This window comes from Lagenorhynchus albirostris, chromosome 2, assembly GCF_949774975.1.
Source record: "Lagenorhynchus albirostris chromosome 2, mLagAlb1.1, whole genome shotgun sequence".
Taxonomy (NCBI): Eukaryota; Metazoa; Chordata; class Mammalia; order Artiodactyla; family Delphinidae; genus Lagenorhynchus; species Lagenorhynchus albirostris.
Window position 1 is genome coordinate 103,482,755 of NC_083096.1, and position 121,896 is coordinate 103,604,650.

The 121,896-nt window shown below is 37.5% G+C and overlaps 1 protein-coding gene across 3 annotated transcripts; it reads left to right on the top strand.

Annotated features, from left to right (window-relative positions):
- Nucleotides 1–33,423: 33,423 nt before the first annotated feature.
- Nucleotides 33,424–109,181, top strand: ARHGAP29 (Rho GTPase activating protein 29). Of its 3 annotated transcripts, none has more exons than XM_060139543.1 (23): nucleotides 33,424–33,504; nucleotides 50,528–50,764; nucleotides 64,566–64,700; nucleotides 74,281–74,377; nucleotides 74,743–74,815; nucleotides 76,962–77,010; nucleotides 77,440–77,577; nucleotides 78,467–78,531; nucleotides 78,958–79,068; nucleotides 79,173–79,253; nucleotides 79,457–79,645; nucleotides 80,381–80,518; nucleotides 92,386–92,543; nucleotides 93,087–93,226; nucleotides 93,507–93,611; nucleotides 96,059–96,157; nucleotides 97,475–97,614; nucleotides 97,902–98,090; nucleotides 98,360–98,497; nucleotides 102,636–102,868; nucleotides 104,091–104,421; nucleotides 104,554–104,662; nucleotides 107,130–109,181. In XM_060139543.1, exons 2-23 carry the CDS (start codon nucleotides 50,560–50,562, stop codon nucleotides 108,011–108,013), a joined length of 3,807 nt encoding a protein of 1,268 aa, XP_059995526.1. In that variant the 5' UTR covers nucleotides 33,424–33,504; nucleotides 50,528–50,559; the 3' UTR covers nucleotides 108,014–109,181. The 3 variants fall into 3 exon arrangements, with proteins under 3 accessions (XP_059995526.1, XP_059995525.1, XP_059995527.1); XM_060139542.1 differs by lacking the exon at nucleotides 33,424–33,504 and adding an exon at nucleotides 45,151–45,274; XM_060139544.1 differs by lacking the exons at nucleotides 33,424–33,504; nucleotides 77,440–77,577 and adding an exon at nucleotides 45,151–45,274.
- Nucleotides 109,182–121,896: the final 12,715 nt, after the last annotated feature.

Sequence of the window (121,896 nt, forward strand, 5' to 3'; positions counted from 1 at the left end):
TTATTTGTATTGAGGTGGATGGACCTAGATTCTGTCATACAGAGTGAAGTAAGTCAGAGAGAGAAAAACCAATACCGTATGGTAACACGTATATATGGAACTAAAAAAAAAATGGTTCTGAAAAACCTAGTGGCAGGACAGGAATAAAGATGCAGAGGTAGAGCATGGACTTGAGGACACAGGGAGGGGGAAGGGCAAGCTGGGATGAAATGAGAGAGTGGCATGGACATATGTACACTACCAAATGTAAAATAGATAGCTAGTGGGAAGCAGCTGCATAGCACAGGGAGATCAGCTCGGTGCTTTGTGGCCACCTAGAGGGGTGGGATAGGGAGGGTGGGAGGGAGACGCAAGAGGGAGGGGATATGGGAATATATGTGTATGTATAGCTGATTCACTTTGTTATAAAGCAGAAACTAACACACCATTGTAAAGCAGTTATACTCCAATAGAGATTTTAAAATAAATAAATAAATTTGATTATGTACCAGGGTGTGGGGGGGAAATAGAAGCTGAAAATTCCAGGTCTTTGGAGTACCAGAGAACTCAAAACTCACTAATTGGATGAATGTTTAAAGCAGAATCAGGAAACAGGAGACTATCTGCCACTCTAACATCGCTTTTCTTTCTCATTGCCTTCTAACACTCCCTCTCTTGTGTGTTCCTCATCCGTTACCCTTTTCCTTCCCCTGCGTATAGCTTTTGCCAACTGGCACTCAGTGACTTTGTGGGACATTAAACCAATTTGGGTGCCAAGAAGACCTCCAAACCCCAGCCTGTCCAGAACCTGGGGCAGAAAAAGTCTTGCTCGTGCTTTGCCAGACTTGATTTATACACAGGTGCTGCTCTTTTGCTATGTAAAGCACACCTGAAGTAAGCACACAGGAACTCTCCATCCAAGATTCACATTTTTGTTCTGTTACCTACCAAGGAGGAACTCCTGACCCTTCTTCAGCATATTAGGGCAACAAATTTGACTCCTCCACCACAGCCTATCACACAAATCATTGTCCCTATATGGCAGTGATGGGAAGGTAGAAACAGTGGTAAACATCCCAAAAACCAGTCAGATTTTTCCTTCCTTCTTGGTAGGATGTTTGTAAATGTAGTCATGGCAATAAACACAGAATAGCTGGCTGGAAAGGTTAAAAGCAACTTTAGAAATCCTCCTGACCAGCAGTTTCCAAACATAGCTCATGCACATCAGAATCACTTGTGACGCTTGTTAAAAGACTGGATTCTCAGACACTAAACCAAGAACTTCTAAATCACAGTCTCTAGGATTAGGGCCCTAGAACTTTATTTCAAGTAAGTATCTCATAGACAGTCAAGTTTCAGAACCACTGGCAGGCCAATCCACAGTTACTCATTTGTCCTACATGCTATTCTTTGGGGGAGTGAACAACAAATGAGAGTGAGCACGATGGCTTCTCAGAGAGGGTCGGGGTTCAAGGCAATGTTACTAAGATCCTTAAAAGTTAACTGGGGATTTCTTTTACCTTCGGGTGACAATGTCAAGCCCTGGTGCATGGGACATTTACACTCTAAAGAACCTGAGACTACAGCAAGCTAAAGTTATGCTCCAGCTGTTTTATTCAAATAACCTTTGCTCCTGGAGAATGGAGTTGAGTGGTGGGAGCATAGAGTTGGCATTGGATCATCGGCCCATTCTGCCAGAAAGCCCCGATTCCCCAGGCCAGGTTAGTTGCCCTTCCTCTATGTTCCCTGGGGGCCCTAATCCCTGCCCCTATCATACAGCACTCGTCACAGTCTATTAAAACAATAGTTGTCTATTTACTTGTCTTTTTTCCCACTGTAAATTCCATCTAAGTTATCTGTTATCACTGTATTGCCAACATCCCAGCAGTAAGCTAGTAAACTCAGCTAGTATTTGCTGAATTAATGACTTTGTATTTTAGATAGTTCCAACTTGATTAGAATTTTCTCTGCAGGACTCCAATACATTTATTTTGAAAAACAAGCTGTATGCCTCACAATTTAAAACACTTTCACCTGAGAACAGGGAAAAAGATTCAGCGAGATTAGACCCACTTGTCAAATCCAGATGACCTGTTTTTGTAAATAAAGTCTTATTGAAACACAGACATGCTCATTCATTTACATTATCATTTATAGTTGCTTTCATGATGCAACAACAGAGCTGAGTAGTTGCAACAGAGAGACAGAGACTATATGGCTCATAAAGCCCAAAATATTTACCATCTGACCCTTCACAGAAGGGTATGCCAACTTCTGCCCTAGAGTTTTATAGATCTGATTGTGTGACATTGGACACATTGCTTAATCTCTCTTGGTTTTCTCATCTGGGTACTGGGGATAATAATGACATTCTATCTTATAGGGTTCTTGTTCGGAATAAATGGGTTAATCCTTGTAAACCTGCATATAGTAGGTGTTCAGTAAATATTAGCTGTTATTTTTACAACTTTAAAAGACTTGCCTACATTCTTTCTTGTCCTTTTTCTGCTATTCCTCATCTGCTTTAAAAAGTTGTTTAATAAAAATAGAGCCAGAGCATCCTCTAGCTTTAATAGAGGCATTGCCATTTGAAAGAACTTTGGGTTCAACCACATTTTTAGTAATAAACTGCTCAGCTCCTGAGAACAGAGACTAAAAAATTTATTAATTCTATAAAAAAAAATCTAAGGCAAAATCTTTGGGTATTTAATAAACATGTTTTGATATAAGAGGTTTGTTTTACATACCTTTCTATCATAACAAACAAAAATGGGGCTTGGCTTTTCACATGTTTATCCCCTGATTTGGGATCTGTCCAACATATTACTCCATCGTCTCGAAAACCAAACACCCACAGCACTCCTATTAAATTTCTTGAAAGTGTGGAGGCAGGGGTGGAGCACTAAATATATAAAAGGATTTTTCTTTTTCTAGCAAGAAATGTCTGAATGATAAATAAAAGACCAAGCCAAGAATCCCCAAAGGCATCTGTTATTTAACTTGTAACCCTCATAGCTGGAAAGCCTGCTGACCACTCTTGTTAAAATAAATTGCATAAGTCCTTTAATCAGACAAATGTCCTGCAGAGTGGATTGTAGCTCTCGCAAAGGAGGACAGCTCTCTGACTCACCTAACATGTTATTTATTAGTTTCTCTTTCTGATCATGAAGCTTGAATGGAATTTCAGTTTTTCCTTTAGCATTCAAGATTTCCAAAGTCTTGGCATTGACCAAGACTCTGCCCTACAGGAGTTGAGAGCAGTCGGCCACTCCTACCTTGACTCCAGTCAGTAGTCATCTACCCATCTGAGGAGTCACCTGCTTGGGCACTGTGTCTAATTGTCCATAGCAACAGGAATTGTACAGTTTTTGTTAATGTACAGATCTGTGCTCTGAAAGTTGGACTGCAGTGTGGATTTGTATCTGGGATGCTCACGCATTGGATTAAAATCTATCTAGATTAAGAAATCTATTTTGGAATTTTCCCCTGAACTCCGAGGGATAAGCTCACTGCTTTGTGTCAGTCCTGGTAAGGACGTAGAAGCAGTCACTGAGAGGGAATTAGACATGCCCAAGATCTACTGGGGGCAAAGCCCATGAAGGATACAAGGGGCAAGAAAGCAGGAATAGACAGGAAGAGCCTTCAGACTGTGATGCAGGTCTAACATAGGTGAAAGGAGAAAAGAGGAGGGAGAATTGGGTAGGGGGAACCTCCAACTATAATACAACTCTGAGGAAGTCGCAGCCAGGCCAGTGGAGAGCTCCAGAGCTAAGATTGCTCATCAGAGGAGAGCAGAAACAGCCCAGCTCCAGTACCCCCTCATCTCAGTCATTGGCTGGGGAACTGTGGCCTCAGAGTGAACACTAGAGTGCATCCAAAGGCTGGAGGCTGCACTACACTCCTTGCATCTGGTTCTCTTGAAGGGAGATCTGACAACCCACTTCCATGGTCACCACAGTCACCCCATGTGCCTCACAGACCCACTTCTCCACACAAGATCAAAGAGCAGCTCCTCTGTGGTTCCCATAGTCCTCTCTTCCTCAGGAAAAACTTAGAAAAGGAGGTTAGTGGGACAAACTATAGTCCCATATCTGCAGTTAGTCTTAGAGTCAAAACCGGTACTCATCCTTTCCTACTTCTACTATCCATTCTAAATCTCCCTCATCCTCAGCCTTCACTTTGGCAGGTACTGGTGGCTCTCCTGGTGGTTGAATTCAAACCCCCATCCTTGAAGGGTATTCATATTCTTTCTGCACCAGGGCTGCTGTATGTGACTGTTCATAGTTACAATTGGGTAGCAGATTACCAAGAGGTGGCCAAGTAGATAATCTACATGTGTTCATCCCTGACCCCATCATATAAAAGCATCCCTATTTCTCTCACTGATCAGGGTCAATTATTCCTGATTTTACTTTTTGTCTGCTGGTCTCTGGATACAAATGTTCCAAAGTGCCAAGGTGGGAACTATACTTTGTAATTCAGTGGGACTCCTTGCTCTGTCCCCTGGCTAGAGGGCACTTCCTTGGAGGACCAGTACTTTTAACCCTGCAGAGCCCAGAATTAGCAGGATAAGTCATTGGGAGTAACAGTAAGTGAGATTATGCCTGCTTCTACTCTTTGTATTTTTTGTAGAGGGGATATAGTCTCATGAAGAGGTCTCTAAAAGCTATGTCCCGAAGAATGGCACTGCATGCATCCTGTAGGGTATTGCCACCAAATTGACACTGCAGCTGGACCTTCAGGACGCCATTCTAATGCTCTAATGGGCAGTCACTACTGGCCATTGCCCAGGAATCTATTGTGGAAAGCAGTTTCTGAGATGGCTCCTGATGGTCTCCACCCACGGTATTCATGCCCTTATAATCCCCTTCTTTTGAGTGTGGGCAGAACCTAGTGACTTACTTTTAACAAACAGAACACAGTAAAAGTAATGGGATATCATTTCTAAGATTAGTTTAAAAAATGCTGACTTCCATCTTGCTTGCCTTCTCTTATTCTCTTACTTGCTCATACTTACAGAAGCCAGCTGCCGTGTTGTGATTTATCCCACAAAGAGGTCCAGGCGGCAAGGAACTGAGGGAGTATTTTGGCTAACAGGCCCTAACCGGGACCCCAGGCCCTCTGTCTAACAGCCTGTGAGAACCTGAGTCCTGTGAACAAGCACATGAGTGAGCATGGTTGCAGATACTTCCTCAGTTGAGCCTGGAGAGACTCCAGCTTGGCTGAAATATTGGTTGCAGCCTTGTGAGAGACCCTAAGCCAGAGGATCCAGCCAAGCCACACCCGATTTCTAACCCACAGAGACTGTGAGATATGTGTTGTTTTAAGCTGCTAAGTTTTAAGGTAATTGGTAATGTAGCAATAGATAACAAATATACATTCTTACCTTGGGCCATTTCTCCTTCTTCACAAAGTAGATATTCAGGTGTGCTGCTTGCAACTCTGCCTGTTGGGGAGATTTTCTTTCTTCATTCTCTTTCAAGTCCATCCCTGAGGGTGGCTGTAATGTAGCTGCTGTCCATTTTTGGCTTGCTCCTATAAGCAAAGTCAACTCATCCGTAATTCAAGCTCAAGCTTTTCCACTCTGGTTAAGCTAGTCATACAGGGATCCCCCTCCGTCCCTTAAGCCATAAGTAGGTGCAAGTTAAGGGAGAGATGCTGGTATAACTGTGGTGGGTGACATGGAACTCTGGACTATCTGCTCAGGAAGCTTACTTGTACCCTGTGTTGCTGCTTGACTTCAATCCTGGTTGTACAAGTTCCTTCTCTTCATGGACTACTGCTGCATCTGTCTGATTTTATGACTTGGTGGGCCCCAAATAACCCAACTTATAGATAGTTCTGGACACTTGGTGACCCAGGGTCAAGCATTCTGTCTACCAGGGCTCAGTAACACATCAAGAACTATTTTTCAAAAGGTGCATAATGTTTAGCTACAGATGGCACAACCATCTACATAACTCCAGGGGCCTGTATTGTGATTCTCCCACTGGGACTTACCATAAACTCCATTTTTCCACCCCTGACAACTTGACCAGTATAGGTCTGTTGGAGCTTATGGCCCAAGCAGCCCAGCTGCTTGCATTGGACCTGCTGCAGAGTCCTTTTCTGCTTTGGGCTCCACTCACAGCTGGCAATCTTTTGTGACACTGATATATGACCTGGAACAATATTCCTAGGTGTAGAATATGTTGCTTCCAGAACCCAAAAGGCTTATCAGGCACAGTGCTTCCTTCTTTGTAGTAGAGAATGTAAGATGCAGTAATGTGTCTCTTACTTTGGAGGCATATTTCAGCACACTCTTGACCACTGGACCCTGAAAACTAAATCTTATTAGGGTTTATTTCTCACCCTCTGGTGAGCATGTATCTAAACAAGGTCTCCAGCATGCTAACTATCTCTTGGTTTTTTTTTGCCTGATCAGAACGATGTTATCAAGGTAATTATGTTCTGAGAGAAGTCTAGCTCTCTTTTTCAGATCATATTATGACAAGCAGGGTAGTTAATAAAGCCCTGGAGCAAAACTGTAACATTGTTGTTCATCCCCTTGACTTTCTCTATCTCCAACTTCCATGTTTGTCAATCTCAGTTATACACTTGAGGACAAGAGAAATGACCCCATTTGGATCCATGGGCCCAGTGGACCCACTGTAAACTGGGCTTCAGCTGGGACTCTAATTACAGGCACCTACATATTATTTGTTTATTTTATGTCTCTGCTGTATTTCTTGTTGTTTATTCCAAAAAGAATATAAGCTCTTTGAGAGCCATGACTTTTCAGGCTTTAGTCTCTGCTCCACCTCCAGCACCTTCAACAGGCCTGACACACAGTAAGCAAGTGCTCAATAATTGCATTAATCTATTGTATTCTTATTTTAATATTATTTTAATTTGCATTGCTTTAATTATGAGTAAGATTATAGTTCTCATTCTGTAAACTGCCTTTTCTTCGTGATCATCATTATCATTAAAAAGGTAATATTACTAGTAGTAATAATAATAATAAAGTTTGCTTCCTCTATTCCTGGCCACAAACAATTGCCAATTCAGAGCAGACAAAACGGCTGATCCAATCTCAAAAATTTGATTGCCTAAAGGTGAACTTGGTAGTGGTCTGGATTACTTAGAGATTGTGAGTATATCCTAGCCTCTTGTCTTCCTTTAGCATTCTGTTGTCAGCTGTACAGAGGCACTTATACTGCATTATAATTGCCTTTTTACTTGTCTATTACTTCTCCTATATTATATTCCTTAAAGGAATGAACTTTGTCCTTTCATCATATATAACATCATATATAACCAGGACTTAGCACAGTGCCTGACAAACAACAGGAATGAATAAGTTAATTAAAATGAATGTTCATGAATAAAGGAATCAAGTCAGTCTGCCAAGGCTAAAGAGCTAGAAACAAATTTATTTTAGATAAAAACAGATTCCTTCTGAGCTTCACTCTAAAATGATGCTCCATATTCGAGCACCAACATGGTAAATGATTCCGTTGTCTAACTGGATCTTAGCTAAAACTGGACTCAACTCTGGGAGTTTTGAAAAGGAAGTTTTTCTGGACTTTCACCCCAGGACATTCATTGCTCTGTGGGATATGTGAAGAAATATCTATGTTTTTAGAAATAAACATTGCCTCAAAATAGAAAAAAAGAAAAAACAATTATACTCTTTTGACAGACTTAAAAGTTATTGCAACAAAAGTTATCTTTTTACATATGTGGATATATGTGCACTTATATGTGTATGATACATGTATATATGTGTACATGTATATATATACATGCATACATATGTAAAAAGCCATTACTAAAGTCTAGTTTGGTTTAGTAGGAAAATATGGAAAGACAAATAGAAGTTAATGGCTCAGACAAGACATGGAAGTAATCTAAATTGTCCATCAACACATAAATGGATAAAGATGTGGTACATATATACAATGGAGTACTACTCAGCCATAAAAAAGAATGAAATAATGCCATTTGTAGCAACATGCATGGACCTAGAGATTATCATATTAAGTGAAGTAAGTCAGAAAGAAAAAGACAAATACCATATGATATCACTTATGTGCGGAGTCTAAAATATGACACAAATGAACTTATCTATAAAACAGAAACAGACTCACAGACATAGAGAACAGACCTGTGGTTGCCAAGGGGGAGGAGGGTGGGGAGGGATGGATTGGGAGTTTGGGATTAGCAAATGCAAACTCTTATATATATGTACAACTGAATCACTTTGCTGTACACCAGAAACTAACACAACTTTGTAAATCAACTGTATTTCAATAAAATTTTTTTAAAAAGTTAATGGCTCAGAGATTTGTCTATATTTCTACTATAGAAGATAATCAGTTGATAGTTTAAGCAGACCTACTTTAATTAAATGTGCAAGTATATTTATTTAGCAAACATTCAACTGATATTTACTGTATTTACGGAACATCTACCATATCTCAGGCACTATTCTAGGCACTTGCGATATATTAATGAAAGAGAGAGACAGAGAGAGAGAGAGGGAAACCCCTGTCCATGTGGAAACACAATAAACAGTAAAATTACATGGTATGTTAGATGGTGATAAGTGCTAGGGAAAAAAAATTGAGCAAGATAAGGTTGTTCAGGGGTGCCAGTGTTTGTGTTGGTGGGGGGTTGGCAGGAGTGAGTGAAAGTGAAAGCTTGCAGAATTCAATGGGATGATCAGAGTAAGCCCCATTAATAAGGTGAGATTTGACCAAAAACTTAAAGAACGGGAGGGAATTAGTAAAGTGGATATCTTTGAAATTAATGTATCAAATGTTGCCTATAGGTCTTGCCACTTAATACAAATATTTTAATTAAACTAAGAGCTTCAATGATCATATTCAAAATGAATATCTGAACTGACAGACATAATTTAAAAATCAAAGTATTAAACAGAACTATAATTAGTGCAATTTACTAATCATTCTTTCTGTTTGTTGGAAGAGGCCCATGTTTAATTGAGGTAAATTATTTTTACACAGTGTAAAAATAATTAAAAGAGCTAGAGAGAGAGGGACAAGTTACCAGAACAAATATTAGCATTGCCAGTATATCAAAAAAATGCAATTATTTCATCTAGTAGCTTGAGTATTCAGGCTTTTATTATATAGTGAAGACTGAGGTAGTTCAAAGGAATGCAATAATAATAAATCATTATTTGGGGGGCATTTGCTATTGGCCACACCCAGGGTTAATCCCTTTTCATGGATTATTTTTATAATTATTTCAACTAATACTCATTTTATGAACAAGAAAATCAGATCCTGGAAATGTTATGTAAGTTACCCAAGGTCACACAGTTAGCAGGTGGCCAGGTCAGGATATGACCCCAGATTTGTTTGACTTCAGAATCCACCATCTTACTCTTTATGCTGGACCACCTTTCTACTACATTTTACTATTACATTCATGTCTGTGATGGGAGATAAAATATAGGTGAGTTAAATCTTCACAAGAACAGAGCAGAAATGTACATAAGATTTGATAACCGTACTGTATTTTTACCTGGTCCCAGAATTTTAAAAAGGGTTACTCAAGGACATCATAGCCATAATCCACATTCAAGCACTGTGACACTACAGCCTTTGGAAACCAAGGCTGTAGAACTACATCTTAAGTGAGAACACACCAACAAGAACTTTCCAGATTTAGGATTATGAACACACCTGTTCAGGATCTAAGATAGTCCCATGATACTTCAGTTCCATACTTTAGCAGATCAGAGTATTCTGAGGCTCCATTGCAGAAAGCCAGAAAGAAAATGCTAAACAGGCAACTGGCCTATTTCTAAGCTATGGAAGTAATTTCAACTCAAGAGAGTGTTGCATAAACCAAAGATGAACAAAGCTCTGAGGAAGGCATGATAGGGTAATGAAAAGATTCCTGAACTGAAGATAGGAGATCTGAGTTCTTGTCCTGGCTCTACCATTAACTCATGTGACCTTGGGCAAGTCACATCACCTCTGAGTCTTGGTTTCCTCATACGTTTGATGCCCAATGCTGTAAAGCTTAAAGAATGCCAGTGAGTGTACTTCCTCCAAGAGTTGATGATTGGTTGCCACAAATAAATTATTTGTATATGTGTCTCTGGAACCACAAAGTTTGATTCAAAAAGCTTAGAATGGGAAACTCCAGGGCAGGGGAGGCTATGAATACTAAGTGATAAGTTTTTATGAATTTAGGAACTAAATGGCCAACAGGTACTCCATTGACACTGAAGAGTCCTCTTTAGAACTAGAGTTATTTAATGGGAATGAGTTGGTTCTCCCAGACTCTCTCTGTGTTCTAGACCCTGAACCCCACCATGATGCAGATGAAAAGAAGCAAAGCCCACAGCACTGAGGGGCCCGGTCCATGAAATGGGGAGGAGAGAAGAATAGAGGGGAAACGAGAAGAGAGGCAAGAAGACATTGTTAGCTCTTAGGTGGGCACAGTAAGCGCAATATTCAGGAAGGGAGAGAGACTCAGAATCCTGTTAGAAGCTCTGATAATTCCTCAACATGGTTTGGAGGGGAGAGAATATAGACTCTGTTGAGAGCAGTTTCTGGAGTAGCATGGGCTTCAGGAGTTCCTAGTCTTTATGTAGGCAAGAGGGATAAGCATGCGGCAGAAGGGGAGGAATGACAGTGACCAGTGTCCATTTAGTGCCTGGCATTTGAGCTTGGCTGACTTGCTTCTCTGGATATGTCAGTCAATTTGCCTATCAACCCCACTGCCCTGCTAGTCTGCCTTAGAAGGGCCAGCTCCTCCTCTCATTCCATTTGCCTGAACTCTGAATAGTTTTTGGTTTCTTTTAATCAAAAGCAATTTGACCAGAGACAATGAGCCTTGAGTCAAGCCTTGAGCCTTGAGCCTTGAGCCTTGAGTCACCATGAGCCTTGCCTGCTGGATCATAAAATAGGCCAGAAACAAGGACAATGATTCTCCCCAGTATCCCTACATCCACATTCCTGGTTCTGTGCCAAGTCTGTAACAGCTGCTAGAGTGGATAGAGAGGACCAGACTCTCCCCATGGATTTGAACTTTGGCTTTACAAATCAAGAGATAGCTCCTCACCTTCTTGGTTTTGGTATTCCTCATTACCTCTGGTAAAATAGCCCCTGGCCCTGGTGCACTTACTAAGGCAACCAGCCCCCCTACCCTTGAAGCAGTGGAATTCAGAGAGTCAGCAGCAGGTCTAAGGAAATAGTCACTGGAACTTAGGGAACAGGCAGCAATAGCATGGAGAGGAGATCCTAACTATGTGGTGAAGGCACTGTTGTAGCTCCCAGTAACTGATGATGTGGACTTGGGTAAGAATATCCCATAGGGTCATGAGCGGGGAATTCTAGGCAATGATTGATGGCTTGTTTCTTAGAATTTCTTCAGATCTGAGTGGCTGCCCCTATTTTCCACATTCCTCCCCAAGGCATGTCCCTGGAAAGGGTTTTCTGGAAAGGGATGGTCTGAGTCTGAGCTGCCCACGTTCAAGTGTTAGGCCTTAACTTTTCAGGAGAAAACTGAACGTGGAGGGGTTAAAATATCCTATCCACACAGCTTCTGGAGCAGGGCCAGAGCCTGGAAGGAGGCAGGGCCCTCAAGAATGCCAGGTCACCCTTGCCAGGGCAGCTTATGGATACAGCTCATAGGGAAGCCAGACCAGGCCAGTAATGCCAAGGCAGGAGGGGAGAGCCAAGTAATGAATGAGAATATTATATGGTGGGCCAGGGGCCAGAGGGGAAGGTCAACCAAGATGCCAATGCCAGAGACGAAGCTTAAACAAATGGGAGGCAGGAAGAACCAAATGGAAGTTGAGCAGGGAGGGGATAAGTCTGGGGAATGAAATAGGGTTTATTAAGATGAAACTGGAAAACTGCCACAGCCCTTTGGTGCACATTTAGTACACTCCCTTAATATCCTGAAGCAAGGCCTTGAAGTGTCAGTGTCTCACTGGACTTGCAGTGCAAGGGCCAGGGCATGCTGGAAACAGAGAAGAAGCCCTGAGCCAAAGTGACAGGAACTTACCAGAGTCAGGGGCAAAGGTAGGACAGAGGTGGCAACCCAGAGGAGAAGATGGCAATAAGAGACCAAGAAGGTATAGAAAATACCACCCCTTTTCATAGATGTCAAAGTCAAAGGGACAACTAACATAGAGGAGCAGCTTAAGGGAGTGGCCTTACCGGCCTCTGGCCGAGACCAGGAGTAAGATGGTCTGGAGGATTGTTGGGAAGGAGGAATGTGAGATGTAAAGTTCAATCTTTTAGGGAAGTCTCTCCAATAGAGGTGGAGAAGAGTGTGAGTGGCCCAGCCCCGGGAAATGGGGCAGGAAGGGTAATGCAGGGGAAGCAGATCCCAGCTTGATGGTGGGGTATAGCGTGGGACTCCCCTGAGTAAACTCAAAAGCCTAAGTGAAGCAAGTGGAAGGAGCTACAGAGGGGCATTCAGGGAGTATCGTTGCCCAAAGACCCTGAAGTCCCTGGGTCTTATGTTTCAGTCAGTAAACCAAAGACCATTCCAGAACTCCACTGACTAGTCCAGCAAGGGCCATCAATGTTCTTCCCAAATGGAGCCTTCTCAGTCTTGAGATAGACGGGGTAGCTTTGGATGTCTGGGTACCAATTACAAATGGTGGAGATGAGATGAGGATTAGCATAGAACCTAACAAAGAAAGACTCAGAGAGGACCCAGCAAGAACCCCTGAGGCTCAGTGGGACTCATGCTAACACATGGGAGAAAGAAATCAAGGGCTGCTGAGGTGAGTTGGAAATTTTGATATGCTACTGCCAAGATTATGAAGAGGTATATTCTTTCTGGAGACAATTTGGCAATATGTAGAAAGATCCATAAAAATACGCCTACCCTTTGACCCAAAACTCCACTTCTAGGGATTTAATCTAAGGAAATAAGGATTGGTGTGGACTCAGCTTTGTGTACAAGGAGGCTTACCATTGTGTTATTCATACTCAAGGAAAATTGGAAGCAATACAAACATTAAAAGGTAGAGAACTGACCTGGCAAAAGTAAGGAACTTCTGGAAAATGAACTATTATGTAGTCACACTAAATCATGCTTTTGAAGAATCCTAAACGGCATGGGAAAATGCGTATATTATAAAATGCTAGTGGAAAAAAGCAAAAAAAAAAAAAAACCAAGCAAACAGAAGTAGAAAGTGACATATATAGAAAAATTTCAATTTTGCTAAAATATTTAAATATATCAACACAAAAAAGAAGACTGAAAGGAGGAATACTAAGGCATTAATAATCACTATCTTGGGTAGTGATATTATAGCTTATTTTAAAATTCTCACAAATTTTCTAAAATGAACTTGTGTTATTATATGCAGAAAGCATAAACATATTGTGTAACACCCAAGGGGAATTAGAGGATGGGGTGAAATTTATTACATTGAGGGGTTCTGCCTCCCTATGGGACCCTTCATAACTGTATCTCAAAACTACACATGTACATAGGGTCTGCAAGTCCTCTAACATCTTTTGACATTACCATTTCTGATGGCAGATAAACCAGACACAAAATAACACAAATCTCTTACTTCTAAATTACTGAAACTTTAAATTCTATTGAGATGTAGTTATACTTGACCCACATGCCTAACACTGTAAAGACAAATGAGACCCCACCTTGTTGAAGCAAACACAAGAGTTTATTACTTCATTATTAAATGGTATCACTGTTATCAAAATCCATGTGCCTTGATTTACAAGGCATGTCAGAGCTTTTGCAGCAAGAGAATTGGGAAAGGAGAAGCAGCAGAGCTGGGGGTAAGAAGGACTAGCCAAGCTAGAGTAATGAGCAGTCCAAGTGTCAATGTCTAACAGGAGACTGGATACTCAGAATCACTGGGCTGCTATCCAAGAATTCTAATCTAATGGAATTCAGCAGTGGCAGTTGGTTGTTTCATGGCATGGTTTTTAACATTTCAAGAATAGAGACCCATTTACCTCAGTTAATGATGGGGGAGACGGGGATAAGAAGATGGTGTGTAGGGAGGTAGAATGTAAGAAAGTCAGGGAACACTCTTAACAGCTGCACAGCTGTGCTTCAGAGGCCAGACCATCATTTAAGAACTAGAAGCCACTTTAGAATACAATGCAGTTTGGGTTATCCTCTGCGCCCCTGGGCATCTGCCAGCCTGACTCTAATGCTCTGCAAGTTTTACAATGATGCAGCTACTCTTGGTCTTTGTTTCTACGGCTCTTGCCACTTACTTCCAACTTCCTGTTTTCCTCCTTTTATCTCTTCATTTCTGCTCACTGATGGCATTTTCTATCTACCTCACGGTTTCTGCTTTCTGTGTCTGTTTTTTCTGTGTGTCTTTTCAACTTCTGTCCATATTACCAACAGCAGGGGCTCTCCAAAGGTCTCTTATTTAAACTCTCCAACACAGAAGGTCCTATTGGTGCTGTTGCTTATCTTTTCCCTCATTGGGTAGAGCTCACTTGCCAGACTGCTTCATAGAACACTGATAGGCCTATGGATGGGCTGGCCTTGGATAAGACATCCAAATTTGGTTGAATCAGCTGAGGTCAGAATGCAGGAGCTGTGACTAGCCTTCCTCAAAAGGGGCAATGGGCATTTCAGGAATTGAGAGTATAAGAGATTTTCCCCCAATACAGAGAGTCCATCCAGTTTGAGGCAGACCCCAGCCAGAGGCTAGAGCAAGGCAGGGATTTGCCCTTAGAGAAATAAAAGCTGGTGATGTTGTCAGAATCATAGTCCCAGGAGAGAAACTGAGTCAGATACCAGTCAGATAAATGGGGTAAATATGGCAGAGAATGGGAAAAGACTACCACATAATGCACACCCCAGTGCCTATGACTCACCCCAGTTCTATCAGATTTCAAGCTTAGGACAGGATGACTAATGGTGGTAGATTGGTAGAGGAATTCCCTAACACAGCCAGTCTTGGTCAGGATTAGCACAGAACTGAGCCATATTGAATCAACATACTGGATGCCTTTTGTCTTCTGTAGAAATTCCACAGATGCTTTTGAATTATATAGGGAGAGAACTTTTCCTTCCTGAAGAGTTTGTTCTTTAACTAATAGTGGGTCATGAAATACTTCTTGAACTTTTGACTTGTGAACTCTGAATTTAAATATTCAATACAGATTCCTCTGCTGCATCCTGAAAGGGCATTACAGCATTCACATTTTTTTTTTTTTTTTTTTTTTGCGGTACGCGGGCCTCTCACTGTTGTGGTCTCTCCCGTTGCGGAGCACAGGCTCCGGACGCGCAGGCTCAGCAGCCATGGCTCACGGGCCCAGCTGCTCCGCGACCTGTGGGATCTTCCCGGACCGGGGCACGAACCCGTGTCCCCTGCATCGGCAGGCGGACTCTCAACCACTGCGCCACCAGGGAAGCCCAACATTCACACTTCTTTTTTTTTCTTTACATGTACAAGTTTCTTGTGGCTGCTGTAACAAATTACCACAAACTTAGATAGTTTAAAACAATAGAAACTTATTCTCTCACAGTTCTGGAAGCCAGGAGTCCAAATCAAAGCATTGGCGGGACCGTGCTCCCTCTGAAATCTCTAGAGAATAATCCTCTACCTCTTGCAGCATCTGATGATCGCCTGAAGTCATTGGTATTTCTTGGCTTACAGTTGCATTGCTCTAATTTCTACTTATCTTCATATGGCCACCTTCCCTCTGTGTAGGTCTCTGTGTCTCTATCTCATCTTCTGAGGATTCTAGTCATCAGATTAGGATTATGGTCCACCCTAATCCAGTATGACCTCATCTTCATTAATTACTGGCTGCAAAGAACTTATTTCCAAATAAGGTCGCATTCTGAAGTTCCAAGCAGAAATGAATTTGGCCAGTGGCAGGGGGTGGGAGGGTGGGGATTATTCAACCCAGTATAACATGTTAAACATTTCCCAATCTTTGGTCAAATTAATAATGGAAAAAAAATCCTATGCTTTTTCTTAGTCCCCATTAGATGAGGTCTATTTGTTACTTGTATCTCTAAAATGGATATGGGATACAGAGATGACTGGGGTTATGAAACCTTAAATCTATGACCAGCTGCCTAGCATCACTATAGATTCTCAAAGGGTCTGAGTAGAAGGGGACACCTGGTAAATGAACACTGCTTATGACTAAGTGGGACTTTGGCTTTAAACTCCCTTGGGGTCCCCCATTCCCAGAGATGTGAGCTGAACCACTGGACCTCTGACTTAAAGCCCTCAATAAAAGCGAGAAAATGTCTTCTTGTAGACCCAGAGTCAAGACTATAATTTTCCCTAGTGACAAGAGGTCAAAAAGGATTTACTCAAATGAAAAATGTCCCAAGGGAAAGAGAAAGTTGATCTCTCTACCTTGGGAAGCAGCAGACACAGAGGAAAAAGGCGTGGGCTTTGGAGTTAAGTTTGTCAGGAGTTCAGATCCTGAACTCTCAACCACTCTCAACCACTGCGCCACCAGATCCTGGTTTCGCCACTTACTAGCTGAGTGACTTTGTTCAAACTAATTAGTCACTTAAGTCTCAGTTTCCTCATTAGAACAATGGAGATAGTAATATCTTCCTCACAGACCTATCGTGAGGAGTAAATGAGATAGACTATGCAATGCGTGTAGTACATGGGAAGTGCTAGCTACAATCATTACGAAGGCCTAGAACAACAGGCTTAAGCTACTCATATTATATGTCCTGACTCCACACTGATTTCTACTGGAACTTCATAGAGCAAGAAGGCCCTCCCATGCAGGAGGCATCTGAAGACCCTTTGTCACCAGCTACAAGAGAAAAATGTTCTCCAAAAAGGCAAACCAAAGAGCACTCTCATATCAGCCAGAGGTTTTAACCTAGAGGTTGCAAACAGTCAACTCCAGGCCACATCCTGCTCCTTATGAGTTTTCCCTGGCCTGAACAAAATTTGGAATTTGGGCTTCCCTGGTGGCGCAGTGGTTGAGAGTCCACCTGCCGATGCAGGGGACACGGGTTCGTGCCCTGGTCCGGGAAGATCCCACATGCCGCGGAGCGGCTGGGCCCGTGAGCCATGGCCGCTGAGCCTGCGCGTCTGGAGCCTGTGCTCCGCAACAGGAGAGGCCACAACAGTGAGAGGCCCGCATACCGCAAAAAACAAAAAAACAAAACAAAAAATTGGAATTTGTTGGCCACATTAAAAAAATCCAAAGATGTGCTTTAAAACCCAAATTTCTGGCTTGAAAAACCAAAAGACCAGGCAATACTATACCTAAATTTTCCTATAACTAGAGTGCCCGTATACTGTATTGTACAAATTGGCACACTTCTGAGAGTAAGAAGAGGCTCTATTAATAATTACGCCTGAGCAACAGGCATTAACTGAATCTGCCTGAGGCAAATCAGAATATGTGGTTGGTTACCCTACCCGTGACCTCAGTGATCTGGAGCTAAGTAAGAGTGAATACCTCCTGCAGGGGATCTAGCTCTCTCAGTTTGCCCCTACTTCTAGGATTTTGAGTTTTAAATCTGTATTTTAACTAACCTTTGTATATCACATGGGATAATTGGTCCTCCATCATTTGGAATTCAACATCTCTGAACTGGGCTTCTATCATCTTCCTTCTCTTAGAAGGAAAGAGTGTGGGGTGAGTCATCAATCAGTGCATATGCTGGACTTCATTCAGTGTTATCATGGATTCTGATAGAATTTCCTATAGCATAGCAATGCCTATGTAATATCATTAACACTTTATCATCATCTGGTGTCTTATTAGTTAGTCTTTCTCTGAATCTAGAGAGCATTTATCATTGGGCTATGTCACATGTGTCGTAATAATCATTTGTAGACAATACAAGATTCTTGAAGTGCCTTCTGAATCATATAAGGATTGGTTTAAGGGGAATATAAACAAATTCTCTGAAAATTCTTAATTTTCAAGGAGTTCCCATCCAATGAATGGACTGTATTCCAAAAGTTTGCTTGTAAGTCTAGCATAAAGAATCAAAAGGCATATTCCTATAGGAACAATGTTGTTGCCTCCCCATCTCACACACATATACACACCCCAAATAAAATACTCTATATGTATTATAAAATAAATACAATTTATAATATCTAAAGATTAGTACTAGATCTTAATCGATCCCTGGGTATCAGTAGATGGAACTCTGTGTTTATATAAGGAAAAGTATCTTCTAAGTATTCTTTTTTTAAAAAACACTCATTCTTTAGGAATTCTGGACCAAGGCCAATGGTGTGAGAAGTAACTTACTAGGAGGTTTTGGGGACAGTCTCCTCTTCTGTCCATGTGCATGTGCAAAGTATTTATTCATGTAGTATTTATAGGATAGGTACAATTTGTATAATAAATATCGAATCTCTTTACTACCTGGAATACTTGATGAATACAGAATATGTCATTTTTTGATTAAAGTGGATTGTTTTAAACTTACAGTGGATTATTTGAAACTTACAGCTCTAAACTTATTTAGAGCTGGTGGGGGTATTGGAAAGAGTCCTGCTTGAGGAGACAGTGACCTTGCTTTGAGTTCAATCTCTGATAGTAGTTCATTGTGCAATTTTGGGTAAAGAACTTACCCTCATTAAGATACAGCTTTCTGGGCTTCCCTGGTGGTGCAGTGGTTGAGAGTCCACCTGCCGATGCAGGGGACACGGGTTCGTGCCCTGGTCCGGGAAGATCCCACATGCTGTGGAGCGGCTGGGCCCGTGAGCCATGGCCGCTGAGCCTGCGCGTCCAGAGCCTGTGCTCCGCGATGGGAGAGGCCACAACAGTGAGAGACCCGCATACTGCAAAAAGGAAGAAAAAAATAAATAAAAAGATACAGCTTTCTTATGAGAAATCTGAATAAAAATGATCACAATAACTCATATTTCACCGACTTATTTTGAAGATAAGTTGAGATAATGTAGCTTTGTACACTGTGAAATGCCATAGAACCAAAAATAATAGAAAAGTAAATTAACACTTATCAAGCTCTTATTATGAACCAAGCACTGTGATGAAATTATTACTGTTAACTAGCCGTTAATACTGCTTGCAGTGACTTAAAATTGTACCCTTAAAATTGCCACTCTCAAACCTTCCTCTACTGGATATAAATGAAGAGGCCAGGGCATCCCTTCCACTCTGAGTAGAAACCAATCAGCCTCCTCCCACTGAAAATACTCACAGAACACCAGGCTTGTAAACATCCTGCCTTCTGATTTTAATGATAATATTACAATGGATATGATGCTCCCTCCTGGCCTACACCCCAGAGTAGGAGTGATATTGACTTATTGCATCTCGTGAATATTATGAAGAAGAAATGGTCCACTTAAAGAGTTGGATTACGGCAACTTTCAGCCAGACTTGGACTTAATATTTCTATGGAGTAGGGGAAGGAAATTATCTTGGGTCCAACTAGAACCCATTAATGGTATTATTATTTGATTCCTAGAACTTAAGTGGTATTGTCTTATATGTTTGTTATGGCTGCCATAACAAAGTACCACAAACTGGGTGGCTTAACAGAAATATATTTTCTCACAATTCTGCAAGCTAAAAGTCTGAGATCAAGGTGTTGGCATGGTTGGTTTCTTCTGAGGTGTCTCTCAGCTTATAGATGGCTGTCTTCTCTGTGTTTTTGCATGGTGTAGAACTGATCTCCCTGTATTTTATGTGGTCTGTGTGCGTCTGTGTTGTAATCTTCTCTTCTTACAAGGATACCAGTCATATAGGATTAGGGCCTACACTAATAGCTTCATTTTGACTTAAATACCTCTTTGAAGACCCTATCTCCAAATACAGTCACATTCTGAAGTACTAGGGGTTAAGACTCCAACATATGAATTTTGAGGGGATAAAATTCAGCCTACAGCACTTTGTCTGATAAATCAGTGATCTACTTTGTTCTTAAGAAATTTTCCCAGTAATCACTATCTCCGTTATGTTTTCCTCTTCCTCATAGCCCTGCCCCATCCCCACTACCAAACCACCTACCACCTACAAAACTACAAAAAGCCCCTTCAGTTTTCATTGCACTTCAAACATTGGTTCGAAAATACAACAATGCCATTGGCATTGGCAGCTCCATTTCACTGACTTGTTGGTATTCAAGAAAAGCTTGTGTAAATTAAATACCAGTTCCCTGTGAAACACGTTTAAAGAGTCCTTCTAGAATCCACTGTTCCTTGATCCACATCCTATGCTTCTAATTTTTTAGTCCCTAAGTAACTCCAAGGTTTATATCAAGACCTCTTGTCTACTGGTCTATTCATTTCCTTAGATTCTGGTTTCTTGGTAAGCTTGTTTTATCTTTCAATAACTTTTCCAGAATGGAACTCTTTTTTTTTCCTCTTGGTTCTTAGTTATTACCCAGAAGGAAGATATTAGAAGTCAGCTTGATATTGTTCATTCTAACCATGAGGATTGTCTTCATCTATTCATAGGAAAGATCTAAAGCATTTCACCTTGCAACCCAGCTTGAGCTAACTCCGAAGCAAGGCAATTGACTGTCTTAATAGCTTGTTTGTCATTCCATCTGTTCTCCACCTTGCGTATACTAAGCAGATGGTTTCAGTGATATTACATAACAGGTATTTCATCAGCTTTTTGGTTAATAAGATATACGTTATGCTTGTGACCTCCTATAGTCTAATACCATGTAGCTCCCAGGAAAATTTAATTACACTGATGAACATCCTAAACTGAATATGTCATCAAGCACAGTAAGTATGTCAAATCCATCAGCAGCAAAGGATGTCAATCCATCAATGATTCTCAGTTACTATTTTTCAAGGTCTTTGACACAAGTTTACAGATATTTCGAGATGCCAATATTATAGGATTATTAAGTCATATAATACTCTTTTTCCTGTATTTTATTTCTTCTAATTTAAATCATACATTGTCAGCTACTGAGTTAATTTCAATATTCATTTAATTAATAATACTGAGTTTCAAAATAAAATCATTTAAATCCAGATATCTAAATGATTGAGTAATAATAGTTCTTCTGTTGCTATGGAATGTAATGTCCACTTGAATGAACGTAAAAGGAGATGTCGCTGAAACAGGTTCATATAACTAAATATTTTCAGCTTTTACAAGCAGTCCCTTCCCAATCCACTGGCAAGCATGCCACAGGCAGCCACCCCTATATAAATACGCAGTTAGAAAGATAAACACTCATTAAAGTCCCTAGTGGTTGCATTGTTTCTCAGGGTTCAGCAATATTTGCTCAGTGTGTAGATAAAGAAAGAGATTAGCAACGTTTCCATTGGGCTCTACTCCTTCCTGAAGCCAGCCAGCCTTCTCCCTAGGAGAGAGGCGGTAATCTGTGCGTGTGTTCCAGAATGCCTCAGGACAACTTTCTACTTCAAGAGCAAACCAAGCTCCTCATTGGCTCCATGCTAACCCACCCATTTTTTAAGGGCCAACATTTTTTAGTAACTTAATAAGTCAGAACTCTGAAATAATAGGAGTAAATATGCAGAACAAATTCACATTTAAACATGTTAGTATAGCTTAAATACTTACACATAAATTAAGAACGATTCAGGTAGGGGCTTTGATCTCATTTCATAGACTTACGTACAATTTAAAAGCTTAATTTATCAGTTGGTATAGAAAAAGCCCTGGTCTTGGTTCCAGTCTACTTAGGCCAATGACTAACCGTGTGATCTCTGGGAAAACTGACCTGGGCTTTTTTTTTTTTTAAATAAAATAAAGGAGAATGTAGTAGAGGAGCTCTAACATCCCCTGACTCTGAAAGTTACAATATTCTTTTGGGGAAAACAGATCTCATATTCCCATCTCATAAAGGTTTGATATATATATATATATATATATATATATATATATATATTACAACTTTATTGGAGTCTAATTGCTTTACAATGGTGTGTCAGTTTCTGCTTTATAACAAAGTGAATCAGTTATACATATACATATGTTCCCATATCTCTTCCCTCTTGTGTCTCCCTCCCTCCCACCCTCCCTATCCCACCCCTCCAGGCGGTCACAAAGCACTGAGCTGATCTCCCTGTGCTATGCGGCTGCTTCCCACTAGCTATCTACCTTACGTTTGGTAGTGTATATATGTCCATGCCTCTCTCTTGCTTTGCCACAGCTTACCCTTCCCCCTCCCCATATCCTCAAGTCCATTCTCTAGTAGGTCTGTGTCTTTATTCCCGACTTACCCCTAGGTTCTTCATGACATTTTTTTTTCTTAAATTCCATATATATGTGTTAGCATATGGTATTTGTCTTTCTCTTTCTGACTTACTTCACTCTGTATGACAGACTCTAGGTCTATCCACCTCATTACAAATAGTTCAATTTCGTTTCTTTTTATGGCTGAGTAATATTCCATTGTATCTATGTGCCACATCTTCTTTATCCATTCATCTGATGATGGACACTTAAGTTGTTTCCATCTCCGGGCTATTGTAAATAGAGCTGCAATGAACATTTTGGTACATGACTCTTTTTGAATTATGGTTTTCTCAGGGTATGTGCCCGGTAGTGGGATTGCTGGGTCGTATGGTAGTTCTATTTGTACTTTTTTAAGGAACCTCCATACTGTTCTCCACAGTGGTTGTATCAATTTACATTCCCACCAGCAGTGCAAGAGGGTTCCCTTTTCTCCACACCCTCTCCAGCATTTATTGTTTCTAGATTTTTTGATGATGGCCATTCTGACTGGTGTGAGATGATATCTCATTGTAGCTTTGATTTGCATTTCTCTAATGATTAATGATGTTGAGCATTCTTTCATGTGTTTGTTGGCAGTCTGTATATCTTCTTTGGAGAAATGTCTATTTAGGTCTTCTGCCCATTTTTGGATTCGGTTGTTTGTTTTTTTGTTATTGAGCTGCATGAGCTGCTTATAAATTTTGGAGATTATTCCTTTGTCAGTTGCTTCATTTGCAAATATTTTCTCCCATTCTGAGGGTTGTCTTTTGGTCTTGTTTATGGTTTCCTTTGCTGTGCAAAAGCTTTGAAGTTTCATTAGGTCCCATTTGTTTATTTTTGTTTTTATTTCCATTTCTCTACGAGGTGGGTCAAAAAGGATCTTGCTGTGATTTATGTCATAGAGTGTTCTGCCTATGTTTTCCTCTAAGAGTTTGATAGTTTCTGGCCTTACATTTAGGTCTTTAATCCATTTTGAGCTTATTTTTGTATATGCTGTTAGGCAGTGTTCTAATCTCATACTTTTACATGTAGCTGTCCAGTTTTCCCAACACCACTTATTGAAGAGGCTGTCCTTTCTCCATTGTACATTCCTGCCTCCTTTATCAAAGGTAAGGTGACCATATGTGCGTGCGTTTATCTCTGGGTTTTCTATCCCGTTCCACTGATCTATTTTTCTGTTTTTGTGCCAGTACCATACTGTCTTGATTACTGTAGCTTTGTAGTATAGTGTGAAGTCAGGGAGCCTGATTCCTCCAGCTCCATTTTTCATTCTCAAGATTGCTTTGGCTATTCGGGGTCTTCTGTGTTTCCACACAAATTGTGAAAGTTTTTGCTCTAGTTCTGTGAAAAATGCCAGTGGTAGCTTGATAGGGATTGCATTGAAACTGTAGATTGCTTTGGGTAGTAGAGTCATTTTCACAATGTTGATTCTTCCAATCCAAGAACATGGTATATCTCCCCATCTATTTGTATCATCTTTAATTTCTTTCATCAGTGTCTTATAATTTTCTGCATACAGGTCTTTTGTCTCCTTAGGTAGGTTTATGCTTAGATATTTTACTCTTTTTGTTGCAACAGTAACTGGGAGTGTTTTCTTGATTTCACTTTCAGATTTTTCATCCTTAGTGTATAGGAATGCCAGAGATTTCTGTGCATTAATTTTGTATCCTGTTACTTTACCAAATTCATTGATTAGCTCTAGTAGTTTTCTGGTAGCATCTTTAGGATTCTCTATGTATAGTATCATATCATCTGCAAACAGTGACAGCTTTACTTCTCCTTTTCCGATTTGGATTCCTTTTATTTCCTTTTCTTCTCTGATTGCTGTGGCTAAAATTTCCAAAACTATGTTGAATAAGAGTGGTGAGAGTGGGCAACCTTGTCTTGCTCCTGATCTTAGTGGAAATGCTTTCAGTTTTTCACCATTGAGGATGATGTTGGCTGTGGGTTTGTCATATATGGCCTTTATTATGTTGAGGAAAGTTCCCTCTATGCCTACTTTCTGCAGGGTTTTTATCATAAATGGGTGTTGAATTTTGTCAAAAGCTTTCTCTGCATCTATTGAGATGACCATATGGTTTTTCTCCTTCAATTTGTTAATATGGTGTATCACGTTGATTGATTTGCGTATATTGAAGAATCCTTGCATTCCTGGGATAAACCCCACTTGATCATGGTGTATGATCCTTTTAATGTGCTGTTGGATTCTGTTTGCTAGTATTTTGTTGAGGATTTTTGCATCTACGTTCATCAGTGATATTGGCCTGTAGTTTTCTTTCTTTGTGACATCCTTGTCTGGTTTTGGTATCAAGGTGATGGTGGCCTCGTAGAAGGAATTTGGGAGTGTTCCTCCCTCTCCTATAGTTTGGAAGAGTTTGAGAAGGATAGGTGTTAGCTCTTCTCTAAATGTTTGATAGAATTCGCCTGTGAAGCCATCTGGTCCTGGGCTTTTGTTTGTTGGAAGATTTTTAATCACAGTTTCAATTTCAGTGCTTGTGATTGGTCTGTTCATATTTTCTATTTCTTCCTGATTCAGTCTCAGCCGGTTGTGCATTTCTAAGAATTTGTCCATTTCTTCCAGGTTGTCCATTTTATTGGCATAGAGTTGCTTGTTGTAATCTCTCATGATCTTTTTTTATTTCTGCAGTGTCAGTTGTTACTTCTCCTTTTTCATTTCTAATTCTATTGATTTGAGTCTTCTCCCTTTTTTTCTTGATGAGTCTGGCTAATGTTTTATCAATTTTGTTTATCTTCTCAAAGAACCAGCTTTTAGTTTTATTGATCTTTGCTATCGTTTCCTTCATTTCTTTTTCATTTACTTCTGATCTGATTTTTATAATTTCTTTCCTTCCGCTAACTTTGGGTTTTTTTTTTTGTTCTTCTTTCTCTAATTGCTTTAGGTGCAAGGTTAGGTTGTTTATTTGAGATGTTTCCTGTTTCTTAAGGTAGGATTGTATTGCTATAAACTTCCCTCTTAGAACTGCTTTTGCTGCATCCCATAGATTTTGGGTCATCATGTCTCCATTGTCATTTGTTTCTAGGTATTTTTTTTATTTCCTCTTTGATTTCTTCAGTGATCACTTCGTTATTAAGTAGTGTATTGTTTAGCCTCCATGTGCTTGTATTTTTTAACAGATCTTTTCCTGTAATTGATATCTAGTCTCATAGTGTTGTGGTCGGAAAAGATACTTGATACAATTTCAATTTTCTTAAATTTACCAGGGCTTGATTTGTGACCCAAGATATGATCTATCCTGGAGAATGTTTCATGAGCACTTGAGAAAAATGTGTATTCTGTCGTTTTTGGATGGAATATCCTATAAATATCCATTAAGTCCATCTTGTTTAATGTATCATTTAAAGCTTGTGTCTCCTTATTTATTTTCATTTTGGATGATCTATCCATTGGTGAAAGTGGGGTGTTAACGTCCTCTACTATGAATGTGTTACTGTCGATTTCCCCTTTTATGGCTGTTAGTATTTGCCTTATGTATTGAGGTGCTCCTATGTTGGGTGCATAAATATTTACAATTGTTATATCTTCTTCTTGGATCGATCCCTTGATCATTATGTAGTGTCCTTCTTTGTCTCTTCTAATAGTCTTTATTTTAAAGTCTATTTTGTCTGATATGAGAATTGGTACTCCATCTTTCTTTTGGTTTCCACTTGCATGAAATATCTTTTTCCATCCCCTCACTTTCAGTCTGTTTGTTTCTCTAGGTCTGAAGTGGGTCTCTTGTAGACAGCAAATATATGGGTCTTGTTTCTGTATCCATTCAGCCAATCTGTGTCTTTTGGTGGGAGCATTAATCCGTTTACATTTAAGGTAATTATCGATATGTATGTTCCTATTCCCATTTTCTTAATTGTTTTGGGTTCGTTATTGTAGGTCTTTTCCTTCTCTTGTGTTTCTTGCCTAGAGAATTTCCTTTAGCATTTGTTGTAAAGCTGGTTTGGTGGTGCTGAACTCTCTCAGCTTTTGCTTGTCTGTAAAGGTTTTAATTTCTCCATCAAATCTGAATGAGATCCTTGCTGGGTAGAGTAATCTTGGTTGCAGGTTTTTCTCCTTCATCACTTTCAATATGTCCTGCCAGTCCCTTCTGGCTTGCAGAGTTTCTGCTGAAAGATCAGCTGTTAACCTTATGGGAATTCCCTTGTGTGTTATTTGTTGTTTTTCCCTTGCTGCTTTCAATATGTTTTCTTTGTATTTAATTATTGACAGTTTGATTAATATGTGTCTTGGCGTATTTCTCCTTGGATTTATCCTGTATGGGACTCTCTGTGCTTCCTGGACTTGATTAACTATTTCCTTTCCCATATTAGGGAAGTTTTCAACTATAATCTCTTCAAATATTTTCTCAGTCCCTTTCTTTTTCTCTTCTTCTTCTGGAGCCCCTATAATTCGAATGTTGGTGCATTTGATGTTGTCCCAGAGGTCTCTGAGACTGTCCTCAGTTCTTTTCATTCTTTTTTCTTTATTCTGCTCTGCAGTAGTTATTTCCACTATTTTATCTTGCAGGTCACTTATCCGTTCTTCTGCCTCAGTTATTCTGCTATTGATCCCATCTAGAGTATTTTTAATTTCATTATTGTGCTGTTCATCGTTGTTGGTTTCATCTTTAGTTCTTCTAGGTCCTTGTTAAATGTTTCTTGCATTTTCTCTATTCTATTTCTAAGATTTTGGATCATCTTTACTATCATTATTCTGAATTCTTTTTCAGGTAGACTGCCTATTTCCTCTTCATTTGTTAGGTCTGGTGGGTTTTTATCTTGCTCCTTCATCTGCGGTGTGTTTTTCTGTCTTCCCTTTTTGCTTATCTTACTGTGTTTGGGGTCTCCTTTTTGCAGGCTGCAGGCTTGTAGTTCCCATTGTTTTTGGTGTCTGTCTCCAGTGGCTGAGGTTGGTTCAGTGAGTTGTGTAGGCTTCCTGATGGAGGGGACAAGTGCCTGTGTTCTGGTGAATGAGGCTGGATCTTGTCTTTCTTGTGCGCAGGTCCACGTCTGGTGGTGTGTTTTGGGGTGTCTGTGGACTTATTATGATTTTAGGCAGCCTCTCTGGTAATGGATGGGGTTGTGTTCCTGTCTTGCTAGTTGTTTGGCATAGGATGTCCAGCACTGTAGCTTGCTGGTCATTGAGTGAAGCTGGGTGCTGGTGTTGAGATGGAGATCTCTGGGAGATTTTTGCCGTTTGATATTTTGTGGAGCTGGGAGGTCTCTTGTGGACCAGTGTCCTGAAGTTGGCTCTCCCTCCTCAGAGGCACAGCACTGACTCCTGGCTGCTGCAACAAGAGCCTTTCATCCACACGGCTCAGAATAAAAGGGAGAAAAAGTAGAAAGAAAGAATTAGTAGAAGTAGAAAGAGAGAAAGAAAGAAAGAAGGGAGAGAGGGAGGGAGGGAGGAAGGAAGGAAGGAGGGAAGGAAGAAAAAAAGGAGATAAAGTAAAATAAAATAAAAGAAGATAAAATACAATAAAGTTATTAAAATAAAAAAATAATTATTAAGAGAAAAGAAAGAAAAAAAATTTAAAAAAACAAAAATAAAATGGATGGATAGAACCCTAGGACAAATGGTGGAAGCAAAGTTATACAGACAAAATCTCACACAGAAGCATACACATACACACTCACAAAAGAGGAAAAGGGGAGAAAATCATAAATCTTGGTCTCAAAGTCCACCTCCTCAATTTGGGATGATTTGTTGTCTAAAAGAGGGAAGGTAGGAAAGAAACAAAGAAAGAAAGAAGATAAAGTAAAATACAGTTATTAAAATAAAAAATTATTAAGAAAAAGATTAAAAAAAAATGGACGGTTAGAACCCTAGGACAAATGGTGGAAGCAAAGCTATACAGACAATATCTCACACAGAAGCATACACATACACACTCACAAAAAGAGGAAAGGGGAAAAAAATAATAAATCTTGCTGTCAAAGTCCACCTCCTTAATTTGGGATGATTGGTTGTCTATTCATGTATTCCACAGATGCAGGGTACATCAAGTTGATTGTGGAGCTTTAATCCGCTGCTTCTGAGGCTGCTGGGAGAGATTTCCCTTTCTCTTCTTTGTTCTCACAGCTCCCAGGGGCTCAGCTTTGGATTTGGCCCCGCCTCTCCGTGTAGGTCGCCGGAAGGCATCTGTTCTTCGCTCAGACAGGACGGGGTTAAAGGAGCCGCTCATTTGGGGGCTCTGGCTCACTCAGGCCGGGGAGAGGGAGGGGCACAGAGTGCGGGGCGAGCCTGCGGCAGCAGAGGCCAGCGTGACATTGTACCAGCCTGCGGCGCGCCGTGCGTTCTCCCGGAGGAGTTGACTCTGGATCCCGGGACCCCGGCAGTGGCGGGCTGCACAGGCTCCCCGGAAGGGGGGTGTGGAGAGTGACCTGTGCTCGCACACAGGCTTCTTGGTGGCGGCAGCAGCAGCCTTAGCGTCTCATGCCCGTCTCTGGGGTCCGCGCTTTTAGCCGCGGCTCGTGCCCGTCTCTGGAGCTCCTTTAAGCAGCGCTGTTAATCCCCTCTCCTCGCGCACCAGGAAACAAAGAGGGAAGAAAAAGTCTCTTGCCTCTTCGGCAGGTCCAGACTCCCTCCCAGCTAGCCGCGGCGCACCAACCCCCGGCAGGCTGTGCTCACGCCGCCAACCCCAGTCCTCTCCCGGCGCTCCGACCGAAGCCCGAGCCTCAACTCCCAGCCCCGCCCGCCCCGGCGGGTGAGCAGACAAGCCTCTCGGTGTGGTGAGTGCCGGTTGGCCCTGATCCTCTGTGCGGGAATCTCTCCGCTTTGCCCTCTGCACCCCTGTTGCTGTGCTCTCCTCCGTGGCTCTGAAGCTTCCCCCATCCGCAGTCTCCGCCCACGAAGGGGCTTCCTAGTGTGTGGAAACCTTTCCTTCTTCACAGCTCCCTCCCACTGGTGCAGGTCCCGTCCCTATTCTTTTGTCTCTGTTTATTTTTTTCTTTTGCCCTAACCAGGTACGTGGGGGGTTCCTTGCCTTTTGGGAGGTCTGAGGTCTTCTGCCAGCCTTCAGTAGGTGTTCTGTAGGAGTTGTTCCATGTGTAGATGTATTTCTGGTGTATCTGTGGGGAAGAAGGTGATCTCTGCGTCTTGCTCTTCCGCCATCTTCTCGGAAGTCTCCTCGTAAAGGTTTTTGTGAGGGTCAGTTGACATGATGTAATCCAAAGCACAGGGTCATCCACTGAATAGAATATGTAGGTGAGGAGTAGCTGTATTTGCTTATATATCTAGTCAGTATCTGATGGAATAGATGAAAGAAAACAATAGCAGAAAATGTTCACCCCTTCACTTTAAAGAAGGAAAGAAATAATTTAAGATTCTAGAGTTATTTATGGTTCTTTCAGATAAAGACTAGGTGAAGTAATTAAACTTGGCATGTGTTAGTATGTCAGTTATAAGCAGCTAATGTAAAATTTTTGTCAAACAAAGCAATATGTTTCTCTTATCTGATTAAAACTTTCAAAATGTTAAACTAATCTTTTTGAAAGATAAATCTAGTAGTTGGGCTGTACTGTTATTTTCTTTAAGCTATTTTATTTATTGATTAATTCCAAATACTTTTCCAGGAGCTGGGGATACAATGGTGAACAAAACAGTCAGAGTCCCTCTCATCATGCCACTGACATTTCCACACTAGTGAGAGGAAATGAAAAATATACAAATAAATTAACAACTATACCAAGTCAGTAGAGGGGTACATGTTATGGCACTTTATGGTATTTAAAGCAGGGTAAGTGATAAGTTTGCCCAACTCAATAAAAGTGCAGAAACCCTGTGGGACATCCAGATGGACCTAAAGGACCGGTGACTTCTGGCTTCTAGGCTGTAGAAACTTAAAAACTACAGTGTGATTAACCATGAGCCTTTAGTTTTCATCCATGTACGTGGAGCAGTTTTTGCTGTTATCTTCCTAAGTATGGGAATCCGGGCTCCCAGAATCAAAGCCCAGGCTTGCTTTAATGCTTGCAAGATGAGTCCTTGAACAAATAAAATTAACTATTGTAGTAAAAAAAATAAAGCAGGGTAAGGAAGATAGGAGTATCAAAGAGGGGAATGCTCTTTTCTACAGAGTGGTCAGGGAACATGTCAGTGACATGGAACATTTGAGCGGAGACTGGAAGGGAGCAAAGAGCATGTCACATATATGGGGCAGGGGAGCCCCTTCCAGGCAGAGGGAACAGCAGAGGCAAGAGGGACCTTGGGGTATCAGGGGAACAGCAAAAAGGCCAGAGAGGCAGAGGAAGAATAAGAGTGAGTCCCCACTATCTTTTTCTAAGAAAAGTATGGTCAAATTTATCTTCATTTTAAGATCAATTTTCATAAAATCCAAAAGATACTCTTCAGTGAACTTCTTTTGTTCTGTGCCTCAGTTTTTAATTCGTAAAATAGGGATGATAGTATTTCATAGGGTTGTTGTGAGGACTGAATGACTTACTAAATATAAAGAATAATTAAGACAGTGTCTAGCACAGAGTAAACCAGGGAGGGCTACTTATTATTACTGTCATCATAATCATCATCTCTTTATTCACAACAATATCAGTAATTCAATTTTTAGGCCAGTAGTATAATTTGGCACCAATCATTAATTATCTGGAGAGCTTCCTTACACGTGTTAGGACATTAGGTAGAGTCATGGTGTGTGGTGACTCAAGCACAGAGGTTTATGTCATCAAATGTCTTATAGAGAGCTTAAAATAACAAACATATTGGGGCTTAAAATTTAATACCTTAAGCTAGACATAAAATGAGTATGATATCATATCCATATACTCACTTGAGTTTTTCTTTATTTTTTTCAGTCAGTCTTACTCAGTTCCCACTCCTCAAGACAACACAGAATTCTTGGATGTTTGTAAAATCTTTCACATTCATTTCCAGCATGTGGTCTGAATTGATTCCTTGTTTCTCAATTACAACCATCACAGAATCAAGATTAATAACCTGCTTGGTGAGTTTCGTCCACTTTGGAATCTGGAGCCTTTGTACTCACTGTGGCCCATCAGGCTCTCCGTGGTTCTTTCTGAGTGCTCCAGCAGTGAGGGGCAAAGACAGTCTCAGTGACTGGGAACATGCCTGCTTCCATTATCTCTTTTCCTCTCCCAGGCATTTAGCCATGGTTGAAGAGAGTCTGAAAGTGGATTGAAAGGTCACTAATATAACCCCTGTGCTTAGAACAATGCCTGGCACAATGGAGGTACTCAATAAATATTGTCTGGTGGATGATGTTGTGCTCTCCTAAACAGGCTGTCACTGAAGCGTGACTGACAGGAAGAGCACCTGTCCATTGTACTCTCCTTTGGGGCTGGGCTCCCACCTCCATCACTCACGTGGAACATCTGCCTTCATCAGCCCCTTCGCCTCTGGGCACAGGGTACCTGGGACCGTCTTTGCTTTAGACATTTGGTTTTTGTGGCCATTGCACTTGATTTCATTAGTTACAACAAATTGAATAGAGCTTACGGTAAAAAAGAAAATGCATCCTAGAAGGATTTTTATTCCTGGACACACTGGTCAGTCCCTAAACATTCCTCTAGAAAATACTTAGTAGGGACCCTTTGTGTACTGGACACAGACTTAGGTAACATAACGCTGTAGACCTCCACAATCTAATTAGTATAAATAAACATTGGTATTAGTAAAAAGTAAAAGACTGCATGAAAGTCAAAAGTGCCATAAGAATAAGGTTCCATGTACCATATAATATTAAATGGGATGACTAATTTTCAGTGAGAACAGAAGGCTTCAGAGCAGAGGTTGTATTCTCTCTATCACAGAAAGAATGAAGAACATTTCAATAGACAAAGTAGTTATGTGTTATTAATAAATACTATAATTATAAAATAGCTATACTAAACATCTGTCATGAATGTTTCATTATTGATCCAGCATCCAATTATGCCTCTGATTTTTGTTTTTTGTCTCTGATTCCTCATTCTCCAAAGACGTGACCCTGAGCCACTTTAACCAAGAAACATTTATAGGTAAAAAACAAGTTGGCTTATAAGGGTAAATGCTGTGACAGTTTATAGGATTTGGTGGAGGTATTTATTTCTTCTTTTCTTTACCAAACACATGAGCCACCTGTCCCAGATAACAGACTTTTTTTCCTTTTTAAAAATTTTTATTGAATTATAGTTCGTTTACAGCAGATAACAGATTTTTAATGTTCATTCTCAGTTAATTGTATTTATTTTATTGCAAAAATGAGTTACCATTTTCCTCTGAGAATGGTTTTTAATATATTTCTCCCAACTAATGAAGAGGAGTGGAGAATATGGCAGATGTTTGATGTATTTTGAAAAAGGTTTAAGGGGAGGAAGAGATTGAGGAACTTTTCCAAATTCCCTTCCCATAATTTTACCTATTTACTCAGCTAATATTTACAGAGTGCCTGCTATGTCTCAGCATAGATGACAGGAAGGGTGTTCTTGGTAGAGTTAAGTGTTACTACTATGTACTCTATTCAATAGAAACGCTGTACGTTTTTCATTATGATGTGTGATCCAAATCTAGATAAATGCTTTAATTTTTGTTGTTCATTTTCCCTATAACGTTGGTGAGTCCCATCAGTAAAGGAGCATTTAATGGTAAGAACTAAGTAGCATGATTAGGGGGACATGCATTCGACTAGTATTTATTGAGCAACTCCCCCGAGCCTGGTACTGTACATAATAGTTGACGTTTTGGGTAATTTAGTTTTCTGAAAATGACAATCAGTCAAAGACAGAAAAGAGTGTGGCAGTTTTAAAGTTAAGGACAAAATGTATTTTTGTTCCTAAAGGGAGTAGGAGGGTGTGGGCAGGGGTAGGACTAAACAAGTTGGGGACCAAATTCCTGACTGGAAGGAATTCAAAATGTCCACCTGAGAAACGTCCGCTTAAACAACAAGGACCTGCTCACTACTGGAGGGTGCAAAAGGTGACTTATCCCTAAGGTTCCTCCGCCTGTCCTGCCGCAAGCCGCACGGGGAGGCTAACACGTCCTACAAGGCTCCGTACAGTTTGCGGGCTGAAGCGAAGCTGACAGCCTGCGCCGGGCGCTCGAGAGCCAGTGGCCGGCCCCACCTGCCGCAGGAGCCCGTCCCCGCCTCCCGGGCGCGCGGGCCAATGGGCTGGGCCCCAGGAGGCGGGTCGCGGCCGGGCGGGAGGTGCGAGGCCGTGGGCGGGGCTGCCGGGGCTGCCGTGGTCTTGGCTGTAGCTGCAGGGGAGGCGGCGGCGGTTTGGCCGGGCGTCCGCCGGCCGTGGGGGATGGGAGCGGCGAGCTCCAGCCCTCGGCGGCGGCGGCGGCGGAGGCGGCGGCGGCGGCCGTGAATGTCGGGCGGGCATCCGCGTCCGGGACGCGGGATGGAGCGCCGCGGTAAGTGGAGGGTGGCGGCGCTCGCTGCGGCCGCGGCTGGGGGCTGGGGTCACACGCGGCGGCCACCCACGAGTCGCCGTCCAAGGTCCGGGCGGCCCAGGCGGCGGCAAGGGAGTGGAAGCAACTTAGGGCTGCGCTGGTGGCTGGCGGCGGCGGGTCGGGCCGGTGTCCCCGGGACTCCTGGTCCTCCGGGAGGGGTCCGACTGGACGACGGGCGCGGAGGGCGCGGCAGGAGCGGAGGAGCGGGGAGGGCAAGAGCGGGCGTTGCAAGGACCGTCGGACCCCGCTGTCCCCAGTTAGGCGACGCCGCCCGGTCGCTGGGGAGAGGCTCTCGAGGCGGACTTTACTCCTTTTCCAAGTCCCAGCTGAGCGTCTGTAGCCCTTCTCCCTTTTCTAACCACATGCCCTCATCTGCCTTTAAGCGGAGTTCGGGCGGGGGCTCCTTTACTCCTCCCCGCCCCACTTTTGATTTCCTTAACCGGGTCTTCACATTTGTCTTCTTTACTTGGGATCTTTTCGGAAGTTTGGTGCCCTTTCTGAAATTTTAGTCTGACAAATACAAAGGCTGAGATAAAATAACAAACACCTCGTGTTCCCTGTCTACCTTTTATCATACTTCGCCTCACCTAGGCCCGGCTGTTTATTTCTTTATTTTTGTTGGGGGGTCGGGAATGAAAAGTAGAAAAACACTCCCCTTTCTACCCAAGTGCCCTACTCTGGTGCATCTCTGTGTGTCTTCACACTCCTCCCTCCCTCTCCCACCACCGCGACCCTCTCTCTCACACCACACGCACACACACACACACACACACACACACACACACACACACACACACACACACACACACACACACACACACACACACACACACACACACACACACGTACGCACGCGCGCGCTAACCCAGCCTGGTCCTAGGGCAAGCCCTGTGCTTTGCGAAATAGAAGTTGACAGGCGGGGGGATTGCAGCTACTAAGAGGAGAGGAGAGCGTATCCCTGTGAGTTTGTTTCCCAGGCTGTCCCAGGACTCCTGTTCCAAACCTCAGCTCGAGGGACGGACTTCCTTTGGCCAGAACAAAGTAGCCAGGGACTCTGCTTGTCTTTGAGCCCCTCTGACATTTCCAGGGTCTATCTCGCTTTTTCATCACCACTCCTCTTTAGAAACGAGGGGGAGGTTTGTTTACCAACTACCCCCACTGGTGGTATTTTGGTTTTTTGTTTTGTTTGATCTTCGACATCCTCTATCTCTCTCTAACGGTGGATCTTTTAGGAGCTGTTAGGAGGGGAAAGTTCCAAGACGACGGTGGAGCCAAAATAACCAAAGAACTTTTTGTTGCACATTTACCTTTTCCTTTTCTCTTCTTTTTTGACAATTAGTTTTGCCCCTTTGTTCGGTTTGAGGGAGGGGAGTTTCCTGTTCAAGAAAAAGAATTCATAATTATTAATATGAAAGTGAATATTTAGAAGAGTCAAGAAATTACAAATCAAATTATGAGTCTTGGAGATTTAAATCCCTTTCTTCAGAGATTTCTATAGGCAGTTGCCAAGAATGCATACTTAGAAATGCTTCCTGATTGTAGGAACTGTGCAAGTGAGGAACCTGGACACTAAAGCTTCATTAGTTTTATGGTAAATAGCTTTAGTCTCCTGATTCTGAGAAAAGTTTTAGAGTGATTTTGAAGGGAAGTAAGATAGACCTGGGTTGAAAATGTTTCAGTCCCCAGATTGGCAGGAGATAAAACTTTGGCTGAGATGAAGAAAGCACTGTTCTGCAAATCTATGGTGGCTGGTCATTCCTGCTCTGCCCACCTCCCTAAAATAGAACATCCACCTAAATTATCAGCACCTTCACTTCCCAGCTGTAAAAGCCCTTGACCTAGGAATGTGTGCTTCTACAACCACTGCTGTTGGTCCCAGTGGTTAGTACTGCATTGAACAAAGCTCATGCCCAGAAGGTACCCTGGAAAGATTTTCATTCCTGTACCATTGGTGATGCATTCAGCATTCGCTCAGAAAATTTAGTGTGATCCCACTCTGTGTTAGACAAGGTCCTGTGGAACCTTTCAGTCTATTGGGTAGAAGTAGACAATTCCAAATAAATAGGGCCCAAGGCATAGTATCTTGGGTTACCTGAGAAAAGTATGTTGAATGTCCTATGGGAAAGTTAAAGGGATGATTTATTTTCACTGGAGGGAATGAAAAGGCTTCTTGGAAGAAGTGATGTTTTGTGTGATATTGAAGTTAATTAAGAGAATGATTTTAATAAGCACAGAAGGCAGAAGGATCCTTCGGGGCAGAATTGCTGGTTATCTCTAATACATACAAGGATATCACTGATCAGCTTCCATGATTCTGCTTTGAAGGCTATTTTGTTTGTTTTTAATTTCCCACCTCATCTCCAGTATGATGATGAGCCACAACACAGAAAGACACATTCATGTGTAAACAAACAAGGAGGTTTAAAAGGAAGGTTAGGAACACGTTTCGATATGGTGAGGATTTTTGTGGAGGGTTTGCAGTTTCTTCCTTGCCTTTATCATTACTCTGATAAGCAAAAGAGCCATTTGATGATATTGCCTCCCTAGGATAAGGGTTTTTTCTTTTTCTTAAAAAATGTTCCAGTATTTGTCACTGAGAAAGTTTTCAAATACCGTAGTCTTCCTTTCTAAGGAAGAAAATGGAAAATATTTTGAAAAATATTAAGGGAGAGAGGAAGTTGAATTTCAGGGATTATTCAAACAGAACCTTCTACAATTTTACTTTTAATTTACTTATCTGATATTCATTGAGCACTAAAAAATGATAACAGCTTTTTATACACTATGAGTGAGTTTTGACAATTGTATACACTCATGTAATGCCCGTAATCAAGATACAGAACATTTCCATTACTCCAAAAAGTAATGCTCATTTGGAACTCCCCCCACCTCCCATACTACAACCCCGTCATCAGGCAACGATTCGTGCTTTTTGTTACTAAAGATTAGGTTCATCTTTTCTAGAATTTCATGTAAAAGGAATCATACAGCATATATTCTTTTGTGCCTGACTTTCATTTGGCATAATGTTTTTGAGATTCACCCATGGGTTTTTGCTACGTCATAGATATTTATTGTTAAGTAGCATTTCATTGTAAGGCTATATCACAATTTGTTTAACCGTTTATCTGTTGATGGACATTTGGGTTTTTTCCAGTTTTTGATTATAATGCTACGTACATTTGTGTACAAGTTTTTGGATGACTGTATTTTTCATTTTGGGAGGGTATATAAAAGAGTAGAATTCCTGGGTTGTATGGTAAATGTATGTTCAACTGTATAAGGAACTGCCAGGCTATTTTCCAAAGTGGTGTTTACCGTGTATAGCAGCAGTGTGTGGGAGTTTTAGTTGCTCTAAATCCTTCCTACACCAAAGTTGGTATTTCAGTCTAGCTAAAATTGAGAATTCCAGTAGATATTTAGTGATACCTCATTGTGGCTTAAATTTGTGTTTCCCTGATACTAATGATGTTGAGCACTATTTCATGTGCTTATTGCCCAGTTGTGTATCTTCTTTTTTGAAGTGTCTGTTCAGATCTTTTACTTATTAATTTATCGTGTTATTCACTCTATTATTGCGTTGTAGGAGTTCTTGATGTAATTTGAATACAAGTCCTTTGTCAGATATTTTCTCCCAGTTTGTGGGCTTAACAGTTGTCTTTCAAAAAGCAGAAGCTTTAAATTTTGATGAAGTCCAGTTTACCAGTTTTTTTTTTTTATGGTTCTTGATTTTTGTGTCTGAGAAATTGTTCCCTGGATTTTCTCCCAAGTTTTCTTTTAGAATGGGGATCTTCAAACATATTCTTAAAGGACCAGATCATAAATATTTTAGGCTTACTGGCTACAGCACCTCAACCACTCAACTCTGCTGTTGTAGGGCAAAAACAGTTATTGACAGTACATAAACAGTTGGGCGTGGCTGTGTCCCCCCATAACTTTTTATAAAAACAAGCAGCTGCCTCCTCCAACTCCAGTATTTAAAAGACTGATAGTTTTAGGTTATATGTTTAGGTCTATGACACATGTTGAATTAATTTTAGGGCATGCTCTGAAGTAAGGATCAAGGATCATTTTTTTTCTCATATGGTTATCAAGTTATTTCAGCACCATTTATTGAAAAGACCATCTTTCCCCCTATTACTTTAGCAGTTTTTGAAAATCAACTGATTATATTTGTGGGTCTGTTTCTAGACTCTATTCTATTCTGTTGATCTATGTCTATCTCTATACCAATATCACACTGTCTTGACAACTGTAGCTCTATAGTAAATCTTAAAATCAGGCATTGTGAATCTTCCAAGTTTGTTCTTTTTTCAAAAATGTTTTGGCTGTTCACATTTTTTACATATTTATATACATTTTAGACTCAGCCTATCAATTTCCATAAAAAAGCCAGGAGGGATTTTGTTTGGGATTGCTCGAACCTATAGGTCAATTTAAGAGAAATTAAAGTCTTAACAGTATTGAGTCTTCCAATCCATGAACATGGCATACTTATTGATTTATCCAGTTCTTTAATTTCTTGCCATTAGTGTTTTGTAGTTTTAAATTTAGGATCTTGCACATGTTTTGTCTAATTTATTCCTAAAAATATCTTGTTTTTTGATGTTATTATAAATGGTATTAATTTCTAAAATGTCACTGTCCAATTGTTTGTTGCTAGTATGTAGAAGTAAAATTGATTATGGTATATTGACCTTGTAATCTGTGGCCTTGCTATATTCATTTATTAGTTGTAGTACCTTATTTATAGGTTCCTTAGGATTTTTGAGGTACACAAACGGGTCAACTTGTAATAAAATGTTTCACTTCCTCCTTTTCAATCTGAGTGTATTTTATTTCTTGTTCTATTGTACTGGCTAAGACCTTCAGTAACAATATTGATCCTGATCTTAAGGGGAAAACATAGTATTTCATTACTGACTATGATGTTAGCTGTAGATTTTTGTAGCTGTCTCTTATCAGGTTGAAGAAATTCTTTTCTCTTCCTACTTTGGTGACTGCTTTAATCATGAAAGGTTGAAGAATTTTGTCAGATGCTTTTTCTGCATCTGTTAAGATGATCACGTGGTTTTTCTCTATTGAATATTAAACTAAGCTTGATTCTTGGGACAGACTTCCTTGGTTCTAATGTATTATTCTTTTTTATATATTGTTGGGTTTGACCTGCTAATACTGTGTTAGGAAATTTGATCTGTAGCTTTCTTGTAATATCTTTGTCAGCTTTTGGTATCAGAGTAATGTTGACCTCATAAAATGAGTTGGGAAGTTTTCCTGCCTCCTCTATTTTCTGAGAGTTTTTGTAGGACTATTTTATGTGGTTCAATAGATTTCATTAGCGAGGCCATCTGGGTCTGCAGTTTTCTTTGTGAGATATTTTAAATTATGAATCCAATTTCTTTAATACATATAAGGGTATCCAGATTTTCTATTTCTTGTGTTAGATTTGGTTATTTGTGTCTTTTAAGACATTTTTACATTTTATCTGTGTTGTTGAATTTTTTGGCAAAATTGTTTATAACATTCTTTCGTTTCCCTTTTAATATCTGTAGGGTCTGTACTGATGTTCCTTATTTCATTCATGATATTAGTAATTTGTGTTTTCTCTCTTTTTGATCAGTTCAGCAAGCTATTTATCTATTTAATTGATATTTTAAAAAAAACAACTTTTAGTTGATTTTTTCTGTTATCTGTCTTCTATATCATTGATTTCTACTCTTACCATTATTTCCTTCCTTTTACTTACTTCCTGTTCAATTTGCTCTTTGCTTTCTAGCTTCTTAAAGTGGAAGCTTAAATCATTGATTTTAGGCCCTCTTTTGTTTCTTTTTTTTTTTGGTTGCATTGGGTCTTTGTTGCTCCACATGGGCTTTCTCTAGTTGCAGCGAGCGGGGGCTACTCTTTGTTGCGGTGTGAGGACTTGTCATTGTGGTAGCTCCTCTTGTTGCAGAGCACAGGCTCTAGGCATGCAGGCTCAGCAGTCGTGGATCAGGGGCTTAGTTGCTCCACGGCATGTGGGATCTTCCTGGATCAGGGCTTGAACCCGTGACCCCTGCATTGGCAGGTGAAGTCTTAACCACTGCGCCACCAGGGAAGTATCCCTCCTTTCTTTTTAATAAAGCATCTAAAGCTGAATATTTCTCTAACCACTGCTTTTACTGTGTAACTTACCCATTTTGAAATATCGTGTTTTCTTTTTTATTCAGTTTAAAATATTTTCAAACTTGCCTTGTGAAAATTTAACCCATGGATTAGTTAAAAATATATTTTATAATTTCCAAATATTTGGGGATTTCCCAATTATCCTACTGTTATTTATTCCAAATTTAACTTTGTTTGGGTCAGAACATACACTGTATGATTTCAGTTCTCTTAAACTTATTGGGACTTATTGTATGGTCCTACATATGGTCTATCTTAGTGAATATTTTATGTGTATTTGAAAAGACTGTGTATTCTGTTGTTGGGTAGAATTTTCTATAAATGTATATCAGGTCAAATTGGTTGATAGTATTATTTAAAATTTCTATATCCTTACAGATTTTCTCTTATTCTTTTTTTTCTTGTTACACATTTTTCTTTGATCCACTTTTTTAAAAATTTAATTTAATTTTTAAAACAGCAGGTTCTTACTAGTTATCTATTTTATACATATTAGTTATATATGTCAATCCCAATCTCCCAATTCATCCCTCGCCAGCTCCCCCACCCCCGCTTTCCCCCCTTGGTGTCCATACGTTTGTTCTCTTATTTATTCTATCAGTTAATGAAAGAGGATTGTTGAAATCTTAACTATCATTGAGATTTGTCTGTCTTTCCTCACATTTCTGTCAGGTTTTTCCTTGTATATTCTGAAGCTCTATTTTTAGGTGCATACACTTTTAAGATAATGTCTTTATGATGAATTGACTCTTTTATCATTATGAAATGGTACTCTTTATCCTTAGTAAAACGGGTTGTCTCATATAATAGAGATACTTCTGCTTTCTTATGATTAGTATTTGCATGGCATATCTTTTTCTGTGGTTTTACTTTCAACCTATCTGTGTCTTTATATTTCAAGTCTGTTTCTTACAGGCAGTTATGTAGTTGAGTCTTAAGTTTTTATACGATTTGACAATCTCTGCTTTTTTATAGGGGTGTTTAGAGTATTTATATCTAATGTAATTATTGATATGATTGGGTTTAAGCCTATAATCTTGTTGTTTGTCTTTAATTTTTCTCATCTGTTCTTTGTTTCTTTTTTTTTTGTCCTGCCTTTTTTTTGGATTAATTTTTTAAAATTCCATTTATGTCCACTGTTGGCTTATTAACTGTACCTCTGAAGATTTTAATATACATTTTTAACTTATCATAATATACCTTCAAATAATATTATGCTATTTCACATATAATGTAAGAACCTTACTTTGATTTCCCTCCTCCCTTAATTTTTGCTATTGTGATACTTTTTGCTATCCAGCATATGTTGTAAATGCCACACACATTGTTATTACTTTTGTTTTAAATATCAGGTTTTTTTTTAAGAAATTTACAAAATGACGCTTGTTTTGAAGATTTGTTGGGGTGAGTCTAGAATACTATTTTAGTAGGGCTGGGTTAGATGTACTACTAACACATGTCCTTCTGGGATCTCTCCTTGAGTATTCAATAGGTCTCTCTACTCTGGCTGATGAACACTCAGAGGTCTCCCAGACCTGCGAAAGCCCTGGGAATTGTTCAGCTACAGGTCCCTGGAAATTCTTTGTCTATCCTTGTGGGGATTCACCCTATACATATATAGCTTTGTATTCAGCAAGAAAATTAAAGAGTTGCCTATGCAAATTTCTGGAGCTCTTCTTCTGCCTACCTTCTTCCTATCTGGTACTCTGTCCTACAGATTCCAGCTGTCCCAGTCTCCCTGCACTATGATCCCTTTCTCCTCAACCTAGCAAGAGTACCACACTCTGTTTGGCTTCCTTCTTGCATGCCATGGTCTAGAGTGTGTCTCCAGGCAGAAAGTTGGGGTGACTGTAGGGATCACCTCATTTGTTTGTGATCCCATCTCTCCAGGATCACAGTCCTGTGCTGTTTGTAGTCTAATGTCTGAAAACAGTATAGTGGAAGGGCAAGTCTGATCTCATTTATTCCGGCACTTGATGTATTTGAAATTTTAAGACTTTTTTTTTTAAATCTGGAGATTTTCTTTTCATCGTTTTCCTTGCAATTTGTTTGTTTAAGGAACTGTTGTTTGCTCTATAAAACGACCCACAGTCTAGATTTTACTGAGTGCATCCTGTGATGTAATTTAATATATTCCCTTGTCTTCTATATTGCTTATAAAGTGGTAATTGGGTCTAGAGCAAAGTTTCTCGACCTTGACACTATTGGCCATTTGGGGATGGGTAATTCTTTCTTAGGGGTAGAGGTAGGAGGGCTCAGGCGTGCTCTCTTGTGCAGGTAGGATGTTTGGCAGCATTCCTGGCTCTATTCACTAGATGTCAGTACAACTCCTTTCCAGTTGTGACAATCAAAGATGTCACCAGACATTGTAAAATATTTTTAGAACCATATTCTGTTATGAAAAGTAGGCTACCTGAACTACAGAATCAACTTCAGGAATATGAAGATCCTTACTCGGCAAAAATAGCAATACTACCTATGTTCACACTGAATAGAACACATGAAAAAGATTTTAACAATATGCAAGTTGAGGCTTCATAGAATGACAGAAGAGCAATATCACAGAGGATGTGATTTCTGTTTTAGAAGGGAAAAATACTAGAGACAATAATAACGAAAAATGGTAAAAACACAATTTTAAGATGTTGTACTTCTACAATAGATATACAGATGGTTTTAATTTTTTTTAACCCTTTATAATTTAATTATAAACCAAGAATTTTGGAGTTGCAAAAAGGTATTGTTTCAATAGTGTACTTTTCATACTTGAAACTTACTTGTGTGACATAAAATTTCTTTAAACAAAATGCAAGTTAGGGGGAATTAATAAAACAACCCTTTTAATTTAAAAGTGAACTACCATTTTTGCTAATGTTTCCAAATATTGTATTCCTCCTTACTAAGGAAAAAGAGTAGAAAAGATGACAGATAATTAATCTATTTTTTTAAAAGCTATAAGAGGAGGACTGGGATTGAGAGACTTCTCAAAATTTTCCTCAGATAACCGTACTTATAATTTAATGGTCTAATATTCGTTGACGATTCACTCTGTGTTGGTTCTATGCAGAATAATTGGTTGTTTTGAGATGGTTTAGAGGTAGATCTGGTGGGAAGGGTCTTGAGATTAACCCAGAGCAGATCCAAGGGGCAGACTTTCCTCCCTTGAGTTCCCTGAGGGTTACCCTGCCTCTACCTTCCATGGCCTTCAGAGTCCTTTCCTCTCTCCCCCATTGGTGTCCTTCAGTTTAGTCATCAGTGGCTTCCATGGTGAGTGTCCATGGTGCATCATTCTCCTCCATTAGGATTTGAAGGAACATTTGGTTGTTAGGTGTCCCCAGCATTTTTAGTGCTTTTGATCTGGCACAGTTATGTTTAAAGTTTTTAAAAATTAAGCAAAGATAAAAGAAATTACAATAAATAGAAATTAAGATAGCTCTACTATCTGCAAAATGATAGTAGAGCCCAGGTAATCAAGGAGCCTGAGGTTCTCATATTTATCCTTTCCAAGTAACAACCTAGGGCCCTAATTGGGTTTATTTGTCCAGAATTGTTTGGGTGTGAAAGGTGTCCGTCTCCCCTTTTTCTGTCCATGGGTAGTCTCCCTATTTCTCTCTCTCTCTATCATTTCTGTCTCTTTTCCTTATTCTGTCTGCATCTTATTTTCTCTTTCTCTGCCTCCATTTGTCTCTGCATCTTTCTTGGTCTTCTTTCTCTCCTCTCCACAATTGTTTCTCACCTTCTCACATCTCTCACGGCTTTTTCCTCTCCTTCCCTCCCATGTGCTCCTTTCTGTCTCTGTCACACCACCACTTCTACCTCACATACCCTTTCTCCCCATGAGGATCTTGTGCGAGACATTGTTCAACTTTAATAAGGAAAACAATTCTCTTTATTAAGGAAATGGTGATAATGGAGTAAGAAAGTAAAAAATAATTAATATACAGGTATTTAAAAATAGATATAAAGGGGTGTTTGAGATTGAGTGACTGCCTTATATTTCTTCCCCAAATCTTCCTTATGATTTAATAAGGGTTGGGATGCTCCAGCCCCCTTTTGCCCTGGGACCCCTGACCTCTCAGTTTGTTTCAGTTCAGGGCATCATCATTTTCCATGGTGAGAGTCCATGGTGCATTGTTCTTTTTATGTGTGGTTAGAAGGAGAGTTTGGTTTTGAGGTTTCCTTAGTGCCTGTGGCATGTCCTTGGTACTGTTGTGTTTGGGGTTTCAAGGGGTAAATTTGTGTAAGCTGAGTCGGACAATTCCAGTGTGGAGCTAAAATATCCAAGACGCTGAGCATTTTCATATTTATCTTTTCCAAGTAGCACCTGAAGGGCCAAATTTGCTCTGTTTCCCCAGCGTTGTTTTTAGTATAAGGGTTCAAAGATATGAGAGATGTTCCTCTTCTCTTTGCCAATGAGTGTTTTCTCCCTATCTCACTACTTCACTTGTTGGCTCTCTCATGCTCACTTCCGTTTTGTCCCTGTAAGTAGGCAGTCTCTCCTTTCTCTTTTATTTCTCAATATTTTCTCTTTCTGCCTCCACCTGTCTCTGCCTTCCTTGGTTTTGCCCCTCTCTCTCCCTATGTCTGCAGCCCCGCTTTCGTCCTACTTCTCCTCACACTCTCCCGTGTCTTTTTCTGCTTTCTCCCACATGCGATAATATTTTTCTGTGCCTCCACCACTTCCGCCAGCCACCCTGCCCATGTGCCCTCTGTTTCTCCATCAGTTCTTTCTGAATGTTCCAGAACTGAGATAACTAATGACGAGGCTTGTTCTCATGAGTAGAATGATATAGAAGCTTTCAGCCCCTGCTGCTTTCTTTAATTATTCCATCTTTCTCAGACATATTTCTCATTCTGAGCGAGTTTGAGAGTGCAGTTGAAGTAATATAGGTCTAAGTGGAAAATATGACCCTGTACAGAGGGCAGAGTAGTTGGCTGGTTTTGAGGAAGTTTATTCTTCCGGAAAGGAGCCAGGCCTGTGTTACACTTTACCTGTGTGGGGTCTTGTTTTTGTTTTCTTGAGTTGGAGAGAGAGGAACGAGGTGGTCAAAAGAAGTACCTCATAAAAAATGTAGATTGCTCATCCAAGAAATTCCGATTTGCCAGATGAAGTCATCAGGTGACCTGTTCCTAAGGTTCCTCCGCCTGTCCTGCCGCAAGCCGCACGGGGCGGCTGACACGTCCTGCAAGGCTCGGGACAGTTTGCGGGCCGAGGCGAAGCTGACAGCCTGCGCTGGGCGCGCGAGAGCCAGTGGCCGGCCCCACCTGCCGCAGGCGCCCGTCCCCGCCCCCCGGGCGCGCGGGCCAATGGGCTGGGCCCCAGGGGGCGGGCCGCGGCCGGGCGGGAGGTGCGAGGCCGTGGGCGGGGCGGCCGGGGCTGGCGTGGTAGTGGCTGTAGCTGCAGGGGCGGGGGCGGCGGCGGCGGCGGCGGCTCGGCCGGGCGTCCGCGGGCCGTGGGGGATGGGAGCGGCGAGCTCCAGCCCTCGGCGGCGGCGGCGGCGGCGGCGGCGGCGGCGGCCGTGAGTGTCGGGCGGGCGTCCGCGTCCGGGACGCGGGATGGAGCGCCGCGGTGAGTGGAGGATGGCGGCGCTTGCTGCTGCTGCGGCGGCGGCGGCAGGGGCCTGGGGTCACCCGCGAGTTGCCGTCTGGGGTCCGGGCGGCCCAGGCGGCGGCCCGGAGTGGAGGCGACTGAGGGCTGCGCTGGGGGCCGGCGGCGGCGGGCCGGGCCGGTGTCCCCGAGACTCCTGGTCCTCCGGGAGGGGTCCGACCGGACGTGGGGCGCGGCGGGCGCGGCAGGAGCGGAGGAGCGGGGAGAGCGCGAGCTGTGGCCCTGAGCAGATGATGAAGATAATAAAAGCAAACACATAGCACGTCCCACGTTCGGCGTACAGTTTTCTAAGAGCGCTACACGTTTTAACTTCACGAGAGTTCCACGATTATTTAAGTTTTCACACGGGGGAAACCTGCCGGAACACACAGACTCGTAATTGGCATAGTGTGATTTAAAGTTGGACAGTTTTGCTCCAGAATCTGTGCTCCCTACCGCTACAGAGTCCGATCGGATCCTGTCCCACCCCCCTGCCCTGACAGCAGCCCTCAATTCATCTGGGTCTCTGTCCCGAGATATCTTAGGATTTCCGTGGTGCATTGTTCTCGTCCCTGTCTTTTGAGCTGAGGGAGGGGTGTTTCGTTCCGAGGCCTCTTGAGCCTCAATGTTTTTTCGCCAATTCCGTTGTGGGCGTGTTTGGGGCTTGACTTTTTTTTTTTTTTTTTGACGGGTAAGCCCAAGTCTGAGACGTTTCAAGCTGGAGCGCTAGTGGTTCACGAGACTTGTGTCTCCATATTCATCTTTTTTGACTCTCTTCCTCAATAAAGAATTGGCCTGATACCTCTTCGGAGAGGAGGACTGTTAGTTGCTAAAGGCGGGAGCTGAGCGCCCCTTCCCCTTTCTCCAGGTGTCTCCGAGACGGTATCTCTTGTCCATCGCTATCAGTGCCTGCAGCCCTTTTTGGTTGCTCCATGTTCCCATTCTGTATTTAAATTCTGGGATGGGGAACGTGGTCTTTGGCATTGGGTAGTTTTGGAGAGCCCTGCCTGTCAGGAATGCTGGACATTCTGGAGGTGTGGGAGGTTGGGCAGCTTCATCTTCTTTAAACGTGCTGAATTCTAACTGCCCAGGAATGAAGTGTATGTGCGTTGCACGCCTTTCTTTAGAAATTAGTTATTGCATATTATTGATAAAACTTTTTAACATGCCCCATTCTGTTTTTGTGAAACGTGCATTTAAAAAACATAATGAAAGACCTCCAGAATGAATTTTCCTGATTTTTAAAAAGCATCTCTAGGTATCAATAGATTATTACCAATCAGAAATTTGTTGAAATAGCAGATTTCAGAAATACATGGTGGTTTTTCCTGAGATAGAAATAGTAAGATAGGGAACTATTAAGTACAGATATTTGGGTTTGTTTTACTCTTCAATTAGGCAGCCATGTGCCTAAAATGAAAATACTTCTGTAAGGATACATTTGGGGAGGAGGAACATGGGGCAAGAACATTTGATTAACACAGGCTCCTGAAGTCTTGGAAAAGCCACATTCCAGGGTACCAGAAGTTAGTGTTCACATTTCTAATACACATATTACTTAGAATTTAGAATATATAGAGAAAGTAGTTTGGCACAGTGATTTTCTCTTTGCTACAAAGTTCTTTGCGAAGTGGATAAAATGCTTTTTTTTTGTTGGTGGTTTGGAGTTGGAAGAGATGCAGAGAATTAGGAGAGTTTCACAAATATTTTGCTCAACAGTCTGTTTGCACAGTTCAAACTTCACTTGGAAGCCATTTAGTAGGCTTCCATGAAGTCAGTTAAGTTTCTGGAATTGTTTCCAGTCCTATATTTCTTGCTCACAATTTACAGATATACTGTAGCGAAGTCACATTTTGTTCATTACTTACGTATGTTAACAGTCTCCCACAGTAAAGCACGCTAGTGATAATGGCTAACAGTTATTGAGTCTTCATGAAGAACCAAGCGTTGTGCTAAGTGCTTCCCATATTATTATCTCATTTAATTAAATTTCCAGTTGCAATCTGTTAGTAACTACATTTTATGTTACCACCAACTAGAGGATGTTCATTTTGGGACATGAGAAAGTAATGTGGATGATCTCGGAAAGTGTATAACCTCCAAACTTTCTCATTATCATAGTTCAATTTTGTGAAAGCTTGGATTAACTTTAAGTTAACATTTTTTTCAACTGTAATGTTTCCTTCAGTTTGAAATATGAAAAGTAGTAAAGTATATGTAATAACAGTAGTACATTGCTCACCATAATCTCGACTAGAGGTAGAGTATGACCCCTTTTAGTTCCTCTCTTCCCCATCGTTTTTGTTCGTTTACAGACATTCTTAGTCTTGACTAAATGTATTCAGGCATTTCTGAAACACTTTTTACAACTTTGGGCTACTAATTTGACAGTTAAAATAATTTTTTTTTACTGAAATAGGTGAATTGAAGTGAATATCACAATCGAAGCTTGTGATATATGCTTTAAAATTTATAACCATCTTTTTACCAGTGACAATGACCAATTTTCTAATTTACTAAACTAAAAGCCATCAAAATTAATCAGAGTGACTTTATTAAGTAAGCTGCAAAAGTGATGAATTAAGCTAATAGTCTTCTCAATTAGCGATTTGTAAAAGAGCTGCCCAAACAAGGCACTTGAGTGTTTTGTTTGTTTTTGTTGGAGGGGAGACTTAGGACAATTTGGGGAGCACTATTATTATAGCTAAGTTCATTTTAGAAGTTATTTACACATTTAAGGATTAATGTTAGATAGGTTTGAAACTAGATTAAATGTAGAAATTGCATTTCCAGAAGTAATTTGAGATTAATAAGAATACTGAATAAAGGAATTTTAAAAGCCATTGAAGAAGTGTCAGGACACCTTATTTAATAATCAGAAGTAGAGAAACAATAATAGAAATCAACCTTTGATTTCAATTTTATGTACTCTTGCCGTTACTCAACTTCATATGCTTGGTTTTTTGGTAAGATACTATTTTAGAGACAGATTTTTAAAAACCGATTCTATTTTCCGTTCAAAACACTGCAACAATCCAAAGTTAAACATTTTTATTTCTGTAAAAATTAGTTGAAACTTTATAAACTTTTAAAGTTTATAAATTCATTATAAACTACTTATTTATTATTATTCATTATTAGTTCTGCAAATTCATCACTCATTCTGTGGACAGTTTTGAGTTGTTTATCCCTCATATGCGAAGCACTGTGCTTTAAGCAGAGAACGCTTGGTTAGCAAACACTGGTCATGATTTTGAGATTATAGTCTGGATAAGGAGACACAAATCACCTATGAGAACTTCGATAAGTGCAGTGATGAAAAGTATAAGATGGTGCAAAGCATATAACAGGAGATTCTGTTCTAGTTTGGTGGTGGTGGTGGTTATGGGAGCAGGGGAGGTCCAGGAAGGTTTCTTTGAGGAAGTGATCTTTGAGCTGAGATCAGAATGAGTAAACAAAGAGGAAGGAGTAGTCCAGGCAAATGGAGCTGCATATAGACAGGACCCTGAATCCAACAGTTGGTGTTTCTCAAGTTGTAGGGACAGAACCCATTATAATTCTGAGACCAATTTGGTGGGTTGCAATCGGCTTTTTAAAAAATGAAATGGGATAGGAAAGAAAACATCTGAGTACATCACCTGGCTCCAGAATCTGTTTTATGTTTACGCATTCCTACACACACACCACACACAAACATAACATACTTAATGTGTATGCTGGCTCCACTGTGGGTCACGGTAAACAAATACTGTTGGAAAAATGAGAAAGAGGTGTGTGTGGCAGGAGTGTTAAGTGTTGAGTAGGAATTGTGACTCCAGAGGACGTTGCAGAGGTAAGTAGGAGCCAGATTTCATGCTGAGCCTTGTAGTGCACGATAGCATCTCACTTGTCTTTTGGAAGAGTTTTGAGCAGAGAAATGACGTGATGAGATTCATGTTTTGAAAATGTACTCACTACATTTGGAATGAGACAAGAATGGATGTGGAGAGATCATTAGGAAATTAGTAACAGCAGCTAGACTACTCCTTCCTCTTTGTTTACTCATTCTGATCTCAGCTCAAACATTTGAAAAATGTTTTAATAATGCTTGAGCTAATTTAATTCCTCCAGTCATTTCCTTTTTGATTTCAAACAAAATTAGGACTTTTAATTACAGAAAGGTAAAAGGTAAGGATGAAGCAGAAACAAACTAAGATTTTCTTGAGTTCCAACTATGTGCCAGGTTTAGGCGTTTTAACATATGAAGTCTTTAAACTTTGAGTTCCCTTTTAATCTTCATATAGCCTGTAAGCAAATTGTACAGGTCACCCATTTAGGAAGTATTCAGTAACGATTCAATTCTCAATCTTTCTCATGACAAATCTTGTATTATACCACCCTGAAATTACCAAAAATATTGCTCCAGTAATCATACATTTATTTGTTCAACCAATCCAGGTGTGTCAGATTAGTGGACATCTTTAGAACTTGTTTTCAGCAGAGAAATGTTCTTGATGAAAGGTGATAATCCGGAATATATGTGTGTGTGTGTGTGTGTATGTGTGTATGAGTATGCATTATTGAGAACATACTGTACTTGAATTTCTTTTATGTGTTGGACACTTCTATACCATTGTCTCTTTTAATGCTTACAATAATCTCATGAGGTAGGTATCGTCAGGATGTTATTTCCATTTTATAAATGAGTTTACCAAAGTGAGGAGATTAACAGCTTGTCAGGTCACGCATAGTAAGCGATGGAGGGGGATTTTGAAAACAGGTCTTTCTTTTTTCAAAGCTCATATTTCACCTTTATTTTTGAAGGTGATGTCATGGAGGGAGAATATTTTCTTCCACTAATTGACATTTCAGAATAACTTTTACAGTTTAAAAAATTCTGTACCTTAGGAGTTAAGAGGAAGTTTATTAAGAGCATGGGTTTTGGTGACAAGGCAGATGTGGGTTTAAGTACCAGTTCATTTATCAGCTGAGAACTTAAACAAATTATTTAACCTCCAAACCTCAGGTTCCTAACTTGTGAAATGAAGAGAATAGTAGCTTGCGTATCATAGAGTTGTCAAGGTTATTGGCACTTAATAAATGGAAGTTGCTTTATCAGTAATACAGGGTTTGTTGTTGTTGTTATTGTTTTAAATAGAATATTGAGGCAGGCTTTGGGCTATTTGTGAAAATCTAGTATAATGTCCCCTGATTAATGTAGTATTTGTGTTTCTCTCTTTTTCTCACCCCCTTAAGGAGTTCCGTTTTTTTGACTGTTATATGAAAGGATGATTGCTCACAAACAGAAAAAGACAAAGAAAAAACGTGTCTTGTCAACAGGCCAGCTCTCTACTGATGTTACAACTTCTGAAATGGGGCTCAAGTCCATAAATTCCAACTCCATTTTGGATCCTGATTACATCAAGGAGTTGGTGAATGATATCAGGAAGTTCTCCCATGTGTTACTATATTTGAAAGAAGCTATTCTTTCAGGTTCGTCAACTCTTTTCTCTTAGCATTCTTACTGAATAGTTTGTAAAATTTAATTGCCAGCCTAGCTACAGATAAGTGTATACACAGTAGTAGCAACAGGGTATTCTGCTTTAGTTATTCTGTTTTTTATTTTTTGCCAAATGTTTGATGTTTACAGTGTAAAGTATTTTATAATCAGATACAGTGCAATACATAGTAGAAACTTTGGTAAGTGAGGGAACAGGAATCCAAAAAAAAAAATTCATTCTTTGGTTCTTAAAAGTTGGACCCATTTGACATGGGAGATTTTTAGATAATTGGAATTTTAGCCTTCTTGTTAATGGTAACACAGTGCATTGATTGGTCTTTAATAAGCAGACTGATGTTTTTAATTTACATTGTTGACACTTCTGCCTGGATTCAGTTTTCTATATTGTTCCTAAAAGAATCTAAAATCACTGATTTGAGTGAATTTTTTCCTCAAAAATCAAACTTAATTCTGTTTTGCTATTCTCTTCCTCAATTAAGAGATAATCACAGACTTTATTCTCTGTCTAGTTAGAAATGGATAATGGAGCATGAGACTTGATTCTCCTGAAGTAAAGAGCTCTATGTATTTGTACTCCCTGACTTGATCTTAGTACTTAAGTCTTTCAACTTTCCGTGCCTCTTTTATATCTAATTTTGATGGCAATGGTAATTAATAATCATACAGTTCCTATTCTTCTGTAATAAGTAGCAGTTCAGTCCATATTCATAAAGGTATGTCTGGATGTAGAAAAATGAAGATTCCTAGTGTTACTTATATGAGACCTTCTGAGACTTCATAGACATTTATAAGATTTCCATAAATATTTTCTGTGTTTATAAATTAGATATTCATTTTCTGACATGCGTTCTGAAAAACAGAAACTGCAACCATGTCTTCTATTTGTCCTAAATGCTGCTTTTAGGAGTTTATTTCTAACCTAATTATAATTTTCAAGTTGAAATGCCCAAAATACCTGGACTTGAATTGTAGCCTCAAAATTTTAGTATTTGAATTTTCCTTAAAATGACAATCACATAAGTCATTCTTTTGACACTATATGTATGTTTTTAGAAAAGAATTTACCTACACTTGTTCATTTTAATAGCTTGAGTTTGAAGTCTAATTATGGATAATTAAATGGTAATAAAGTTATCTTGTTAATGTGGAAAGATATTCTAAATACATTAAGCATTATACTGGTAACAGATTCATTACTAAAATGACACATCTGCCATTTATTTAAAGAAGCATAGCTTTGTAATAAAGACTTGTTTTTAACTGAGTTACTTCTTTTAAATTTGTTTTTTAATTCACATACAGTAAAATTTACTCTTTTTGTTGTAGCTGGGTTAATTTTGAATTTGAAATTTAAAATGATGTGTTAATTAACAAATCATTTACTTCACTTTAGGGTAAAATCTGATTTTATTTAATGTATCAATAAAAATAGGTTTTCATTAATATAAATAAGATTTTTAGTTAGGATATCTGTTTGTTTTTATTTGTTTTCCATAGGAGATTTATATCATTTGAAATCCTCATCTCGCATATTTATCCCTTGTTTCACAGATTTAAAATGATGGTAATTTAAAGCAAGTTGGACCCACTCCTTATCTCCACAATATTTTTATGAGTTTTAATTTGTGAGTAAACAGTTCATAGGTTAGGAAGAAAGAGGACTGAAAGCTGATCCTAAGTGAAAAGAAAAGAGAAAATTGGTAATAAGTATAAGACAGCAAAAGGAGATTACCTTTTGAGGTAAAAGGGTGTGTGTGGAAATATATATTTTAGGAGTGTGTCTATACTTGTCTCCGTGTTTTATTTAATTTATTTAATTTATTATTTGTTTTTAGACCTTTTATTTTATATTGGAGTATAGCCAATTAACAATGTTGTGATAGTTCCAGGTGCACAGCAATGTGACTCAAGGAAATATATTTTTTACAGAAATGTAATATTAAAAATCCGAAAGGATGTTATTCTTTTAATAAGAAAACCAGTACTTCATAATTTAAGACTTGATTATATTGCTAATAATAAAAAAGCTTGCCGTTTATGAGTGGTAAATTAATTTAAAAATGTGAAAACCATCTTTTGGGTAACCAACTCTCATTAGTAGGCAGTGGCCAGAGTATTTTCATTAATTTATCTTTGGATTGATTTTAATGCTTGGTTCTTCAGTCAGAGTTAAAAGGATTTATGTATGCCATCTCAGAATAAATCTTGGATTTAGCAAGAATTTGTTTTCTCTGTTTTTGCATCATTGTTATCAAAATCTAGAAATATATTCTTTAGTTTATTTGAATTGATAGAACCTTTTTTGTTTGTTGTTTTCCTTAAGGGAGTATGTTAAACATATAAATTAACCTCATTATAGATGGCAAGAAATGCTACATAATAATATGCTTCTTTAATTTTGCTCATGATTTTCAGCTTGAGTATCATACTATTTATTTATTTAATAGAATTATTACAACAGTCACATGAGATCTTCAGGAAAACAGGTAAAAAGTTTAAATTCTGCAACTCTTTAAGGTGGTGTTATTATATATGTTACTGGACGTAGACATAGGCCATGCTTTTGTCTCTGGGTATTGAGAAATATCCCTGGACTTCTGCTGTTCTTTAGTACCAGCATAGTTGTAAACTGTGGCCACTGTTTTTATTTTGGAGTGAGGGATCCTTGTCAATATTGTATCAGCGGCCTTGCCCGTATTTTGTCTTTTGCCTCCTTAAAAGAAAGAAGCCAAATTTTTGGTATTGTTTGTTACTTTTCAATTCATGTCAGTTGGCTGTTAAAAAGCTAAAAAGTTAACTTTTAAGAATATAGACTGTGGGTATACTAATCACCTTTTGATGTTATCTGAATACCATTTTCTGTATGTACTTTACCTGTCATGAGGCAATGGTGTGCAAAATCACTTGACTACTGCTTCAAGTGTTAAATCATGTTGTTGAGACTAGGCTTAGGTTAATAGCTTTGTGATAGGTTTATAGCCACATTTCCCTTTCCTAAACTAGTTACAGAGATGACATATAATTGTATATGGTGCTTCACATTTTACAGAGTACTTTTACATACAAACGGTATTTAATCATGCAGTCCCCACAAAGGCAGGTACTTTTAGACCTGTTTCACAGATGAGTTGTATGTATAATTTAGATTATGTGATTTCATCAACCTCTTATTGCTGATAAATAGTGGTTTCATTTGGAACCCAGAGGTCATGAATGCAGAATGGTGTGTTATTTTCTTGCTATCTCAGCTGCTTCACGTGGCAGGTACTATAAAAACACTGCTCAGTTTCCATTATTTCATTAACCAATTCTGTTTTCCGTGGGGTTTATCTCTACCTGCACTATCCAATATGGTAGCCTCTAGACATATGGCTATTTAAATTTAATTAAAATTTAAAATGCAGCTCAGTTGCAGTACCACGTTTCAAGTGCTTATTTGCCACCTCTGGTTAGTGGCTACCATTTTGGATGGTGAAGTTATAAAAATTACCATCATTAACAGAGATTTCTATCAGACAGTGATGGTATAGACATTTGGCATTTATCAATCTCAAGAATATTGCGATGAATTTTTGAGCTATAAGTATTTTTGATTTGTATAGCATGAAAAGGAAACCTAGAAAAAGTTGTTATTGGAGCAAATTAAAGAAAATTTTACCTAGAAATAGGAATTCTTGGAATCTCCCTCAAATTGCCTTTGGAATGTTAGCTTTCATGCCATTCTTTGATTTGAACTAGCAGATCACTTTCCAAGCATTTTATACAAGTTGGTGAGATTGGTAGTAAGGAATGGCAGAAAGAGCTCAGGAAAGAGAATCACACAATCTAGGTTCTAGGCCTAGTTCTGCTATCAACTAGTTTTGGAATATGGCTTAAGTCATTTAATAATTTGTTAAGAATGAGGCACTTACACCAGATGCTATTGATTTTATAATTCTGTGATCCAAAAATTGATTAGTTGGAAATTCTACGTTGTTCGGAATATTGACAATTCAAGGCTGAAGAAAACAGCTAAGTATTTGTTTTCAAACTATGTAATGCATTTTAGAGGACATTCGCCTCCCACCAGTCTGTAGGATTTTTTTTTTTTTTTTATTCGGCACGCGGGCCTCACCGCTGTGGCCTCTCCCGCCGTGGAGCACAGGCTCCAGATGCGCAGGCCCAGCGGCCATAGCCCACGGGCCCAGCCGCTCCATGGCACGTGGGATCTTCCCAGACCGGGGCACGAACACACGTCCCCTGCATCGGCAGGCGGACCCTCAACTACTGCGCCACCAGGGAAGCCCTGTAGGATTTTTTAATGTGAGTTTTATGATAAGTTTCTTAAGTGTGGGTTTATGAAATTTTCCCAAGTGAGAACGTGAAGCTCGTATTGCAGTAGGTGTTGATGAACTGATTAGAGAAAATTAGTGTCTGCCAAAGAACCCTTTGCCCCCAACAGAGTTAAGATATGTATGCACTGTCTCTACTGTTTTTTTTTTTCTTTTAATTAATTAATTATTTTGGCTGCATTGGGTCTTCGTTGCTGCACACCAGCTTTCTCTAGTTGGGGCGAGTGGGGGCTGCTCCTCATTGCGGTGCATGAGCTTCTCATTGCAGTGGCTTCTCTTGTTGCAGAGCACAGGCTCTAGGTGCGCGGGCTTCAGTAGTTGTGGCTCGTGGGCTCTAGAGCGCAGGCTCAGTAGTTGTGGCACACCAGCTTAGTTGCTCCGTGGCATGTGGGATCTTCCCGGACCAGGGCCCGAACCTGTGCCCCCAGGCAGATTCTTAACCACTGTGCCACCAAGGAATTCCTCTACTGTTTTTATTTACAAAAAGTGGAGAGCTTAATGAGGGAGATCAGAGGACTATGAACATGCTTACTTAGATAGGGTAAGTGATAGTTTGTTTTTTTTTTTGTTTTTTTTTTTTTAGTGATAGTTTGTTGATTCTCTGTCTACTACTTATTTCCAGGAGGAGGTTACCCTGTAGTCTTATATAAGTAGCAGATGTGGAATTTGAAGTTTTAGATCTCCATCTTGTGTCATTAAGGTGCATTATGAATAATTACAGGGCAAAATTTTCATCTTATGTTAAAATGCTGAAGGCAAGCAATTATGCATATGTCCTTTGTATTTAAATATAACACTGCAGATTAATGTATGTGCAGTCTAAATACCAGTTCAGGTTTATGGTTGCCCCTCTGAGGAATAATGTGTTCTGAATTCCAAAGAACACATTCATAAATGTTCTTCTAGTTTATACAGTAATCTTAAACTCTCTCTTTGTGACATACCTTCCCATTCCCAGGTGGAACACCGTGCGTGGAAGTTCAAAATCTGGGAATTTGAAAAGTGCAAGGCTTTTAATTCAGCTAGAAAGAGTAGTGCAAATTGCTTAATTTGTCTGGTACTCAATGCTTGGCAGTGTCCATTGCCGTTATAACATATATTTGAAGAAAAATTGGCAGTTAGTCTAATACTTCTTGTAGCTTTTTGATTATGTAACACTATTTTTTAAATGGATTTTAATAAAAGTTTACTGTTGTGACAGTGGTGGCTTGTTTTTCTGTTTTGTTTTTTAAATAGGCTAGAAAGGAAGATTAAACTGTATCATCAGTTTTAGATAAACTAGTTCTCTCATTATTAAAAATGATTTCTAATTTGAGTGTATCACTTTTAATTTGTAAAAATGTAACTGATCTCTTAAGTGATAGCTTTTGATGAATTCTGGGTCCTAAATTTGACAGAACTATAGTCAGAAGTGGTATATTAACTTTCTAAAGCAAATTTTATTGAAAGAAGGAATTATGTAAAAATTTTAATGGCATTAATATGGCATTAAATATTATGTTCTGTTGTGAGAGGGAAGTTCTGTATAAATTTTCAAAGTCTTAATTGAAATCCTGTCTTGTGGATTACCCCAGTTTTTTTCCAGAGTAAATGAATATACAGGAGGATGTGTAAATTTATTTAGGCAAATTCCAGTGAGTATTAATTTTACCATTGTTGACTATTACTTAACTTTCACCCTCTATAGTGTGCAAGATATTTTGTGAAATATTGGAAACATTAAGTTGCTAGTCTCAGATATGTCCTCCTGCTATGTTTTTTAGAAGTAAACCTCTCTAGAAGTGATTTCCAATGGTTACCGTTTAGGAAAAGCTAATATGAATGTTAGTAGTTTATGGCTTAGTGCCTAGAAGGTACAAAATGAATCCTTGAGGAATGAAGTATGAAATCCAGGTAGCTCATTTATTACACATGTGCCAGCTCTTAGGAGATAGCTTTCCTCTTCTGCACTTACCTAGAATGGCTTACATAATGTTACCATTTACAGTAGTTAACTGGTATATTTGATTGGAAGTTAAAGCCTGTTAAATCACAGATTGCAGAGTATACCTGTCATTAAGCTATAACTTCTTTAACCATGTTAAAGTTCTAGAGCCAGAACCCTGAGGTGGAATCCTCATTCTGCCACTGTTTGTATATAGCCCTGGGCCAATTACTTATATTCTCTGCCTCAGTTTCACGTCTGCTAAAAGGAGATAATAGTACCTACATTATTGAGTTGTGAAAATTAAATAAGTTCATAATTCATTTATATAAAGCTCATAGAATAAGTGTTTTAAAATGTCAGCTATTATTATTTTTACAATCCCCAAGTGGCTGGATAACGAAAGCTGCACTTTAGGCTTCATTTTATCCTGTAAATTCAGGAGTCATTACAGAAAAAAAGAAGTGAGTTTCCTAGTGATAAGTTCTGAAACTTTTTCCTTCCTTCTTGTTTTCATTGCTTTCCCAGAGGGGTTAAGCTGAATTAACAAGACTGATTTTAAAAATTATTGTCAGTTTTTTTAAAATCAAGGAAAAACACCGTAGTTTTTTCATTTATTTACATAAGCATTTCCATGAAGTGTTTGCAATATAAACACTGTGGTATTGTGTTAATGCATGAGAACCAAAAAGTGGAACTGGCTAATCTGTTCTCACTTGATAAGCTGAATGAAGCAGAAAATAAATGGCACAAATGAATGAAACAATAAATTAAAATTCAGATTACCATATAGGGATGGTAGATAAACAAGCAAACATTGGGATACAGGAGTTTTACTCTTCTATATAGCTGGTGTTAAGACTGGTTGAACATTATAATATTTGCATATATAATACCTTTGAGGTATAAATTGAATTATTACATTTACAACGTGACTACTATAAAACTTAAAAATTACCTGGTAATTATATGACTAAATTAAGTACTATAACTTGATAGGTATAGAAATATTTTTGTAAAATATACTCTTAATTATGATTTTATTTCTAAGTAATTTACTAATTTAGACTTTACATATAAAATTAAATTGAAATTTAACTTTAATGTCTCTTTTTCATTAGCCAAAATATTGTGGGACCATACTGTAATTTGTTACTGAGTGTAATTCTGTGTGAGACAACTCTGTTTTCAAAGGTATTTAGTTTGAATGGTTTACAGATTTAATAGTAATAATAGCTTACATATATTAAGACTGTAAAGCAGTTTCATTTCTGTTAATTTATTTGATATTCACAACAACTGTTTTACTGATGATGAATCTGAGGTCAGAGAAACTGAGAGTTTTGTTTATGGTCATTTCAAGCAAGTGGCAGATCAAACATTGGAATTCAGGTTTCTTGCTTTAAATCTATTGTTTTCTACCACACCAATCAGCTACTTACCTTTCTTCTATATTAGGGAAGAAAAATTACTCTCTCTTTTGCTTTGTTCATTGCTGCTGCTGTTGATGTGGGGATATTTAGTGTTGGTGAAGGAGCTGCCTAAATTTAAAGCTTTCTGAAAAAAAAAGTTCATGAGGCTTTTGCTTCATAAAAATAATTAGAGGTAGCTTTATTCTACCATAAGAAAATAGAACATTGGAACATTTTTACCACTCGTAAAGCGTAATTAAGGGCTTGCTATTTTATAAAGTCCCAACTGAAGTATTATCAGAATATACTGATGTCCTAGTAGTTGACTCACCTACTCAAATACATAGGAGAATTTATGAATCTTTGTAATTAACGCTTGTTAAATTTAGCCATCTTGTTCATTTCTGTTGACTTATAGGCTTCAGAGATGTGTTGAATCACAGGAAATTAGACTTATTTATAGGGTAATTTGAGATACTTCTGAAATTTCTTACTAAATAACTCAGTTATTGTTTTCTAGTATTTTGCTTTGAAACAACTTCAGTATCTGTTTATAAGGGCTTCCTTGTAGGAAAAAAAGAATTTCAAATTGGTAAAACATTTATGTTGACAATTATTGGAATGTTCTACAGTGATTTTAAAGAAAAATTATAGCAGCAATCCTCAGGACCCGTTATGCTGTTAAAAATTATTGAGAACCCAGAAAAGTTTTTGTTTTTGTGGGCTGTATCTGTTACTATTTACTGTGTTAGAAATTAAAACTAGGAACATTGAAAAACGTATAATAATATGTTTTTAAAACGTACAAAAACACTATAATAATTTTGAAATATGTTTATTCCACATAGTTAATTTCCTTGCCTCTGAGAAGACCAGAATTTACTAACTTGGTTTATTTAGGCATTTAAACCATTAGTATTTTGTAGTTCTTGCTTAATATCCAACCCTGATTTTGAATATTGATGTTGTTGGCACACAAAAATCAAGCTCTTTTGTCTTGAGACCTCAAAATAAGACAAAGTATTTTTACTTAGTATTTCCTAAGTATGTTAGTATCTGTAGATTTTATTGTGAAACATCAGTAGCGGATAGAAATGACTGGCTTTCCTTTCTCTCTCTCTTTTTTTTTTTTGACCACACTGTGCGGGATCTTAGTTCCCTGACCAGGGATTGAACTTGGCTCCCAGCAGTGAAAGCGCAGAGTCCTAACCACTGGACCACCAAAGAATTTCCACCTTTCTCTTTTTTAAGGCAAACATAGATTAGGCTTCAGAAAGAGTATAGCACAACTCGTTATGACATTAGATTCAGCCTTGGTTTTGACAAGTAGGCAGAACTATTACCATAAAATAGCTTTATTTAGTTATATATATATATATATATATATATATATATACTATATATATAAAACAAAGGATAGACTTTGCAATGCAAAACTGGGAAAAAATACATTTATATTATTTTTTATAGGTATTCAAATTGTATTATTGTCCCAGAAGTTTCTTTCATTTCGAAGCTACTTGATTCTATTTCAGACCTAGTCTATGTTGTTAACCTATTTCTACTTCTGTATAAACTAAAAACAATAGCTGCCAACATTTCTGGAGGGCTTACTGTGTTCCAGTCACTATTCCAAGTGCTTTATGTGTTTTAACTCATTTAGTCCAACAACCCTATGAAGTAGCTACCAATAGCTTCTTTTTTTTTTATAGATGAGGCACAGAGAGGTAAGTAACTTGCCCAAGGTTTATCAGCCATGGAGTTGGAATTCAAATTCAGGCAATCTGTTTGTAGAAACTACGCTTTTAACCAACCACTAAGCTGTATTGCCTCAGCTAAGTAAACCGACCAAACTAATATCCACAGTGATAAAACAGACAAAATAGATAGTGATCATTTAATTAAGATGATTCTTGAAATTACATGCTTACATTTTCCTTAGGAATTAAAAAATTATAAATGAATTTTTAAATTATAAAAGTAATATATGTTTATGGGAAAAATTCCAACAGTACATAAAATTTCTAAAATCTTTTGTCCATTTCTATTTCATTTATTAGACTATTTTTAGAACAGTTTTAGATTTGCAGTAACATTGAGAAAATAGTACAGAGTTCCCATATACTCCTACACCCAGTTTCCTCTATTTGTTAACATCTTACATTAGTATGGTACATCTGTTAGAGTTAATGAACCAATATTTGATAATAATGATATATTATTATTAATTAAAGCCCATAGTTTATTCAGATTTCCATAAATTGTTTCTAATGTCCTTTTTCCCTTCCAGAATTGTATCATTACATTTAATTGTCGTGTCTCTTTAAGCTCTCCTTAGTTATGACAGTTTCTCAAACTTTCCTTATTTTTGATGACCTTGACAGTTTTAAGGAGTACTGGTCAGGTATTCTGTAGGATGTGCCTTTTTTTTTTTTTTTTTTGGCTGCCTTGGGTTTTCGTTGTTGCGCGCGGCCTTTGTGGCGAGCAGGGGCTACTCTTCGTCGTGGTGCAGTGGCTTCTCTTGTTGCAGAGCGCGGGCTCAGTAGTTGTGGTGCCCGGACTTAGTTGCTCCACGGCATGTGACCGCGGCATGTGAGATCTTCCCAGACCAGGGCTTGAACCCATGTCCCCTGCATTGGCAGGTGGATTCTTAACCACTGCGCCACCAGGGAAGTCCCGGATGCGCCTTGATTAGAATTTGTCTGATGTTTTTCTCATGATTAGACTGGTGTTATGGGATACTGAGAAGAAGCTAACAGATGTAAAGTGACATATTTCTTATGTCATTATCAAGAGTACATGATTTATCACTGTTAATGGTGACCTTGATCACCTGTCATAAGAAGTAGTTGTCAAGTTTGTTTAGTTTAATCTTTTCGTCCCCCTTTCCATGTTGTACTCTTTGGAAGGAAGTCACTGTGCACGTGCTTCACCTCCTTGAGGACAAAATATCTATATAAATTATTAGGAATTCTTTTATACAAGAGAGTTGTCTCTTTCCTTCCATTTATTAATTTATTCAGACGTTTATTTGTATCAATATGTACTCATGGATATTTACTTTATACTTTGAGTTATAATCCAGTGCCACTTTTTAAATTTATTGCTCAAATTTTTCCACCTTTGGCCATTGGGAGGTCTTTCAGTTGGTTCCTGTGCACCCTTGGCATACCCTCTTCAGTGTGAGGGTTTTTTTTTTTTAAGCTCTTACTTTCTGGCATTACAAGATGCTCCTAACTCATCTTGTGTATTTTCTGACACAGTCCTAGAACCAGCCATTTCTCTAAGGAGCCCTGGTTCCTTTTATTGGAGAATGGTATTAGAAGCCAAGATCAGGGTGCTAGGTATGTTTGTTGCTACTGGGGCATCATTTCTTTTAGGCCCTTTCACCTGATGAAGAAAAGAAATATATGTATGTGTACTAACCTGTATATATACACACATCTATAAATATTTCTAGCCACCTATATCTATGATAAACTAAATACGAATTCTTACAGAAGTATCCAACTCTAATCTATCACCACATGGATCATTATAGCCTCCTCTCCCTGCTTATTTGTAAATTTCCATTCCAACAGTGAGATTCCTGGCTCCCACCATCCACCATCCAGTTACCTAGTTATTCACTTCCAGGATACATGTATAGCAATATCAACATTTTTAACCTGAATCTTCATTGAAAACAGTTTCTCAACTAGAGTACAGTGCTTATGTGCATTTCCTTTGCCTTTAATCTTATAGACTCCAGTCACTTCCAAAGCTGCTTAAGCCAGCACCTAATCGCCTGTGTTTCTTTTTCTATTATTAAAGTTTTTGGATGAATGAGTTGGATTTTTTCCTGAAGGCACTCTGTTCTCTCTCCTTCCATCACTACTTGAACTATTCTTTCTTTACCCCTTCCTGGGATACTCTTTGCCCTAATATACCCAGCTCCCCACCTTGCACTCACCTTGCCTGCTTCTCTTATACTACTTATTTCTCTCTCTTGATAATGCTGTTAATGAATGGAATATTTGATAGATGATAGAATTACTTGTTTTTGTTTTTTATCCTATAGACAGTTTTTCTAGTGATTATCTTTTAACATTTCTGGAAAAAATTGCATAATTATAAAACATTTGTTTTTTAATTTAAATCAGCATCTTACTCTTTTTTTTGATATTGGGGGTAGGAGTTTTATTAATTAATTTATTTATTTATTTTGCTGTGTTGGGTCTTCATTTCTGCGCGAGGGCTTTCTCTAGCTGCGGCAAGCGGGGGCCACCCTTCATCGCAGTGTGCGGGCCCCTCACTATCGCGGCCTCTCGTTGCAGAGCACAGGCTCCAGACGCGCAGGCTCAGCAGTAGTGGCCCACGGGCCTAGCTGCTCCGCGGCATGTGGGATCCCCCCAGACCAGGGCTCGAACCCACGTCCCCTGCACTAGCAGGCGGACTCTCGACCACTGAGCCACCAGGGAAGCCCTAACACACTCTTTTAAGAAATGTTTTTGATTGTTTTTTAAGCTCTTTCAATAGGGAGACAGTATTAAGAGCTTAGCTTCTAGAATTATACTCTCTGGGTTCAAATTCTGACTTGGTAAACTTAGGTTTGCCTCAGCTTTCTCATCTGTATGATGGAGATTTAAAAAATCATCTACTTAATAGAAATGATGTGAAAATTAAATGAGATAATAGGTTTTAAGTGCTTTTAACAGTGCCTGGTACATAGGAAGCACTTAATAAATGTGCCATTGTTAAACACTAGTGCCATGTGTAAGGTTATAGAAGTGAACATTACATCAGAGTATTGTATTTCAGGTGGTTGTCTTTTCAAACTTTTGAGGATTACTTCAGGGTTTTTTAAAAAATTATTTATTTCTTTGTTTTTGGCTGTGTCGGGTCTTTGTTGTGGCACGTGGGCTCTTCATTGTGGCGTGCGGGCTCTTCATTGCAGCGTGTGGGCTTCTCTCTAGTTGTGGCACGCGGGCTCAGTAGTTGTGGCATGCGGGCTCAGTAGTTGTGGCGTGTGGGCTTAGTTGCCCCACGGCATGTGGGTATCTTAGTTCCCCGACCAGGAGTTGAACTCACGTCCCCTGCGTTGGGAGGTGGACTCTTTACCACTGGACCACTGGGGAAGTCCCTACTTCAGGGGTTTTACAGGTTAGGATGACTATACTTTCTGGTTTGCCTGGGATGGTGATCCAGGGATATGCCTGTTTGCTGGCATGATTATGAGTAGTACCCACCTTTTCTCTTGCTAGAGTATTTTGGTTTGGAAGATAAATTATATGGTCACCTTATTTCCAGGGGTTATAAAACATTGTCTGTGTCCCTCTGACCAGGGCTGCTGTAAAATGGGTAGAGCAGACTAGGGCTAGGCAGGTAGGGACTGGGAAGGAAGCACACCTAAGAGAGCAGTACTGCTCTGTTTCAGCTGCTTGTGGCCAAGGTGGATGTGGGTCTGGTATAACCAGATTTTGATTTTTCAAGAGTAGGCATAAATCTGGAGCTTTTGTAATGATCCCCCAATTTTTCATCATTGGCAATTATTTCAATTTTTCTAAAAAGTACAGTATTTCATTGAACCATATAAAGATCTATGCATTTTATTGTATGTAAATTATATCACAGTTTTAAAGATGTGCAGGTCAGGTGGTGGTCCTTATATATATGCCTGTGAGTTGCTCATTTCTAATATCTTAATGCAAAGAGTCAATTCTTACATAGAAACTTAACATGTAAGTGCTATTTAATATTAGTTAATATATCAGGCATTATAGGGCTTTAACTCTGTTACCATATATATTAAAAAGTATATTATAGTAAAAACTGTAAGACAGGAAAAACTTGTAAAGTTGCCCCAAGGGAAATCTGGAGAGCACATTTAGACTGAGAAAACTGAAAAAGGTAGTGCTAAGTTGACCATGACTGTGAGTGACTTTGAAATCTTTAATGAATTAAAATGATTATGGATTTTTGAAGGCTAAATAAATTGCATATAATTGCAGTAGTGAAAATAAAAGTGAACATACAGTAGGCAAAAGTTGTGGAGCCGCTGCTTCTACCTGAAATGTGCTTCAAAATGGTTGATTTAACAAATTAAAAAAATTTTTTTTTTCTTAAGACTGTTTTAAAGAAGTCATTCATGTACGTCTGGACGAACTTCTTCGTGTTTTAAAGTCTGTAATGAATAAACATCAGAACCTCAATTCTGTTGACCTTCAAAATGCTGCAGAAATGCTTGCTGCAAAAGTGAAAGGTAAGAAAGATAATATTAGCAGTGGGTTGGCATGGGCAAAAAGGATCCAGGTGATACATTTTCGTTTATAATGGTTATAGAACCATCTCTCTTGGCATCTATATGATGTGTATCAGTAGGAGTTATATACACTTTGGTATTTAAATATCCCCACTGAATCACACCTAAAATTCTCTTTCTTTTAAAAATTAAAACTTTATTTGGCAGGAAACACTCTAAAAATGCTAACTGAAATGAACTGAACAACTGTGGTTTACAATTTTTGAGTTTTTGAAAGAATGTATGCTCTTTTGAAGTAGGTTATTAGGGTACAAAAAGTCTTTGTTATCTGAGGACAGTTGGTGCTGGAAAATGGCCATTTGTAGTTATTCCACTTAAAGGAGGGAGACAAATGGAGAAAAAGAAGACTTAATTGGGACCTTATTTTCAAATGTGGAAAAATGAAACTAAAATTGGAAAATAAGTTTATCATATATGTGTATGTATATGTGTATATATATATGTGTGTGTATATATATTACATGTGCTAAAAGAAGTAAGAATTGGGACATTATCCTTTGAAGAAATGATTTGCCACCAAAAATTGTTAGAATCTGTTATCCTAGGCTGCATTATATAAAGATTGAGGGTGAAGATTATATAAAGATTGAGAAGAATGTGACTGGAACTAGGAAGTTCAGTTAGGAGATTGTTAGAAATAATGGGCTAGATGAGGGTTAATAGTCTGATTTAAGGCAGAAGCTGGGGTGTGGTAGTCGTGGAATGTGCTTGTCACAGGAGAGAGGATGGCTGTTGAAGAAACATAGGACAGGTTGAATGTTAGGGATTAAGTTGAAGTTTGGAGTTGAGCACGTGGACTTGAGTGTTGTTGGTCTGTGGGTGGTGATGCAAGAGGATGACACCAACTCAGAGTGTACAAACTAAGTAGAGGACTGAGTATGAGATCCCAGGGACAGAGGGAAGATAGAGGAACCTGAAAAACACTAAAGAAGTAGGGAGATGATCTGGAGAAAGATGTTATGGAATTTTAGAAGTGTCATATTCTAGGAAGTGATTGTCAGTGTTAAATGTCAATCTGATAGGTAATATGAATTAAAATGTTTAACAAAAGTGAGTCACCATGGGTTGAGTAAGGAAACAAAAGGCTTCTTTGGGCAAAGGGATTACCTGTCCTGAGTCTCAAAGGTCAGGTGGGCATTAATGGGGTTAGAGTGGGGATTGGCACTGTGATAAAGGGTGCTTGTGTGAGAACTCTGGATGTGAAGAACAGGATGTGATTAATGAACATACTCACATGTAGAGAGGGTAAAGGGCAAGTGTCAAGGGGATGAGGCAGGAAGAGAAAATAAAAACCTTGTCAATAAAATATAGTCCATATACTTTAGAACTGCCTTCCCTACTTTTTATGTAGATTAATCATGTTTGCATGGTTCTCTTTTTTCTGTATTTCAAGCACTGAAAAAAATGTAGATGGCTTCAAAATGGATAGCTTCTGTTGTGCCTCTTAAAAATGCTTAGTAACCAAATTTGTTTTAAAATAGATTGTTTGTAAGTGCAATTTAACTTAAGTTAGGGAAATTTGTGTCTGTAGATAGTAAAATTTCCATGCTTGGAAATAGCACCACAGTTCATTCAATTGTTGTCAGTAGCTATTGTGTGCAGTCAGGATGTCCTGGGGAAGGAGTGTGTCTGTTGATGTCTACATTCCAGAAACAGACTTGAAGAAAGTGGCCTCTCAGCTGCCTTATAGATCTTTTTTTCTTTGAGGTAAAGCAATCTTTTGAGTATTATTTCCCTCTAAGACTGTCTTTACTCTTGGAATTATTGTTACGATTTTACTTTTTTGTTGGATGAAATTTTAAAACTTACTTTGTTGTTGGGGAACTTAACTCTGTTTCAGTAGGACTCCATGATGCTAGAAAACTTTAAAAATTGTGTTTTCTTTGGTGTAAGTTTAAGTTTTTAAATAAACCACCCCCCATCTTATTGTTGAGGCCATGTAAAAATATCATTGATAACCCAAATGAAAAATATTCAGTAACGTGGAAAATTGATGTCAAATTGGAGCTTATTTAATTCTTTCATTGAATGGTAATTTTGTTTTCAAACCCTGGAAAGGCAAGGGGGAGGTAGAAATCATTTTTGAATGTCTATCTTGTGGCAATCTGAATGTTTTGGATACGCTGTCTACTTTCATGTTTTCAAAAAACTTACAAAGGTACATTTTTACTTCTATATTAAAGAGGAAAACTTAAAAACTATTGTATATTATGATCAGAAAGCTGTCAGGAATGTGATCATTTTGTCTTAACCTCCTAATTACATTTAAAAAACAGTGGTAACCTGACTTGCTTTGGAGATCTTGCAACTGTCAGATGCATTTTGCAAACATACCAAACCATTAAAAAATAACATATACAGAGTGATAACTTTAGATCAGGGAGGTATAAGCTTATTTGTGCTGCTGCAGGTTTGAATGCATGAAATCTATCCACTTCCTATCCATAATAAGAATAAGTGCGTTGGAATAAACTTGGAATCTTTTAACATCTCTTATTTTTTATTTTAAATGTAGAATTTACCTTTTAATAACTTTAAAAGAAGAATCCTTAGCTTTTCCCCATTCATTCTAATAGTGATTTGTATTTCCTGTGTCTCCTCTTGTTTCCAAGCAGGAAGTTCAGTCTTACAAAATATTTGCAATATGGTAAGAGAGATACAGCTTATTTGTGAAGTAGATGAAGGCATCGTAGCTCTCAGTAATTTATTGTGTACTTAGTATTTGTGTTTTCATCATTTAGAAGTATTCTGGTAAATCTTATTTGTAATATAATTTAAAAGGACCATTTTTAAGGTTTTTCATGATTTGTATTTTGCCCTATATTTAAAATTTGGAAACAAAAAAGAAAAATAAGCTTTAATTATGCATCCAAAATTGTAGATGCCTCATGTTTTCTTTCTGTTTTGAAGCTTTTTTAATAGGCAATTCATTCACGTGATTCATAGTGCAAACGGTATAAAAGAGTATTCAAACAGTGAAGTGTCTTTCTACCTCAGACCTTAGCCACCATTCCTTTCCCTAGATAAGCAACAGCTATTACTGGTTTTTTGTGTATCTTTCCAGAGACATTATACACATATAGAAGCAAACACAATATGTTCTCTCCTTTACACAAAGGGTAGCATTCTGTTCCTTGCTCATTGTTCTGAGTTATCTGTATATAAAAAGTTGTCTTCTTTTGTTGTTATTTGTTTTGTTTTTTCAAAGCTGCATGATAATCCATTATACTGATGTACTATAATTAATTTAACCAGTTCACTACTAATAGATGTTTGGATTGTTTCCAGTTTTTTTTGGTTACAAACAGTGCTTCAATGAATAGCCCTGTATATTCCTAGGTGGGTAGTTACTGGAACAGAGCGCATGTGCATTTATATTTTGTATATTGCTAAACGCCCTCTGTAGAGGTTCTGTCCTTCTGATAGCCGTGCTGAAGAAGCTGATTTCCTACCCCTTTGCCAGCAAAGCTGGTTACCAAACTTTGTTATCCAATCTGATAGTAAAAACTGGTATCTCAGTATAGATTTGATTTGCATTTGCCTCATTTTGAGTACAGTTGAGTATCTTTTAATATGTTGCAGTCATTTGCATATCCTTTTATGTGACTTGACTGTTTATTTTTTTCTTGATAGTTGGTCTTTTTTTAGTATTGATTTATAGAAACTTCATATAAGTGAAATTAGCCCTTAATTTTTGATATAAGTTGCAGATTTTCTTTAGTTTGTTTTTTTATCTTTTGGTTTGCTTATGGTATTTTGTTTTATTTTGCATTTCTATCTCAATCTTCTATGTGCCTTTTTTTTTTTTTTTTGCGGTACGCGGGCCTCTCACTGTTGTGGCCTCTCCCGTTGCGGAGCACAGGCTCCGGACGCACAGGCTCAGCGGCCATGGCTCACGGGCCCAGCCGCTCCATGGCGCGTGGGATCTTCCTGGACCGGGGCACGAACCTGTGTCCCCTGCATCGGCAGGCGGACTCTCAACCACTGTGCCACCAGGGAAGCCCTTTTGTGCCTTTTGTATGCTTTCTGAGTATTAGGGAAGGATTTCCCTGCTTGGAGATTATAGTAGCATTCTCCCCTGTTTTTTCTTTTAATGTTTTCATGGTGTTATTTATTAAATTTAAATCTTTGATACATTCTAGAGTATCTCTGTTTCTAGCTAATTTATTGAATAATTCATATTTTCCCCATCGGTTTGAGATGCCATCTTTATCATAAACACACTAAATTGTCACATATATTTATTTCTGGACCTTATTCTGTCCCCTTGATTTGTTTAGTTATGTGCCAGTACCATACCGTCTTCATTGTGGTTTTATAGTATGTTTTAGTGTCTGGTTGGGGTAGCTTCTCTTTCCATTACTCTTTTTGTTCAGGTTTTTATTTTTCCATCAAGATTTTTGAATTGGCTTGTCTAGTTCCAAAAAATACCTATTGGTATTTTGAGGGTGATTTGAGTTAAATATGTAAATTTATAAATTAATTTATAGTTAAGTTTATGAATGTATAAATTATAGTTAATTTATAATTAAATTTATAAATAAAATTAAGGAGAATTTATATACTTAGCATTTTTATCTGAGAATATGGTATGCATTTAAGTTCTTCAGGTTGTCTTTTTTTGTTTCTCAGAAGCAATGTGAAGTTTTCAGTTTATAAATCTTGTAGCTTTTGTTTTGTTTTTCTCCCTAAGGAATTTTCCCTGTGCAAATGGTGAAAATTTTCTTCCATTATATCTTTTAATTCGGTGGTTTTCAAACTTTGGCTTTTGATTTATGACATCGAGTTAGTGAATTGTAACCAGCATTTTAAAATATGAAAGAGAATAGAAAAGAAAAATCAGAGTGTAATGCTCATTGTATAAGACTTAAGGATATTTCAGAAACTTTGTAGGTGTTATGTAACTGATAACTATTATGTGTATATGGTATACTTGGTCATGATGTGATATGTATTTCTTACCGAAGGTTGTGGTAAAACTCTTTGAAAGTTGCTGTTCTAATAGGTTATATGTATGAAAGCTATTCATGTGTTTTCTTAAAGAGATACTAAATGTGTCTTAGTGCTCATTGTTGTGACTTAATAGGGAACCCAAGGGAGACAATTATTTAAACTTTAAGCAAAATCTTGATTTGATTTCGAAGGTCAGCTAGTAGAGGGGAGAGAGTGGAGACAGAGAGGCCACTTAGCAGGTTGGTAAATAGTCCAAACTAGAAGTAAAATATGGCCTTTGAACTAAGTGTCAATGGGAATGGAAAGAAAGAAAAAAAAGTTAGAGGCATTTTGGAAGCAAAACTAATGAGCTAAGGAATGTACGGAGGAGAGTAGGCTTGAGGGGCAGAGTAGATAGGAAGAGATGAGAGTTCAGTTTAGTACATGTTGAGATTGCAGTGCTGGTGGGTAAAGATTGGGAAATAGGGGGAGGAATGTATCAAACAGACCATCGAAAATATGGGTCTGGAGCTCAGAGGGTAAAACTAGACAGGTAGTTTAAGGATTCATTCCGTTAAAGGTATTGAAAGTGGATGAGATTCTCTGGGGGTAATGTATAGAGAAGAAGGCCAAGATGAGAACTGCCGGCTGAGTGGAAACAACTGTATGAAGCACAGAGCAGATGTAGAATATGGGGGTGCTCATGTTTACTAAATACCAAGCACTGTACCCTAGGTGTTTTACATTTGTTTTCTCAGTTGTTCCTTTCAGTAACACGCCATTTTACATATGGGGAAATTGAAGTTAGGTGATGTATCCAGAGTAACACAGGAAGTGGTAAGGGTCAGATTTAAACTCAGGTTTGAAACTCTGAAGGCTTGCATTTTCTAGTTGCTATAATGTATTGCTTCTAAGCAAAATGCTTCAAGATAGAAGGAAATGGTTAATATTTGTATTAATAATAGCTGACATAATATATTGAGGATGTACTTACTGTATGCCAGATGCTGTTAAGCTCTTTACATGGATTACCCATTAATCTTCACAGCAAATTATTATTATATCGACTCCCATTTTGCAGATAAGAAAGCTGGGACATAGAGTGATTTGTCCAAGGTTGCATATGTATGAAGTGGTAGAGTTGTTCAGAGTTGCAGAACAGTGAAGTAGGATGAAAACTTAGAAGGAAAAAGACTTCCAAGTTTGACTAAAACAGTTGGAGGTTATTGTTGACAGTGTTGTTCAGTGGTATTGAGTGAAAATAACTAACATTTATTGAGCATTTTCTATGTAACAAGCTCTGTTCTAAGTTCATTAAATCTTCACAGTGTTTCTCAAAATACATATTATTATCCCCATTTTATAAATGAGGAAACTGAAGAACAGAGCAGTCAATAAGTTACTTAACCTCGTTAAGAGGCAGATTTAGGATTTAACCTAGGCAGACTGGCTTTGGAACCCATCCTTTTAACCAGGGGTGCACAAACTACTACCAGTGGGCCAAATCTGGCCTGCTGCCTGTTTCTGTAAATAAAGTTTTATCGGAAACAACTACTCTTATTTGTTTATGTTTGGCTACTTTATACAGAGTTTAATAGTTGCAACAGATTGTGTAGCCTGAAAAGTCTAAAATACTCACTATCTAGCCCTTTACAGAAAATGTTTTCCAACCCCTGCTAACCATCAAACTGGATGAAAAGCCAAATCCTGGTGAATTGTCATTATCTATTTATAAAGTTTTAGTAGTAAAGAAATGCTGAATTAGATGGGATGGTAGCTTTAAGAAGAAATATGGTAAATTTAATTTTTTTCCTGTAGAAAAGATTTGGGTATGTTGTTAGTACCACAAGAAAAAATGTCCGTTAGTAGGAGATAGTGAAGTTATGAGGGAGGAGTAATGGTGGTAAGGGTTTTGGAGAATGCGGGAGAGAATGGGAAGATTTATTATTGGAAAGGAGCCAAAGACTTTTCTTTGAAACACTGGACAGGAGCAAAAAAATGAAAGGATATTAGAAGTATAGAGCTGTTAGAGCTGTTTTGAAGTAGAGGCAAGAGCCGTAATAGGAATTTTCATTAGATGGCTGTAACCTCATTTGAGTAGGGATGAAGATAATGATTGAAGATGGTTCAAATAATTGTCTTTTTACTACTTAGAATTATTTCACTACTTACAGTTATCTCACAGTCATGTTTAGTGCTTTGAAAAATACATTTATAGGAAAAGAAGAATAATTATAGAATTTTGCAAAGTGTTATAAAGTATTTTTTTTTAAAGTCTAACAGGTTAAAGTTGGGAAATAGGAGTAGGCTTTACATTTTTGCTGGTATTACATTATAAATTACATTTAAAGTCTACTTTCAAGTGCAGTTTTAAAAACAGCATTATTGAGGTATAATTGACTTAAAATAAACTGCACATATTTAAATTAAGGGTACAATTTGATCAATTTTGATATGCATACTCTTGTGAAACCATCACAATCCAGGTAATGCATGTCCCTTTGTCATCCCTCCCTTCTGTGCCTCTCTGCCACCACCTTCACCAATATTTATATGTTGTGTTTTCATTTTCATTGTATTCAAAATACTTTCTAATTTCCCTTTTTCTTCTTTGATCCATGGTTTATTTAGAAGTGTGTTAGTTTCCTAATATTTGAGGATTCTTCCAGAGATTTTTATAATTTAATTCCATCTAGTCACAGAACATACTTTACCTGACTTGAATCCTTTTAAACCCATTGAGACTTGTTTTATGGCCCATAATATGGTCCATCTTGGTAAATATTCAGTATGTGTTTGAAAAGAACATGTATTTTGCTGTCATTGGGTAGAGTGTTCTTTAAATGCCGGTCTCGTCAGGGTGGCTGATAGTATTGTTGAAGGCTTTCACATCCTTTGCTGATTTTCTGTCTACATGTTCTGTCAATTATTGAGAGAGGGTTTTTGAAATCTCTGGCTGTAGTTGTGAATTTGTCATTTCAGTTCTATTAGTTTTCGCTTCATGCATTTTGAAGTTGTTTGTTAGGTGCATAAATGTATAAGATTGTGTCCTCTTGATGAATTGAATCCATCATTATAAGATGACCTTCTTTATCTCTGGTAGTTTCCTTTGCTTAGAAATCTTTGTGTGTTATTAGGCAGTAGGCTTGGGGCAGTTGTAGAGCTCACCATGTTTGTTTCTTGTCTGTTAGGATTTTTGTTCTGTGTGGCCTGATAGCTAATGTCATGAAAACTGCTGTTTCGTATATTTTGTACAGATTTCTTTTAGTTGTTTCAGATATATAAGCCTGTTTTTCCATCTTGACCAGAGCAGAAATCAAAAAATATTTTTAAAATTATTTATGGCGGTTCTTAAGTTTTTCTTCTTGTTTGTATCAGGGATATTTAGAAGAATCTGATTAAAGGTGTGGACCTTACCCCCTCATATCTACAAAGGCGTGTAAAATCTTGGTTGTAATTTCATGAGGCTTCCAGGCTTAAGGTTTAATTCATCCCTGCTTAGGAATCCTGGCTTTCCAGGAAACATTTTCAACCCTAGTTGCACATTAGAATCACCTGGGAGAGCTTTTGAACAAATATATGTGCTTCACCAGGCCTCTGAAATCTGAATCTTTGGTGGTGGGACTCACACTTTGTTTCTAAAGCTGCATAAGCAATTCTGATGTGCAGACAAGCTTAAGAACAACTATGTTTTAAAACAAAGGATAGCTTCCTCTCCACTTGGTTTCTCTCCTTCCAGTTATTGGCAAGGATCCTAGGGAGGGTGGGTTACAGGGAGCCGGTTGCTCCTTAAACTCAATCTGAGTAGAATGAGTTACTTTAAAAAATTTACCTATTCAACCCTCAGATTTTGTCTCTGTAGATTGTATCTGGGCTTTTAACAAAGGTGCATACAGATGAAGTTATGATAAGAAACCTTTTTCAGTTATGTTTCATAATTTTAACAAAATGCAAAATGTTAGACTGTCCCTGTGATAAACAAAAGACAGCTATGTATCAATTAAAATGGACCTCAGAGCCCAAGACCCTATAAGAAATAAGGATATAAATAAATAGGAATTTAAAAATTTTAAAGCTTTGTGTGTTTTTAATTGGTATGCTTTGTATATAGGTTTTATGCTATGTCAAATGTATATGTGATTTCAAATATTGGTAATTTGTAGTGGAAAATGTACTTCATATTGACTTAAGTGACTTAAACAGTGCATTTAGCTGTTTTTAAAAAATGCTGTGAAGCAATAAGCAAGAGAAAAAAATACGGAGCACTCTTAATGAGAGAAGGCTGGTGTAACATGGACTGCGTGACTCAAGATCAATTGATTTCACATTGAGTCACTTTTTAGATGTGTCAAATTATGTAATGTGTGGAGCAGTCAGGTTGGAATGCTGGCTACTTTTATGCAAGGTGATTCTTTTGTATGATTTCTTTAATGAACATCATATTTATTTTGTGTATTAGGCTTTTCCGTTTCTGAATCTTCTAATGCTTCTAGTAGTAATGATGGATTTTTAAGGGATTAAATGACTTTGTATAAAAGTAGTTTAAAGTATTTTCTCCTCATTTATTATAACCAACTTTTCCTTAAAGCTGTGAACTTCACAGAAGTAAATGAAGAAAACAAAAATGATCTCTTCAGAGAAGTGTTTTCTTCCATTGAAACCTTGGCCTTTACCTTTGGAAATATGTAAGTAGAGGACTGTCATTTAAAGAAATTAGGGCCTAGATGTCTCATTGAGAGTATGTCACAATAATTTAGTACATACATGCAAAGTAAAGTATTAACTAGCATGAAATATTATCACAACTTCAGAAAAGCTACATTCTGTGTTGCTTTACTGGTGTATTTGGAGGTGTTTATAGCTGTTTAGAAGCAACATCCATTTGCAAGTGACTATGTGGTTTATGTGGATAGATTCCTAGCAGTTTATTTCTAAGGTTCTTACTTTTAAAAAATTTAACCTAGATGACATGTTGAATGTAAAGCTTGTGACAGAGCAATGTCATGACTTGTTTATTTCCATTTCTTTTTTTTTAAATTCCACTGGATAGCCTGACAAACTTCCTCATGGGAGATGTAGGCAATGATTCATTATTGCGACTGCCTGTTTCCCGGGAAAGTAAGGTAGGCCAAGTTTGTATGAAAGCAAAGATTTTAATGTTTTTAACTTAATATTTTAATAATATCCTAATCTTAATCTCAGCATTAGTCTTTGATAGTTGTTTAGTTTAGCAAAAAAAAAAACAGCTCAGTTCATTTTAAATATGATAAATTATGGTCAGTTTCTGGACCAAAAATTTAATTGTACTTTTGAAGTGGAACCATCATTTAAAAAAAAACATAGCTGGTAATTTTATAGTGTCTTATGTAATGAACCTATATGTCTATGGTCCAAAATTTTAGTAAGTAATTCATAGCTGTTTTTCCTTCCTGACATTGTCGCAGATTTTAAGACTGGTAGAAAAATGATGCAAGAAGTAAAGAGGGTGTTAATCTTTTCACACATTCTACAGTTTGTTTGTTACCATGAAACACTTACTAACAGAACTGAAGGTCTGAATTCTCCCTGAGAGCATCCTTATAAGTATGTTAGAGAATTGGGGTTCTGATTCCTAACTGGAAGAAAAATTGCTATGAAATAAAAGAGCATTAGGAATGTATGTAGAATATTGCTTTAAAGATTTATACTAATTGTAGTAGTAATATTTTCATTTGACTAAAATTTTTTCACCAAATGCAAGATATTTAAACAAACTGCATTAGGGACATACGTTGATCATTTCCTGTTAAGGATTTCCAAAAAGGATTGGAATCCAAAAGGATTTCAACAAATATTTGGAAATGTACCAAGTACCTGTTATTATATCAAAATAATATAAAAACTACAGATCTTTCTTAAATAATACAAAATATGAATGACTATTTAAGGCATTTGTTATATGTACTGTAGTACTTAGAAAACAATTGTGACTACTTCTGAAGTCATCCATTTGGTGACTGAAGGACTAAAGGAGGATAGTGTAGAAACCATATCAGAATGATGAAGAATTTTAAGATCTTTAAATATTTTGCTGTTATTTATGATTTTTCCTCAATTTCATATTTTCAAGCTTGCTGCTAATTTAGAAGGTATAATAAAACATTATATCAGTGTAAAAGGGGTCTGAACAATTTAAATTTTAGGTGTAAATCATATCTCCTATTCGTGTACTTCTGTTGTGCACATGTATACTAATTCTTAATAGGATAATACTTTTTCCTTTTTGCAGTTTTTAATTTACCCTAGAAATTGAAATCTAAAAATCCATGATGATATACTACTAATAAAATTACTTTGTTCGATGAAGAGTTTTGAAAAATATCTTTTAAAATAATAGTTGCCATTTATTTAATAGTGCTTAATAGATAACCATGCACTGTGCTAAACCTATATCATCTTAATCCTTAAAATAGTCTTATGAAGTAATGTTCTTATCCTCATTTTATAGAAGGGCAAACCAAAGTTAAATGAGTATAAATACATAGCTCAGTGTTACACAGCTACTGAGTGATAGAGCTTGACTTCAAACCCAGGTTTTACTTGATTCCTGTTGCATTGAATTCCTTCATACTCCGTATTGCCCAACTAAATATAAACTCTCACAATTTCGGTAGGTAACCTTTTCCTGCACTGTCCAATAAGGTAGCCACGTGTCACATGTAATTCATTAAATTAAATTTTTAATTCTCATTTAAGTTAGCCACTTTTCAAATGCTCATATAGCTACATGTAGCTATTAGCTACCTTACTGGACAGTGCAGATATAGAACATTTCCATCATCATAGAAAGTTCTGCACTAAGCTGTCCAGTGGACCTTCAGAGACAGCTTATCATATAATGAAATGGTAAAAGATGGCTGAAAGAGAGAGGTCTTTGTCTTCTATTTAGATAGCAGTCTATTTAGATTGCTTCTATAACTTGCTGACTAATATTTTTGAGATCTGCAGAATTTAAAGTTTTGAATGGATTCATTAATGTTAACTAATGCTGTTAGTAAACAATGAGGTTATTCATTCTTGGACCTTGAGAACTGCTGTTGTAAAAAGCTATATAATTCTTATTAAATGTTCTGGCATTTAAACAGATTTCTCAGGCCCTTTGAGTTCTAAATGCTTGAAATTCTTTAGTAGGAATTATGTCAGAGTAACAAATGAGAGTGAAAAAATTTTGAAGCAAAGTTCTGTTATCTTCTGCTCTAATCTTAAATTTGTTTTCTTCCGTGTTTTAAGTCTTTTGAAAATGTTTCTGTGGAATCAGTGGACTCATCCAGTGAAAAAGGTAATGCTTGAGGTACTTAAAACTTTAGTCAAACTTTTTACAGTTACTTTTGACAAATGTTTTGGATTACTTAATCTCTCCTTGCTTAGTAACCTAAAGTATTCATTTCAGACATAAAATGAATGATGTGTGAAGTTTTACATATAAAACTTAAGGAAAAAAACCTGCTAGAGTAGATAGATAATGGATGATAGAGACTGATCAAGAATTATATAGGGCTTGTAACTTGATGAATAATAGAAATACATATTTATTAAAAAATATAATTTAAAACTATTTTCAGTTTAAACTGTGACCCTTTAATTATGAATTTGTCACATATTTTTTAACCAGTTTTCATTGAAGAACATCTTAGTATATGAATGCTTCTTTGTTTAGAGTTATGAGCTCATATTTAATGTATACTTACCTTGATATTTTTATTTTCAGGAAGTTTTTCTCCTATAGAATTAGACAGCATGCTGTTAAAGAACACTAACTCTATAGAATTGGCTTTGTCATATGCTAAAACATGGTTAAAATATACCAAGAACATAGTTTCATGGGTTGAAAAGAAGCTGAGCTTGGGTGAGTTGCCCTTTAGGGCATCTGATTAACTTTGGAACGTAAGAACTGAATTGTTTGTGATTCATGTTCTACAGACTATAAATAATATGATTCCAAATTAGTAGCTCTTTCATTGTAGTGCATAAAATCATTGCCCATTTTTCTCTTCAGGAAAGACTCTTCTTACAGTAAATATACTTATTGAACATTGATGTGGACCAACCACTAGATCTGGGGGCACCAAGACAGATAGTATACTGTCTTTGCCTTTAAAGAAGTCATACTCTAGTGGGTGAAAAGAAATGCAATCAGATAATATGGTTAAAGGAGACAAAAACAACAGTAGCTGTCGGATCAGAAGGCAGTGGAAACATATAAGGAACATCTTAATAGCTAATATTTTCCCAGTGTTTTACAGTTGACAAAATGCTTTCAACATCCATTATCTCATGTAATCCTTACCAAAACCCTGGGAAGTAGGCAAGACAAGATTATTATCCCCATTTTACAGTGGAGGCAAATGAGATGGGTTTTGCCTAAGGTCAGCAGATTTGCCTAAGATCATATAGTATAGGGTATGTATAGAATTTACCCAAAGCCTATGCTCTTTCCACTACATTATTTGCTTTTAATAGGGAATGCCCATCAGATTCACCTGAATAGCCTTAGAAATAGATAATACACAGGCCTAGGTCCCATTCCCCAAGAGAAGTGAGATCTAATCAAGTGCGTTTTGAAAGTTTCCCAGTTGATTTTGATGAGTACTACCAATTAAGAATCATAACTTCATATCATGTTGCAGATTAGTATTTGTGATCACTTTTTAATTGGGGGATTACAAATAATTTTAGAGTATGGGGGGGGAAAATAAGTTGAATTTACCTTCTGATGCCTTCTTTGACCTTTTCAGAATTGGAGTCCACTAGAAATATTGTCAAGTTGGCAGAGGCAACTAGAACTAACATTGGACTACAGGTAAGTGGTCAGTGAACTACTAGGGTCCTCTGCCAAGAGATTACTCAGATGAGCGCCTTGCAAAATCAGATTAAATTTTGTACTTAACATAGGAAAGAGCTTACATGCTAAATAACCTTTTTACTGACAAAATAAAATCTTTTTAAACTTATAAGGATACCCATTATGAAGAAACTAGGAAATCCACAGTTTTATATGAATGTTGATTAACTTGTTAGCTACTAATTTTGCTAACGAGGTTTAGAATAACTTCGTTAATTTTCTTCAGTATTTTTCTCATATGGTCATATTTATGAATAGTCATTTTTCTGAAAAAAATCTAAGCTTAAAAATTTCTCTTTTTGAAGAAGTTTGGTGGGGGTGGGGGGGATCTAGAACTCTAGTACATTTCTATTGGAAAATTTACTTTTCAATTTTAAATTCTAGGAGTTTATGCCACTGCAGTCTTTATTTACCAATGCTCTTCTTAATGATATAGAGAGCAGTCACCTTTTACAACAAACAATTGCAGCTCTCCAAGCCAACAAATTTGTGCAGGTAAAAATTTATAAATACAATGTACTTAAAAAAAAAAAAACAGCAGTATACCTTTAGAAAACAGCTTTTTTCTCTCTTTCTTTTTTTAAAAATACCCTTGCCAGCCTCTACTTGGGAGGAAAAATGAAATGGAAAAACAAAGGAAAGAAATAAAAGAACTTTGGAAACAGGAACAAAATAAAATGGTTAGTATTATAGTAGAGTTTCATCTATTTGTGAACATCTAAAAATCATCTGCAGTCTATAAGCATCTACCCTGGGAAGATGCATATCTTACTCTATAGTTTATCTAAAATTCAGTCTTAACTATCTTGCTGAATATGCTAAAGAAACCTGTACATTAGGATTTTTCATATTCTTTATTTAATACCCTTTTTTTTCTGTGTAGCTTGAAACAGAGACTGCTCTTAAAAAGGCAAAATTGTTGTGCATGCAACGTCAAGATGAATATGAAAAAGCAAAATCTTCCATGTTTCGTGCAGAAGAGGAGCATCTGTGCTCAAGTGGTGGATTAGTAAAAAATCTCAACAGGCAGCTAGAAAAAAAGCGAAGACTGGAAGAAGAGGCTCTTCAAAAAGTAATCATCTTTTTTGTTATTTGTTATTATTGAATTAGCACTAATCTGCTAAGGCTTTGGTTCTTAAACTTTAACCTGCATCAGGACCACCTGGAAGGCTTGTTAAAACAGACTGCTGGGCCCCATCCCCAGAGTTTCTGATTCAGCAGGTCTAGGGTTGGCCCCAGACAACCTGCATTTCTAAGTGCCCATGTGCTGCTGCTGCCGGGGATCCACACTCTGAGAACCACTATGCTAAGAGATTTTTGCTTATCTTTTGAATTTTAGGGGTTGTTTGTGAAAGATATATCTTAATATTTTTTACTTGATTGTTCAGAAAGTTCACCATTTAGGCAACTGTGTGTATATGCGTACTTATTCTAATACCTGGTAGCAAGACTAGGCTGAAGCTTTGTGTTATTTATGAAATATAATTGATAAATTCTGTAAGAAGATGTATAGAAAATGGTAAATATAAATAGAAGAGGCTATTAAATAGAAGTGGATGTTGATTTTATAGACAGTGTACTAATTGTAAATCATACTTGACTATTGATAAAAGACAAGTGTCCTTGAATTGCTGACCAAAACAGAATATTTCTTTTTAGAAATATTCTACTTAAACTATAGAATATTTCAGAACTTTCATGCATAAGCCTTTTCAATTATTTAAATCAAGCCGTACTAGAGTAAGCATTTGTTTTAAAATATAGATTCAGTGAACCAGTGTCACTTTTTTCTCTGATACTCCTGAAGGTAGAAGAAGCAAATGAACTCTACAAAGTTTGTGTGACAAATGTTGAAGAAAGACGAAATGATCTAGAAAATACCAAAAGAGAAATTTTAACACAACTCCGGAAACTCGTTTTCCAGTGTGATCTTACCCTTAAAGCTGTAAGTAATTTCTTCAGTATTTTAAAGAGGAAAAAATAATCTATATATCTGAAGAAGGGAGAGGAATGCTTGATGAGTCATGATTCTTATGGGATTTAATTTCTGAGATTAATGGAAAGTTTAGACTTTAAAAGTCGACTCTCAGTTTTTAATACTGGTATGTGGTTTGAGTTTCATTTTTTTTATCTGGCTCTCCACTCCATGGATTGATGATTTGTTCTGTTAAAACTGAAGTCTGAGAGTTTGAAATTGCCTCTATGCCCCTGTCTTTCTTGGCTTGGTTGACAAAATGGATTTAATCCCTGGAACTTCTATAAGCAGTATGAGATCTTTCTTCAAAATTTGAGTAAACTAATAAATATTGAAATTGAACCCAATGGTTTATTTGAAGACAAAGCATCCTGTTCTCAAGTGTTTTCATTTGCCTCTTTACCATGGTTTTTATTAAAAAAAAGTATGTGCAAAATACAGTCAGCCCTCTGTATCCACGGGTTCTACATCAGTGGATTCAAGCAACCATGGATTGAGAATATTCAGGGGGAACAATTTTCCTGGAACTTCCAAACAGCAAAACTTGAATTTGTCCTGCGCTGGTAACTATTTACATAGCATTTACATTGTATTTACAGCTATTTACATAGCATTTACATTGCATTATTATAAATAACCTAGAGATGACTTAAAGTATACAGAAGTTTGTGCATAATATATATGCAAATACTATGCTATTTGATATAAGGGACTTGCACATCCGTGGATTTTGGTATTCATGGGTGGTCCTGGAAACAATTCCCCTCAGATACCGAGGAATGACTGTACCTTTTCTCGGTGTACATTTCACGAGTTTTAACACGTATATAAATTTGTGTAACCACTGCTGTCACAGTCAGGATTCAGAACAATTCCATCACTCCAAAAAAATTTCCTCATGCTGACCCTTTGTAGTCAAACTCTCCACCCATTCCTTATCCCTGGCAAGTATTGATCTGTTCTCCATCTCTGTAGTTTGGTGTTTTCCACAATGTCATATAAATGCAATTATAGTATGTATCTTTTGGAGATTGGCTTCTTTACTCAGCATAATGCTTTTGAGATTCATCAATGTTATGCATGTATCAGTAGTTCATTTCGTTTTATTGCTGAGTTGTAGTCCACTATATGAATGTACCACAGTGTTTATCCATTCACCTGTTGGACAATTGCATTGTTTCCAGTTTGGGGTGATTAGGAATAGAGCTACTATGAATACTTATTTACAGTTTTTTGCGTGACTATAAGTTTTCACATTTCTGGGGTGAATACCTAGGAGTGAGATTAATGGGCGGTATGGTAAATGTCTGTTTAACTTTATAAGAAATTGCCAAACTGTTTTCCAGAGTAGCCATAACATTTTTCATTCTAACCAGCAATCTATGAGAGTTCCAGTTGTTCTGCATCCTTGACAACACTTGTCAGTTGTTGTTTTTATATTTTGCTGTTCTTAGGTAGTGGTTTTAATTTGTGTTTTTTAGAATGACTTATGATATTGAGCGTCTTTTAAGGGGCTTGTTTGCAATCTGTGTTTTGCCTATTCTTTTGGATTGAGTTGTTTGTTTTCTTATTGTTGAGCTGGCATATATTGTCTTCCAGTCTGAAGCATATCTTTATTCTTTCAGCAGTGTCTTTCAGGGAGCAGAAAGTTTTAAGAAATTAAGTCTAACTTAATTTCTTCCTTTATGGGTCATGCTTTTGGTATTATATCTAAGAGTGCTTCACCTAACCCAAGATCGCAAACACTTCTATGTTTTCTACTAAAACTTTTATAGTTTGACATTGAGAAATGATCCATTTTAAGTTAATGTTTTTAGAAGGTGTGAAGTATAGGTTGAAATTCATTTTTTGCATATGGGTGTTGTATTAAAATTATACCCACAGGACTTTAATTTATAGAGGTGACTGAATGTTGACATGGAGAGGTCAATGTCATTGAAAAATGAATTACTTAGATTTCCTGAGAGAAGGGAACACACTATGCCACAAAGGGCCATAAAGGTACCAGGTTTGGTGAAGCAGAAGCAGGAGTGAGGGGAGAGTTGAGTATAAAGCCTTTATTGGGGTTTCTGGGGAAAGGCAAGGTAGGACAGGATAAGCAATAAAGGATTGGCTCGTTTGTGTAATTTCAGTGGGCTTTAGGGAATAGGGATGGTGTGCAATTGCTTGGTACCTGGCCCTGGGATGAGTTAGGGTAAGGGGAAATATTGGCTTGGTGTGTGAGAGTTAGATAGAGATGGTTGGAGTTGCATATGAAAGACATGCATGTTCCCCGGCTAAGAATTGGCTAGCATTGGGAGGAGCAATCTCTCCCCAGCCAGCAAGCTTTTTAAGATATTAAAACATCATAAAATATAGAAAATTTTAAAAAAAAACATGATTAATACAGATGTCCACTTGTTCCAATACTGTTTGTTGAAGACACTGTGCCATCGCCATTGAATTGCCTTTGCATCTTTCTCAAAAATCAATTGACCATGTTTTTGTAGTTCAATTTCTAGTTTCTGTATTTTGTTCCATGGATATATATATATGTGTCTATTGTTTTGTCAAAACACTACTGGGTTGATTACTGGTGTTGTCTAGCAAGTCTTAAAATCAGGTACTTTGAGTCTTCCAACTTAATTCTTTTCAGAATCATTTTGAGTGTTTCAGATCCTTTGACTTTCTTAAAAATGTTAGAATCAGCTTGTCTGTATCTACAAAAAAATCTTGCCAACATTTTTATTGGAATTGTGTTAAATCTTAATCAGATTAGGGAGAATTGACTATATACATAGCATCTTAACTATGAGTTTCCAAGCCATGAACACAGTATGTGTCTCCCATTTATTTAGGTAAATGATAGTTTTAATCAGCATTTTGTAGTTTTTAACATGTAAGTCTTTCCCATGTTATGTTAGATTTAAGCTTATGTATGTAAGTGTTTATTTGGGGGTCTGTTGTGAATGTGATTGATATAAATAAATACATACATGATTTATGTGTACATGTGTATATGTATCTATGCATGCATACATACACACACTTATTTAATTTCAAATTCACTTATTCATTGTTAGTGTTGAGAAATACAAATGATTTTTGTATGTTGATTTTGTATCTTGCAACCTTGCTATAAACTCACTTATTGGTTCTAGGGATGTTTTTTGCAGAATCATTGGGGTTTTCTACATAAAAAATCACATTGTCTGCAAAGAGGGACAGTTTTCTTTCTTTCTTTCAAACTATTCCTTTTTTTCTTTTTTCTTATTGCACTGGCTGGGACTTACAGTTCATTGTTGAATAGGAGTGTGAGAAAAGACATCTTTGCCTTATTCTTGATCTTAGGAAGAAAACAGTCTCTCACCATTAAACATGATGATAGCTGTAAGTTTTTTTAAAGATACCTTTTATTGGGCTTCCCTGGTGGCGCAGTGGTTGAGAGTCCGCCTGCCGATGCAGGGGACACCGGTTCATGCCCCGGTCCGGGAAGATCCCACATACCACGGAGCGGCTGGGCCCGTGAGCCATGGCCGCTGAGCCTGCACATCCGGAGCCTGTGCTCCACAGCGGGAGAGGCCGCGACAGTGAGAGGCCCGTGTACCGCAAAAAAAAAAAAAAAAAAAAAAGATACCTTTTATCATGTTAAAGAATTTCCCCTTTTTCTAGTTTGCTGAGAATTTTATCATGAAGATCTTGGATCTTATCAAATGAGGGTTTTTTTGCATCATTTGACTGATGTGATAATATAATTTTTCTTCAGTCTCTTAATATGATGGATTACATTTGATATTTGAGTGTTCATCTAGCCTTGCGTTCTTGGGATAAGCTGCTCTTGGTTATGATGCATTGTTCCTTTTCTATATTGCTGGATTGAATTTGCTAATATTTTGTTGAGTATTTTTTTTCTTCTCTGTTAATGAAAGATACTGGTATTATGTTTTTGTTTAGTTTTTTTCTTATACTGCCTTTGTCTGGTTTTGGAGTCAGGGTAATTTTGGCCTCATAAAATAAGTTGGGAGATGCTCCTTCCTATTCTATTTTCTGGAAGAGATTGTGTAGAATTGGTGTTATTTCTTTAAATGTTTGGTGGCATTCCCTGGTGAAAGCATCTGGGCTTGGAGTTTTCATTTTTGGAAGATCTTTCACTATGTATTCAGTGTCTTTTGATATAAGCCTATTTGAGTTAGTTATTTTTTTTTTAGGTGAATTTCGGTATTTTGTGGAATTAGGTCCCTCCCTTTCATCTAAGTTGTTGTATTTATGTGCGTAGAGTTGTTCATAACTCTTATCCTTTCAGTGCCTCAGTGGGCTGTAGTGATATCCTTTCTTTCATTCCTGACTGGTAATTTGTGCCTTCTCCTTCACTTCCTCTCTCTGGTTAGTCTGGCTACAGGTTTATAAATTTCATTGATCTTTTCTGAGAAACAGCTTTAGATTTCATTGGTTTTTCTCTAGTTGTCTTTTTAAATTTTTATTTCTGCTTTTTATTGTTTCTGTTTGCTTTGTGTTTATTTTGCTATTCTTTTTAGTTTCTTAAAGGTAGAAGCTTAGGTTTCATCAAGATCTCTGCCTGTTTAATACAAATATTTAATGATTTAAATTTCCCTCTAAGCACTACTTATCTACATCCCACAAATTTTGAATTTGTACTTCCCATTTTTATACAGTTCAAAATATTTTCTAATTTCCCTTGAAACTTCATATTTTACCTGTGGATATTGTAGAAGCTTGTTATTTAATTTCTAATTATTTGAGGATTTTCTGGATATCTTTCTGATATTGATTTCTAGTTTAATTCTGTTATGGTGAAAGAAATACTTTGTATGATTTTAATTCTCTTAAATTTGTTATGGTTTGCTTTATGACCCAGGATATGGTCTATCTTGGTGCTTGTTCCATGTGTGTGCACTTGAAAGAATGTGTGTTCTGTTATTGGCTGGAGTATTCTGTAAATGTCAATTAGTTCCTTTTGGTTTATGGTGTTATTTATTTCTTCTATATCCTTGATGATTTACTTTTTATTTATGTCAATTATTGAGAAAGGAGTTTCAAAGTTTTCAATCTACTGTACATTTTTAATTCTATCAGTTTTTGCTTTATATATTTTGAATCTCTCAGTTGCTTATATGTTAATGATTGTTATATATTCTCGGTGAATTGATCCTTTTATCTTTATGAAATGTCTCTTTTTATCCTGGTAATTTTCCTTGCCTTTTAGTCTACATTATTTAATATTGATAGAAGTATTTAAGTTTTCTTTTTATTATTTTTAGTATGGTATATCTTTTTCCATTTGTTTACTTTTAATCACTATATTTTAAATGAAGTTCTTATATAGCATATTTTCAATGTTGATTTTTAAAAAATCTATTTTGATGATCTCTATCTTTTAAGTGAAATGTTTAGACCATTTATGTTTAATGTAAATATATGTTAAGATTTAGGCCTACTATTTTTTATTTGTTTTCTATTTGTACCTTATGTTTCCCTTCATCTGTTTCCCTTTTGCTGCCTAATTTTGTATAAATTGATAGTTTTTTAGAATTACATTTTAATTCATCTATTTATCTATTAAAGATTTAATCTGTTTTATTTATATACTAGAATTGTATTTTAATTTATCTAAAAGGATTATCTAAATTTTATCTCTTATATACATTTTAATTTATCTATTGGATCTTTGATTATATCTGTTTGTATAGTGTTTTTTGTTTAAATGGTTGCACTATATATATATATATATATATACCTATATATATGTGTATATATATATATATATATATATGAACTTTTCAGTCTACTTAGAACTAATATTTTACCAAGTTCAAGTGGAATGTAAAAACTATACCACCATATAAGTTCCTTTACTCATTTTGGGTTGTGCTTGATATATGTATATTACATCTATGTACACTGAAAACCTCACCAGACAATCTTATAATTTTTGTTTTCAAAAGTCTCATATTTTAGAGAAGAAAAATAGTCTTTACATTTACCCAGGTATTTACCATTTTTGTTATTATTCTTTCACTCCAAAGTTCCATCTTCTCTGTGGTATTATTTCTCTTTTGTCTAAAGAACTTCCTTTGCCATTTCTTTTATAGTTGGTCTTCTGGTGATGAATGCTCTTGGTTGTCTTTCATCTGAGAATGTCTTTACTTCTTCTTCATTCCAGAAGGATATTTTCACTGGTTATAGAATTCGGTTTTTTTCTTTCAACACTTTAAAAATGTTATTCTACTGCCTTCTGGCATCCATAGTTTCTAATGAGAAATCTATAGTCATTTGAATCAGCGTTCCGCTATGTGGCATGCATTGTTTTTTGTTTTGCTTTGGTTTGGTTTTTTGGCTGCTTGCAAAAATTTTTCTTTATCTTTGGGTTTCAGCAGTTTGATTACAATGTATTTGGGTGTGGATTTTGTTGGGTTTCTCCTATTTGGGGTTCCCTGAACTTCTCGAATCTGCAAGTTTGACTTTTGCAATATTTGGGAAGTTTTTGACTATTTTTTCTTCAAATATTTTTTTGTAACACACTCCCCTCTTCCTCTAAGACTCTAAAGACTCAAATGTCAGACGTTTTGTTATTATCCCACAGGAATGTGGGACCTATTTTTCCCCCAGTCTTTTTTTTCTCTTGTTCTACTGATCTAGCTTCAAGTTCACTGACTCTTTCCTTTGTTATCTCCATTTTTTATACCATCAATCCAGTAAATTTTTTGTTTTGGATATTATATTTTTCAGTAGTAAAATTTCCTCTTGTTTCTTTTTTATATCTTCCAATTCTCTGCTGAGACTTCAGTCTTTCCACGTTTTAATATTGTTGGCCCTTCTTGAAATCGTTATAATATCTGCTTTAGTCTTTATCTGATAATTCAAGTAGCTGAGTCATCTCAGGGTTGGTATCTGTTTATTATCTTTTCTCTTGTGAGTCACTGAGATTTTCCTGGTTCTTTGTGTGACAAGTAGTTTTGGACGATATCCTAGACATTTGCAATATTACCTTATATGACTCTGGGTTTTCTTTATAACCTATATTGAATGTTGATTCTTAAAAAGTTTTGCAGGCATTTGATCTAGCTAGGTTCACTCTTCAACTCCTAAGGGCTCCCTTCTATGTTTTCTGGCTGGGAAACTGTAGTCAACCTAGTCTGCTGCTTTAAGAGCCAAGTAGGGGAAGGATAAAGAGAAAGAAAAAACAGGAATTTCAGACCCCTCACTCTTCAGACCACAGTTCATCTACTTATAGAGAATTCCCCTCTGCTTATAGAGAAGAGTTTTTAGATGTCTATTCTGCTGCTACTGCCATCACTGCCACTGCCACAGGACTCCATCTTAGGGCTTGGGTCTTGCTTGGGGGCTGGGGCAGAAGAGAAAACAAACATACAAAAGAAACCAAAGGATTTCCCCCACTCTTTCAGTCACATTTATTTGAGTAGGAGCTGTGTACTAGCTGGGAAACACAGTAGCAGAAAAAAAATAACGGGAAGCATACCACTAATTGGTATGCTTTGGTACTACATACCTTGATTTGTAGTTTATTTCCACAGTCTACCTGCTACCATTTACTTTTCAGAGCCCTCAGATAGCTAATCCATGCATTCTGTCAAGGGTTCTTAGGAAAATTCATTGAGAGACTGGGAAGTGAGCTTATTCCATCTGAATCAGAAGTCTTCCTTAAAATGTTTCTGGGTGTTTAAAATTGTATTTCATTTATTTATCAAATTCTGATTAATTAATATGTGGTTAATTTACAGAATCAATTTTAGTAAAATTATTTAAAAGAATTACAAAATCCCAGGATCCAAAATTCCCACGTAAATTATTTAAGCCAATCTTTTACCTTTAACAAGTCCTTTTCACCTCAAACAATAGCTAAGATTATGTGCTTGCCAGTGCCTTAAGCTCTTTGCCTTCATTATCTCATTTAATTTTCACAGAGTACTACTAGGTAAAAACAGTTGTTTTAAGCTCCATTTTACTGATGAGGAAACTGAAGCTTAGAAAGCCTTTCTTCTCAAAATGTATTCCTTGGACCAGTCACATTGTCATTCCTTTGGGAGCCTGTGAGGAATGCAGAATCTTGGGTTTCAGCCTAGACTTTTGGTATCAGAATCTGCATTTTGAACAAGATTCCCTATAATATGTATTTGTACATTAACTTTTTTGGAAACACAGGTTTAGAGAAGTTATAAATAACTTGATATCAAGGTCACCCAGCATGTAAGTTGTAAAGCTAAGATAGACCCTGGCTGAATAACTTCAGAGCCTGTGCTCCTGAATACTATGCTGTCTTGCCGAATGATTACTTAGCCTGGATTTGAACAGCTCCAAAATTAATATGATGTTTATATTGAGCTAAAAAAAGATCTGTTTTCTTGTGGACCTTTTCAAGTTGTACTGTACTGATATAATCCCTCTTCCATAAGATAGTACTTTAAATATTTAAAGGCAGTTATTACCTTCTCTCCCTGGATGTTTTTTTCCAGGCAAAACACCCCCAAATCTGATTACTTTTCTTCATGTGACATGGTTTTGAGTTCTCTCATGAGCTTAATCTTGTTTGTCTACCTCCCTTTTAAAAAGTGATGCTATTTGGTGATCCAACAATTATGATTTCTTTTAATTTGATGTGATATAAACAAGAAGTTACCTAATTTTGTATATAACATTTGTATTTATTAATGCCTACTATTTATTTAAAAGAAATGTAAGACCTTCCCTCAAGGAGTTTAGCATTTATTTAGGGGGAGAGAATTAATACATCTGAAAAATTGGAGAGCAGTACATATCAGTGTATGAAGTAGACTTTGAGGTTAAAGTTCCCCAAACTTGAACAAATCCCCAAACTCCTGAAAATCACTACAGCATGTAATGTATCGAGACAGTTTATAGAAAATTTCTCTCTATATATTTGTGAGCAGAATTTCTTACTAGCTGGAGTTCTTTTGAACCAGTTTAATCAGTTTTACTTATTCCATATGGCATTATTCACATGAAGATCCAAGCAGATACCAAATCCAACATTGAGTTCTTGAATATTGGTGTTTTTTCCCAGGTAAGAGCCATAATTGTCTCAGATTTCTTTATGTTTTCTTCTCCATCAAAGCAGGAGAATTGGGGGATTTTGGTGACTTATTTTGCAACACCATCTCTCAAATTGTTTTTAAAAGAATTTTATTTTCACTCTGGGATATGTTATTGTGCATATCATTGCAGAGAAAACAAAATTATTTGAGATGTAAAGTTGCTAGACACAGTTATATTCACTCACTGTCTTAAGAAAGATACACAAATCAGTTTCATGTCCCAGCAAAATTGTAAGTCATATCATGAACAACAAGAATTACTCCTGAATATTCAAAATTGTCTTGAATTATGAAGTATTGAAGGGTATGGGATGTAGATCATAATTACATTACTAAGTGAGAGGAAGGAGAAATTACCAAGTCAGTCACTAAAGACCTAATCAAATCAATGGGCTTTGAAGAATGGGAAACATTAGCACAAAAGTTTTGCCTTTTGTTTTAAAGAGTATTCAAGAAAAAATTATCTTTTTAAAAATATAGGATAGAAAATTACATTGAACAAAAATTAATTTTTAGATTATTGCTAATCTATATGGGAGAATCTGTTCCCATTGATTTGATATTATGGCATATTCAGTTTCAACAACTGTCAGAGAAATGTGTGCTAATCTATGTGCCCATGGAATAGCTAAAAATTAGATGTAGGTGACAAAAGCTGGGCATAGAGTTGGAAGTCCTATGTGCTTGAGTTAGCAGTACCAGGAAATGTGCAGAATTTCAGTATGACCTTGACTGATAACACATTCTACTACTATTCATTTGGTCATTTCGCCTTTATGAAGCACTTAGGACACTGTGCTACACATTGGGGGCCTAGAAGAAAAGGACCAAGTCCCTGACTCAGGAAGGGATTGGGGGACAAAAAGATCTTAGAGTCATGATGGTTTTTGAGGTACCCATGAGCCACCCCAGTTAAGATGCCCAGCAAGTCCTGTAGGGTCTACCCCATGGGGACCTCAATCTTTAACACTTCTGTTAGGTGAGGGAGAAGGCTGAATCATTTAGGGAAAAGAGATTTTAAGATTGGGCTTCCAGTATATATTATTGCTTAAGTCTTTATTATTAATAAGTACCCAGAGACAAACATTCAGCCGATGAGCGATTATGCCAGTATATTCATTTGGCTTTTTAAATTATTGGTGTTTCTAACTAGATTCATAGAGCTTATTAAAAAGTATTAAAAATGAACATACAGTTAGTTACCTTTACTCAAGAAAGTAAGTTCAGTTTACCATTAACTGGAGAATTCCCTGATTGTAGCTAATTGCTGGACTTAAACTTTACCATCCACAGTTTGAATTTCCTATGTTCCTTGAAAGAGGGCACAAACAAGCTATTCATTTATGTGCACTTTTCAAATACTATTTATGCTGACTCTTAGTTATCTTTGGAGAATGCCTGTCCATCTTGGAAAGGACTTAGAGGCTAATCAGAAGTTCAACATATCATCTGGTATAATCAAGAGAGATGAAAGAGGAAACATGGCAGTCTTTGAAATAACATTAAGCCAATTGAAATTTGGCATTCATTCACATTTCCCACACAGGAGCCGGAGTGGCATTTAGAAAAATAAATCAGATCATGTTATAGCTCTTAACACCCTTTTAAAACCTTCCACTGGCTTCCTTCAGTTGTACTTAAATCCAGACCCCTTACCTTGGTTTAGATTACATCTTCCTCTTCTGGCTTCATCTCAAACTGAAATGCCACACTGACCTTTCATCTGTTTCTTGAGCATGACAAGTTCTTTCTTACTCACTTTTGCCCTAGGATCTTTGTACTGCCTCTTCCGTTCGTCTGGATTGGTCTTCTCCCTGAAACTTCACACTGGCTCTTTCTTATATCAGGTCTCAGTTCAGATGTTACCTCTTCAGAGAGTCCTTCACCAAACTGTCATGTCCAAAGTACCTTTTTGCAAGCATATACCTGGTCATATTCCATCACCTGACAATATATCATATTTGTAGCAGTTTTCAGTACCAGAAATTATCTTATTTACTTAGTTTGTCCTCTCTCCAACACCACCCTCAGGAAAATGCAGACTCTTATGAGGGCTGGGATCTCATCTGTTTATTTGCTGTAGTATACCCAAAGCCTGGGTTTCTGTGAACATGAGAGTAGTTAATTTGTGTACAGCTCTCAGAATGGATCTGGCATATTGTAAGCACGCTCCAGCTGCTATTGTTGTTGTTACTATAAGTGGCAGTAGTGACAGTGTATTTAGGCATTTGTAGAAACTCAGTGGAATACTGTATTTTGAAGAGACTCGGGATAGTACCTAATTATAAAAACTGAGCGCTGTAGGACACATTATGAGTATAAAGCATTTCTATTTGTAAAGGATTGAAGAAGTGAAAGTCAAAATAACAGGTTCTGATTGGAATATTTTTCCCCATGTTTTTCAGTCTAGACAGTTGTGGTCAGACCATCAGTACAGAGCTGGGGATCCTCAAAAACATATCTGTCTCCTAAAATTGTGAACCATTAGGGACACGGGGTTGTGCTTTTAAACGTTTCAGATTAAAGCCAGTTTTGCCAGAAATGATTGCTCTTAGGTATTGGATTAAAACTACTTTCTTTTTTTATTTTTCTGGTTTAGACCTGGTACTGAGTCAGGCAACATAGTGTGCTCTCGAGGAGATTCACTGTTGAGCTCTTCACTGTGTGACCTTTTTCTTGGTGCTGTCACTTGAAATAAATGTGTATTTATGCAGCATTCTCTATAACATGAGTTACGTTGCCTTTTGTTTCTATCTGTTCCCACAGGTAACGGTTAACCTCTTCCAGATGCAACACCTGCAGGCTGCCTCCCTCGCGAACAATTTACAGTCTCTCTGTGATGGTGCCAAACTCTATGACCCAGGCCAGGAGTACAGTGAGTTTGTCAGGGCCACGAATTCAGCTGAGGAAGAAAAAGTTGATGGGTGAGAATTAATGTTAGGTGAAATTATTTCAAGGCATAAAACCTTTACTGCTAAGTTTCCTATCTGGTGTCAGGTGATGTTTTTTTCTAACACTGGTAGAATTGACTTTAAAACCTTCTGAATTTTTAAAATATTATTTAAGATGCGACTCACTTAAGAGTAAAGTTTTCCATTTTAACACAGAGCTCGGTTCTTTGAGATTTAGAAATCCTTTGAGAATGGCAAATCATGGTCATATCAATTTCGAATGTCCACAAACTTAACAACCTACATTTTCCACACAGGTTATACCAGAAGAGTTTAACCATGATATGAATAATGGACTGTACTTTTGCTATTTTTTTCTGTGTTTCAGCTATAATAAATACAAATGATTAATAAGTTTTATTCACCTCTCTTTTAAGAAGTTCAACAGTATAATATGGTTTGTTCCTAATATTTCGTTAATTTAATTACTCTGTTCATTAAATTAACAGATTTTCCTGAAAATAGAATAAAGTAGTCATGCTTCTGAATGATGAGTTTTATTTGGGTTTTTCTTAGGAATGTAAATAAACAGTTAACAAATACCCCTCACACTCCTGGATATGGACCTTCCGACTCTTTAGAAGATGTTGTGCGCCTTCCTGACAACTCTAATAAGATTGAAGAGGACAGATGCTCTAACAGTGCAGACATATCAGGTAGTGTTTCACATTAAAGAGAGCACTAATATATGAAAGATCAAATTGTTTAAATGGGATCATTAAATGAATTGCAGCTCTGGAATTTAAAAATCAGGCCTTGAATTGTAACCTTATGAGGTTTTATTCACAGTTGTGAGCACTGTGCTTGTCTTACAGTCAGTTGCTTAACACTGTTAAAGAAGTTTGACTTGTCTCATTTTAAATAATGTCAGTGTTTTGAAACACTTATGAAATTTGTCTGTAGCCAAGTTTGACTTTAAATATTCTTTTCTTAAAGGTCCTTCTTTTATAAGGTCATGGACATTTGGGATGTTTAGTGATTCTGAGAGCACTGGAGGAAGCAGTGAATCTAGATCTCTGGATTCTGAATCTATAAGTCCAGGTACATAAGTATTTAAGTCTAGAGTGAAAATTCAATGACAGATTAAAATTTTCCTTTAGGGGGATATTTTTAACTACTTTCTTTTCCTTTTTTTTAAATTGACGTATGATTGATTTACAATATTGTGTTAGTTTTAAGTATACAGCAAAGTGATTAGGTTATACATATATTTATGTATATATATACTTTTTTGATTCCTTTCCATTATAGTTTAGTACAAAATACTGAATATAGTTCCCTGTGCTATACAGTAAATCCTTGTTGTTTATAACTATCTTATTTTTATAATAAACTGTCTCATGGAGAGGGGTTTGTACATATATGTGTACAGTTTAAATAAAAATAATAGAACAAACCCGTATATATTCAACACCTAGCCTAAGAAATAAAACATTATTAGTATATTAGAAGGCCTCTATGTATACCTCCTTGATAACCTTGCTCTATCACCCCCCAGATGAGCCATCGTCCTGAATTTTGTTAATCTTTCCCTGGCTATTTTAAATGTTTTAGTACTTATATCTAGTTGAGCTTTGCCCACTTTGGAATAGTATGCAGATGAAATCATACTATTCTTTTGTGACTTCTTTCATGCATCTTTTTTTTGATCATATTGATATGAGAAGCTGTCTTTATTTTATACTGTATGCTGTATAGTATTCCGTTTTATGAACGTAAATGTGATTATCTGTCTTTTGGATTGTTTTGTAGTTAATCACTATAATGAACTGTACAGTTAACAACAGTTCTTGTGCCTGTGATAATTTCATTTTTTATAAATGTGCTTTAAGGTACTTTGATAGTCTCATGCTCCTTAGAGAGGCAGAATAGATGTTTTGAACTCTCCCTTAGTGGCTTCAAAGAGAATAACTTGCCAGAGGTAATACAGCTAGCAAGAGAAGAAGGTGTCACTTGAACCCTTGAGAGTATTACTTTCGATGTTCTTTCTCCTCCGCTTTTCTGCCAGAGACTTCTCCCAGTCTTGTACTTCCTGGCTAAGTGTCTTTCTCCTACGATCTTGGCACTGCGGGAGATAAGTTAGGATTTAACCTACCTCAGAGTCCAAGGCTTTTTTTTTTTGCCTGGTGTTCTACATATTACAGAAATTTTATTCATGTAAATAAAGCCCTTGAATTTAAAGTTAGAAATGACTTCCATGCCGTACTGGGGTTTATAGGCAGATTGTCAGCAACTACTTTGAGTCCTACTTTAAAATTATTGCTGTTCAGGGACACTCTGGAGATGCAATCCTAAACATTTAACTGAATATTTGTAATTAGCTTTGTAAAAACAGAGTGGTTCTAGCTATCCCCAGAAATTAAGAGACAGTCTAGAGCCAGCTCTAAATTATTTGGAATCCTGTAAGACTTCATGTGGTAAAGACAGAAATTTGGAAACTGGTCGCATGATAAATGGGTGAAGACTGAGGGATGCATAGCCTGGGAAAGAGGAAACCTGAGGACGTGACAGCTGTTCTCAGACATTGAAGTGTAAAAGGGTGAGAGTCAGCCTGCTTGTTTGCTCCTTTAGGGAGACATGTGACCAAGAGCTGGGATTTATAGGTGGCAGGTTTCTGCTCAGCAATACGAGGAAGTCATTTTACAGTTAGAATAGTTCGAAAATCAGCATGTGGTCTCATGATTTCTTAGTCATTGGAGGACACATTCAAAACAAAAACTAGATGACCGCCTTTTAAGCATAGTTTGAAGGCAGGGGGAATCTTTTGGGAGAGATGTGGTTTAAATAATTTGTAAAGCCCTTTCTAACTCTTAAGACTGTTAAGGGCTTGAGTTAAGTGTAACCTTCCACTTAGACACAGCCCTGTGTGTAATATCAGCAGGGAGCAAATAAACCTCATTTCATTACCTGGTCAGGCTGCTTCCACCCATGCTTTGAGACACATGGCAGAGTCCTTGGCTGACAGCGTATATCCCATGCTCTGCTCCCTGCCAGGATCATTGGTCCTGGTTCCTGGTCTTCTGTCTTACTGGCAACATAAATGTGATGGTACTGTTGTATTGCTATATTTGTAGATTTTTGTTTATTTTAGAAAGCTTTAGGTTACATTGTAAGTATTTCTTTATCATTTAATTCAACAAGCATTTAATGACAACTTTACCATTGTGCCAGCTATTCTGTCAGACATTAGATATAAGACTTGAATAGAAAATACTCCCTGTCCTTGAGTTTATAATCTCTAGCACTTACTATCAGAAGTTGACAATAAGGTTCATTGGAATGTGTGATCCTCAATTTTAAATTTATTTGGAAAAGTCAGATTTGGCTCATTCCTCTTTTGTTCCCAAGAGTATCAGAATCCCCTGTGTCCAAAGTCTGTGAATGGAAGCAAATGTTTACATTGTAGCTAATATAATAGTATGACTTGCGTTATTCAAAAAATGTTGTCACTGCCCATTTCTTAAATTCTACAATGAATTTTCTTTTAGGAGACTTTCACCGAAAACTTCCACGAACTCCATCCAGTGGAACCATGTCTTCTGCAGATGATCTGGATGAAAGAGAGCCACCTTCCCCTTCAGAAGCTGGTATTACACTCACCTGAATCAAGTTTCCATTAAACCAGTTGAATCAGTAGCATTGCATGATATTAGGGAAAAAATAGTATGATTTAAAGAATTCCTTTACTGTGTATTTAAAAAAAAGGCATTATGGTGACTTAAATATATCCCAACAAATTATGTACAAGTATGGGTTGATAATGTATTAATCAAATGTTACAAGTAAAAATATAAGAATAAACAGCAAAACCACTGGAGCCAAAATGTATTAGCATGTTGATAAAATAGGCTAGATATTTTGGTCTTTCATAAATCTAATAGTGACGTAATTGTTCAGAGTGTTGCAATACATGAGAGACATTCTAGTCATGAGAATTTCTATATGAGAAAAGCCTCTTCAAAAGAAATAGTGTAAGAAGCTAGGCGGGAAAAGTAAATACATGTACTTCTTGAGGGCAGGGAAAGTTGTGGATGCTGAAGGGTATAAAAGAGAAGTCACGTTAATGGCTTCATTTGAGACCTCCAGATACCTGTTCTGGTATCATTTTCTTAAATAGTATAAGAACATCTGACCTCTGGTAGGATTTTTTTTTTTGGCTGCATTGGGTCTTTGTTGCTGCGTGTGGGCTTTCTCTAGTTGCGGCGAGCGGGGTCCACTCCTTGTTGCGGTGCGCAGGCTTCTCACTGCGGTGGCCTCTCTTGCTGCAGAGCATGGGCTCTAGGTGCGTGGGCTTCAGTAGTTGTGGCTTGCAGGCTCTAGAGCGCAGGCTCAGCAGCTGTGGCTCACGGGCTCAGCCGCTCCGCGGCATGTGGGATCCTCCCGGACCAGGGCTCGAACCTGTGTCCCGTGCGTTGTCAGGCGGACTCTCAACCACTGCACCACCAGGGAAGCCCTCTGGTAGGATATTGATAGATAACTAGCTAGTATTACTTATAATTTTGTAATGAATTGAGAATAGCTTTATCTTTAATGCAAATAATGCTGACACACTAACCTCATATAGCTAGTTTTATTCCAAGCTTTCAAAGGGTCATTTTCTAAGAATGTAATGCCACCTGTGTAATAAAGGACATGTTAATAACTGTAAATTCGCTGATTCTGGAAACATTATGCCATGCTATTTTAGAAGTATCTTATTGGTCTGATGGTGATTTTTTTACTCGTAGCTTAAATGTTTGATATATGTGTGCCTTGTAAGAGATCTATAAGTTGGATGCTTATTTTGTTATTATAGTAAGAGCTTTTTGTAATCTTATTTAAAGATTTTTTTAAATGTAGTATCATACGGTATAATTTTTCTGTAGTCTTACAATTCTTACATACTATTCTACTTCTGTTACAAGGACCCAATTCCCTCGGAACATTTAAGAAAACTTTGATGTCAAAGGCAGCTCTCACTCACAAGTTTCGCAAACTGAGATCCCCCACAAAGTGCAGGGACTGTGAAGGCATTGTGGTATTCCAGGGTGTTGAATGCGAAGAGGTAAGGTCATTCTGGAATTACATTAGCCCTTTTATGCTTTTTGCTTTGAGCAATGCTTTTTGTTATTCATTTACCGATTAGGATCTTTTGCAAATGTATTTTTAATAAATTGAACCACGGTGTATTTCTGTAATTTTATATTTCATTTTGCTAGTAAATGTATTTCAAACACCACAAGTAATACCTTTTAAACTCATTTTTGTTCTGTTACCACTCTACCTGTAGTTTGTCCAGTTGTGAATAGTTTTAAGGTGAGTTAACCATTTTAGACTTTCATTTTCTTGTAGTGTCTCCTTGTTTGTCACCGAAAGTGTTTGGAAAATTTAGTCATCATCTGTGGTCATCAGAAACTTCTGGGGAAAATACACTTATTTGGAGCAGAATTCACACAAGTTGCAAAAAAGGAACCAGATGGCATCCCTTTTGTACTCAAAATATGTGCCTCAGAGATTGAAAATAGAGCCTTGTGTCTACAGGTACATTATAACTTTTAAAATTAAAAATTTTTAAATGTAAATGTGATTTGTTCTAATGATAAGGAGACACTAAAGGAGAACAGTGCTCTCAGTTTTTACTAAATAACTGAATTTATTCAGATTTATTTGGAAAATATTACCTCATTTGGTCCTAGTTTTTTCCTAAAATATTTAGAATTGAAGTAGACATTAAGTATATTTAGAGGTCTGCATTTAATCATTTGTACTGAAGCAGAATTTTGCAAAATTTTTTCTCTTTTCTTCTCAAGGGAATTTATCGTGTATGTGGAAACAAAATAAAAACTGAAAAACTGTGTCAAGCATTGGAAAATGGAATGCACTTGGTGGACATTTCAGAATTTAGTTCACATGACATCTGTGATGTCTTGAAATTATACCTTCGACAGGTAAAGTTTTTAGCCTTGAAATTTACCATTAAATAGAGCAAAAATATAATTTGCTGTTTGCTGATGTTTGCCACACATATTTTTTTCATTGACATAGACCATGTTAATATCTTTCCAATTATTAATGTACAGATCAAAGAGTGTATAAAATATATGTACAATTTAAAGACCCATAATAGTAAAAACTCATTTTCCATCACCTAGCTTAAGGAAATAAAATATCACTATACCTTATAGAAGGCCCCTGTTTGCCCCTCCCCAGTTGTAGCCCACAGCTCTACCCAGTGGTCTTTCCTAACCATGTTAATACCTCCCTCTCTTTTCTTAATAGTTTTAATACCTGTTGTGTATTCCTAAACAATATATCATTAAGTTCTAGAAAACTGAGTAGAAAGCATAAATCTGGCTGTTTAAGAAAAGTCCACCATTCACACTGTTATATGAAGAACTCAGCCAATAGAACAGTGTCTGGGTCATAGTTTGGCTTTACTTTCATAGATATTTTAAAATAACTATCGTGGGAGGTTACTAGTCAAGGTGTGAATGCATTCAGGGAACATGAAGTTCATCTTAGTTGGGGGGCAGGGCTATCCTATAAACGAGGTACTGTAAATTCAGCAGGAATGTGGTCGGGAGTGGACTTGCTCTATATTTTCTCTTTCTTTGCTCACTCTTGTACCTGCATGCTATAGGAGTAGGTCTGAAGAAAACGCTTCTGTGGGTGAAGTAAGTGGCCATAGTGGCTCAGGCAGCAGTTCCTGGAAGGGTTACAGGAACAACCAGCACATTGTTATGATAAGCCAAGTACAAAAGATGTGGGACAAGCCCAGCTGCATTCTGTCCTTGGGTGAAGCTCTCTGTCCTTGGGTGAAAGTGAAGAGACAGTTACGGAGAGCATAGTGACGATGGTCCTCATTGTGTCCATCTCAGGAGCTTTGTTCTTCATCTGGGTCCTTTTTAATATGGTGAAGAGCTGTCATCCTGGGATCTCTCTTCTCTACCCAATTCTGTGAGGGAACACCTGTCTTCTGTGTCATGTCTTCCTGTTTTTTATTTATTGTCCTGTTTTGGTTATGCCCATCTTTGAGCAAGGTGGAATAAGAGTAAATATTTGAAACTGTTTGATCTGTAAATGTATTTATTCTGCTTTCTTGAATGGGGATACTGTGAAAGTTTATAGTATTGTAGGCTGAAAATTATTTTTCTTCAGAAATTTGAAGGTGTTTTTTTATTCTCTGAAGCCTGAAATCCTTCTCATTCCTGATTCTTTTTATGTGGCCTATTGTTTTCTCTCTGAAAGCTTGTAGAATCTTCTTTTTCTCTCCATTATCCTAAAATTTCACAGTGTGTGCCTTGATGTGGGTGTATTTTCATCCATGGTTTCAGGCACTCCACAAGCTCTGTCATTCTGCTTACTTGTCCTTTAGTTCTTGGAACTTTAATTTTCTTGCTCATTTCCTCCTCTCTATTTTCTCTCTATTTTCTTTCTAGAACTTATATTTAGATACTTAACAACCACAGTGGTTCTCTAGTTTCCTTCCCTTTTCCCTAATTTCATTTGTTTTTGTTTTCTTTTAACACCTTCTAAGAAACTTCCTCAGCTTTTTCTTCCATTCCTACTGTAAACTATTTTATTTCTGAGATCGTCTTTTAATTTCCAAGAATTCTGGTTTTCTGTCCCTTTTATAGCATTCTTTTTTAAATTGAATGCAGCATCTCTTCTACCTGAACTCTTCGTAGCTTTTTTTAAAGAGGATTCTTACCTCTGCTTAGCTTCTAGCCCCATCCAATAGAAATATAATGTGAGCCCTATATATAATATTAAATTATCTAGTAGCCACATAAAAAGAAACAGGTGAAGTTAATTTTAATATTTTATTCAACATATTGAAAATATTATCTGAACATCTAATCAGTATTCTTAAATTATTAATGAAGCATTTACCTTTTTGGCCCTGACTCTGGGAAGTATGGCATATACTTTTCATCTAGAGCACATGTTAGTTTGAAGCAGTCACCTTGCCACTGCTCAGTAGCCGTATGTGGATAGTGGCCACGATATTGACAGCACAGTTGTAGACCTTCAAGTTGGTTTTTTTCCTACTTATTTTGACTCTGTCTTCCATAGTTGTCTCCTTAAAATTAAAGCTTTGGGAACTGAAATCTATCCAGAAGCTCTTGAATACATGAAGGCTTTGAAGATTTTGAGCTTTACTGTAGTGTTCTCTAGGAGAGCTGTTTGGGGAGTACCTGAGGTCTGTATCTCTAGTTCTCTGCTCTTGGGCTGGTCTGATACCCCAGGGAAAGGTCTTTCCCTGCCTACAGGTGTGGTTCCAGAACTCTGGGAGCCGTGTTAGGTCAGAAGCTCCAGGATCTCTGCATTCAGCAGGCACACAGTCATTAAATCCTTACTTTAAGATAGTTGCCCACCTGTTCCTTGTGCTTGGCATTGCCCGTCCAGAGACCCTCTGTTTCACACTGCCCAGAGAAGAAATCCCCAGACTTCTGAGGTTGCTCAGGAGCGTGGAGTGGAGACAAGGGTCTAGAAATCTAATGCTGTTCAGATAGCTCACCCTTCCCCGAGATCGGAGGACCTAGTCTGACAATCCCTGAGTCTCCTTAGGATCCGCTAAATCATGTTGGTTCTCAGTTTGGAATTTCAGCTTTCTCAGGAGTGCTACGTCAGCACTTGTTCACCTCCTCTTCAGCCTGTGAAATGTTACTTTTGTCCCCATTCCTGTTCTTCCAGTCCTGTAGGCTTAACTGTATTTCAGTGGGGTGGTAGGAGGGAAAGAAATTAGGTACAAATGTTGGATGTGCCACATTAGCCCAGGAAACTATTGATATCTCTTCAATCACATTTTATAGGATTCTCAACTGAGAAGTGGAAACAGTGTCTTTGAATGACTTTTAATCTCATAATGAATCATCCTTTATTTCTTTTATTCAGTGGAGGAGAGGAAATAAATGGGGTCCAATACTATCAGCTCTCATTTTATCCTAGGAATACTATGGGACCAAAGCTTTAGTGTGGGAAGCCATGCTCAATTCTTACAGTGTTAAGAGAGTAGCCTTTATTTACTCATTACCATGTGGTAAATCTGAAGCTCCAAGAGTGACCAAGATGGTAGAGGTAGAAATTAATCTCAAGGCTTCCCCTCTCTGGGAACAGAAGGGGAAACTGGAGAAGTGGTGCCTACCTCACCACAGATGTTGTAGGACATCAGCTAGCCAGAGAGATGCTGTATTTTCCATTGCTGAGCAGTGGAATCATTGAAATCAGTTATGCCAGTAGACAGATCAAGGTGGTATGCCCATTGACAGTTTGAGAGAGGAACTTTTTTTGACCTACTTATGGCAATTCAAGTTGTATTTAAAAATTGGATGACAAAATGTTGAGTTTCTTTCTCGTAAGTCATATCGTCTTTTGCTAATCTTCAGTCTGGCCCGAGTAAAACACAAGCACCCTATAGCTTTTTGTTCTCTCTCTCCCCCATACCAACAGAAAATAAGCTTTTTCTAATTAATTTGACTTATATTGTATATTATCCTGGGTTTGTTTTAATAAAATAGTTGAAGATCATGCTAACTTTGGGGCAGTCATGAATGTAATTGGTATAGCATATCTATCAGAGTTTTAAAATCATATCATGTGGCTTTAGGTTTAGAGTTTTACTGATTACCAGTTAAGTCATTTTTAATATAGATATAATGTATGGTGATATCGGATTTACTTTATAGATCACATCTAGCAAACATATGTACATTTCTTTTTTTTCTTGTTCTTGGGTGTAATTTTTTTTCTTCTAGTTGTATTGAGATATAATTGACGTACATACATATAATTGACAACTGTATAAATTTAAGGTGTGCAGCACAACGATTTGACTTACATACATCATGAAATGATTATCACAGTAAGTTTAGTGAACATCCATCATCTCATACAGATACAAAATTAAAGAAATAGAAAAATATTTTTCCTTGTGATGAGACATGTACATTTCTAAATGTGATTGACCTTAAGTCTTGTTACTCTAAAAAGAACATGCTAAACCACTCAGTAGCTATTCAGTAGGTTATTAACAGGGAAAAAAATGGGCAGAATGATATTTCTAATGTAATTTTATTTCTTTAGCTACCAGAACCATTTATTTTATTCCGATTGTACAAGGAATTTATAGACCTTGCAATAGAGATCCAACATGTAAATGAAGAACAAGAGATGAAAAAGGATAATCCTGAGGACAAAAAATGTCCAAGTACGTGCATAGAAATAAACCGAATTCTTCTAAAAAGCAAGGATCTTCTAAGACAATTGCCAGCATCAAATTTTAACAGCCTTCATTACCTCATAGTTCATCTTAAGCGGTAAGAATTTGAATAAGACAGACATTGATTAGTGGGTGGATAATTGATCAGTTTTTCGGGTTTTATGGGTTTTTTAAAAATTGTGGTAAAATACACATAACATATAAATTTACCATTTTAGCCATTTTTAAGTGTACAGTTCAGTAGTATTAAGTACATTCACACTCTTGTGGTATTGTTTTTACATTGAATGTTTCATTTCTAATATGTGTTAGGGAAAGAGAGACATTGAATATGTGTTCGTGCAGCCAACATCTTTCCCTCAGATGCCACTTATATGCCAGGCTCTGGCTGGGGAAATTAGGATGCAAATATAAGGTTTCTGTCATCTGTTGTGCTTGTCAGCTTGAGGGGCAGACCCGCACACAAGTGCAGCGCAGCGTCATTCTTGTTCTGACGGAACTTTGCTCAACATGCAGTGGAAGATGGGGGAGAGGGGGTCATGAATCAGAGAAGGTAACCCTGAGCCAGACTTGAAGAACTGAGTGATGGTTTGGTGACAGAGAATGTACAAAAGAGCATTCCAGGCAGAGGGTAATAGACACAGAGACACAAGAGATCATTTTGCTTTTGAGGACATTTAAGTAATTTGGTTAGGCCAGGATATAGCAAGCGTAGCACAAAGTGAGCTGGAGGAGTCCTGGTAAAGTCATACATACCTGGCAGATGAGTCGACTGTCTTCTTTCTGTACTCACTAAAGAATTTTTAGCTGGGAATTTAACATGCTCAGGTTTGCCTGTTAGATCTTTATGGCAGCAATATGGAGAATAGATTGGAGGGGAGGTATTTATTTACTTCAGTTCGGATCTCTTTGAATAGCCAGAGAAATAAAAGGTGATGAGAGCTTGAGGTAAGGTCTGAGCAGTGGGATTGGCAATAAAGCAGAGAGATCTTTAGGCTCAACTAGGCTTGGAGACTAGCAGTGAGATAGAAAGTTTCCAGCATATGGACTTGGGAGGATGTAATATATATTTACTAAGGTGGGAGCAGCTTTTAGGGGTGTGTTTTAATTTCTGCTGGTAAAACTGTACTGGTTCCTTCTACTTACTTATATTTAATCCTAATACTGTGAAACCCAACTTGGTGTGTGGTCAGTATTTAAGCAAATAAATAGATCCTTTCCCTAGACTTCTGCAGCCCATTTTTTCCTCCACCCTTCCCAGCCCATAGTAAACGACTGTCAAGGAAATCTAATACAGCCTTTTGTGTTCTGCATCACAGAGTCGTAGATCATGCAGAAGAAAACAAAATGAACTCCAGAAACTTGGGGGTGATATTTGGACCAAGTCTCATTAGGCCAAGACCCACAGCTGCTCCTATCACCATCTCCTCTCTTGCTGACTATTCAAATCAAGCGAGGTTGGTGGAGTTCCTCATTACCTACTCACAGAAGATCTTCGATGGGTCCCTACAGCCACAAGATATAGCTGTGTGTAGTGCAGGTGGTGGTGCACCTCAGGTTGACCAAGGCTATCTTCCGAAGCCTCTGTTATCACCAGAAGAAAGAGATCCAGAACATTCTACGAAGTCACTGTTTTTCTCTTCAAAGGAAGTGAGTTTTGCTCTTATGGAATTGTGTTGGAACTTTGTAATGTTCACGTTATTAATAAGTTAAGAATCTTTGAACTGTTTATTTTGAGGTGTGTTTTGCTTCTTCAAGTTTAAAAATTTTCTTCATCAACAGGATATCCATACTGCAGATAGTGAAAGCAAAAGTTTTGAATCCACTGCATCATTTGAGGAATCAGAACGGAAGCAAAATGCATTCGAAAAATGTGATGCATGTCTCATTGGTGAGTGGCCATGTAAAATGCATATTTGCTGACTTAAAACTGTCCCAATAAACCATGATTAAAAGCCAAGGTGAGTGGCGTTAAGAGAAGTCAGAGAAAGAAGCTTCGTTAGTAAATGCATCTTTGCCGGCCATTAAGAAAGTTGCCTTCATTCTTTACAATAACCCTTCTTATAAAAAGACTTGGAGTTCGAAGGTGTGTTTTGTGTGCTGAAAACTTTTTTTATTTTTATTTTTGCCATTAATTAAAGTCAAGGCAGAATCTGGTAAGCAGTATGATGATTCGTTAGCATCTTCTATTACTATAGATCATTGTATTGATCTCATTACTCATAAGGTGTCAACTAGACTCCTAAAATTCAAAAAATTAGACTCAAAAAACCTCTAAAATTTTTTTCAAATGCCTTTTCCTGTTGCCTGCCTGTAACACATTAAGCACACTTATGTGTATATCTTTTTAATTTCCTTGACTGTAATCATCTTATTCACTGTATGGTAATTTTAGTTTCAGTGATAGCTACCAAGCTATTCATTTGTGGAAAGGCTTCCACTTGTTACTATAATTCTGTCCATCACTAGAGCTAACTTGCAGTTTTTTTAAGTGCAGCCATATATTTTAAATTTGAGTGTAATGAAGTATTAGTGGTCACAGCCTGACAGGTCTAAAGAGTAAGGGAGCTAACATTCACTAAGTACCTGCCTACTCTGTGCTAAGCACTGTGCTTCTTGTTTGATTCCATTTATCAACAATTCTGTGCTATAAATAGGTAGTAATAGCCCCGTTCAACCCATAGCCTAATAGTCTGAGAGACGTTAAATAATGTCAGAGGTCATGCCCCTAATAAATTGTTCAGTATTTGGACCTATGTCTGTGATTATTTCACTATTCCATGAGCTAGGGCTCCCAATTAGGAATAGTAATAAAAATAAATGTCATTTTTCAAGGGCTAACTGTATACCAGATAAATAAGCACTTTTCATGGTTAGATCTTTTAGGCCACATATAATCATAGATAAAATTATGATTCCTTTTGACAGATGAAGACACTGAGGGGCAGTGAGATTGCCTTGCCTAGTGCAGAAGGGGTAGAGCTGAGTTAAACCTGGCAGGTGGGGTTCAGAGTCTGCACTCTTACCCATTACACTCAAGTTTTTTCCCTTAGAACTTAAGAATGCACTTTGGGGCTTCCCTGGTGGCACAGTGGTTGAGAATCTGCCTGCTAATGCAGGGGACACGGGTTCGAGCCCTGGTCTGGGAAGATCCCACATGCCGCGGAGCAACTAGGCCCGTGAGCCACAGCTACTGAGCCTGCGCGTCTGGAGCCTGTGCTCCACAAAAACAGAGGCCGCGATAGTGAGAGGTCCACCCACCGCAATGAAGAGTGGCCCCCACTTGCCACAACTAGAGAAAGCCCTCACACAGAAACAAAGACCCAACACAACAAAAATAAATTAATTAATAAACTCCTACCCCCAACATCTTTAAAAAAAAAGAATGCACTTTGGTGCCTACAGCCTGACCACAGTGTGTCAGGTCCCTTAGGGTGTTTTATACACGTGGGGAAGCACCTGGGAAATCAGAACAAGAGAGCACTGTCCTGGAAGCCCAGAGAAGAGAGGTCCACAGTCTCAGGTAAGGAGAAAGGTCAGATGAGGTAAGGACTGTCAAGTCATTCTGATGGGTTGCTGTTTGCAGACCGCTGCCCAAAAGAGGAGCATGAGCAGAAGGCCAGAACTTACCAGAAATGGGACTATTTTAGGGGAGATGCTACAAAAAAGGATAGGGTCTGAAGGAGTTCAGGGTCCCAGTTTGAGAAAACATGGGTCCAGACTTGATAGGAAAGAGAAGAAAGTACGTCTGGGAGTAAACAGCAAATAAAGAGAATGGCATTTTTTACTTAAAATAAAACTATTCAACCTTAATCAGGCAGGATGAATATGATAGTCCATTTATTAGTTGATAAGATGAGGGCATCTAAGGCATTTAATATGATATGCTCTCACTGTGGGTTGAATGTAACTGAAAAGCAGGTTGAGTTGGCAAAAGCCTTAGGATTCAGGGCATACTTACATTTGGTTGGCATGTACATTGGTGTAACTTTTCTGAGGGTAACACACCAATATCTGCCTGTTGAAATCGTGACGACCCTTTCAGCCAGCAAATACTTGTTCATACACAGCACATAAGAGAAGCTACATCAGCAAGTGTGGTTTTTTTTCACTAACCTGCAGTGAATTTTGTAGCTGTTTATTATATTGATTTAAATAAATATGGAATTCTAACATTTTAATTCAAAGTGTACCTTTAATATTTTATGAGTATTTTACTCCTCTGCCTAGAGAATAACTTGGAAAAAATATATGAAGACCCTTGTTTTGAGAGGGTGTTCATCTATAACTCGTTTGGACTCTCTTGTTAACTGCGTGCCATAAAGTTTGATTTTTAAATGAATCTTTTCCTTTTTCAGACAACAAAGTGCGTTTGCTTGTAGACCAAGAGCTTGAATCAGCATCACAAAAGATGGAAGATGTTTGTAAAACCTCCAAGCTGCCTACTCTGAAGTCCGATAGGGAAATAAATGGTGTCGAGAGGCATACTCCAAGGACCAAGATTAGACCTGTAAGTTTGCCTGTAGACAGACTACTACTTCTTGCAAGCTCTCCTAATGAGAGAACTGGCAGAAATATGGGGAATGTAAATTCAGACAAGTTTTGCAAGAATCCTACCTTTGAAGGAGTTAATAGAAAAGACACCCCAACTATTGTTTGTTCCAAATTTGATGGCTTTGATCAGCAACCTCTACAGAAAACTCGGGAGAAACAGTATGAACAAAATGACCTGACTGCAAAGACTGCAGTGATTGTGCCCAGTGCATTCCAGGAAAGAGAAGTGTCAGTGAACATCAGGAGTGGTGGGGACCACCCAGTCAGCACCACCAGCAAGCCATACACAGAACCCATCAGGTCAGCCAGACAGGTGTCAGAGAGACGGTCTTCTGACTCCTGCCCTCCTGCTCCTGTCAGAGCACCCAGAACACTGCAGCCCCAGCACTGGACCACGTTTTATAAACCACCTGCTCCTGCTGCTAGTGGGAGAGGGGATGAGGAGAAATCTGTGACATCCTCCGCAGCTGTGCCCCCTTGCACAACTCACGCTCCCCAGGAGCACGTGCTGAAATCAGTTCCAGGTTCTGAAAATGCATCAGCTGGTCCCGTGCAGCCGGTTAGCAAGCCTAAAGAGAAGGCTGAAGAGCGTGACTTACCTGGTGTACATCCAGCATGTCAGAGACCGAGGCTGAAACGAATGCAGCAGTTTGAAGACCTTGAAGATGAAATCCCACAGTTTGTGTAGGGTTGTCAGAATTCAGTTTTTCTTTTTTTGTTTTGTTGTTTTGTGGTGTTGTATTTGTTTTCTGGAAGAAATTTTTGACAGGGCCTCTCTTGTATAGGATTGCCAAATCATGGATTTTGTTTTTTGTCATTGTGTTGTGTTATCCTGTGTTGGTTGTATTGAATGACAGAATGTTTTGATAGGGCCCCATCTGTGCCTCACTGGAATTATATGTATTTTTGAAGTTGTGAATAAATAGATAGACTCATGTTTTTTAAAGTTCAGTTGATTCCCCATAATATGGTCCATTTACGTGCATCCCTAATATATGATATAGCTCTCAACTAATAGGTGCAATTGAGGAAATCAGCTTTATTTTTTTGACGTGAAACTACATGCTTATTTATAAAAGGAATGTTTCTGAGTGCAAGTGCCTGAAAGATCTTTGTTTGGTATGATTGTTTTTTCACACAATTTTATAGTGTATCTTTGACCATTTGTGCTTTTATGGTATGTGTGTAACCTTGTATTTTTCAATTGGCGAGTCACTTAACTTTTTCATATTTGCGTAATGGCCAAAAGGCTTGCAAATCTGTATTTAATTGCATTTTAATTAATTGCCAGATTTTACACGTGAGAGGCAGTTGAATTGTACAAAGAAAATGCACTTAAACATGTTTCCAAATTGTATAGTTCAGTCATGTCTTATTTGGTTTTAGCTATTATACATTTAGTAATTTTCACTTCTCGGCTTTGTTCTGCATAAACTTTTGTTGTTCAACAGCTCTGAACCTTTTGGTATTTTATATAATAGTCCAAAACAGTGTTTTAAAATTCAGTGCCTTTCCTTTTAATATTGTCTGGGATTTTCTTAAAAAAAAAAACCCTTTCTTTTGTATGAAGTGTTTTCACTTATGAATAATTTTATGTACTTTTTCTACCTGAGTTTATAACCATTGACAATGTATGTTTCATCTGAATCATACAAAGATTTATTTAAGTTGATTCTAAGTATAATTCAATAAGCCTCATTGTTTGGAATTTGAGAGGAGGTATAGATGATTGGATATATTTCATTTATAAAATTCCCAGTTTTTGGAACTAGTATAGTTCTGTTATTTTCTTGGTTTTGTCATTTTGCGTAAAATAGGATATAAAAGGGACAAAAAAATAAAATAGCCTCTTTTTATATGTGTGAATTATATTTGTAACAAATGCTTTTGTATGACCATGTTATACTTGATAAAAAATATATACATTAACCTGTTAAATTATTTCAAGTTCTTGTGGTTTCTCTGAAATTGTTGCCTCTTAGGGTGTGAGACTTTAAGGTTTATTAACCATTGGCTTAGTGGTCAGCACTTGGGGCTCATATGTCCCTTGACTACAACATGGAATTCACTTTATGGGAAGTTGTTCTATAGTTCTATATGACATTAAGGACTAGGAAGAAAGAATAACCCAAATCTTTTTGTACTGGAGCCTTGTTTTTAGTCCTCATTGTAAAAAATATAAAAGAATTGTATTGGTATGAAAACCTAAAAAGAAAATAAGAGCCAACATTGATTGAGCCCCTTCTGCGTGCCATGAACTCTACTAAGTTCCACATAAATTATTTCAAGTTTACAGCATCCTATAATGGGTAGGTAAGTACTTTATTATTCTTGTGTTATGGATAAGGAAACTGACGCTTAGTTAAATAATGTGCTCTAGGTTCCACAGGTGTAACAGTTGGAGTCAAAAACACAGGGCTGCCAGATTCTGATGGTTGACCATAATGTTTCTTTGGGTTTTAAGTAAAAATAAAAGACATATTTTTCATTTTCACCAAGAACTTTATTCAACATGTATTCACTGTTTTGTTCCACTACCTTCTTCCATTTTTTAGGCAACTTCATAATTACATCTTCCCAAAACTTTTTATCTTTTGAGCAAAGAACTGTTCCAGGTGTCTTTTACAGTCTTCCAGGGAATTGAAATGTTTTTCCATTAAGAGAATTTTGTAAAGACCAAAATAAATGGAAATCCAAAGGTGCAGTGTCTGGTGAATAAGGCAGATGAATGAGAACTTCCCAGCCAAGCTATAACAGTTTTTGCCTGGTCATCATAGAAACATGCAGTCTTATGTTATCCTGATGAAAGATAATGTGTTTTCTGTTGCCTAATTCCAGATGCTTTTCGTCGAGTGCTGCTTTCAGTTGGTCTAACTGGGAGCAGTACCTGTTGGAATTAATCATTTGCTTTTCCAGAAGGAGCTCATAATAGAGGACTCCCTTCCAATCCCACCATATACACAACATCACCTTCTTTGGATGAAGACTGGCCTTTGGTGTGGTTGGTGGTGGTTCATTTCACTTGCCCCACGATCTCTTCCATTCCACACTGTTGTACAGTATCCACTTTTCATCTCCCGTCACAATTTGTTTTAAAAATTGAATGTTTTCATTATGTTGCAGTAGAGAATCCCATGCAGAAATATGGTCAAGAAGGTTTTTTCACTTATGTGGAACCCAAGATCAAAGCGACTAACATAGCCAAGCTGGTGCAAATGATTTTCAGCGCTTGATTAGGGTATTTTGAGTATGTAGGCTATCTCCCACATGGTATAATGTTGATTGTTCTCAATTAATGTCTCGATTTGATCACTATCGAACTTCAGCTGGTCTACCGGACCATGGAGCATCGTCCAGCGAGAAATCTCCAACACAAAACTTCACAAACCACTTCTGACACATTCAGTCAGTCACAGCACCTTTTCATACACTGCACAAATCTTTTTTTTTTTGCGTTTCAGTTGCGTTTTTACCTTTCTTGAAATAATAAAGCATAATATGCCAAAAATGTTGCTTATTTCTTCCATCTTCAATATTAAAATTATACAAAAATTCACCAATTTTGATGTTTTTTTTAATGCACACTGATATGACAGCTGTCACAATACAATCTAACAAAATTGTTTTGCATATAGATAAAGACAACTAAGTGCTTCTAGAGCCATGTTACGGAAAAAAACAAAATTTTTGGCCAACTCAATAATATCAGGTGTTTAACAATAGAAAATGCACCTTTAAAATTTTTTTATTGTGGTAAAATATGCGTAACATAGAATTTACCATTTTACTAAGTTTTAAGTGTACAGTTCGGTGGCATTAAGTACATTCACGTTGTTCTGCAACCATGACCACTATCCATGTCCAGAACTTTCTCATCATTTCATACTGAAACTTAGAAGATGTATTTTTTTAATTTTTATACTTTTTATTGCATAATTTCCTCATAATGTACATAGTTTTATGTTTGTTTTTAAAAATTTCCCCATAGCATATAAACCCCCAAATTCACATCTCAACACTAAGTTATCATCTTTATTTTTCTCGTGCGGACAAAGCAAAAATAAGAGTAGGGCACACCACGGGATAAAGTCCTCAGGATCTCGCTCAGCCTAATCCCAATGGCAACTACTAGGAAAACACATCAAGGCTTTCAAGTCCTTCATCTTCTTTCTAAGGAGCATAAAGCAGAGACATAACACACTGACTCTGGAGAAGTAATGTGAGTGAGCTGTTCCTTCTGCCACGCTTGTGTAAGGAGCAGATTGGTCACTGACCTGGGTGTGGAATACCAGCTGGTAACCTTTCACCCAGTAGGAAATGTACTTTTAAACTTTTAATTTTCTTTTAATCTACTGAGACAACCCAAAGAGTGTATCATAATCAAGTGGGCTCTCTGTTTCCCCTCACTTTTAAACCTCACAAGTGAGGACTCCACTTCCGGCTCCTTTTTGCCTTTAGGGCTCTCTGGCATCTTGTCCAGCTAAAGCTGTTAGTCTGTAGATGCTTTCTGGTTTCCTGGGACATTAAGCAAGTATCTCTTGAGATGTTGCTTTTTCCAGAGTACCCACACGTGCCCTGTGCCCTGCTACCCAGTAATGTGGTAGCAGTCCATTCTTCAGGAAGTTGTTTTATTTCACATGGAAAGAATGTGAGCCAAGGAAAAGGGCAAAAGTCAGGAGTCCTTTCAGAGCTGCCAGACCACCAGAAAGCTTGTGGAAAGCATATTGTTCAGGTTTCCAAGAAGTCATTTGTGAAGGCTTGATCATAACTTCCCTAGATAGGCTTGTTTTACATGCTGAGAACTTAATTAGAATTTATGAGTATTTAAAATTACTTTGCATCTTAGGCAATGTATTTCTTTTGATACAGACTTAAAGAAGATATGATCCTTGTAAGGGACTTGTTGCCTAGAGGTCTCAGAAGCAAATAGAATCATACCTTACCTCCTGATGTGATTTAATTTAAAGATGGTCCATGGCTACACTATTCCCAGCTAACATTATGTCAACGTATTTGTACAACTATAAAAATCTCTTGAAATGGCAGCCATTGTATATTTTTATGACAAGTTATAGTCACCATAATTCTCTGGGTTTTTCTTTCCCAGAGGCAGGAAATTGTTCCTGTGTTGATATGATTATATATGTAGACAATTCAGTAACATCTAGAGTTTAGCAAAGATTCTGCCTTCACAATCAATATGCAAAAGTCAGTTGTATTTGTGTACATCGGCAACTAACAGAAAATGAATGTTTTTAGAAAGATCTCTTAAACAATATCATAAAAAATTTGAAGTACCTAAGAATAAATCTAACAATATACACACAAGATCCTCATGGAAAAAATTTTAGGCTATCTCAAGAGGCATTTAAGGAGATCTTAAATAAATGGAGTGCTCTGTGCTATATGGATTGGAAGTCACATATTGTAAATATGTTCATATACCTTAATTTATTTATAGATTCAATGTGATTCCATCCAATATAATTTTTGAACCATTTGAAAGTTTCAGATATGATGCCCCATTAATGCTACTTTAGTGATATTTCCTTAAAACAAGAATACTCCTACATAACCATAGTCAACCGTCAAAATCAGATTAACATTGACATATGCCATCTAATCCACAGACCACATTCAGGTTTTGCCGATCAGCCCAATGATTTTCCTCTCTGCTCCAGCATCCCAGTCCAGGATCACCTGGTGCATTTCGTTGTCCTGTTTCTTTTCTTCTTCAATCTGGAACAGTTTTTCAGTCTTTTCTTTCATGACCTTGATACTTTTGAAGAGTATAGGCCAGGTACTTTGTAGAATGTCTCTCAGTTTGGGTTTACCTAATGTTTCCTCATGATTAGACTCAGGATATACATTTTTCTACAAAAGTACTACAAAAATGATGTTGTATTCTTTCACTGTATCATATCAGGAAGTGCCCCATGTCAAATTGTCCCATTCCTGATGATATTAAGTTTGATCACTTGGTTAGGATAGTATCTATCAGGTTTCTCCATTGTAAAGTTAAAAGCACTTTGTGAGGATATTCTTTGAGACTGTATGAATATCCTTTTTCTCATCAAATTGTCACCAGTTAGTTTGAGTCCACTAACAGTTCTTACCTGAATCACTTATTACTATTCTGGTTGTCAAATGGTGAGTCCATCCTTTCTGATGCTTTGATTCATATTCTGCTTGCTGTAAGGAAGAGCAGCCCCTTCTCCACTTGTTCATTTCTTTATTCATCTCTGTTAGAATGGACTCATGGATTCCTGCTTTATTCGGTAAGTTACAATATATTTCTGTCATTTATTTTGATACTGAACTTTTCCCAGACTTGGTCTATGGGAGTCTCAAGCTCACTGCTATATCCTTTTGACTTCTTTTTGTGTGTGTGTGGTACGCGGGCCTCTCACTGTTGTGGCCTGTCCCGTTGCGGAGCACAGGCTCCGGACGTGCAGGCTCAGCGGCCATGGCTCATGGGCCTAGCTGCTCCGTGGCATGTGGGATCTTCCTGGACCGGGGCACGAACCCGTGTCCCCTGCATCGGCAGGCAGACTCTCAACCACTGCGCCACCAGGGAAGCCCTAGTGAACGTTTTAAATGATTTTTTTGTTTGTTTTAATTGACTCATAAATGCAGAAGTGTGTATATGGGTACATGCAGCATATAAAGAATGATTATAAAATGAACTCCCATTAGCCCTCAATCCCCTTAATAGAACGTTAAGAAGCCACCAGAGCCCCCTCCCTGTTCACGTGACTGTCTCTCCCTGTCCCCTTCCAGGTGTAACCTCCTTCTTGAATTCTATGTTCATCATTCCCTGGCTTTAAAAAAAAATTATTATCTATGTAATATTTAATTTTGCCTGTTTCTGAAGCTTTTACAAGTGGAATCATGATTGATTCTTTTGTGGCTGGCTTGCTTACGTTTAACATGTTTTGGGGATTAATCCATGTAGATGTCAGTAGCTGCAAACATATTTTTTCTTTTTCCTTTTTTTTCAAATCTGAAGTATTCCTGCGGTAAATACATACAATTTAGTATTCATCTCACTGTTGATAGATATTTAGGTTGCTTCTAATTTTTCATCATTATGAACAATGCTGCATTGAAAACTCAATCTTTTTTCTTTATTTCACTTTTTTAAAAAAATCTGTTTTTTGGTTGTTATATCATTTAATCCTTATCAAGGCAGGTATTCTTAATTGTCTTTTTCAGACAAACAAATAGACTTCAAAGAGGTGAAATAACTTACTATAAGTTACATAGCTAATAAGAAAGGGTAATAAGACTTGAGCCCAGGTGTCTTTATTATAAATTCTGTCATTTCTAAATTATTTCATCTTCATTTTTTTAGCCACAAGCTGTGATAAATTGTGTACTTTCAGGCTTTATTTTTTCTTTTTAGTTGCTAGGATATTGAAGTTTACGGTTATCATATCCCAACTCCAAGGTCATTTGTAGTGTGTGTGTGGGGGTGTTAGACTTTATTCATTTAGTTCAAACCATTGCATCTAAAATTGCTAAAGTTTTCCTGGGTTATAGTGAGTTTTGTAGGCTAAACTTTGCTGATAATGAGAGAAAAACAGAGCAAATGACAGAATAAACAAACAACTCTACCCTCCACCCTCTATCTCAAAAAAAAACAGTTTGGAAAGCAATTCTGTAGTGGAGAGCTGTTGAAGAATTTATGCATGGAAGAATAGGATTTGCATGAGATCTCTTAGCATCTGCTTGTAATCAGGGAAAGAGTCAGCAATCCAGGTGAGAAATGGGCCCTAAATTAAGCCACTGGCTATGGGGATGATGACCTAAATTCCAATTTATTTTTAGGAACATAACTGACAGGGATTAGTGACCCATCATGAACATGGAGGTGGTGAAGGTTGAGGGTCGACTTGGGCAGGTTGGAGGAAGACATGCTTAACCTGGAAGCCAGGACATAATACCTCTCTTTGATATCATAAGTGAAAACAAATAATTAAAGTTAAATATCTTACTTGCTCCTTTAGGAGAATAAGTTTCCATGACTGGGAGTTAAACAGAAGCAGATTTTTTTTCAGTACACTGTAAGGAACCCATTTATGATTAGAACTCTTTTTGAATGAAATGCATTATCTTGTGATTTGGTGAATTCCCCAAAACTGGAAAAGTGTTCAAGGCAAAAACTAAATAATCTCCTATTAGGATTGTTATTAGGGAGGAAATTGGGCTAGATGATCTGTAAAATCTTTTCAAGCTCTGACCATGATTCTATGACCTTGAATTTAAAGTGAAGGAGATGTTTCTTGGTGCTGTAAATCCTAAAATCACAACATTAAGCAATTTCAGTATTTTCATTATGCCACAGTTTTTGATGTCAACAAGGAAGCATTTAAACCTCATTACCTACAGGACATCCTTAAAGTGCTAGGGGGAAAAATGTTAACCCAAAATTCTATATAGGGTTAAAATATCCTTCGGAAACGAAACTGAAATATAGATGTTTTTGACAAACAAAAAAGAGAGTTGGTCACCAGCAAGACTGCGTTAATCGAAATTCTTTAGAGAGGTCTTTAGTCAGAAGGAAAATGATCCCAGGTGGAAATACAGAATGCAGGAAAGAGTGGAGACCTCTAGAAAAGGAGAATATAAATGAATGTTGCCTGTTATTAAAAAATACCGGTAATCTGGAGTATGAAATTTATGTAGAGTTAAAATACATGACAACAATAATGGAAGCATCAAAAATGGAAGTATAAAGTTCTAGCGTTATCAAGGAAGTGGTAAATGTAATAATTTTATTAAATGTAATTCAGATGTAAGTTGTAATATGAAAAAGAATGGTAAAATAGGGATTTCCCTGATGGTGCAATGGTTAAGAATCCACCTGTCAATTCAGGGGACATGGGTTTGAGCCCGGTCCAGGAAGATCCCACATGCCGCGGAACAGCTAAGCCCATGTGCCACAACTACTGAGCCTGCACTCTAGAGCCCACGAGCCACCACTACTGAGCCTGTGTGCTAGGACTACTGCAGCCCATGCGCCTAGAGCGCATGCTCCACAATGTAGAGAAGCCACCACAATGAGAAGCCCGTGCACCACAACGAAGAGTAGCCCCTACTCATCACAACTAGAGAAAGCCCGCACGCAGCAACTAAGACCCAACGCAGCCAAAAATAAAATTAATTAATTAATTATTTTAAAAAATGGTAAAATAAAAGGAGAGGAAAAATGAAATATTTGAGTAATCCAAAAGAAGGCAAGACAGAAGAAAAAAGGTAAGTGAAACAGTGAGTCAAATAGAAAACAAATAGATGGTAGATATAAAAGCACTTAAATCAATGATTACATTAGATGAAAATGGACTAAATAAACTAAGTAATAATAAATCAAGACTAAATAAACCAAGTAATAAACTAATGTTATCAGACTAGGGAAGAAAATAAAACCTATGTTCACAAGAGACATATCTTAAGATGCACAGAAAGTAGGAGGATGGAAAAAGATAAACCATGCAACTACTAATGAAAAAACTGATATAGCTATACTAATGTCAGATAAAACAGATTTAAATCAAGAAACATTACTGGAGATAAAGACGGATACTCTGTAATGATAAAGAAGTCAATCTACCAGGAAGATTTTATAATTTTAATAACATTGTTTCAAATGTATAAGGCAAAAATAGACAACTAAAAGGAAAAGTGGAGAAATTCACAACCATAGAGTTACTTTAACATACCTGTGAACAGACAAAAGAGTAGAAAAAGATAGATCTGAAGAACACAGTTAACAAACTTGACCTAATTGACATGCAGGAAACATTGTCAACAATGACAGAATTCATGTTTCAGTTGAGCCCATATTTTAAATTTACCCAAATTGATAATAAGCAGGCCATAAGGAAAGCCCTAAAACATTTCAGAGGATTGAAATAATTCAAAATATGCTCTCTGACCTCAGGGAAATTATGGTAGAAATCAGTAAAAAGATAACTAGCAAATCCTCAAGTGCCTGGAAATTAAACAGAACATACTTCTAAATAACCCATAGATCAAAGAAGAAATAACAACAGACATTAGAAAATATTTTAAGCTGAATGATAATGAAGATGTACCATATCAAAAATTGTAGGCTGCAACTAAAGCAAAGCTTAGAAATTTATAGCCTTCACTACATTTACTATAAAAGTTGAAAGGTTAAAATCAATTAAACTTCACCTCAAGAGTCAAGAAGAATAGTAAATCAAATCTAAAGAATGTAGATAGAAGGAAATAGTAAAGATTAGAAATAAGTGAAATAGAAAACAAAGCTAAAGAAAAATAAGAAAGCTAGTTTTTTGAAAAGTTTCATATACCCCCAGTAAGACATCAGTAAAAGAGAAAAAAGGAATGAAATGGAAAAGGAATGAAAACAAGAATATCATTAAAGACATTACAAACATTGAAAAGATGTAATGACATAATGAACAATTTATAATGAAAAACAAAATTCGAATAAGGACAAATTCCTCAGAAAATTAAACTGACAAAATAAAGAGAAAAATCTAGAGAGTTTCCTTTATTAATGGAAACTGAATGAGTTATTAAAAGCCTTTCCACAAGGAAAATGTAAAGCCTTACCAGTGAATTCTTTCAAACATTTAAGGAAGATATTATACCAATTTTATACAAATTCTTCCAGTAAATAGAAAAAGGGAACACTTCCAAACTAAGTCCATCTACTCATGATACCACAATCTGACGAGGACATCACAATACATAGAAAAGGAACTTGCAATATCGAAAAAGGATAATGTATCACTACCAAGTGAGGTTAACTCTCCATGTATGCAAATATAGTTTAACATTTGAAAAGTCAACATAATTTTCCACCTTAATTTTTTAAAGGGAGAAAAATATGTATCTCACATGCAAATTGAAGAAAGGATTTGATGAATTTCAAAATTTACTATACAAATTCACAGCAAACTATGAATAGAATTTGCCTAAACTGATAGAAATACAGTCTATAGCAGATATATTTAATGGTAAAATATTGAAAGTTTTACCCCTGAGATAGAATACCTGTAATCACTACTTTATTCAACATTGTACTAGAGAGTCTAGCCATGCAATAATGGGGAAAAAGAGAAATGAAAGCATAAAGATTGAAAAGGAAGAAATAAAATAACCATTTGTTTGCAGATGATATATAACTATGTACATAGAAAATCCAAATGAATTTACCAACTATTAGAATTAGTGGGTGAATTTAACAACCTGCTTATCAGTTCAGTACTCAAAAGTCATTATTATTTATATATCAACACCAAATAGAAAATGGAATTTAAAAGAACATTGAAATATCAATGAGCTAGGATATCTAAGGTGGGATATGTAGAGATGTTTATACATTGAAATACACAAAATATTTTGGTATAAATTAAAGAAGAACTAAACAAATGAAGGATATGCCATTTTTGTGGATTGGAAGATTCAATATTCTGAAGATAGGTGTTCTCCCCAAATCGGTCTGTACATTCAACCCAGTCTTCTTTATTCGTGTTAATTTTTTGACAAATATGCTTTAAGGTACTTTGATAAAGATAGTCTCATGATCCTCAGAGAGGCAGAGCAGGTGTTTTGAACTTTCCCTTAGCAGCTTCAAAGAGGATAACTTGCCATGGGATATACCGCTAGCAGGAGAAGAAGGCAATACATAAACCCATGGGATTCTTACTGGGACATTCTATCTTTCTCCTTCATTCTTCCACCAAAGACTGCTCCATTCCTGTTCTTCCTGGTTACGCTCCTTCCTCCTAAGATCTTGGCACTACTGGAGATACATTATAGGATTTGACCCACCTCAAAGTCCAAGGCTTTTCTTTTTTTTAGTGTTCTACGTATTACAGAAAGTTTATTCATGTAAATAAAGCCCTTGAATTTAAAGTTAGAAATGACTTCCATGCCGTACTGGGGTTTATAGGCAGATTGTCAGCAACTACTTTTGAGTTCTACTTTAAAATTATTGCTGTTCAGGAACACTCTGGAGATGTGAGCCTAAATATTTAATTAAATATTTGTAATTAGCTTTGTAAAAACAAGTTTCTAGGTATCCCCAGAAATTAAGACCCAATCTAGAGCAAGCCCTAAATTATTTGGGATCCTGTGAAGATTTTATGTAATAAAGACAAAAATTTTCCTAGCATGAGGGAGTTGAGTCAGTTGTGTTAGTCACAAATTCTTTTAGTTTATTCACTGAATAAGTCTTTTCTTTCCTTATTGCATCTCTCTCTTTAAGCTAAGTTTAATTTCAAAGAGAATTTTTTAAAGCCCATAATCTTATTTGGGCTATCTGACACAAGTCTCCCCATAAAATTATGTGCCCAGAGCTGCACAGGGTTTCCTCAGTGTTATCTGACTCCCTTGCAATCACATTGAAGTCCTCACCGGTCAGATAATATTTGAAGTATAACTTGTAATAATTCAATGTATAACTTTATAAGACTGTCGACATACACCTGTTGGCAGTGGGGATGGAACACTAAAGATTTACTCAAGAAACTGAGGAACTATAATTGATTTTAGTGACCTATTATGAACGTGGAGTTGGGAAAGGTGAGGCTGTAGCTGGACAAGGTAGAGAATAGTCAGAATCTGGAAACTGGTTGCACAATAAATGGGTGAAGACTGAGGGATGCGTAGCCTGGGAAAACTGGGGATGTGACAGCTGTCCTCAGACACTGGAAGTGTAAAGGGGTGAGAGTCAGAGTGCTTGTTTGCTCTATGCCGGGCATTGTGCTAGGTTCTTAATTCCATTTATGTTATTTCATATAACAACTCTGAAATATAAAAAAAAAAAAAGGTAGAATTAGCCCCATTAAACTCATAATCCAGCAGGCCAAGGTCAGTTTCATAAAATGGCCCATATCATGACCCTAATAGATCGTTCCGTCATGATGTGAAAACCCAGTCTGATTCTTATATCTGTGCTTATTTCACTATCTCATTATCTAGGGTTCCTGGTTATGAAGAATAATGTCTTTTTTTCTGTTTTTCTTTTTTTTTTTTTTTTTTGGCTTTAAAAACAGACATTTATATCTCATGGTTGTAGAAGCTCGAAGTCCAAGATCAAGGTGTTGGCAGATTTGATATCTGGTGAGAACTTTCTTCCTAGTTTCCGGATGGTTATTTTCTTGATATACCCTAACATAGTGGAAAGAGAAATGTCATTTTTTGAGTGCTTACAATATATTAGATAATTCTAAGCACTTTTCATGATTAGATCATTTAGGCCACACACCATGGATTCAACTATGATTCCTTTTGACAAATGAAGACACTGAGGGACAGTGAGATTGCCTTGCCCAGTGCAAAAGGGATAGAACTGAGCTATAGCCGGCCACTGGGCTTCAGAGTCTGCACTCTTATCCATTACGCTATAGGTTTTTCCCTTAGAACTTAAGAATGCACTTTGGTGCCTACAGCCTGACCGCAGTGTGTCAGGTCCCTTAGGGTGTTCTATGCACATGGGAAAGGACCTGGGAAATCAAAACAAGAGATCGTTGCCCTGGAAGCCCAGAGAAGAGAGGTCCACAATCTCAGGTAAGGAGGACGGTCAGATGGAAAGACCACTGTCAAGTCATTCTGATGAGCTCCTGTCTGCAGACCGCTGCCCAAAAGATGGGAGAAGAAACTGGCAACAGGGAAAAGGATTGCATGCTGTGCTCAGGGGCAGCTGAAGTCCAAAGCCAGAATGCTGCCATGGCTCAGAGTTGTTTGATGTTTTTCATCTATAAAAAGGAGTGTGAGCAAAGAGCTGGAATTTTCTGGAAATGGGAATTTTTTAGGAGAGATGCAGCAAAAAGGGACAGGGTTTGAAGGAGCTCAGGATACTAGTTTGAGAAAACATGGACCATGGGTCCAGACTTGATTAAAAAGAGAAGAAAGTTAAGTCTGGGAGTAAACAGTAAAATGGGGAGAATGGCAATTTTTACTGAAAATAAAACTATTCAAACTTAATCAGGCAGGATGAATGTTATAGTCCATGTATTAGTTGATCAGGTTAAGAAGGACATCGAAGGCATTTAATATGATGTGCTCTCACTGTGGTGTGGGTTTAGTGTATCTGAAAGGCAGATTAAGTGAGTTGACAAAAGCCTTGGGATTCAGGGCATGTGCATTTGGTTGGTGTGTAAATTGGTGTAACTCTTCTGAGGTTAATTACCAATGTCTGCCCTATTGAAATTATGACAACTCTTTGACACAATTTCACTTTCAATTTCACAATTTCAATTTCAATTTCACTTCTGTGAATTTGTCTTGTGGAAATTCTTGCTGAAATTTTTATAAATGGAACTTCATAGAAGCAAAGTTTTTTCAAAAAACAGTATGTTTTGTAGTCATTTGTTACATTAATTTAAATACACACACACATATATAATTTTACAATTTCATTCAAAGTGTAGCTTTAATCTTTTAATGTAACTTTAGGGATAGGGATTCCTATAGAGTAGGGAGCAGTTTTTGTCTACTAAGCAGAAAGAAATATTCACTAATTCCTATATATCCTTTAAGCTGAGAATAACTTGTTTTTAAAAATTATATAAT

Bases quoted from the DNA above. Each gene is read 5' to 3' on its own strand.
- ARHGAP29 (XM_060139543.1), top strand. From the start codon at position 50,560: ATGATTGCTCACAAACAGAAAAAGACAAAGAAAAAACGTGTCTTGTCA. The intron at 79,254-79,456 runs GTTAGTATTATA...TTTTCTGTGTAG, and splicing joins AACAGGAACAAAATAAAATG to CTTGAAACAGAGACTGCTCT. The intron at 79,646-80,380 runs GTAATCATCTTT...ATACTCCTGAAG, and splicing joins AAGAAGAGGCTCTTCAAAAA to GTAGAAGAAGCAAATGAACT.